The sequence below is a fragment of the Lampetra planeri genome, chromosome 15 (assembly GCF_965212315.1).
Source record: "Lampetra planeri chromosome 15, kcLamPlan1.2.h2, whole genome shotgun sequence".
Classification (NCBI taxonomy): domain Eukaryota; kingdom Metazoa; phylum Chordata; class Hyperoartia; order Petromyzontiformes; family Petromyzontidae; genus Lampetra; species Lampetra planeri.
This window is the reverse complement of record NC_136121.1, coordinates 11,972,952-12,117,130: the sequence shown is the minus strand read 5'-3', so window position 1 is coordinate 12,117,130 and position 144,179 is coordinate 11,972,952. Positions and strand designations below refer to the sequence as shown.

The 144,179-nt window shown below is 43.3% G+C and overlaps 1 protein-coding gene across 1 annotated transcript; it reads right to left on the bottom strand.

Moving 5' to 3' along the window:
• Positions 1-71,074: 71,074 nt before the first annotated feature.
• On the bottom strand, positions 71,075-133,101 carry LOC144722732 (protocadherin-9-like). Its single transcript, XM_078601082.1, has 4 exons — positions 132,735-133,101; positions 127,697-131,312; positions 100,123-100,447; positions 71,075-75,626 (listed from the first exon to the last, which is right to left on the bottom strand). Exons 2-4 carry the CDS (start codon positions 131,201-131,203, stop codon positions 74,890-74,892), a joined length of 4,569 nt encoding a protein of 1,522 aa, XP_078457208.1. The 5' UTR covers positions 131,204-131,312; positions 132,735-133,101; the 3' UTR covers positions 71,075-74,889.
• Between the last annotated feature and the right edge of the window lie 11,078 nt (positions 133,102-144,179).

Below are 144,179 nucleotides of genomic sequence, written 5' to 3'. Positions count from 1 at the left end.
AGACTTCAAAATGGTGGCATTCCTGGTGGGTCTCCAAGGCGGTTTTACAAGGTTTCCCTGCTATCTTTGCCTTTGGGACAGCAGGGGCACCAAGGCGCACTATCACAGGCGGGACTGGCCACAGTGGACCGAGTTCTAAGTGGGGAGGAACAACGTCAAGTGGGAGCCACTGGTGGACCCCCGGAAGGTGCTGATGCCACCACTGCCATCAAATTGGGCCTTATGAAACAATTTGTCAGAGTTGTAGATAAGGAGTCGGCAGCCTTCAAGTACCTTCAAGACTTCTTCCCTAAGCTGTCTGAGGCAAATGTCAAAGCCGGTGTCTTCTTCGGACCCCAGATAAAGAAGATCCTGGAGTACAATGAATTCCCCAAGAAGTTCACTAGTAAGGAAAAAGCGGCTTGGAACAGCTTTGTTGCAGTGGTTCGTGGCTTCCTGGGCACTCACACGGTCGCAACTATGTGGAGCTGGTTGAGACTGGTGAAGAACTATGGCGCAATGGGTTGTAGGATGTCCCTCAAAGTCCATATCCCTGATGCTCATCTTGATAAATTCAAGGAGAACATGGGAGCATACTCAAAGGAGCAAGGCGGGCGCTACCTACAGGATATACTGTACTGGACTTTGAACGCTGCTACCAAGGACAGCATAACGAGAACATGATGGGAGACTACATTTGGGGGCTGATTTGTGAAAGTGACTTACAGTATAATCGTAAATCTCGAAAAACGATTAACTTCTAAATCTTTTGGAGTCATTTTTGTATTACTTTAGTATAAATACATATTTCTTTTGATATGTTTTTTTCTGACTTTATGTGAACTGAAAGACACAAATTCGCCCGTTTTCTCATTGAAAATAGGTACATTTTAAAATATCACTGTCCTGGTCACAAAAGTAAAGTTTGTGGGGAATAATAGCCATGTTCTACACTTTTAGGCATAAGCAATTACGAAATAACACTTACTACCCAGGAACAAACATTGTGTTACATAGTGTCATGATGATGAGCTTCTTAACGCAGGTATATATATTGTTCACGAAGATCATTGGCATCTGAATAAATTGAAAATTTGGAAGCCAACCAACCCCATAATCAGGGTTTAAGAAAGGATGCTCTACAATTAACCATATACATACTATCAAACCGATTCTGGAAAATACTAATAAATGTCAAATACCAATATACCTAACCTTTGTAGGCTATGAAAGTACATTTGATTTGGTGGAAATTGATGTAGTCATCCATGCTTTCACAAAGCAAGGCCTGCGTAAACATATATTTAGAAATAATACAAAACACTTGCCAGAACGGATGCCCCATTATGTTATAATAAATACACATCCATTTGATTTGCATTCAATTACAAAGTAGTCAGGCAAGATTTCACACCATTCACTAGCATTTGCCCATAGCAATGAAAGGTCACTGTGAAGCTCATAATGCTCATTTTCTTAGTTAATAAAAAAGAATGAGTTATGATATTTTCAAAATTAATAAATAAAACTGCCGTCATTACAGGAATTTTTTTTCTCTCTCTAAAATGACTAAATTTGTACAGAAATGTTATTTTTTGCTTGGGTAGAACTACTGTACAGTTATAATGATATGTGTGCCTAAAAATATATTTAATTTCACGCTTCAATTTGCATTACAGATGGATTTAAATTTTCTCCATCCTGCATTACATTTCATATTGTGAAAGGAAGAGTATTACAACAGAGGTGTTCTATTGAAATGATATTTTTCTCATATTAGGGCAGTTTAAAAAAAAAGAGCTTAGGCAACGCAATGTTTAAGCTGCATATCAATGAGACCATTGAGTTGAAATTTAAAATGCTCTTGTCTATGACATTAGATTGATCATCCTTGTTCCCAGTGGAACATTTTTCTCTCTACCAAAAACCCATAGTACCCCGGTGGGACATCATGTTAAATTATGTAATGCCGGTGTTTGTTTGATTAAACACCCTGACATGCGGTCGAGCCCACGGGACTATTTTTACAACAATATTCTTTCTGTGATGTCCCTTGGCATTGGTAGTCCCCGCTATACCCCCCTTATGGTGTGTTTGATAAAGCAATGTTTGGTCAATGCCATCTATTAGCTCTTTTTTGTTTAAATTGTTATGAGCGACATAATGGAAAGATTGCTGTATGGTTCAGCAGCACTGCTGTGACATGATTTCCACATCCTCTCTTTGTGGATTTTAAAGCTCTCAAGGCATCCTTTAATCTCTTGCTGAATCGCCGATGACAGCACTCGCCACACACTTAATAGTCTCAATTTCTTTAATGTAAACCTAATTCCAGCTCTGTATCGACCCGCGAACAGGTCCCATTACGATAAAATATTGCCCTTTTGTAAGGTAATGTTTGATGCGATTTTTTTGTTTGATAGCATGTGGCATAATGGCTTCTAATGAGATGAATGTTGCCACCAATCAATGTTTTTTATATATATTGTATGCATATTTTTGTTTCTTTTCATGCCAATTAAATTCTGCACAACTGTGAGAGATTATCTTCTGCCATGCAGGAATTTTTTTACCAGCCAAAAGAAGTTGCGCAAGAGAGATGTGATCAACAGATTGATGGAGGGAATTAACAAAAAAATGCTAGCACATGAACATCAGACTGGTGGAAGGGTAACTGCTGGGGGTAGGGGTTGGTCGGCGAGTAGGTAGGAGAGCTCGCAAGCCCAGATGGTGATTGATATAGCCATTACGGGTACAATTGAAAATGCCAGCACAGACTGAGAGACCTTTCATCAGAGGCCGATACCTCATAAAACCATCCTGAGCGACCCTTAACCTGCGACCTTTTCCCATGTAGCCTGTATTCCATGAAACGGCATAGTAGGGTTTTTGTTTTGTTAAAAAATTCTCCCTAATTGCATTGAGAATATTGCACATGTTATGCTAAATGTATGAATTCCTGATCGTTTTGGCTTGCATCACTTATCAAAAGGAAAACTGTTTTATTTTTTATATAAGCCCGTTACATAGGTGTTTGAAAAGCAGTCCTGTCTCTAGTCAACCTTTGACATATTCTCAAATTGGCTGTCAAGCGATTTGCCCGTCACACCTGCAGAGTTTCATTTTTTTTTGGTGAAAAGCCAAAGCGCAAACTTCTTTTTGCTCATGTATTCCACTGAGCCATCAGCATGGGTCGGTTTCAATCTTTTCCGAAGCCTTTCACAGACAGTAAAACTGTAAATCACCCACTCATTGGTACTGATTTCTATTTGGGAGGGAAAGGGCGTGAAGGTTTTTGTTCGAAGAGGAAGAAAATAGCAGGTTAAAGTTACCCGTTTTTACAGTGACACTCTTCAGCGCAAAAAAAGAAATACATTTAACGTAAAATATGAAAATATTTGTTTTTCCCCATATTGCAGAATGGAGGAGAATTGGCCCAACGAATGATGGATTCTGTTGTAGAGTGGCTCCGACAGCATTCTCCGGAGTGAGAAGGTGGACGTGTAGGGCCACAGTGTCATCTGTTACCATCAATTGCCATCAATAATTTGTTTATGTCCCCAAAACCACTACGACCACCATTTCCTCCAGTGCGCCCAGTTCTGTGTGGTGTTACCTCTATTAATCCTCTGTAAAGAGCATATTTATCTTTGGTAGCACCGAAGGTCTGAGACCTGCTTGGCGTGGCCATTTGTCTAATGTTAACGGTGGAAAACAAAATCTAGATAAAAAAAATGTATAACCGTATGTCTACCATATGCAGTACAGAAACATAAGCAACTTTTACATGTAGTAATTTATTACATGTGTATTGATTTCTGAAAACGATACCGTATAGCTGTCGGATCCAGATTCCGTTTGTAATGCATGCAGCTTTACCTGTTAGGAAGCGAACCAAATCAATATGTTTTAATGTTGATTAACATTTTGCAAGGGTGATTTAAATTCAGGGTCATGAATTCTGAGTGCCACCCATGTCATTACAGGAAGTGTTTAACCTTTGTTTTTCCCAACCATTAGCTACAATTCTTGTGAAACGTTTGTGCGTATATCATGAGCTCATTTTGAATTAAATATGAAATTATTTCGCTTCCAATCCTCACGAGGTTCTCGACCAGCTATTCGGCAAAAGAAAACCTACTACAATATGCTCATGTATTAAAAAAGTTACTTCCAAGTGTAGCTTCAGCAAAGGGTGTAAATGAATGGCTTGCAAAAAAAACCGCAATACTGTAAAGTGAGAGCTACAAAATAAGAACCTATGCACGTCTGGGTGTGTTTGCAGTGGTGCGTGTATGCATGCACATTCTGGAGAAGAAAAAAAAGTATTTTGCAATGGAATATTTTGCAGCAAGGGGCTGCAAAACACGACATTGCCGAATCATTGTCGGTCCCTCAGGATTGAGGATGACATGCCTTCTGGAGATGGTGGAACCCTTAGTGCATTTGGGAGATGGCCGAGCAGACCGATCTGAGATCCGCGTGCTCGACTGCAGACACAGCAGGCGGTTTTCCAGAGGGAAAGGAGTTGGCCGTGTCGATGTCGTGCCACCACTCTCACTTTTTGTCTCTGCGGGTATATATCTCTTTATTTGCTCAATGCAACCAGTGCCTTGTTGAACAATATGGCACCACTGATAACACTGTCAACAACAAAAAAAAACATTTTTTTCTGGCCTGGACTTTTGCAGCTGTTTTAGACTAACTTCAGGGTGCTGATTCCAAATCTGATCTCAGATTTGCTCTATCACATCTCATTTTATGCTATCTGCATACCCCATTTTCATTGATTTTATCCGAAATTAACTCTGTCACTTATGATTGCAAGTTGTTGCGAGTCAGTGACTGCTTTAGCGTTAAAATATTGTGCTGTATTTTTAGGATAGTGTGTTTATAATATAATTTTATGTAGATATCCACATTTATTTAATCTTTTCTTCTGCAGTTATTGAAAATGCAATATTTGATATCTCAAAAACCTGATGTGATAGACAAAAACTGATGCCAGATTTGGAATCCGCACCTCAAAATTACCTTAAAACCGTTGGAATACCTTATGCCAGAAAAAGTGTGTTGACCAGTGTAATGAACGGTTCAGCATTTGGACTTTCCAAACATCAGCGTTGATGTCACATGTCCTCAGGTTGGCCCTCAAGATGTTGATGACGTCTTCCACTTGTTGTGTGTATAGGCTCAAGTATTTATTATGAGGTGGTTGGAGTAACCCATAAAAACCTCTTATGGATAACACACCATGTCAGCATTAAATGTAATTCGGCTGAATGCTAAATTGGACATACCTCATGTATTTACCATGTATTGTTGTGAACGGTGTTGTTAAGATCTGTATCAGAATCCTCCTAGTGTGATATGCTTCATAATATCAGGCAACTGCTTGATTTTATGGATTTTTCAAAAAAAAAATGTATCCTAAAGTCATAGTAACTGGCTCGCCATTAAGAATGCATGAGTTAATTGGCACAACAAATTCTCGAAAGCGTTTGCTCCAACCAAAGCAATATTTTCCATTATTGTAATCTCACGAGGGAAATAAGTAAGACAATATAGTAATGTAAATTGTTGCAAAGTAATATGATGAAGAAAAACTGTTAAGTTAAAATCTTGTGTAAAACATTTTAGAATGTACATCATACTATTCATTTCCACTGATGGGGGATTTAAAAAACTGAAATAAAATAAAAATTACACTTAAACAATAACGTGGAGATGAATGTTGTGAATGAATCCCAGCAGTGAGCAACGGCTTATTTATTTCTTAATTTAGTCTGTCAAGTTGCATTCCGTACTTTCAAGTTTTAAAGAGAGAGAGAGAGATGTTGGACGCTTTAACTGGAGATTGCAGCTGATGGAAAACACGTAAACATTTCCTGACAGACCGTTCCATGGCCGGGTGCTCCTATAACCCAAACACTCCTTGACAGAGTCGACATTGAGCTGCTTTGGCAATGGCACTGCTTTACCATTTTGTCAGTGGCGTTGCCTGTGCCAGACTGACCCTTGAGTGGTTGCCAACTATGCAAATGTTGGTTTCCCAAGCAATGCCCACAATGGGCCAAATATCCTGCAAAATGGTTAATTAATACAGCCGAGTTACCTAATCCCTCAAGTAATATTTATGTAATATTTCAGATTGTTTCACCACGACGCTTTGTGTGTAAAGTAGTAGAGGAGTCGAAGGATGATTTATTACCGTTCATTCATAGGCCCAGATGGAAAAGAGTGCTTAAAGAGGTAATGCTTCAACACTTGTTCTACTGAACAAGGAATGTCACTTAAATAGATGTTCAAATGTCTTCCTCTATGATGCACTTTCACTTAAGAAGCTATGCAATATGATGGCGAGGACAATATCACTTTATTTCATTTATAAATGTGTGGAGTAATAATAATGTACATACCTTTGCTAATCTACTCCTGGATCAAGGCCCTCGCCATGGCGTGCCATCATATGGGGTTTGTTTGACCAAACTTTTTCACAATGCTGCTCAGTGTGGATTGGGAAATGTTTATCAACTAATTATAATCTCTATACCTGCGGAGTGAGTTATTCAGAGACACTATTTACGAGGCAACGTTTATTTAATATTTTATGCAACGCCTTTACACACGGGACTAAATACACCTGTCTCTCACTCTTGTTGCACATAGGACCACAATTCACCTATTTCTCTCGCATACGGGATAGCTATAATCGGGTCAGAGCAGCCAACGTGCTGCCTGACCCACGATGTCAAAGACGGAGATGAAGACGTAGAGGTAGCACTTGGGTTCCACTTCACCTGCAGACAGCCCCGATATACGATTGGAGCTTCCCTTTTATCCTCCCCGGCGCAGCCTGGCTCCACCCTCGGCCGCGCTCACCTCTGGAATATTCCCGACGGTTACAGGCTGCATCACATCTGTTTCCCTCTCTGGCTCCACCCTTAACCACGAACCCTTCGGGAACTCTCCAGACATTTCTCAGTTATTCTTCCCGTGTCCCCTCGTTCACCTTTGGCCCATATTCCTCGTCCCGGCCCATCACGTGCTTAGCCCGGTCCGGGGGTGACTCATCCCCACATGCCCCCCTACCGCCAGCCGCCCCCACCACACTCCCCCAGTGAGTGACCGACTCTGTGGCAGAGGTCGCAACCGGGTACCCGATACCCGTACCCTACCTGATACCCGGTTACCCGTACCCGGCCAGGTACAGGTACGGGTACCTGTTTGCGACCCTGGTGCGGCCGGGTACGGGTAGGCCGTGAGTCACTGGTGAGTAACTGTCTGTCACTCATTTCGGGTAGGGTACGGGAACGGATAGGGAACGGGTACCCGTACCCGGCCGGGTACCCATTCGCGACCCTGGTGCGGTCGGGTACGGGTAAGGAATCAAAACCCGTTTGCGACCTCTGCTCTGTGGCGATTACCTGCGGCGCTACTATCCCCTACTCCACCGGTACGACTCATCTGGCTTCCTTCTGCTAGCACCCAGCATCATGCCCCTAGTGGCCCACTGAGTGGTACTGCATGGTGTGTTAGCCTCTGCGCCCATTTCTATGGCACTTGGCGCAACGCGCCGTCGTGATCCATTTACATCACTACACCTGTCATGCATTTTCAAAGACTGAGATATGGACCGTTTTCACATTTTACATTGGAAAATATTCGTCTCTTTAATTTATCCAGAACATCATACATTGGCCCAACAATATGTACATTTGGTGTTACATAAGATAAAATGTACGATTTTTATATTTAATTTAAGTTTTGTTTACTTTGATATGAAATAAGGTTAGTAAAAATTACAAGAAAATAATATTATTATAAAACAATCAGAAGGAAAAAATACAATTCAAGTAACCATTTGAACAGACCATAACATTGCGCATTACGTTTTATATTTTACTGAAAATGAAACAATATTTTATTTGACAATGTCGCGAATATAAATCAAGATCTATTCCACATAAGTCACTGGTTAGCGTTAATTTATATTTTAAAAAAATCAGTTAACTTACACAGTCTTTGAACTTGAGTGCAAAACATGCAAACAAAAAAACACCCCACACACATTTCTTGTCGGTCAGCATCGTGGGCCAAACCAACACAGACCGGCTCCAAATAAATTCGGCCAATCAAGATGGAGTTGGGAGTGGGGATCGGTTGTTTGGACACAAGACACTGGGACATTGGGATTCAAGGCCACCGTTGGTGGGGGGGCCTTGAGTGGGCAAGCTGGGATTATATTCTCACTCGCTAATCTGTCCGCCCATGTCCGCGAAACCTGGCCGCGACAAGTGTGCATTTGAGACGTAATCCGAGTCGCATTTTTGTGACAATTCTGATAGCGGACGAGGAGGCAATTGCTTCGAGCGGACTGTGACTTTCGTTTGGAATGTCACGTGCTTCCAAAAATAAACCAGGTAAATGTGGCCGTGCTCATACAAACGCCGAAAGCGGACGAGTGGCGTCTTCTGTTGCTGTTGATATAACCGTTGTCGAGTAGCCCTTGTTTGGAGGGTATAGCACATCGCGATTAAGGCACGTCACGTACAAGCAACATGCCAGTTTCGTTCTCCCGAGCAAGCTGAAGGGGCTTGGAACAACTCCGATAAATCCGAGTTTTCTGCCGACCACCCACTTTGTGGGGATTTGCGATGCACACGGAGCGCAGGAGGAGGAGGTGGGAGGGTGGCAGTTGCGTGTTTCTTAATTTGGGAACGCACGTCTGACTAATAAAAACAAATCCACCACGTCGCGTTTGGCCATTGTGCGAACATGAAAGCCACAGGTGTCACGCCCGCCAGCTTTGTCACACGCAGCCCGGGGCGTCACGTGGGGCCCGTGCCGGCGCCGTTTATTTGCGTGATAACAACAACAAAACCACACTTGGGAAATGCATGGGTAATACATGGGGGCAGAGGCTTTCATCTGGTCGGGAAGCCCTGAGATCACAAGTATTTAAAAATATAAAAAATAATGTTTTTTTGTGCAGCAGGCGCATTTCATTCTGGGCAAGAGCGTGCTGCATTGCGGGTAGGAGAACAGGCCGTTAAATGACACCAATGCCTATCTACTTCACAATTACAAGGTCGCACTCGTTACACACAAAGTGCTTGTCATAAATGAACCACAGTACCTCGCTGATCTCGTCAAGGAGCATAAACCATCACGCGAAATCCGGGTATCCTCGCCGCAGCAGCAGCAGTGGCTTTTGACTGGCCATCGAATAAAGGCGGTGGTCACCGCATCTCGCGCTTTCAGATGCTCTCCGGAAGCTACTGGAGCTATGCACTTTTAAATCTACGTTGAAAACTCATTTCTTTAGAGCTGCTTATTTGTGTTTAGTTTGTTGTCCTTCCCTCGCACCTCCGATGAGCACGTTTGGCTACGTGCGGTGCGAAAGAAGTTCAACATACAATGCCCACCGCACGTGCCACTAGTTCAAGTTCATTTATTAGGTATAGCCCTGTGAGCCATTCGGCTCTTGAATTGGGTGCAACCGCAACAAACAAAAAACAAAAACATGAACAAGAAAACATCTTAAAGTGAATATGTGACTAAGTGCAAATAGAACATCCAAGAAAAGACATCAACATATTGCAGAAAAAACACAGTACACCAACGCTGTGTGCAAAAATCGCAGTGGGATGCAAGTCAAACAACAACAACCACAAGACAACTTAGATTAAGGCCATCAGTCTTACTCCGTACTACAGCAAACAAACATGGCTAAACCAATAAACGTTTCGAAATCACCAAAATAAAGCCATGAAAGCAATGAAACAGTGGTCATAGGAACTGTGACGGAATTTTCACAATAAATGACATAAACAACATGTACTTCCAAAACCCTGCAGCCATAGCTGGCTGCATGAGTCACTCCACAACAGCAGGAGCCTCAATCGGAGTATTATAATTTTTCAATGCACCTTTAAGATCAGCACACTAAATCAAAACACGGGTCATACTTTGCAGCGATCATCCGGAGCGAAACATTTTATTTTAGGCCACTGAATAGCACTGGCAGCTAGGGGTGTACAACTCCTCTAGAGCAGTTTTGAGTGAAGATCTCATAGGTAGTGACTCAAGTTGCAATTTATTGGCACAGCCCAAGGGAAAAAAAGGCCTCAAGTTGGCCTGCTGCCCACCAACGGATCAAGGGGATTCGAGGTCAGACGCCGAAGTTAGGGCCCCCTCGCCAACTCTCCTGCATGCAATGAATTAATTGCACGATAAGAGTTCAGGTCGAAACATTTAGCATTGTTGCAAACTCCTTTTTAATCTGCGCTGGTGAAGTTTTTGTTTTATCACCTTTGCGTCTAGAAAACTTGCAACGTTAATTCTAGCTGACTTAAGAAGTTTAACCAAACGTGACCTAAGGATAGACTAAGTTGCCATTAGCCTCGTGTTATAATGTTTAGCACCGCTTAATTGGCTTACAGTTTATTGTGCAAGTCTATCACACCCATACTCTTTGGTTCTTTCGGTAAATCTAGAATCTATCACACCCGCTTGCTTGAAGAATCCAGGAGTTTCGTTTTGGATATAGGTGTCACTTTTTCATGCAATTGATCTTCGTAACAAATTTGTAAACAGTCGTAGGGAAGGCATGTGTTTTGTGTGAATATGAAGTGTGGGGGGAGTGCTCGAATCGAGGTTAGTGCCATGCATTACGAACCCTGGTCGTCTTACTTTGATTCCCGGCTGTTTGCTATCATCAGTGGTGATTATCTGAACCGTGTCTGCTCCTCCCCGAGCTTGACTCAGCATTACCTGGTGTCAAATATAAACGTCAGTGCTGGGGACAAACATGGCCAGGTGTGGTGCTTGGTCACACCATCCCATTTTTTGCCACTCCAGCCTTCACGGATGCTCACAAACAGCACCCGCCCCAACAACCTATGTAGACTACACTATGGAAATTGCTTTTGCCATATCGTAATGCAGACCCCAGAGGTGTTACCTGGACCTCTAAAAGCCAAGTAGCACTAAGTAACATTGGAACTTGGAGGATGTGATGTCCTCAGCACCTAATAATGATTTTTGGAGAGCCGAATTCGAATATTCCATATTTTCATATGAAAATCAAATCTATGCACTCAATGTAATATTAACCCTACTCAATATTGGATGCTACCATGGAGTAATGGTTAGTACCCTGGACTTGCAATCAGAGGTCGCCAATTCGATTTGATCCCACAGCACGGCATTATTGATTAGCTGTGATTACTTGCCAAGTAATCACACCAATTGACGAACAGCTGCATTACATTTGTTAAAGTTAGAAAGGCCACATTACTAAATACTATGTGCTAAATAAATACAAACAAAGGTGAATTTGAATTTTTAAAATGTAATATTATTCTTTACATGCACACAAAAAGCAGGTTTCCCCCAACAATTTTGCAATGAAATACTGCATCGATTTGCGAACGTTAGCTCATGACCCAACTGCTATATTTTAACTTGGATTCTTTTCTGGGTTAAATGTATCTCAGAACGAGAAGCCTGGTTTTTATTAGAGTTACAGATGATGGAATATTGTAAGAGCCGACCTTGTAGGTCAACTATTGACAGTCCAGCAGTTGTGAAATCTATCAGAAGGAAGGAGGCAATGGCATCAGCGAAAATTGTGGTGACATCAAAGAATACCAAGTAAAATCCAGCTGAATTGCTCTCTGCATTATGTATGGCTTTAGATAACACAGTGTGTTGTTACATTGCATTCATTGATGTTACCACACTCCATGATGACTTCCTCCACTCTGCTAGATCATATAAGTTTTAAGTCAAAACTCAAGCTTCAGAGTTGGCTCTCATAGTATCACACCATATGGTATTTTGTTGTTGCATCAACACAGGACATCATTACATCATAATATATATCCGGTGTATTCAGTCTACAATGTCAATGAAACGAATCCGATATTTTACCATGTGACGGACCTTTTTTGCTTTCACTTTGTATATTTAAAAACATATATTGAGGCATTTTACTTTTATAAAAGTAGTATGCAGTTAAATATCGGAAGGCTGCAGATGAAATCAGTATTGTTGGCAAGTATGTGCTAGTACCGAAAGAACCAAAGAGTAATTCCTGCAGTCACGAAAGCTTTAAATCAAGTTTTATGTGCTAGTATTATTTTTTTGTATTAACCGTCGTTTATGAGTTTGACGAATCGAGTAAATGCATGTCTACATTAATGCTACTATGCACAGATTTTACTCGATTATTGATGAATACAAACACGTCCGTTTTTTTGATAGATGGGGGAAAAAAGCCTGTTGTTGGCTGTTGGGTCAATTTTATTGTTAGAATACGACAGAAGGTCAGAGTGGAGTCAATATGAGAAGTCACTGAATGGCTAAGGAGGTTTTGTATTCCTCCTGTGTACAACTGGGATATTGGATATTTAAGTAATCGATTTTTCTACCTGTTTTTGGTTAATTCAGTCAAAAAAATCGGCTAACATGCAAACGTGATTGATATTTGAGTCGGATCTCGTGATGACAATGTGTCTTGTAAACCCTCCTCCACCCGACACAATTAATTAAGTTGTCACGTGATGAACAGGCGTGCCACTTTATTACTGCTTCAGCGGCATCACCGATGTATGCTGAAGATCAATCTCGTAACCTTTAACAACCTGGATACGACGTTTCGCTGGCCGTTACAACCAGCATCACCAGGCAGTTGCAAGAATTGTGAAAATGTCCTCCAGTCTTGGTCGTTTTTAAACTAGTGGTGTGATGTAATCGACGTGCACCCACAAGGGAGTGGCAAGTGCAGGAGATGAGTCTTAGACGTGGCCGTAGCTCACGAGATCTGACCCAAACATCTATTATGAATCGTAATATTGGCTTGTGAAAGCCTACGTGTTAAACATGCAAACAGTTGGCAATGAAGAGTCGCTTCATCTCTCTTCCCCATGTAGATTGGCGCACGGGAAGTTAAGGGGGCGGGGGGGGGGGGGATTTCTGACGTCATTGCACCATCGCGAGCCTCATCTCTCTGGGCGTGGCTTGTAGGGGGTTTCCTGCCTTCAAGAGGCAGGGTGTTAAGGTAGCTGCCGGTTTTTTTTATTTAAAAAGGGGCCAAAGTAATCGACCACAAAAAGTAGTCGAATACAATTGTTCGTCGACTAATCGAATAATCGTCAACGTTCCGCTGCTGTGCATGACAGGTTTTCATTTGTTGTGGAGAATTTTCACAAACGCAAATTCCCTCTTTGTGACAATGTGAGCACATTTACTAAGAACCTAAAAACAAAGGTCCACGCCGTTTGGTTTTCTCCAAATTGTTATTAAATGGTCTACAGAAAAGACCTATATCATAGACACACTGCCGTGCACTGAGCATGTGCTCACGAAGGTTAGGGAAGGGTCAAGTAAGGCTGTAGGTTGAAACTAACGTTAAAGGGGAGATTGCCACACACCCAGTCGGTAGGGAAAATGTCACATCAATCACTTTGCCATATACAGGAAATTTATGGGGTAGCTGTGTGGTCGAGTGGTTTCCAATACAGTGCCACATTCTTTTCCATTTCTTTCACGAGGCATTGTGGATACCTTTCAGTACATTGGCCTTGAAGGGCATTTTCACCAGAATTGTTTCTGTTGCTTTTGTTTCCAATAAGTAAGTATTCCAGGACATCCTTTTCGAGCGTTGCCATTGGAAATATTGTAATATTAAGTCCACGTTTCACAATATAAAGGACCCTTTTCAGGGCCAGACTTTTTTTTTTTGGGAATTCATCATCATTATCTTCATCAGCCATTGTCTATACTGTGGACTGCTGGATGAAAGGCATCACCACACTGACACTATCTCTTGCGGTCCTGCGATGCCAAAATCGATCTTGCTCCTGCATGTGACCTGACCCCATTGCTCCTTTCACTGCTATTCAGTCACCAGTCTCTTCTCTTCTAGCGATATTATCCTGCCAAGCCCATTTAGTTCATATAACAGTCAATGCGATGTCTTTAATGTTGCATTTGTTATCTTATCCATGTAGTTATCACCAGAGGTGTGGACTCGAGTCATGTGACTTGGACTCGAGTCAGACTCGAGTCATGAATTTGATGACTTGCGACTCGACTTGGACTTGCATAACAATGACTTTGTCCCACCTCTGAGATGTGGACTCGAGTCATGTGACTTGGACTCGAGTCAGACTCGAGTCATGAATTTGATGACTTGCGCCTCGACTTGGACTTGCATAACAATGACCTTGTCCCACCTCTGGTTATCACTACCAGCATCACCTTCATCATGTGCATCATTCCCATTATGACGATGATGATTCCACTGTGGAGATGGAGAGATGATCATATCATGTGCAGGAGCTGGATGACTTCTTGCATTGCGAGATCACAAAAGATTGCAGTGGCTTGGGGAGGTCTTCATCCAACAGTGGGTGGATCATGGTGCGTGACGATGATGATGTGTGCATGTATCTACTTTACCATTCTAATTAATAGAATATACTTTGTAATGCTGCGAGGGTGAATTTAATAATGCAATTCTCGGATTTGGTTGCTAGCAAGTATTGTTGGGGGTTATTTGAAGGATTTTTTTAAGTATGAACCTTTGCTCGTGTGCTCTTCTCTAATGCATATTGCATTAAAACATTGGCATGTTATTTTTCCCAGCAGTCAATTATCGAGGTTAATGCATCCACTTATTGACTGATGCATGGCGGTCCATTGCTTTTTCTCTTTTGTTTACATCCTTGCTTATGGGCAAATCTATAATGCTGCATTATAATGTGAGGGTTGATTATTATTCAGTTGTGTTGTTAGTACGGGATAATTGTCAGCATGTGGGTCACATTTCACCATTTCCTCCACGAATTAAATTTCCCATTAACTTTTTGCTATATGCAGTAAAGTTGCATTTGCCAATTTATAAGCCATATTCCATTTTCAAAAAAAAAATATATTTACTGTCTAAGAGTAATGCTGTTGTAACAAAAATAATATATATATATATAATTTTTTTGTTCAAGCTGCTTAATGTGTCTTGAGAAACATAACGTATGCCATATGTATTGAACTGAAAGGATTGCGCCTGCATTTCTGAGCTTCTGGATTATGGTTTAAATCAGTGGTATTTTAAGGGGTCAATTGTAGGCAAACAAATCAACTCTGCACATGGAATTTTCTAAAAGAGTATGCAACAAAAATGTCACTTCCCATTACATTGAGAGCACAGTGAAAACCATAAATGTGTAACAGCGATGTTTGCCTTTTGTTAGATGGATTTATTTAGGCTCAAAATGCATAGCATATATATAATGAGCATAATGTTGTTAGCCTAGTATTTTGAGCGTACCACTTAATTTCCCTCTGGCTACATTGTGAAGGTGTCTTCGGCTTAAAGAAAGTTACGGCTAGAGTGGTGATTGACAGCGGAGAAAAACATCATCACTTTCTTAGCTCCGATACCGGACAAATGCCTAGGCACCGCCTACAGAGTTGTGGCGCATCAAGACGTCAACGGCAGCACCAGAGGCAGCTGGAGTGTTGGTTTGAGAGAAGCTGAGGTTGATCTTTCCCCTCCCACCACCTCAAGCCAGGCTCAACATCATCATCTTCTTCTCCTACTTTATTTCTATCTTGTCTCTCAGACACACGAATTATGAGGAGAGATGCAGTTTTTAGAGAACATCGATTTTTTTGTATATGCGGTACTCTTCATACTGTTGCAGCTAACTTGCAGAATCGGTCAATACTTATCAGCGCGAACACACATTGAGTGGATTCTTTTGATTTATTTTACTTGTTTGTGTATATTTACATTTCATACCTTAGCAAGGGTATTCTCTCTCTCCCAGCGTTGCCACAGGCTTGGATATTTGAGTGTGTACGGTATTTCGGCGACTCGACTGAATGCGTTTATAACGAGCGCGGTGACGAATGTGGCACGTGGAGAGAGCAATTGACACGCAATGAATTCGAACAGCTAAACGCGAAGAGGTGGGTTATCAACAAGACAGATTTTTTTATGCTTACCAGTGTCAGATTCGTAACGTTTAGTGACAAAATTGAGGCTGATGATTGGTCTCCCTGTCGTCTGTCTTCTAATACCACAACATCAGCAATCATCAGGCGGAGGATAATAATGCCCAGAGGTCGTGTAACAGATATCGTTGGGGATTGTTTCTTCTTCGTTTCTGCACATTTTTTAAAATGTATATGTCGGGTGGAATTTTTCATGCCATTACAACCTCGTGATCAGATGAGGCCGTATCATAATCCCATGAACACATGTTGAATACGTGATCGTGAAAATCTATGCCGTCATGAATACATTTATTTGCACACATCTAATATGTTGCACCTGAATACTATTATTTCCTTCCTATGAAATAAACATATAAGATCAATGTGTAATGAGGGAGAAAGCGAGGCATTTTTTCTTCTCATTATTATGATGCTTTCATTTGGAGACTGATTATCTATTAATAAAGAGGGTGATCATCTTTAAATGTAGGACTACAGAATAAACACAAATAGTAAAAAATTGTATACTTTTAATTCTTGAATTTAAAACGATATTAATGGCACCGTTAACAGTAATTGACTACAATTCTAAGGCTTTATATACACAGCTGACAGGATGTCATATGATATTACATGTTTTGTATCATAGCTTAGTACTATAATCTATACAGCGGGAGCTAGATGTGTATAACAGTTAGGCAGTGGCTCACCACCGCACCTCTCCCTCAACCTAATCATCACTGGCTCCACCATCAGCCTCTCAAATCATATGGAAATCCTCGGTATTACCTTGAACTCCAGATTCTCACTGGATAACTACTTGCTCGGCATAATATACAATCACAGTCTCTGGGCCTTCTGGCACATAACGCACAATGTTGACTATAGCCACTGCAAACACTCTGGCGTGCGGCATTGCTTTGATTATTATTGCAATGCCACCCTGGGTCGAACTTCAGCAAATCACCGTGGAAAACTACAGCGGCTCCTAAACTCAACTATTAAGAGCAAAACAGTTTTTATTTTATTTTACCAGGTAAGACCCACTAAGCTTTTAGCTCGTTTTTCAGAAGCAACCTTGCCACAAATGATAGTCCAATTAAATGGCTTATCATTTGGAAATGCATCGTAGTCAAATTTCTAAATGTGAAGGGAAAACGGGAGGACCCGGAGAAAAATCCACACGACCACGGCGAGAGAGACACGCAAACTCCAAATATACAGGCGTCAGGGTCAGGATTGGAACCCACTACCATCCTGCATATCAGGCGAGGTAGTTAACATCTTGCCACCGTGGCGCTCAACCTGCCACGCGCTGTCCACGGCGTAAGGTGAGGTCATACAGCTCCCATGGCTTCGATAAAACTCTGCACGAGCTCCCTTCAAATTAAGGATACAGCAGCAGCCTGTGACATCGAGCTCTTAATCAAGGAATCCCACCATACCTCTCCACCATTTTCACTCCAAACATCTTAGCAACCTGTATTCACGTCAGTAAGGATAAAAGTATTTTTATTACTAACATTATTCAATATCTTGATGCTGTATTGTTAGGTTTTTTCGGTAAAGTCACGTAGTAAAATAAAAAAAAATTAAATTAAAATAAAAAAATTAAAGTCACGACGTTTCTTTTCTAGATTCTAGATTCTAGATTTGAAGCCATTTACAGCAGCCGCACCTTTACAGCAGCCGCACCTTAACAACTCTTGGAACCTCCCAGTTCAACCAGTCTACACAACAAAGGCTCATTCCTAGCAGCGGCTTCAGCCGCACCAACCTCATAATAATAATATCCAGGGGCCTGCCTTGGCTCCTTCCACGCTCAACCAGTATATATACAAGGACGGTTTTCTTGAAATTTCGCTTACTTGATACAGCATTCATGCGGTGACGGTTCCACCTGAAGACGGAAGCTTGTGTTGCCTCTGAAACGTCGTGATTTTTTTTAAAATTCTTTTTATTTTACTTTTATTAATTTTAATTATCATTTTTTACCTACGTGATTTTACCGAAAAAACCTAAGAATATGAATCCTTGCAGTCACGAAAGCTTAAAATCTAGAATCTTGATGCTGGTGAAAGGGGGTCCTATAGTTATAACTGTAGAGTGAGCCAAAGCTTGTAATGCTTTGGTGTTTGCATAGTCCTTGTGCTGCTCGTCTTTTAGCGCCATTTGGTCTTGCACTGGCGAGATATTTCACAAAGGAGGCCAATCATTTGTGGTTAATGCAGACTTAATGCCTTGTAATTGGTGTCTATTTGGTGTTTGAACATCTAAACACCTAGATGTACGCCTTTTATCATTCAATATCTGTATTCTCGTGAAAGGGGTCCCATAGTTATTATTATACGCTCCTAAATATCGGTAACACCGCCAATCAGGTGTGATGATGGAAACATAACATTACCTATAATATGCTACTGGTTAAATTTTTTAAAACAAAGTAATTGTATCATGCATGAGGCTCATGGGCAACTTTACAAACTTTTACGAGAATAGCATGTACTAATGAGGAATTCAAATAAACCTGTTGTGTGTTTAAACGCTATTTAATGGATCATGCGCGCACTTTTTATTGTTGTTGTAAAATGCTTAGTATTCATGTCCATGCTTTGGAAATGTAAGCATTTTGAAAAATTATGTTTTTTTTTAAATATGTCGCATTGGGGTAAGCGCACTATATTTATGACGCACGCTTTTCAGTCGTATCATAATATAGGTTTAAGTACAACCTTTAATTAACGTTGCAATAAGTGATAATGCTTGCTTGGCAATAGGACAGGACCCCCCCTTCCTGAAACGAACACGCTAAGGTGGCCTTTACAATGCATTAGGGCGTAACAGCATTTGCAAGGACATTTGCAATTATCACCAGGTTCAATGGTAAAATGAAAAATATTAATTGTAGGCATGCAAATGCTGCAAAGTTCGTGAATGCACACGCCTATCCCGTAATTCTCTCAATGACATTAGCGGTCAGCATTGACATTCTTTGGTGCAATAAACATCGTCATCTTGCAGGTATGCAATTAACATATGCTAATTATTTAATCAAACTATTACCACTTTGAGGATTAAGCCGCATAGCATATGCCTAACCGATAAAAATAGAACAATCTTTGTATTAAAATTTGCTTTTGAACCGTGTTGGTAAATTATATATGCACACATCTTGCATCCATTATTTTTCACTTATTAGTCGAGTAAACAAAAAGCTAAACAGAGAGGCCTCTGACGAATTACACATTGTTGATAATGTTAAATATAGACTGCGGTAATAATATTGGTGAGGATCTTTGCAAAAAACATGTGATATTAGAAACTGGAACAACCATTCATGTGTAATGATGGGCACAGAAAATGTTGAAGAATGACAAACCCTGAGATATGCATTTAAAATTGCCTCGGTTCCATGAATGGTGCTGTAATGCTGAAGCAGAAAAAATTATGTATATTTTAAAGGAGTGCATATTAAATTATATGCACACTCACAAAGAAAATGGAACAAAGGATAAAAAGTGTGCAAAGAAACATGGTGAGGAACATTCTTGGAATTCCACTGAGAGCCTGAAAGTGGAAGACATTGCTCTGACAGAGGGACTAATAATATATATTACATTGACTCAAAGGAAATGCGAGTGATCTTACCTAGGATATGTGGCTAGAACGGATGATGGTCGAAAAGAGGGAACACATCGACAAAGTATGAATACATCTGAGAGGATGTCTACCATGAAGAAAGGACACATTTAATAACCCTCGTGTGGGAGCTAAATGGATTTTGGCATCGCAAGACATTAGGAGATGGAGATGATTTAGGGAGGTCGTTATTAGAAGTGGATAATCATGCATTGTGATGCTGATAATTGTGATGAAACATGCACATAAAGTAACAACAACAATGACACATTGAAGCATGTAGGTTTTCATGGCCAATATGGAGATATTTGAGTTAGGCCACGTAAATTATCAGACCAAATTCATGTCATTTAACGAATAAAATGGTCACCCATACAAGAGCTTTAATCAGCAAATTGAAGAACAATTCTCAAAACTAAATTTAGCGATCGGCATGATATTTTGTTTGCAAATTATTACTTATTTGCACAAGTTTACCCAGGAAAGCCTCACTGTCTCATTACTTTTTTCAGGAGGGTCCTGACACGTTTTATAACGATTGCTAGGTATAACCAGAAGTGAGTAATTTGCTGGTAATTGTTCCAATAAAAAAAAAATTGGACCATGGGAACATAAAGGTACACACATGCCTACTCTTGCGATCGACATGAAGGCATCTTTAATGTCAACAGTGAAGCAGGCAGCGCGTATTATAATGTTTAATACACCCACAGTAATAACCAGGGCAAAGACGCTGGGTCATGTCACAGCCAAGTCATGCCAAACATCATCAGGGAAACTATTCCAGGCATCAAATGAGAATCCATGTCTGCAATTGTTTTCCCTGATGATGATGATGTTTGGCATATTTCCAAATGGAACCTGGTGTCTGTCGCTAAATTTGGCTGTGAAAATTGCTCTTCAATTTGCCGTTGAGCTGAAACATTGAATCGGCGTGTTGTATGTGTGTATGTTGAGCTTCTTTTGCACCGTACGCTTCCAACCCTGCTAATGAAAGGGTTCAGTAAGGTCAATGCGTGACCTTGCCGAAAAAAAATGTTAATTATTACAATTATATAATACTGCTTATATTGGCATGTTTTAAATAATGATCCAATAACACAATAATACATGCAAATTACATTGAAATATCATGTATGTCAGAAACCCTCACGGTGCACTGTATAAAGTAGCTATTCATCTTACTGGAAAAATGTATGTTCTCAATATATTGTAATGTAGAGCATTACAGTCACCGTCATGAATGACTAATATTGTGTGCTTGAAAATATCCATAATTTACACTAACTTTATACTTTTCAAATATCAACGATGATTGTAACTTCCTTGAAAATTCAGAATCCAAATTATAATCATGTTGCCTTATTTCTACGTGCATTTCTAGGTATATCACTGCAATGTTAAATATGATTTCAAAGTAGGGTAATGTTGAGTTGGCGATAAGGGGCTGTCCATAAATGACGTCAATCACCTGGGGGGGTCAGACATTTGTGACGATGTGTGACGAGAGGGGGGGGGGGGGTTAGAAATGTGACGTCACATCAAAATGCGTAACTTTAAATAAATATAGACATGTTCTACTTAATTAAATAGATGTTTTAATAAAGGCTTTCTCCTACAACATCAGAGTGCAGCGCCACATTAAATACGCACTACAATGACAATAGTTTAAAGCGATTTGACGCATGTTTTATATTGTTTTGGGGGGGGGGGCAGAGCTTTGTGACGTCATATTTGAGGGGGGGTCTGACTTTTTGTGACGACGTGTGACGAGGGGGGGGGGGTAAAAAATCGTCCAAAATCGCGTGACGTCATCTATGGACGGCCCCTAAGGATTGTTTGACCATATTTCACCACCCTAGTCAGCTCTGGTTGGTGAAGTGGGTGGGCCCAGATTTCGCCCCCGTTTCATTCACCGATGATATCAGCCATGGTGAGGAATGAAACTCAGGAACAGACTCAGGTTATCTGTGTTCAGAGTGCCTCTACTATTGTCTCCATATTCAGAATCCCATCTGTTGTCTAAAGTGTCTATACGATATGATAATTTTCGATTTAAAGCTTTCGGTAAAGTCATGTAGAATGGAAATAATAAAATAATAAAAATAAAACATAATAAAATACTTAAATTTCGATTTAAAGCTTTCGTGACTGCAGGGATTCATCTTCTTGGTTCTTTCGGTAAAGTCACGTAGAATGGAAATAATAAAATAATAAAAATAAAACATAATAAAATAATTAAATTTCGATGTAAAGCTTTCGTGACTGCAGGGATTCATCTTCTTGGTTCTTTCGGTAAAGTCACGTAGAATGGAAATAATAAAATAATAAAAATAAAACATAATAAAATAATTAAATTTCGATTTAAAGCTTTCGTGACTGCAGGGATTCATCTTCTTGGTTCTTTCGGTAAAGTCATGTAGAATGGAAATAATAAAATAATAAAAATAAAACAATAAAATACTTACATTTCGATTTAAAGCTTTCGTGACTGCAGGGATTCATCTTCTTGGTTCTTTCGGTAAAGTCACGTAGAATGGAAATAATAAAATAATAAAAATAAAACATCATAAAATAATTCTCACGACGTTTCGTCCACAACTCAACAGACCTGTTCTTCACCTGAGGACGGCTGCTTGCGTTGTGGCCGAAACGTCGTGAGAATGATTTTATAATGTCAGAGCTCATATGTTTTCTGACATGGAAATTAAAACACAGAGGCAGATGGATATAATGTACATGCAAAATGTACATCGCAAGCATCTCAATGAGCTACTTTCTCATTTGTTGCTGGACTAAATTGCACCCTGTCGAACTGCGTTGGCTTATGAGGTTGCTTTTGCTGCAGGCTAATCTCACACCTCCGCATCACACTGTCATGAACCGCATCTGGTTTAAAAACAAAACAATACGAATGGAATAAAAATATAAAACACTTCGGATTTATATTGGCCAAGAGATGTTTCTCAGCTACCCAAGACGATGTCTGGTACACAGACACTAGTCATTATTAACTTATTGATGGTGATTAACTTATTGATGGTAATAATGAAGTTTCACGGAATGAAACTGGAGTTAAACGATGGCAAATATTACGATTGACGAAGAAGAATATTTTATTGCCCATAAATGCGACCACATCTCGCTCCACTGCACATAGCGCGAGACACACTCGAGGTGAAGAGGTGATGGTTAAGAAAGCTGTAGAGAGTGCAGAGGTTGGGAATTGGGGAAGGGTGGTATTGTAGTTGAGTTAACTAGTCAGAGGCAGGGGGGTAGAAGGTATTAAGCAGGAGGGAGAGAGTCTGCATTGTGTACTAGGTAGAGGGAATTATAGGCAGCAAGGTAACAGAGAAGCATGAAGGACCTCCCACAGTTTTAAAGTTGCCTGTGGGTTTCACCAAGAGGCGTTGGATGCTTGAGTGGGGTGTGTGAGCGTTTGAGTAGGGGGGGGGGTGAGAGGGAAGAGGTATGCTTAAGGAAGGCATTTCAGATCTTTAACACAGAGAAGTGATCGTGTGATTGATCATAGATCGAACTGGAAGACAAGAGAGGGATGTGAGCAACTTGTTTGCAAGTGCCTATCACGAGTATTGCAATTGGAATCTCAATCTGCTGGACTTTTGCAGCAATGTTATTTTGGAAAAGGAGAGAATTGCTGGAGTCCACGTGAAAACGAGACAAAGCCACGAATTAGTTGCTCAGCAAGAAAACGTGGAAAGCCAATGGTGCGAGTAGACGAATGTGCGCAGGTGAGTCGTGCGTTCTGCCGAGTTGCGGGATGCGAGCAGAGCTCTGTATCGATCATTGCATGGCGGTTTAGGATATTCTTTGGGAGCTCAATGTCAGAATTCAGAAATAATAAAGAAACTCTGTTTTTCGGGCTTTTCAGTTAGAAACAATGTCAAGGATAAGCCATATTTATTTTCAATGCTTATAGAACCTACAACCGGAGATTTATTTTCTTTGTCCGTGGAAAGGTGAGGTATTCCATGGAGCAGAGGAAGAGCTTAGAGATTAATGGGCTACAATCATTCAGCATTGTAGTATTCGGCAGTGTGGGTTGAAAGTTCCAGGAAAGAGGGATCAATAGCCAGCAAGCGAGAACTGAGAAGCAACGTTTTATGTGCCCAGTGATGGGAAGAGATCAAGCATCTGGAGGGATTTGGTAAGTGGGGCGTAAAGAAGAAACACATGCACATGGTGATGATCACTGAAAGTGATAGGCTGAGTTGAGATGGACCTTGAGATCATGTGCATGGCCAAAAAATAATGAACAATTATTTCTACTTTAAACAATGGACAAATATGGCCCAAGTCGGAATACTGTTACATTCTGGAGCAGAGCAACCATTTAACACATTCCTGCGAAGGGAGCTGGTAGGAACGTTGGGTTGCTCGGTCAATGGCCAGGGTCAACGGCGGCGTGGTGTGTTCCGCAAATATGCCCGACTGTGAGGGCGGGCACAAGCCGGCGTGAGTAGGTTAAACGTTGAGTTTTATAAGGGTACCACGGAATGATCAGCCCCTCCCCACCCAGCCCCACCACTCCCACCCCCACCCAGCCCCCCCTCCCCACCCAGCCCCTCCCCACCCTCCCCACCCAGCTCCTACCCACCCTCCCCACCCAGCCCCTCCCCACCCTCCCCTCCCCACCCGGCCACCTCCCTCCCCACCCAGCTCCTCCTTGCACGATGGACGGACGGACACAATAATCCCCTGTGGGCTGGTGTAACCAGGAGGTTCCTACCAGTATGATGTCTTTGCACTGAATACAATTCTACGTAAAGCAGTTACGTTGATTGATGCTCCAGCCCTTCCTGATTTAGTCCAGTCACTCACTTGAGTCTCCTCCTTATCACTCTTTTAATCGCCACTGACGTGGTTACCGTTATACTCTTAGGTTTTTTCGGTAAAGTCACGTAGGTAAAAAATGAAATAATATTTTTTTATAAACATTAAAAAAAAATTACCTACGTGACTTTACCGAAAAAACCTAAGAGTATGAATCCTTGCAGTCACGAAAGCTTCAAATCTAGTGGTTACCGTTCCCATGAACATCACTCATTCATTTCTCCATCCATATTGAGGACGGATTGTCTGTGTCTCATCTAAGCTGTGCTCGACTACCAAACTGCGGGATCAAAACACGCGACTCTTTCGGATTCATCCCTCGCACTGCTCGACTTTGGAACTCCCCTAAAATTGTCTCGGCCTTGTAAACTTTACCAATTCAAGAAACACCATCGCTCATCTATTGCACCCTTCAAGAGTGATGTTTGTTGCCGACCGCTGGGCGTTTTTAGGCCCCTGAGCCTGTGCTCAGCAAACGTGATTTAGAGTTGAAGAAGAAGAAAAAAAACGGGAGGAGGGAATTAAATCAGTCGGCAAAAGTCAGGGCGATCCCAGGAGAGAGAAGAAAACGAATGAGAACGTATTAGATGTGTCATCTACATAGCAGTTGAATTCCCCAATCGTGATGAAGTGGTAAGCTATAGAGGCTCAGAGTGGAGGTTGTGATCAGCATAGTAGGCCATGAAATATGGGGTTTTATTGTCCATTCTGCCTCGTCTTCAAGTAACCACTCTCTCGGGACATTCTCGCACCTGACTAGCCTCGTGTCACTGGTGTCGCACCCTTAGGCAACAGTTTTGTTTTCCTGCCCAGCCCACCTGCTGTCAATTTGTGCTGTCAGCCTGGGGTCGCTCAAGGTTCCATGCCAAATCTGTGCCCTTTACAAATGCTGATAGCATGACATTGCTACGTGTAAAATGTATGTTGGGTTAATCGTTGAAATATTTGGCGCATATTTAAAACGGTGTTCATCTAGTGTATTAATGAACTACGCACGCGTGCAATTTAGCGTACAGCATGATAAAATACAATCTATGATTTGATCAACATCAAATAAGCTGTTATCATTTATACGCGAGTGCACAATATCAAAAGGCAAATAAGAGTGAGTGCCCTCTGCACCGGTGATTTTTCCTACGTGCATTTACGCAACGCAGTGCGGTATCAAAATGAACAATACACATATATTTTCAAGTTAAGATTAAAATGTGAAAAGCAGATTTGGACAGTAGACAGTGCACAACAGTTATAGTGCATGCACACTCCAGATTTTATAGCGTCAAGAAAACAGTTGGCGCGGGAGGCTTAACTTGCCCACAGAGAATAATATGCTTATTGATGATGCGCTTCTTCGAACACATTATCGTCGGATTGAACTGGGGGAAGAAAAAAAGGGATGGGGTTAGAGCTACGTGCAATGCGAACGCGAGGCCAACCAGCGGCCATCAGCGCGCCCGTCACGTTATTGGGGATATATCAAACACGCCGCTCGGATGAGTTACTCGTGTTTTAAATGGAGACCTAGTGACTACGTCTATCGAGCTTGGAAATTCATTGGCATGTTCGCATATTTAATCAATTTCTGAGTGCGATTCCTCATAAGGATGCCGTTGGGTTGACGGGGCCATTATCTTTGTGGTGGCCGCGACCTTGCTAGACGTATATATGATGCTCGCCGCCATACGCACACTAAGTCACCGTAAATTGCGTTTACATAAATTCCGCCGAAAGCCATTGTCGGAGCCTCTTATTTTACACCTTTTCGACCTCTCCCGTTGCGCTGCTGCGTCTGTAACAAAAACGAACCCCCCCCCCCCGCCCAGGGTTTTATGAACAATTGATTAGAGAGGCAGTCGTACGCTGAGCTTAGTGTTCGGTGATGATTAACTTGTGTAACCATCGCAATACACTGATACAGCGAGCGTGGCACTGGATCATATTCTTAGGTTTTTTTTCGGTAAAGTCACGTAGGTAAAACATCAAAATTAATGAAAATAAAATAAAATAAAACAAAAATCACGACGTTTCGGAGGCAACACAAGTCTCCGTCATCAGGTGGGACCGTCACAGCCGAATTAGCTGCATCAAGTGTGGCACTGGATGTCTGCCGTTCACCGTCCCACCCCCGTCTCCTCTTTGCCTGGAGCCCTGGACTCTGACTACATATTCCTGTGCGATGTGCTCTGTCGACTAAATAAACAACACACACGTGTGCACGAGAAGCTGTGGCTTTAGATAACACGGCGTGTTTGTTCTATCGCATTCGTTGATGTCACTACTCCATGATCACTTCCTTCCCTCTGCTAGATCGTATAACTTGTAAGTCAAACACTCAACCTTCAGAGTTGGCTCTTTTAGTATCACACGGTATGGTCTTTTGTTGTGTGCTGCATCTAGTGCCGGATTAAGCGAGTGCGGGGCCTGTAACATATGTTATAAAGGGGCCCTAAATAAAAAAACGAAAATATTAAAACATACATTTTTTACTTGCATAGTAAAGTAATTGTATTTTTTCATTTGCTATACAGCCAGATAATACGACAAATCGCTAACCTTAAACACCCAGTCGTTCATAAAAGTTGAAGGCAGTATAGTACTATAGTAATCGAGCAAGTGCAGATTCACTGAACCGAAATTGATAGCTGGAAAGCATTTAGCGCGGGGCCCTTGAACGTGCGGGGCCCGCAGCATGCGCAGCTACTTTTGCTACGAGGATAATCCGGCACTGGCTGCATCTATACGTGTGGGTAAAAGTTCAGCGCTGCCAATTGCCTGCTCGTGCCACTGCTGGCAGAAGGGCCTCCGCTAGAGGCGCCTCTGCAGAGCTGCCTCTCGGAAGGTATTTTGGTCCACTCTTACACACTGGCCAGACGTAGGTGAGAGTACCCACGCGTTTACCGCACCACGTGCGACCTACCGAACGACGACCTGGCTGTACCCGTTTATACTTGCTGGCTGGACGGTGGCCTTCAACAGAGGTTCACGAAACTTGCACCATTGTTTTCAAATGGAAGCGGCTGATGACCACCGGATTTCAAATCCGGTGTGCTAAAAACATATCACCATGGCAACATCCATGAATAAATAAAAGTTAATAAATGTGACTACATAAAAAAAATAGATATATTTACTCAAGGGTACTTTCGGGGACTGAGACGGGGGGGGAGAGACCGTGATGTCCTCCTGCTTCTTCCCTGGGCCCTGAGCGGGATGCTGTGGAGCCGAGTGGGAGTAGTGATCAATAGTAATTAGAGCGGTGTCTTAGCCATGTTATTTCCGACATACAACAGTCATCTTCTGTGCTCGATCCACTTATGGTACACACGTTGAATATAGATCGATCCGCCCAACAGCCTGGGGATTGTAAAGTTCCAATTATTTTACAGCATGTTAAGCATAATGTAAAAATACAATTATGTATATTTTTTTGCTAATTGAGCCTAATAATAATAATAAAATAAACATGCCTCTTTTATTCTAATGCCATCAGACTGTAAAGCAACATCACCATCATCCATGAGCGATCCATTTCTGGATAAAGGCCTCATCAAGCCAGCCACCAACCTTCACATCTCTGTGATGTAACAATCCACCAAACGCCTGCACACGAATGGAATTAATTGCCTCATATTCTCGGTAGACATACTCTGAGAAGCGTTCCATTGCTGGAAAACATACCAGATTATAATTTGTTTGAATCCAATAAAAAATCTAAAATGACCATGTGGCACAGGTAAAGATTAAGTGGCTGACCTTTTCCATTTTTGTTTTGGGAAATTTCAACAGATTTTGTTGCTGTTTAAACCTATATTTACTTCAAATATTAAAACATCAACTTGAACAATACAATCGCATCTAAAACATTATATAAATAGCAAAAAAATACACACATCACGGAGGGCTAGTGTGTTAAATGGAGAGCTGGTCAAAGTCTTTCTTTGACACTAACCCTTTATTTTTCTGCCTTCTGGAGAAAGATGAGGGATGAACCTGTGCCAGTAATTGGAGTCTTTGTGTTGTGATCCCATTGGGAGGACAGTAGGAGGGAAAAGGTGGTGGGGGGATAATTTTGTCACTGTAGATGGAGGGAGAGCCCTGATGAATTAACAGGCTGAATAAGAGCTGCATCATAAAAAAAAACATGTCTGGGGGTGTGAAGGAAATTTGAGCAAAGTGTATTTAATTCTGTGCGATTGTCTGGCAATAAAAAAAAGTGTAAGTTGAAATGTAAAATATGCATCTGCTAACAAAAATTGTGCATTCGTACCATCACTATTACCATCATCATTAGTGATGCTTTATCTACTGCTGGATGAAATCTAAACAGTACCATTGCAACCTCTTGAGTTCTCAAGATTTAACAATCTATCTTGTTCCTGCGCTGAGCTGATCTCATCGTTCTGTCTCTACGCTGGTTGTACTCTCACTGCCAATCATCAACTGTCTCAACCATCAGCCTTCATTCCTTCCTAACAGTCAACACGATGTATCTTATTTGCGTTCGTTCTCGAAGCCATGTGTTCCTGTTAATATCTCTCAGCGTAATTCCCAGCATGCAGCTCTGTTTGCACTTTCTTCCGCACTCTGTGGACTGTTTCATACAGGTAGGAACAACAGTTCCACACTGCCCACCAGGGATTATTTGTCTGTCTGTCGTGCATAGCCACGCCCTCGAATTGTATTTCATAAAGCGCTTCGGGCGGGCTCAGCACCACGTGACACGCCGCCCCACGCAGCTTGCGCCGCGTGACACTGATCGCATGAATGCGCTGTCCAACCAAGTTCCTACCTGCCCACTCCGATGGAACGTGTTTTTATTCATCAGTACCCCCATTTTCTGATGCCGGTGTCATTTCAACTGACGTAAATGTTCTCCCTTCAGGTGTAATGTCATGCTGGTTTTCATCATCAATATCAAATTTCCTAAAGCACTCTATATTTAGCTCTTGTTCACCTATTGGGTTCATCATTGTGATCTTCATCTGCTGTATATGTATACTTTCATTTTCAGTCATCCTTTCAACAATGATTTATTTTTATGAGGAAACTTGCTTTACATTGGACATGGATTTGAATGTTCTAGTTTTTAGCTTCAGTTCAACCTTGTGGCATTCTTGGTGAAATTCTTCAATCATTTCATAAAAGTGTTTTCCTTTGTTATGATTGTCATCTGAAAAATGTAGATGACTCATATTCTTAGGTTTTTTTTGGTAAAGTCACGTAGGTAAAACATCAAAATTAATTGATGTTTTACCTACGTGACTTCACCGAAAAAACCTAAGAATATGATTCCTTGCAGTCACGAAAGCTTCAAATGTAGATGACTCGTTCTTTCTTCAAGACAATGCTTACATATATTGCATTAGCATACTTACATATTTGAAAGATTTGACGAATTATATATGTGTATGCTGTTCTTTTTTTCTGACTGCTGAAGCACACTTGGTCACAACACGTAGAAATTAAACAATGAAAACCATACGCCATGATTGCATAAATTCTGCAATGCAGCTGCTGCAGGTGGAGCAATGGAGCTCCACTACACTGTTAAGCTACAACCTCAGTCATAATTTTAGCGATGGCTATAACAGTGGTCAGTACTCTGAGTGCTATCAGAACCAGTCATGTCTATTACCCCACCTCTTCCCCACTTTACCAGCCCATACTGACCACCCTGGTGACATATACTCGAACAACCTCGCAATGGACCCAGAGGAGTGAGGCACTTGATACAGTAAATCTAGCTGTGACGGTCCCACCTGATGACGGAGACTTGTGTTGCCTCCGTAACGTCGTGATTTATTATTTTATTTTATCTCTATTATTACTTTTAGAAAATTTTTACCTACGTGACTTTACCGAAAAAACATAAGAGTAAGAGTGAGGCATTTACAGGGTTATTATTATTGTGTAATGACAGGGTGCCACCTATCAGCCTAAAAGGGTAATCACGGGTATGGGCAAGACAATGTAACAACTAATCAGAAGGGGGGCGTATCTGGGTTAAAGGTAAAAGGTGGGGTGAGTCGGAAAGCTCCGGGAACCTGCTCGAAGGTTCTTGACGGAGGCGTGGCCAGAGGCGGGGCCTGGCCACACCGAGAGGCAGAGGTGTGGACTCGAGTCATGTGACTTGGACTCGAGTCAGACTCGAGTCATGAATTTGATGACTTGCGACTCGACTTGGACTTGCATAACAATGACTTTGTCCCACCTATGAGATGTGGACTCGAGTCATGTGACTTGGACTCGAGTCAGACTCGAGTCATGAATTTGATGACTTGCGACTCGACTTGGACTTGCATAACAATGACTTTGTCCCACCTCTGCCGAGAGGTATAAAAGGCGGATGGAACGGAAGGTTCAGAGTTGTTGCGGCGGGGTCCCGGGTCCTGGCTGCGTCGCTGCTCGCCGCCATCTCTCGCCGTCGTCCGGTCGCATGGAAGATCCTCTGCACGGCTCCCATCGCCGTCATCGTCACGCTAGTCAGTCAGCGGTGTGGTTGGATGTAGGCGATGGGACTATGTAGAGAGGTCGGCTGTGTGTAGCTAAAGTAGAGACGTGTATATATGTGTATCGGCCTGTGTTGTGCCCAGTGTGAGAATAAATAAGACGAAGCCCTCTACACGACGTGTCTCAGAAGTCGCTCATTACAATTGTTCAAAGACGCATTTCCAATTGTTTATGACACAATCCAATAGGCAACGTAATTATCATCCAAAAATACAAATGTTATGAAAGCTGTATATTTCTATGAGCATTTTATTAGTGATTTTAAACAAATACATAACAATATGACCAACCAGACCACGCAATTTAATACACAATCAGTCTTGTACGTTATTGGTATTCTTCTGTATAAACTTTTCAATTGTATTTTTGTGTGTGTGTGCACTATTGTAAATAACTGTGGTCCAAGCAATTTGGGGCATCAATAACATAAATGTTGGTTTTTACAGTGATTTAATTGGCATAAAGATTTTTTCAAAAATATTTCTAGTAATTACGTTCCCACTGAAATGACATGTATCCTCATTATTTTACCATGTGCAAGGCATATGTCATTTGGGGCTTATCAGTAATGCAGATCAATCGCCATCATTTAAAAAAATGCAGCAGTGTGCAAGGGGCTTACATGTTTGTGAATTGTACGTGATGATGCGGGAAGTAGACTTGGTGACAGGCAGGCTATGGTAAATCGCACATTCAAAAGACCGAGAAGACATGAATATTCCTGGTGGATGATAGACACATAGTTGATGTGTTTTTGCAACACACAGTTGATTTGTATTGCTCTCTGTCAGTGTTTCTCTTTGAAATAAAATGCACATACATGGTGCAAAAATCCCTCCCGTTCGGCAGACAGCAAAAAACATTTACGAAACTAAAGCTTCGTGTAATCCGCGGAAGTATACTTTGGCAGACTGTAATAGAGTTACAGATGAAGAAATGAAGAGTCTATTCACCGTTGGCATCTCTCAACTTAGGGTAAGTTCTTATTCACGAAGCTCCGGATGGCCTGTCACCTATACCTTAAAGAGGTCATCTCATTGAGGGATGAAGAGGCTCACTAGCCCCACGATTGTAAAACAAATTAGACGCCTGTTAAATTGAAATTAATAGCAGTAAATTACATGATGCCAGGACTAAATAAAGGGAACAGATTGGAACCCGGCTGTAAAGAATGTGTCGCATTAATTCATAGCGTGACGGGCAGCGCTAATTGATGCTGGCCCGTCGCTTCCGTGGATGCGCTCCGTAATTAATGGGAGTTGCAAGCTTTCTGCATGTTTCACGTAATGATCCCTCACCTGGACAAAGACCGGAATGCTGATCATTGAAGGGTCGTCTCGTGCGAGGCATGGCTGATGTGATACCGTCCGTGAGGCCCTTTCACCTCATGTCATGTTATCCAAGTATCAATAGCCGAATGATGGAGCTTACCTCATATACGCGCTGGCTAAATGTCGTTTTTATTCTGAGGCTTTAAATAACAGTACGAATAATAATAAACGGTTCCTTATACATTGGTGTTAGAAGATGGTACATCTTTTTCTGCAATCAATATGAGTTTTATTGGATGCTGTATATACGCACGGAACGTTTACAGTTATGTAACACTGCAATGTGTCTCATCTACTATGCACTGTTACAAAAATATATAGCTACTAATGTAAATACCTTGAACAAGCAATAATATGGTCTAGATATGGTCCGTATGCTGGGCAAGACGTAAGTAATCTGTTTTCCAACTCAGCCTGTCTTAAAATCTAGCCATGGAAATGTGTAGAATTAACATTTTTTGCAATGCTGCCCTAAATAAATTTCTCTCCATATTCCACCTCAGTCTTGTATTACCATTCTGATATGCTCTATGGCAACATAAGCGGCTCAATGTTTTTCCTACATACAGGAACACATGGGTTAGCAAACATACGCAATTTGGAGATATCATATTGATCGTTATGAAACGTGGGTTGGGGCAGGACACGTCGCTAGTAGGGGTGATATTAATAATATGCATTTATATAGCGCCGGAATTCCAAAGATTCTGAGACGCTTCAAGATTCTGATGGCTGATGGTCTAGGCCAGGGGCTGGCAATGAAAATAACAACAATAACTTCTAGATTTGAAGCTTTCGTGACTGCAAGGAATCATACTCTTAGGTTTTTTTCGGTAAAGTCATGTAGGTAAAAAATTAAATTAAAATTAATAAAAGTAATAATGTAAATAAAATAATAAATCACGACGTTTCGGAGGAAACACAAGTCTCCGTCATCAGGTGGGACCTTCACAGCTAGATTTACTGTATCAAGTGAGGCGAACAATTCCAAGATACAAGTTCTTAAATATAAGTTAAGGGGGGGAGGAGAGGGGGAGGAGCTTATCTGAGTGTGGTAGCCAATGAATGGAACGTATTGGGGGGGGGCGGGGCTAAAAGAGAACAACAGGTGCACATGCTAAAGGTCACATGCTAATTTTACTAGTCACATGGTTAATTTTATTTTTTACCTACGTGACTTAACCGAAAAAACCTAACAACAAGAGCGTTTTTTTTTCGAAATCGGTAAAACAAACTCAATATTTCAAGAGCCGCAATGCACGTGAGTACGAGACGGTGGGTACTTAATAAATAACGGTCACGAAGCGGCAGTCCTTAAAGAGCCGCGTGCCACTCTGGAACCGCAGGTTGCCCGACCCCTGGACGAGGCTAACAATGCAGTGGCAGCCAAAGGGGAGAGTATGTCCAGCATTAGAGGATGTCCACCATGCAAATGGAGCTTGTACGGTGGAGCCAGACGAATGCGAGGTAAGGATGGCTTGGGAAGGCCTTCGTCAAACATCCAAGTTCAAGTTCATTTATTAGGTATAGCCCTGTGAGCCATTCGGCTCTTGAATCGGGTGCAACAGCAACAAACACAAAACAAAAACATAAACAAAAAACATCTTAAAGTGAATATGTGACTGAGTGCAAACAGCAAATCCAAGAAAAGACAGTAAAATATTGCAGAAAAAGCACCGTACACAAAAATGTGCAAGAATCCCAGTGGGATGCAAGTCAAACAACAACAACAACAACCACAAGACAACTTAGATTAAGGCCATCAGTCTAACTCTGTATTACAACAAACAAACATGGCCAAACCAAAAAACGTATCGAAAATCACCAAAATAAAGCCATAAGAGCAATGTGACTGCGGTCATAGGAACTGTGACCGAATTTTCACAATAAACGAAGTGAACAACATGTACTACCAAACTCTGCAGCCATAGCTGGCTGCATGAGTCACTCCACAACAGGAGGAGCATCAATCCAACAGTGGATTGAACACGGCTGATGCTGATAGTGTCATGGCGTGTTAGCAACACTCGCAGTGGCATTTGCTTGGTGGAGGTTTCATGGCTAATCACTCTTAAAGCAATCCTGCTTCGTGTACTCCTGGGAATCAGCAATGTCATGGTAGAAATTGTGTGGTGTTTGTAACTTTGCTTTATAGGTTCACATTTCTGGGGAATAAGCTATTCAATATCCTCAGCTTCTCACGATTCCTAAAATGGCCATTAAAATATGATCTTATGTTCATTATAAATGTATAAAATAGCACATATATGAATGTATTAATTCCAATGCCATGTGCATACCTCTATAGTAGATTCACACGTATGTGGATTAAATGTTATACAAAAATACATGCGTAAAATTAACGCCGATCTGGAATTGTGACAAGTCCTTTTAATGTGGAGGGAATACGTGTTTATAGATATTACTTCTGAAAATATAAAAAATTAATGTTCTTGTAAACTAATTGTGAGTACATATGTAGTGAGTCACTTCTGAGACACTAATAGTAGGAGGCAACACACGTTTATTCTACACTTTTGGACACTGTTCCCACACGGGAAAACTATAAACGGGTCAGTACAGCCAGCAAGCTCTCTGACCCACGACATCGGAGACGAAGACATAGCACCTTGGGTTCCATTCCACTGACAGACAGCCCTTATCCAGCCTCGGGACTTCCCTTTTATGCCCCCTGGCGTGGCCTAACTCCGCCCTTGGACACGCCCCCGTCTGGAAACTACCAGAAGGTTCTGGGCCACCTTCCGCGTGTCTCCTGCCTGGCTACGCCCCCTTCTGTAACCCACCAGAAGGTTCTGGGCTATACCTCACGTGTCCCCTCGGTCACCTTTGCCCCACATCTTTTACCCCGGTCTATCACGTGCTCCACCAGCTGGCCGGGGTGCCACGTCCTCATATGTCCCCTTCTGCCAGCAGACACGCACCCTAGTGACCCACTCCGTGGCATTGCTCTGCTGGCAGAACGGCTGCCACACCCTGCTCTGCCGGCAGGTCGGCCATTACGCCCACATTCCCTCTCAATGTCAGTAACCAGCGCTACACGCCGTAGTGGCCCATTCTATGTCACTACACATACATGCAGTAGTTGGATCGCTTTTCTTTTTACTTCGCAAACATAGTCCAAATGCAAGCTAGCCTTGAACACATTCAATAGAATTACTTAATTAGCTTTATACCTGCTCCTATGTCCTCTCAATGGGTGCATCTCTCTTAAAGGGTGGTTTGAAATGTGGTTTGTAGAGCTGTCTCGAGGGTGAAACATTAAGGGAAATTTGCCCCCAGGCCTCACGCAGAAAGGAGGGCCCCGCAACAGACATGTGCTTTTTTCTGATGCTTGCGCTAATGAATAAGTGGGTTCCACAAGTGGTGTCTGTACTCGATGACGGAAGCTTGTGTTGCCTCCGAAACGTCGTGATTTAATTTAGTTCTTTTAACTTGTATTATTTTTATTTTCATCTACGTGACTTTACCGAAAGAACCAAAGAGTATGGATCCTTGCAGTCACGAAAACTTCAAATCTAGAATTAAGTGGTGTCTTGCCCTAGGCCTTCCAGCCCAGGGCCTCAGACACCTGTGACTCTTCAGAATGGAGTGTGTTTACTGTTCAAGGTTTTACATTTTCATTTCTTTAGCGTGCTATTGTGATTACAGGCTTCCTAATGGCCGTTTAAAATGTAAAACATTCCTTGCATATTTGGAATGGACAAAATATTTTGGGAATAAAATAAACTGCATGCTGCAACATTAAAAAAAATATATACATTCTTGCTATTTTTTACATTTTGAAGGCAATTTTTTAAAATACTCATCATAACATATTATCGATTGTATTCATATTCTTTGGATCTATCGGTAAATTCACGTAGATTGAAAAATAAAGTGAATAAAAAAATTAATAAGCCACTAATGTAGACTGTAGCCTGGTTCTTCATCGGAGTGAGTGTACTGTCAGTTTATAATGTAGACTGTAACCTGGTTCTTAACCTGAGTGAGCGTACTGGCAGTCTATAATGTAGACTTATTATTCTTGTTTCTTTCGTTAATAAAAAATAAAAACCCACGACCTTTCGATCGCAACACAAGCGGTCGTCATCAGGAAAAGAGGGGTTAGCCTCTAAAGGAAAACTATTTATTAAGGTTTGGAGATGGGCGTAGTCAGCCCGCTGCCTCTTTAAGTTATGTTTGGCATCATCGTCAGAAGTCTGTAGATTTCCGTTTAGGCATATGGCAACTAACTGGTCCTGCAAAATACATCTGCCAACCAAAATAGCCTTGCCTGTCCGAAAAGCATTACACCTGATACCAAACATCAGTGTTGCTCAGCACACACCCAAATTCCGATAATCCAACGGTGAAGAACACGCACACCAGCCTCTCTACATGTTACAATAAAAAATGGGCCAACACAAAAATCTGTGCAATGTAAATCCCAATACGTTACGTATTTGCTCATATGTATTGTGCTAAACCACTCATTACGTAGATACGGCAAATGCATCCTATTACCCACGGGGTTATCCACAATGTTTAACCCTGCAGATTAGAGGGGTACAATTGCCGCACAGTATTCACTCACTCTCGGACAGAGAACGACACAGAAGTGCGATGAACCGCAGGCAAGCGGCAAGTCAGCCATGTGGTGAATCAGAGTCAACAATTACTCAAGCTCTGCGGTCCTCTATATATTAAGATATTTCAGCCCCTCCCCCCACTCTCGGGTCCCTCCCTCCCCTTCCCCCTTACAGCTTTTCCCCTCCCCATACAAACCTCCAAGTCGCGCCATGTGCTTCTCACTTGGGTGGGGCAGTGAGCCGAATTCTTCCCCGTTCACTGGGCCCTTGTCGCGTCGAAATCGGGCTGCTGCTCGCGGAGTTTCTGCTACCCCCCTCCGTTTTGTGCCGGGCTTGCGTTGAGTTATAATAAAAGCAATAAATATATATTCCGCCGATTAGCACGGTTGGCTACGTACGGTGCGAAAGAAGTGCAACATACATACGATGAATGAGCGTTTACGTGGGAGGAAATCGGAACACCCGGGGGGAAACAATACATCTTGCCTCATCACCTCAGTGTTGTACATCCTTGCTGCATGTCCAACACATTGATATATTTGTTGTAAGTCAGTCACAATTCTGCTCTATGTGTCTTTCGGAGTAATACAACCTGTTTAACGTTCACGTAACCTTTCACGTATGTGTGTGTACATGAATTCGTTTTCACCCTACGAGTCTCGAGAGCAGATTGTCAAGTGTGCAAAAAATATGAATTAGTGCATTTTCATTGCTGTTGGCCAATTTGGTGGCGTATGGCGTGAACATCCTCTATTGTTCTACGCCCGCATTACAAGAGACTGCTGACACAGTGACACGGAATGCTGAGGCATGCTCTTGGAGAGAGCCTCTCCGCATTGAGCCCCATAAATGGGTTTGTATTGATGGTGGGCTATTTTCTTGGGCAAACTTGAGCAATAACTGCCATCATAATTCTGTCCAGCCAAGCATTAAACGCAGCTCGGAAATCACTCCGTTATTGGGCGCAGGTCACAGGCGACGTTCATTACAATAAAAGCACACAGTCATAACGTGCGGAGGAACAGTATTTTCATGTTTGTGAACTGTGAACGTATCTTGCTGAAGGGGAATATTGTGAGAATAACTTATAAAGGCTACAGATGTTCTTAAAATTGTTGACACAACTGTTTGATATATTAAAAAAGTGTGGTGGCTGTGGTGCCGAGATGTTAACTACCTCGCCCGGTATACAGGAGGTTGTGGGTTTGATCCCGACCCTGACGCCTGCTGTATATTTGGAGTTTGCATGCTCTCCTCGTGGTCGCGTGGATTGTTCTCCGGGTCCTCTGGTTTCCCCCTCCACATTGAGAAACATGCGTTTAGAATATGTGGCTGATATACATTTCCACATGGTGATACGCCAATTCGTTGAACTCTCATTGTGGCCAGGTTGCTTCTGGAAAAGAGCTATGTAGTTCAGTCGGCTTTACCTGGTAAATAAAATAGTTTCGTTTAAAAAAAGCCATCAATGGGACCCTTTCGCCAGCATCAATATATCCAAGGATCGAAAGGGCATAAATAGAGGTATTAAAATGTTCGCGCACCAAATGGACACCTATTATACACGGCTTCAAGTCTGCATTAACCACACAAACTTGTGATACTGGCAAATGGTCGCATAGATATAACCGCTTCACCTGAGCTCTTCATGCTTTGGTGTTTGCATTGTTCTCGTGCTGTTTACTTTTTAGTATCCTTTTCTCTATCGCACCGGTGAGACAAAGCCCCTCTCTGTAGTGTGGGCCAATCAGTTTCAAGGACAGTGCATAAATTATCAAACCATATTTGTTTGCTTTTTTAACCACACGTATGAGTGGTATATGCAGACTTGATACCCGGAAATCTGTGTCTATTTGGTGTTTGCACATCCTAACACGTGTATATTTGCAAGAAAGAATACTACCTTTTTAAAAAAAAAATGCAATATAAAGCAATTTGTAATTTGTGAAGTTTCACACATACGGGAGAGCTGCTATTAACACGACGTCTAATAAACACGGAGAGCGAGAGACAGAGAGATCGAGGAACGAGAAAGCGAGAGAGAGAGTCATCTCTGTTCCGTTAAATAATATTCCATCGCAGCTCCGAAGCATTGCTGCTGCACGGCACGTTGTCACGGATGCTCCTCTGATTGGTGACAAAATAATGCATCGTGTTGTCGGTGGAGAAGTGAGTGCTGGATGAAAAGCGTGAGATTGTATCGTGAGCGATGGTCCTTGTAAAGGCGTTGCTTCGTGACAGAATGTACCACGGTATTAGGCGTAACAATGGTTAGAACAATTTGCATGTTTAAATATAGTGAAAGAATGAATGCTCAATTAACAACACCAATTGGTTCGGCAATATATAGGGTTGGGGAAGGCAAAGCCTCATTTTATCCAGGTGAGGAAAATTCCACGTGAATATGATTACATTTTTAGGCACATGAAACAGACATTGAATGTCTTGTTGCTAGCATCTTGTACAGAATATATGCTCTATTGACGTATAAAGTACTTTAGTGCAAATGATCTTTTTATTTAGCATAACGCATAAAGATGCTTGAATGCATACAAAGTTTGTCAATTTAATGCACGTATATTCTCGCAGTCTGGAAAATGGCAATGTCCAATAAATTGTTAACGGCATACAAATCAAAGAAAGAATAACTTATAATCTAACACAACAACGACGTGTCAGTAAAACCCTGCTGTGGAAAAGAATATAATTAAGAAAATCACGTGTGACTTGCGAAGAAGAAAAAAACAACGCAAATCGATTGTAACCGTTGAAGATACATTGCACCTTAATGCCGTTCTAAGTTTCATGGCACAGTGTACACCAAATAGGAATGAAGACCGAATATTAACTGCACGCATTACGTGATTGATGCAAAGAGCGCTGTCTCCGCTCGCTTGTACTGTATGCATGATTTTGGACAGACGGACACATCGCCTGTGCTTGCACAACAGTAATTCATGGCCTGTGCATTCTCTACTCTGACTCTCTGTCTAGAGCTTCTATCTCCCCTCCCCCCGCCTCTACCCTCCTGGCTCCCTCCTCCCTCCATCCTGCCTTGCTCTCCCTATTACTCTCTCACTGTCCACTTTGCTCTCATATAAACTCTCTCATCTTTAATGCATCTATCACCTTTCCATTCTTCCGTCTCCCAGTGTCTCTGCCTGTCTCTCTCCATCTCTTTCTTTGTATTATTCCCTTTTTTTCTTTTATGTCTGCTCGGTTATTGTTTGCTGCGCTAACTAATCTGTCAACTTACCTGATTGCCTGCTTAATTTTCTATCTGCCTGCTTGCCGACATCGATGTGTGTTGAACTTCTTTCTCACGGTACATAGCCAACCGTGCGATCTGCATTGTCTTTTTTTGGCTGTCTGCTTTTTCTCGTCAGTCTGTCTGCCTGCCTTTCAGCCAGTCTGGCCTGCCTGTCTGCCCAGCTGGTTGTCCCCTTCTGTCTGCCCAGCTTGCCATCATCTCCTCACTATCTGCTTCCTCCCCCTCGCACTCATCACGGATATTTCCTCCCACTTCTATTTAGCCCTGGCTACAATACCAAAACCCGGTGCCTGTTATACAAGGCTCCTGGGCATTTTTTTTTCTTCCCACGGAGCCCAATTTTCAATCAGCACGGCTGCTCAGCGTGAGCATGATGTATGACAAACATCTTCAGAGCCTCCAGCGGGTAGCTCGAAGAAGTGAAGCATCGAAGCAGCACTCCAACCATGGGACTGGCTGCATGCGCACAGGCTGCTTGGTATGCAACTGCCCCATTCCGTCTGGCCTTAACTCTCGCTGCTGTGTAATTATTAATTCCTTAAAAGTGTCGCACGTCATTCCCGTGCGTGTTTTGGATTAATGTTAGAGCGCTCGGCCATACTGACTATTGCCTTGTATCAATGCTAACACCAACAGAGATTTTCATATTAATATTTTTCAAAAACACACAAAAAGGTGCCTGCTATTTTTAAAACTGTTATATTTTTTGCTTTGCTATTGATTGATATGAGGTTCGTAAAATAATCATTATCGATAGTATATACCTCAATGACGATACTTGATGTTTATACTCGAAACATCCTACGGAATGTAAAAATAGCCACTGCCACAATTGCCAATGGGTAGTGCATAAACATGATTCACGGTATCGAACAAGGTGGCTAATGGAACATTTATTATGCTTTTAATAACACATTCAAATATGCACGTGTGTAATTTGTATACATTTGCCTTTGATTCTTTTGTCAATAAACTATAAAATTACAGCCGTGTATTTCGGTGAGCTATGACGCTGCTCTGTGCTACACTGCTGTTAAGCGCCAGACTATGAAGACACTCACACTTTTGGCTCTGCGAATATAAAAAACAAACGACAACTACATGATGATTATTATTTTAGTAGGGAAGGCCAACTGAGCTCCATAGCTCCTTGCCAGAAGCGATATGCCAATCACAAACGATAGCCCGACGAAGTGGCTCATCATGTGGACATTTTAACTGTACCCTCAATGTATGTTTCTAAATGTGGAGGGGAAAAACCGGACGACTCGGAGGGGAAAAAAAAATCCACGCGACAAACGGGGAGAACATTCAAACTCCAAATATACAGCAGGCGTCAGAATCGGGATCGAACCCATGATTTCCTGTATACCGGGCGAGGTAGTTAACATCTCGGTACCACAGCCACCACACTTTTTTAATATATCAAACAGTTGTGTCAACAATTTTAAGAAAATCTGTAGCCTTTATAAGTTATTCTCACAATCTTCCCCTTCAGCAAGATACGTTCACTGTGTGGCAGGAGAGGAAGTGAGCATCTCGCCACCGTGACACTGACCACACACAGTAACCCTCTACTCACACTCCACCGCAACTCGTTGATTCTCTGTTTTTTTTCTAGATTTGAAGTTTTCGTGACTGCAAGGATCTTTGGTTTTTTCGGTAAAGTCACGTAGGTTAAAATAAATAATAAATAAATTAAATCACTAAGTTTCGGAGGCAACACAAGCTTCCGTAATCGTTGATTCTCTGTAACCTCGAATTTCCTCCTCGTATGTCCATTCCCTCATTAGCGGCGTGCATTTAATGGGAAAACTGATGACGATGGAACAACGCGATATTGCATTGATGTCATAGTCCCGTTTCAACTTGTACACTGCAGTTGTTGAACATAATAATAAAACAACAACAAAGTGATTTGTTAAGTAACAGTTATCTATCAGTATCACAAACTAAAACCCAGTTTAGGCATTGTGTAAATTTACTCTTCATTTTTTTTCAGATGGACTGTAAAAGTTAAGAAATTTATAACACGGTAATGAAAATACCAACTCATGCAAGGTTGTGATACATGACACATTCATATCTTATATTGTATGTGCCATTCCCTTGGTTCTTGAATAATGAATCTTTTTTTTTACAATTCTAGATTTTATAGGCAGCTTGTTTAAAAGGTGCTCATCCCTAGTCTGCACGAAAGCAATATTTTCCAAGGTGGCTTGAGGTTTATGCATTATTTACAAACTTGCTTCAAAGCAGCAAGGGGGCAGCGCGTGTGAATGGGACTGGCTTAGCTGATGATCTACACGAAGGCGAGTTAGTTGTCACGAGTGAAGCCTTGCCCTGCAATGATGAACGCTGACAGGGTGCGACACATTTGGTCAGTGTGTGGGGAAAACAAAGGGGGAGCGCATTCCACACAGAACGAAACAATGATGACAAAGCGCTACGAATACATGTCAGCAAGCGGAGAACGAGCTGCTACGCCCTAATATTGTAAGACTTAAAAATGTCACGTGGCAACGATAGCATGAACAGAGTGCTGCCCGAAACATAATGCAGCACGATTGACACGCAGTCTTTCGCGACTAATATCCATAATAGAAGTTTTTTTTTTTTGGGTTAGATCGTATAAATATAAATGTGTCGTTAAACCCGCCACCACCCGGCAGAGCCAACTAGTAAGGATTTGTCACGTAAATAAATCATGTGAATTCGTTACGAGTTCAGCACACCGCTGTGTTGGAGAGTAAAATCTACAACATTTACAATTCGAGTACGACTTTTCGCCGGAGTTGTCAACTCCGGCTGTCGGCATGCTAGCAGCAAGCCCACGACTCGAGGAGGGCACCTAACACAGTCTGGGGTGGGAGTGGCGGTGCAGTGGTGAGTGGCACCGCAACTGCGAACCTGGCCACCCGAGTTCGATTCCCGGCCATGACTTTAACTTTATATCGGTGGTGAGCGATATCATAACTTTCCCGGTTGCCCCCCATTCACCAAACCCGCACTGACTCACCGTGGTGAAGTATGGTCAAACATGTCCCCGTGACCTATATGCACGGGGGGGGGGGTGGGGTGGGGAGACCTGTCTTCACAGCTGTGGATTGTCAAAGTGCTTTAACATTTTTTTTTATTTAATACAGCATACATATACGTGGGTAGAAACACCTGTAAATAGTGTTTAGAAAGTTGTGTGTGGTTTTATTGCACCACCCTAAATATGTATGAGAGATGCATACGTATTAAATATATAATGTGTCCAGTATATCTGCACAGGTAGATTCGTTACCTAAGGATGCGTGCAGAAACGCACACGCCTGCTTTATGGTGCCAAAAGAACCACAATTTGCAGCTGTTGCTTCATCAGCCAGCTGATTAGTATTGCATAACCTCTCCATTATACTGTAAGAAAAAAAAACAACAAACGGCAGAGTGCCACCAGTATAACATTATTGCTGCAAATAGCTCGCATGCCAATTTAATTAGTAAACAAACACAATCAAATGGTTCCATAACTTTCGTCCACAAGCGAAGCCGCCGTGCCATGCAAAGCAATGCAAAAAAAAGTATAAAAGGAGGGTGAGAAAATATGCTCAAGTGGCTTCGCCTGCACTTCTTGATACCCATGCTCTTACTTTGGAGTGTAATATCCACGCAGCTTACAGGGGGAATGCCCCTGCCGCCTCCCACCGTAAACTGATTAATGCGCTTTTGTTTGCAATATTCATCTCTCTTGTGGGAGGGTGAAGGTGCAGTGGAGCTGGCAGATATGCGAACGGTGCATTGGCACGACGTGGCAGACAGAGCAGGTGGGGGCTCGCTTTAATTAGCGGCACAAGGAATAAAACCCGAGCCCATGCTTCATGCGTGTAACAGATTGCATATTAAGGGAGGCAATATGCTCTCGGAGGCCCGGCACCCACGCAATAAAGTTCTGCCGGTAGTGCCTATCTGTCAAATAATCTCGCTTTATGTATACAGTTATGACCTTCAAGGCTCGGAAATGACTTCCTGTATATTTTATATCTTCTCCAGTACCCAGGGGGTTGATCATAAAATTGGCCGTGGTGCCGGGCACCAGACTGGAATATTGCCTTCACAGGTTTGACCTTAAATCTCTCCGATGTTGGGCTTGCTCAACCTGGTGACCTTACCCAGCTGGCTGTTTAAAAGCAGACCACGCTGCTGGCCTCCGTATGCCTTCAGGGCTACAGAAACTCATAATGGTGTACGTGTGTTCAGTGTTTAAAAAAAGAAAAAAAACGTTTTCCCGGATGTGCGCAGTTTGTTCAATGTGCTTTCTGCAATAAATTATGAATGGGCAGGTCTCAACAATTTGCACTATTTAAGCGGGGCAGCCTGACAAAAATGATTTTCCATCGTTCTTTGCTACACAGACTTCACTTATGGGTTGGTCAGAGATCAAACGTTTTCGAGAGGGGTGGTGTATTTTTTGCTTGTTTGGTCTGTTTGAAGACGATTGTACGCTGACCTTTACCCATCAGAAGGTGATACACACTGGTGCCATCGCTTCGCTTGCACTTCAGATGGATAAAACTAAACAAAAAAAACTTTAGGGAGGTTTACGTGCGCGAATTATGTACGTGCAAACGGTAGTGTCGTGGTTAGTGTACTACACTCTTAACTTGGCGATCTGAGTTCGATTCCCGGCTGGTATTCACCCGGATTGATTCGGCCTTAAGTGAGTATCCGGTGCAGTGTGTAAACCTCAGCGCTGGGGAAGACAAAGACGGCCAGGCGTGATGCCTTGCCACGTCGCCCACTTGTGCGCGCCATCCCAACTCTAATTCGTGCCCACTTTACAGCAGTTGTCCCAAGAGTTTGATTTTCGTTGTTGAAAAAATGAACCCGTAGCCACATGCATAATTGAACGTGCTGCCTTACCCGTTTTTGTGCTGTTCAAGCTCGCGTTTGTAGAGCACTCCTTGAAAATATACAGAACGAGGCTTTGCGCTTTGCGAGATGTTTATTTCGGAATGTATATGATTATTGAGCTCTGCGTGGACAAGCGAGTCGGTTTTCCTGTGGCCCCTTGCCTGCTCCCACTCCCCTCCCCCGATCTTTTATATTTCTATCGTCCGTCATGCTTTGCTGTTTCAAAGCCTTCCCTGCTTACGTGTATGTGTGTGCAGTATCGTGGCGCAGTCTGTCTCTGTTTCATCTAATCTTTTGAATGCCTCTCCCCGCGCCATCCTTGTTATTCTTTAACTCTGTGTTTTCATTTTGTGCTCCCTTAGATACCATTTGTATTTCTTTACATTTGGCGTGAGCCCCTTTTTTCTGAATATAGAAACACGTGCCAGTGTATCCATACATGCGTGGTAAATATTGTCACCTAATTCCAAAAGTTGGACAAACATGGCACCAGAACAAGGCGAACTCCATTAAGCGTTCATGCTGCACCCTCAGTTCTTGTGACATAATCGATGTAACATTACCTGACTTGTGAGTTTTATATCGGCGGTAAATATGATATAAATATGCCCTACTCTCTAAAAAAAAAACAAGCACAGTAATGTAATTATGCTTTATAATGTATTCCGCTCACCTTGGTAATCTGTCACAAAATTGGACGTAGATAAATGAGTTACGATGTTGTTAAGTAAAATGAAATAGGTAAAGTAAAAGTAACTTTGCTGTTTTTCACTAACATGCCCTCATCAGCTCCGTCACATATTATATGTTTTAGTCAATTAGACGACGGTGATTTAATTCCATCGCCAACATCATCATCATCATCACCATCAGCAGTCAGAGTCAATCTGCTGATGGATGAAAATATCCTAAAGCACCGCCGTCTTTCAGGGACACGCGGTGTAATGATCCACCGGGCATCTACACAGCTGATTTTGACGTTCCATCTCCCCGGTGGACGTCCTCTTCGACCCTGTTCCATGAGTTGGCTAACAAGTCCATCGTTTTTCTGGACAATTGTTCATCATTTCACCTCTTGATGTCTCCTGCCCAAGCCCACTTACTTTTCTTAGCAGTATTAACGATGTCATTAACCTGCGTGTGTCTTCTAATCCGCGTGTGCCTCTTTCCGTTTCTCAATGTAATTCCAAATTCTAATGACGCCCTTAAATGCTTCTTATTTTACATGTCCATTTTACTGATAAAAGCTAACCTCACAGTATGCTTAAAATAATACGAGTCATCGTCATCGTCATTTAAGGTTTTTTTTGCTTTCAACTATTTTACACAATCCATAGGTTAACATATGGACCACTGCTTTGAGTGTCCCTTGGACTGACTGCATACAATGGGGACACCCGTTGTCTCCCTCAGCAAGATCTCCAAGCCCCTTCTCGTGTGGACACGAGCCAGCTCATTCAACCTCACCCAGTCTCTTGAATTATACCTGGCCCAGGAGTGACTGTCACCACGGTCCCCTGTCTTTTGAAGTCTCTTTTGTGTCTACCGCAGACACAATACCTAGTTCATGCCGTGCTGTATAATGTTAAACACAACACCGTTGATATCTTTTGAATGCGGGCCTCTTTATTCTTGGCTGTGTTTCTTGGGGGGATGGCGGGGAGGGGGGAGGTCACTTGTTGGTTCAGAAGTCTGGCAAGAAGTCTCCCTGGATGAGGCTTGCCCTTTGCTGGCAGCAGCGATGAGAGGCGGCGAGAAAGGCTGACGGGGGAGGAGGGAGAGGTGGGGCGAGAGTTGGGGGGGGTAGGGGGTGGGTAAAGGAGAGGAGTGTGTTTTTTGAACAGGCTTGTGGGTGCGGAGGGAGAAGCATGTCTCATCTTGTGTATATTTTTGGGACATTTTATGTTTGTCGGGCGTGTGTCAACGCAAGATTTTGGCGATGGCAACAAAGGCAAGAAAGAAGGAAGGGCGATGGGCCGATGGCATGAGAGAAAGCGTGCCTCCTTTAAAACAAGAAATTCAGTCAATAAAATGTAAAGGAGAGGATGACAGCTGGATTGTGATGGAGCAAAGGGAATTTCATTACGTACAAGAAGAAAGTGAGAATGAGCAAGGGGACTTGGGGTTGGAGGAGGGTTCACACACGTGGCAGAACCAATGGCATTCGCCAGTGCTTGTCCTCATATTACTTTGTCCTTATGCTTTTTAATCTTACACCCTCTTTGGTTGCAGCCCATGCCTGGATGTATGTTTCAAGTTCTGTATCGATGCCTCACATTTCCTTTCAAAGGGAAGGATCAAATATTTGTTTTACTTAAAGTACGTGCGGCATTTTTTTGGGAAGAATAAAGTTCAATGCCTTTTATCAGCTTTCGAAACATTGACACTCGTAAAATAAAGCGTGTAGACTTTGCGAAGGAAATTCAATGAGTCTGGGTATATAGTTTCGCAAAGTAGCCCTATAGAATATTTTTGGGGGAAAGTTGGAGGCATGTTGAGTTGAATGGATGGTGTTCTTTAATTTATGGAATATATTTGAAATTTCCAAAATATATTTTTAGGTCTAGCTATGGGTTGATTGGTAGACATGAAACATCAACAATTTAGCAAATGTGTGAATTCACATATTCATTCATTTGCAAATGTAAAATGTAGACACGTATTTACGTTTGATATTAGGCCCAGATTTGCACCCTTCTTTACAAATTATGCAATCATTACATTTAATTAATTTACATTGGTGGTTGTAATCACTGTCATCAGCAAATCTGGAATTGCTAATATTTTCCCCATATGTGTTTACATCATTATTTCTCCAAATACAGATTATTTTTTTGGAAAATGTCTTTTGAAAATCAATGCAATTTCAGCGAGTGGGCTTTGGACAAGACGTTTCCCTGGAAATCATGCTGGCTGGTGGCAGAGACTAGAAAAAGAGTTGCAGGTCAAAGAAGGGAACATGCCTGACAGAACGCAAATCGCCGAGATGGAGGGGTGACATTTGCTTTTGAGCAGGAGCTCTACGTTTTTTGTTTGCACCGTTAAACTGTGAGAAATGGTGACAGCCTTGGGGAGGCATTCATCCAGCAGTAGATGGATCATAACTGGTGGATGATGATGACGATGATGATGAAATGTAACCGCATGTGTTTGTTCAGCAGTTAACTACGGATGATGCAGTCGCCGTTGTGAATGTGAAAATATTGCTTGCAGGAAATTGGAAAAATTGATGGTTAAATAATTAAATCATTATGAATATTAAGGCTGTGATGTATTTATTGTTACAAAACACATTTTTAACTCTGCATGAATTCAACAGATGGCTGAGCAGTCATCCGTACACCGGGAAATAAAATGAAAAATTTAAAATGATGATCGTTAGGGGACCTGGTAGTGCACTCATGAATTATAAAGAGAAAGGAAGTTTTGTTTGAAATCCAACTTAATGCTTCTTTTTATGTATACGTCTGTGTGTGTGTGTATATGAGGTAGATTGTGAGAGCAGTGGCGCATTGGTTAGCGCACTGCGCTACGAACCCGCCAACTGGAAAACTATGTTCCCTTTCCCAACAGCTGATCGGAGATAAAATTATGCCTTTGTGGACTTAGTTGTGATACCGTTCCACATCGATCTGCTTTTGTTACATGTGTAGATATCATTACATAACCAGAAGATAGTCCACTGAGAATATTTCTATAGTTTGCTCGAGAACAATGGGCATATTGTAGGTACAGAACTAGATTTGACGCTTTCGTGACTGCAAGGATTCATATTCTTGGGTTTTTTCGGTAAGGTCACGTAGGTAAAAAATTTAAATTTAAGTTAATAAAAGTAAAATAAAAATAAAATAAAAATCACGACGTTTCGGAGGTAACACAAGCCTCCGTCTTCAGGTGGAACCGTCACAGCACGCTTGCTGTATCAAGTAAATGAGAAATTCCAAGAGATTCGACCCTGTAAATATACTGGTTGAGGGGGGAGGAGCCAGGGCAGGCCCCTGGATAGGAGTTTTTTATTATTATGGTAAGGTTGGTGCCGCTGACTTTACCGAAAAAACCCAAGAAGATAGGTACAGAACTGTAAATACTATCACTTACTGACAACTGAACTACCAACTAAGCGATTCAGCCACTGCAACTTATCTGATATTCCTATCAACACATATTTGGTCAGATTATCACGTGGCCTACCCCGAATACTGTATCTCTGAATTTGGTCCAACATTGTTTGCATGAAGACTTGATGCTGCTTATAAACTCGTACGAAGAGTTTATTTTCATTCGTAAATGCACGACGATTAAATAACGTATGTGCATCAAGAGGGTAGTATCCCACGCACGTGACCACTGCTTGCTCGACCTCCAACAACGAAGAAAGGGAGCACAAAAGAGCACAGCGAAATTGCGATTGTTCCATACAATTTTAGCTGAAAGTAGTTCCTCCATTTTTAACCAAGTCAGCTGGAACGATGTATTGTCACATTGCGGTCGGAAATATTTAAGTGCTGTGCGCACTTTTTTTATCCTATGAAATAATTACCAAGCTCAGTATGTGGCACTCTCATGGTTGATCTGCCGCCCGGAGTTGCTCGGTGGGTAATGGTGCATTTACTCTCATCACTGTGGCATTTTCTCCACAAAGCAAAAAAAAGTATTTGGCTCAACACCTAGCACTTACTAAAAATATCGGTCTCTCTCTAGATAGTTTCTCCGTTCCTGTCAATCACTGTGACAGAAAGTGTCAGGCTGGTGCCAACACGTGAAATTGTGATTGTTCGAATTAAAGAAAGAGGCTTCCTTTACGGTTTTTTCCAATGGAATTATTTTATGGAAAAGTATTTTGTCAAGTAGTACATTATAAATGTATATACCTGGCACAACTCTGAAAGACACGTTTAAAAAAAATGGTGTGCCTGATGTTACATTGACCTTGATAACTTTTTTCCCGTGTTGTATACAACATCTAGAGATGTAGACACGATTTCAATCTAATTTATGAGTTTAGGAAATACAATACAATGTGGTAAATGGTTAATTAACAGGACTCTTGAATCATAACTCTCAATTGTGAAAGAGACATATACTTGGAAGAGCATATTTGTATTAAGGACAGTCGCTGATTGACAGTGCCAGCCATGGAAGAGAATGCAGAGGACAGGTACACGAAAGAGCTGATGATGAATTAAAATTAGGACATACTTGAACGTTTTGTGTCTTTTAGCTGCTCATGACTCTGGATAATCGAATCTGCATGGATAAACTTGAATACAGCAACTTATTTCAACTGGACAGCGATTTGAAAAAGAGATGTAGTGTTGGAACATGCAAACCTACTGATGTCTTAATTAAATTTTGGAATAACTGCAGTACAATTCAGTCAATCGCGTACTTAAGTAATTAGGCAGCAGAGCAATCGTTCAATATTTTGCATAGTTAAGTGCTTTGTTTCTACTATCAGCATCGTCATTGCATGTACCGCTGAGCATATGTGGCCCTAAGTGGTTGATAAGAGATCAATAACTTGCAAAGTAAGAAATGGATCTCCGTTCACATTTTTTGGCCCATGGTACACAGTAGGAGGCGAGTGAGAGGGCAATTGGTTATACTGGTAGGAACGAAGTGGACCAGACCACCAATAGATTAATGTGTCCGTCCGTCCGTCCGTCCGACTTGTCCGTCTGTCCGACAAGATGGCCGCCCGCTCCCCCTGCGATCCGTGAACTAAATGAACTAAACAAGATGGCCGTCGCATCCGGCGCAGCCAATGACATCGCCTGTTGCAATCCTTGCTCTGTGGGCGCGCGAGTCAGTGGGGAGGTGGGTGTGGACGTCATCGCTCACCCCCCATGCACAAATCATTTTCTTTTTAACTCCTCTATACCCGGTCGATATCCCTGTACCGGTATTAGTATTATTCCTACCAGCCCACCCCGCAGGGTCCTGTTCTCCCTGCTGCTATCGTGGCGACACGGTCAGCCCCCCCAAAAACAAGGTCATAGGTGGTCACCACCAAAAAGATTTGGAATTGAATATACTTTCAGATGTATATTTGGCCACGGTCGAGAGTTGGCTGCACTTTTAACTTGGCCACCTGCGTTTGATTTCCTGGCCACGGCTAACATCAGTGGCGAGTGACATCAGATCTGGTCCCTGGCATCCCACATCACCCGTACGCTTCACCAACCCACACGGACCGGTATGCGAAGTATGGTCAAAAAAACAACCCCATGTCGAGGATTGAGAATGGCTGAAATTAACTTTTTCTATTTTTTTATTGAAATTGCAGATATGGCTATGAAAAAAAAAATTGGGCGGAATTCCGCTTATACTGTATATGTTCCACGCATAAAACACATCCCTCTATGTGAAAGATGCATTTGTAAACTTTATTCAAATTTACGTTTAAAAAGTATAATGTGCATCCATTATTGATTTGCGTAAACATTTACGAAAACAAATGACCCTTTAGAAAAAAAAAACCCTGCCATGTCCTCAAAATACCCATAAAAATGTATTCCCAAATATGTTTTAATTCTAGCTATATTTGATTTTGTGGGTCAAGCATTGCATACACCATTACAAATGGGTATCTTATGTGGACCGTGGCTTTAACACATATTGCCTGTTCAGCTGACATCGTGGGTTGAAGCGATTTTAATTATGCCAGCTCATTTGAAGATAGCAAGTCCATTTTTTTTGTTTATTGAGCTCGATTAAATTATTTGCCAATGCCTTGACATGGAATAATGAAAGATGCAATGTTGTTAGAACTTAATCATTCTGTCAGCCTTGATACACATGTACATTCGCATGTCTTTCATGCCAAACTAATACTTTTCTGGCAGGCATTTTTTGTCGTAATTTATTTTTGTAAGATATATCACGGTATTCAATAGTGCAGATTGTACCCAGAATATAGACTTGCATTATGCTCGCCCACAGTCCTGTGCAATTGCTCCTTCGGGAGCAGGTGCTGGCGATGAATGCGACACTTAGTCACAGTTAAAAAAGAAGATATATATACACGCACATATATATGCCCGCTATGTGCCACTTTGTTGCATATCCACTTTAAGGCAAAATGAGAGTTCCTGTGAGCACAAAGGTGTGCAGATAAAATGGGATGGAATTTATCATAAATTTTTCATAGACATGGCTTTGTGCTACCGCAGCAACGGCCGTTTAATTGGGCAGCGTTGAATCGTTGAGCGTGGCATTAGTTAGGTTTTTAAAACGATATTTGTGGGGCTGTGACCTGTGTTTTTGCTTGTGGAAACAGTTTGTAAGCTATATTTTCAGATTTGTATACGTAAATCACCGTCTATCCATCATAAGGTGCTTAATAATAAGTACAAAATTGATTACTGGAGCAACAATTTTCACTTTACAGGCCCTTTGCCTGTTTGAGGTTAACCATTTTTAAAAGCAAATTGCACAAAAGCAATTTTAATACGACGGCGAGCGAGCATTTTTTTTGCATCCATCTATTTAATTCTGTTGCTGTTGTTTGCACCTTTCCAAAGCTGCATTGCCCTGTAACTGCCTCCACTGCCGACAGATTCGGGCTGTGGTCGTCGATGTGGGCCTCACCGGCTGAAATGAAACCCGAGTCGATGTGAAGGTACGTACGGGTTATGGAATTAATTATGCGACTCGGCTATAGAGTACACCATGTACCAGATAAGCCAAAAGAGCTTGCGTATGCAGTTATCCCTTATTATTCTTTACATCTGCTCATAGTTCATCTCTGCAACCACGTATAAACAATTATTCTGGAAACTGTAAGCAGCACTGTAATTGTCATATTACTGTGTGCTACAAAACACTGAGGATCTGTTCAGGATTATACCTGCTGGTTTATAGTTATTTCGAAATGTATAGGTATTCAAGATCCAAATAACAATAAAAATAATTATGAATTACATCTTTGTTTTACAAATAGAGGATTTGGAACTGTTGCCCACAAGAGTTGATCGAATTGTTATTTCATCCACACATAGAGCGCCACCAAAATTAAAGTTGTCAAGTGGTAGCAGAGTGCTTATTGCATGCATCCAATTATTTTAGTTAACTCTCAAAGCTGTTTTGTTCTTAGGTTTTTTCGGTAAAGTCACGTAGGTAAAAAATGTAAATTAAAATTAATAAAAGTAAAATAAAAAGCAAATAAAAATCACGACGTTTCGGAGGCAACACAAGCTTCCGTCTTCAGGTGGAACCGTCACAGCACGATAGCTGTATCAATACACGATAGCTGTATCAATACAGCTATCGTGCTGTGACGGTTCCACCTGAAGACGGAAGCTTGTGTTGCCTCCTAAACGTCGTGATTTTTATTTTATTTTTTATTTTACTTTTATTAATTTAATTTTTTTACCTACGTGACTGTTTTGTTTACTTTACTGGCGACTGATAAAAAAAGTGAACAAAACCCGGTTATTGGTTTACCGCAACATATAGAAATATTCAAAAAGTCAAAGTCAAAAGTCAAAAGTCACTTTATTGTCAAGTGTGTTACATGCATGACATACAACACAGATGAAATTACAGTCCTCTCTCTTGGTCCCACGGTGCAACCAAGCAATTAAAAAATGAATCACAATTAACAGGCATAAATAAACAATAAACAATCGGCGATCAACACAAGATAAATAATCAAAAATGTAATAGACTTAGCACTAATGTAGCATAATCACAATAGAACACATTCCAAATGATTACTAATCTACAACTCGCATCGTAACAATAGGCTTATTACTAATCAAGTATATAATTACAATAACCCCCCCCCTCAAATCTTTGCACCTGATGAGTTAATGAGTTAATGATGACGTCACCCTGCTGCTGCTCTATATAAGAACGGGAGACACAGCAGAGCCTCACCATTCTGGCGAATTGCCCGATGATGCTTGATGCAATTACCAGCGAAACGTCGTACTCAAATTGTAAATGTTGTGGTTTCACGCTTCAACACACCGGTGGGCTAAAGCAGTGAACTATTTGTCTTTTGTCAACGTGACACTTTTTTTTTACTGATTGGCCGTGTCGGGTGGTGGAGGGTTACGACACATTTATAAATAACGCGATCTAAACCCAAAAATCGTTGATTATTTATCTTGTGTTGATCGCCGATTGTTTATTGTTTATTTATGTCTGTTAATTGTGATTCATTTTTAACAGACATAAATAAACAATAAACAATCGGCGATTCAGAGCAATGGACATGGCATTTGTACCTTTTTCGCTGATTAACGAAGGTAACTGCCGCGGTGCAATGGTAAGCAAATTAGACTTGCAACCAAATTCTAGATTTGAAGTTTTCGTGACTGCAGGGATCCATACTCTTTTGGTTCTTTCGGTAAAGTCACGTAGGTAGAAAATAAAATAAATTAAATCACGACGTTTCGGGCACAACAGCAATTGTCTCTTGCTGTGGTTGTCCCACCTGATGACAGACTTTCAACCGATAGGTCGCTGGTTTGATTCCATCTAGTGGTACAACGGGAAGGTCTACAACCCCTCCCCCCTCCACCTTTGTCCACTCAATAAACTATATGCGTAGAACCACAGTCAGTCAATTGGCAGGTCACGTGTGGTGGGTTAGAGCATGGGTAAGTCCACCTCTTCCAATACGTCTGGTCAGCATGGAAGAGTCGACCAAATGCGGCACAGTGCCCCATAGAGCTCCCTCTAGTGGAGGATCTTCTTGCCAGCAGTTGCAGGCTTGTACCTTACTTTTAACTGAGAGACAGCGGTTACCACTTACCATTAAACAACATTCCCACACGGACCTGAGTTTGGTTCCCCACCACGAAACAAACCCCATGACTGTTGGATGTAACGTTGGACTTCTTTGGCACCGTACGTAGCCAAACCGTGCTAATCGGAGGGGACTGAAACACGACATGGGAAGAAGGGCCTTCAGCTCGCACTGGATTGTAAAGGCCTGAAAGTTTTGATGATGATTATTATTATTATTAATGAGAAGCAGTGAATTAATACACTCTATATTGTGAATGGTTCTATACGTATTTATATGTTTTGGTAGTTTGTTAATGGATATATATGTAGTGTTGTAAAGGACGGACTTCTAAACTTATTTATGGCACACACTGTTTATTATCTTAATACACAGTCCCTATCACACAAAGGGGGTATATGGTCCCCTCACCCGTTACCCTGAGGAGACGCAGCCTCCGGACCTTGCAGGCTATCTAATCTCTCTGCTATCCCAGCGTCCTCTGGCTGGACCTAGGGGATCTCTCCCCGACCACTGGTTACACTGAGCCCTAGCCCTGATAAGGGCTGGAGGGCTTGGTCCAGGGTCCTAGATGTCTTCGGCCGACTTGGGTCTTCGTGTAGCAGAACTGGCCAAGAGCTCTCAGCGCTCTGGCTTTTATACCTGTTCGTGGCCGGGTTGTCCAATCCCCAGCCACCTTGTGGGACCCTCCGATTGGTCCTTCCCAATCTGGCGTTTGGATCCTACCTCACCCCCTTTGACCCTGACCGTTTGATTGAGCGGGAAAACCTTGTTTACGATCCGCTCTCTCACAGTTTGCGAACAGCGAGTAGTTAACACCACTACATATATATTCTGCTGGAGACACTTTGAGAGATACTACAGCAGTCAAACACTAAGCTGGGAACTCTCTCTTTTTTGCCAGGTGCTTGTGTGAGAACTATTTCTGGCAGGTCACATCATGGCTCTTTGGTAATGGCACTGAGCCTTCTCTACCATCACTTTCTGCACTGCCAGCTCTGTAAATTGGGCTCACCATACACTCACACCCATTACTACAGTGCCGACAAGAATGGTGTGTTGACTGGCACACATAAGTGTCATAGGAAGGTTGATGGCCTTTACAATTACAACTTTACATCAATTTCACTCCGAAGAGTCAGAGCAGCTGAACTTTGCAGTCGATATTCACCATTCCGGGTACATGTGTAATAAAATACTCTGTCAGGCACTGCTGGTCTCTGCTTGTCTTTTATTTAGGTTCTTCTCCGCACCCCCCCACTGGCCTCCTCTCGGACCAGTGTCGTCTCGCGCGCGCCCCGCGCACACTCCCTCTCGTGTGCCACGCACGCTCCTCCATTAGCTCCTCTATTCCCGCACTCCGCACACCGCTGGCCGACGGCGTGCTGAGGTCCTTCGGCCACGTGGCCGATGGCGCGGATCTTTCCTCACCACCCAACGTGGCTCAACCTCTTAACTTCCCCGACTGCCCTGATCTCTTCCGGGCTCCCACTTATATACATTCCCCCCCACGTAACCCTGACTCCTCCCCTTCCGGATCCTCAGATCCGGCCTTCCCATACTACCCCGCTGGCTCCGCCCCCATTCACCTCGCCTCCCATTGGAGCCGAGGTGAACGGTGGCACCTCCCACACGCCCCGCAGACCAGGCTCCGCCCCCCAATACCCCGGGCCGTGTGATTGGACCCGAGCCCAGCAACAACCCCAATTACGCTCGCATTACACATGTGTAATGACAGGGTGACACCTGCCGGCCTGTAGGGGTAATTATGGCTATGGCTGCATTACATAATGCCTTATTATGAAGGGGCGTATCTGGGGTAAAGGTCAAGGGCGGAGTCAGTCGAGAAGCTCCGGGAACCATCCCGAAGGTTCTGGAAAGGAGGCGTGGCCAGAGGTGGAGCTTGGCCGTGCCAGGCAGATATAAAAAGCACTGCACCTCTGGTTCGGAGCTGTTAGAGTGGGGTCTGGGTCCTGGTTGCATCGCTGCCGTCGTCATCTCTTCGTCTTCGACCAAGTGGTTGTCCTTCTGCAAGAGCAGCTCCATCGCCGCCGCTACGCTCGTCAACCAGCCAGCGTAGCGCAGGACGGAGATGGGCTGCGTGTTTGGACAGCCTGGGTGTAGCCGCGTTACGACGTGTATCGCTCTGTGTGCTCTTAATAAATATGAAGCCTTCTACTAGACGTGTGTCGGAAGTCGCTCACTACACATGTATCCAAATGTTTTTGTTAACTCACAATATAAAGTTTCTGCATCATCAAATATTTTATGCGCAGCTTTGTTGAGCAAGCGTCACAATGGGAGGGCATTAAACAAAAATAACGTACACATATCTTTGTACTTCCTGTGGGAAAATAAACACACTGCCTGCATATTTATTACCGTTTTCTCTTGTGGTCCCTCACTGCTTTCGTAATGCACCCAAGCCGATGACCGTGCCTGCGCCGACTGATAGTTCAAATGTCTCAGCGAAGAGTGTCCTCTCCCTTCTGAGCCAGTGAGCTGTGTGCATTGTTTCTACCCTTTGCATGACAATGCCTGAATACTCGCCACAGGCAATTACATTGGATAATCTCACTTCACTGCTTACTGACACCCATATCTCCCTAAGGTGGAAAAAAAGCGAATTCTAAATTTAGAGATTCCCCAAATCTCAACAACACGGGGGGGGGGAAGGGGGAGGGGTCATAAATGCCCTAAGCATTTTGACTCGAGCAGCATTCAAGACAATTTCCTCCAGTCCAATTGTCGCGGTCACCTCAGTGAAAATTATTGGTGGCACCCTTGGACATCCTCATGAATGGTCCTTTCATCTGCACTGACAGTTCATCAGATGCTGACGTGCCCCCAACACCGGAGACCATTTTTTGTGGAAATTCTGTAGCAGATCATACTAAGTAACATAAAATTCCGAGCAACATTTGTCCATCTTACCTTCTAGAATTTGTTTGCATTGCTCACAGGTGAAATGAGGTGCCCAGGGTTTGTTTTGATCCCTAATAGGCATGCCGAAATATGCCTTGTACGCCTCACACATCTTAGCAGATACCTCCACATAGTACTGTGCACTTTTTAGATCTTGTTTTGATAGATTGGCTGCAGACATAGCAAAATGATGCCATCTCAGAAAAATGCAGATATGTATCCACTTAGGCAGCTGGAACTAAACTGAACTGGTGTTTATACTACTATTCATATTACTGGAAAGTTCTTGAATGTTCTAGAAGTTACTCCAAGTTTACTCAGCACTGAATCTATCTGGAATGTTCTGGAAAATAAGTACATTTAAAAATATCACTGTCCTGGTCACAAAAGCAAAGTTTGTGGGGAATAATAGCCATTTTCTGTACTTTTGAGGCATAAGAAATTAGGAAATAACACTTAATACCCAGGAACAAAAACGAATTGCTACACAGTGTTATGTATAGATTCCAGAGCCATCTTCGGCCGTTTCTACTCTGATCCCAACAAACAGATGGGAGCTGATGAGTTGACGATAAAGAGAATACATGTATCACAATTATTCACTCGTCATCAAGTCTCAGGATAACTTTTTTCCTGTGAATGGTATACTTGAAAAACATCATTATTGTGCGTTGGACAAGTGGAAGGTAACGCGAGTAACCACAGAAAATAATGTCATACAGGGAGGTGACACTCAGCACTGCCATCGACTGGCCATCTTGCAATTTCACAAATATAACTGGCTAGGCAATAATCAGGCTCAACCCCAGTTTAGCTTCCGAGATATCATGAAATAAGGTGCTTTTCTGGCGAATTGATCATAGGCAAATGGCATAAATGAGAGAATGAATTTCGCTATTTTCAATGAAAAAAAAATATCTTCAGATCTTGACGTGTAGTTCGGTGAAAAGGGAACAGATGAGCTAGTGTTCCAGTCTGCTTTGCACCTCTCCACTGAAGCTATCTCATTAAGTACTTTTAGAGGGCAGCTGGCTCAAACACCACCCCCTTAGGTTGTATACAGTGTTGTTTATATTCACTGAAGAGGGCATCGTCATTAGACGGAGTGCTCTTACCAATAACGCCTGGTAACCCAGCGGCATTTGTTTAACTAACCTGACTTTGCTGATGAGTCCCAGAAGGTCAAAAATTGTTCGGGGTTTGTTTAAAAATATATATGCAGCCAAGAGGATGTTGGGCTAATAAATATTTGTACGTCCATTTTGGAGACACAAAGCAGATGTCTGATTATATACTTCATTTTCCTTTAGCGTTCGTAGCTTTACGATTTGGTTTTACTGTACTATCTTGTTTGGAAGATCCAGTGATTGACCCATTTGTCAACAGTTACCTGAACAGAAGATGAATGCAGTGGCAGCTTTTAAAACATCTATGGCAAGGAGTTGATGTCAAGCAGCTATTTAAATGCTTAACCTGAAAAGTAGCAGTCAAGTTATAAATATTAGTGCCATAGTCGAAGATCAAAGAGTTTGAATGCACTAAGAATATTTAGTTATCGTGTCCGTTACTGAAATAAGTTCTGAGAAAAGTTCGTGCTTTGCTCCAAATGTTCTTTTGATCAATACGTGGAGCTGATTTTATGCAGCACATTATTTGGGCCGAACAGATCATGACCCAAGAATGACTCTGGGGTGTTGGTGGGAGCAAGGTGTTTGGCTAAAACAGCTGTCCACTGACTCGTAGAACGTTCAGATGTATCAGCTTAGTTGTTTGTGGGGCAGAGCTGTTGGATAATCCAGCTTGTAGGGATTTATATGTTCTAGGGAAGTGTTGATTGCGGTTCAACCTGGTTAAACGCACTTCAGCTGCATTGCTGAGCAGGGCACACCTTGTGGAAATAAACAGGGGAAATGATTCCGCTGTGTGATGTGGTTTTTGGGTTTTTACTCCACGGTGTTCGGCATCGCGTCCAACGGCGTTGCTGTTCTTGCGGGGAGTTTGTTTAGTGAAGTAAATGGAGCGTCTCAAGGTTTCCCCATCGACTGTGTATAGTTGCTGCTGGTGTTTTTTTTTATATGCAGGTCAGCTGATGCACGAGTCGTGATCGTGTATGCACAAGTGACAGAGACTAATACATAACAGCAACTGGATATGCACCAGATAATCGATTATCCAGAGGCTTAGAGTTTGGGAGGGGGCGATGGGTTTTCAAAAACGACGGATAATTGCATCGTTATTCAACAGAGCTTATTTTTGCACATTCTCGTATGACAGTGTTTTTTTAGGCGTTGGCATAAATAAACAAGCAAATAGACAAAAAATAAAGACCCTACTTTAAAAAGTTACCATATTTACTGGACCGTGCTTACCACTCCAATCTCGAAGACTCAGCATGGGGTGATGTATATACGTGCAGTATTTTCATTATTTAAGTTGTATGTAGTGTATAATGTACTGTATATAATATTTTACACTGAAGTCAAGCATAGCTACTCTTTTTATCACGCACATTGTGCCGATTGCCAGACTGGTTATATCCTTTGGAGTGTTTTTTTGCCGGTTTCGCCGGATCGACCCGGGACCGCCGGATAATGTTGGAAGCAGCCGGATAGTCGCGCAGTGCCGGATAATCGATGATCATCTGTGTAAAACACCAGCAGTAATCGAAAACTTTATATCGTCGAGGGGAAAAAAGGAAAGTATGCTGTATCTATTCAGTTCCTGAAGAAGCCTCCTAGCACGAGCAGTGAAACTTTGGACATCGGCTAAAATCAGCATTCGGTTACAACTCAAAACCACTTCAGAGCACGAAACGGAACAAACACAAAAGAAGCCCACATTGTAGCAGTATGATTCCACTCATCCAAGATTGTTTTTTTTTTAAATAACAACATTTGATCAAATCGTTTTCATGCTCTGTCTGGACCTCGAAGTAAACATAGCTGGCACGTATCTTGTTGTACGTACACTGTGGTGGCAAGGCCATGCAAGCACCAGACGTGTTTCAGAGGGCCGCAACTATAGTGGGGAAATATTTGGATGTTCGGTGACCTTTTTGATGGCTATTACACCTCGTCGAATTATAGAGCACCTTTCTGAGCCACCTCATATGTCTCTTAAGTAATTAAATGCATGAAAATAGGCAACTTTGACTGAAAGGATGTAGGTGGCTCGGGTCAATTGTAATACTTTGAAACCAGATTAGCCTACAAACACAATTCTGTCATAAATAAAAGTGATAATCTATTAAATGGCGACCCTACTAGATGTATACTACACGGCACGCGTATATTTCACTTCCCACGCCCGCTTCGTTTATGACCCTAGGACTACACCCTATAAAACAGCATTCAGCAGCTTTCCACCCTCTTTCCTCCTGATTACGATCACCTGTGTCGTGAGCGAAACGTCGTAGTTTTTTTGTCAATTATATATTTATTATTTTTATTAATTCGTACCTATCTACGTGACTTTACAGAAAGACCCAAGGATTATGAATTCCTGCAGTCACGAAAGCTTTAAGTCAACATTTAAGCATTTGTATGCCCACTGAGCACACAGGAAGGTCTCAAAATGTTGCGTTAGCTGGGCCCCTTTCCAGCATTAGGAGGATGCTGTGGCATCTTGCCTTTTTTTCTCCCGAATAATATAAATCTGCCAAAACCCTCACACGATCTTCTTTTTTAAGCTGCTTTTTTATTTGAAACGATCGAATGAGCTGGCCTCTGAGGCATGACAACCACAAATAAATATAATTATTTACAATAGCTACTTTGAAGCACTGTCCCTGTTGACATTGACGGAGACCAATAATGAAGAACGCCTACATATTGCCTGACGTCATGTTCATGAAACTGCAATGTTTGGCACCGACTAACACTGTAGAACGTCAACAGCTGCACACCATTGACACGAGCATGAATTTGAGCGTATGATAGCCATCGAACAAGCCATCGAACAAAGGCAGTCACTGCATCGTGCGCTTCTGCGGCCGTCTGGAACGCTCTGTCTTCCGATATTAGGAAGCCAATTGAGCCATGCACTTTAAAATCTAGTTTGAAAATTATTTCTTTAGAACTGCTTTTTATGTTTAGTTCGTTCTCCTTACCACACACCTCTGATTATCACGGTTGGCTATGTACGGTGCGAAATAAGATCAACATGCATACAGATCACGATTTCCCACCTGATGACAGATACTTGTGTTGCGCCCGAAACGTCGTGATTTATTTAATTTTATACCTACGTGACTTTACCGAAAGAACCAAAGAGTATGCGTACATACATTATGAAGTTTGGTTACTGAGCTTGATCCACTCGTGTGTTTCAACATCTTTCACCAGATCTCGCAATCAAATGTTGATTTGTGTAAATTTATAACGTGTGTATACAATCAAGTTCAAGTAGATTTGTTTTAACCAGGTGAGAACTCAAACGACTAGGATGAGTCTCCTTTGCAAGAGTGACCAGGGGCATGAGTCTGCCAGTAGGGAGCAGTGATTGGTATGTGTAGTTCCAATTGAGTAATTCTCAAGCGTATCCTTTCCCATCTTTGGAAATCTCACTGTCCTCTGTCAGTTATCCATCCTGGGTGAAATCTTATGGCGTGTACTAAACCGTGCTCTAAGCTCAAAACGAGTTTCTTGAGAAACGCTTTTTATATTTAGTTTGCTGTCCTTACCCCCGCATCTCCGATTAGCATGGTTTTTACGTATGGTGCTAAAGAAGTTCAACATACATACATATGAGAATGGTTTCCTTGGTATACGTTTGCAGGATGAAGCTATACTATTTGACGATTTAGACCTTGGCGGATGGAATTCACCAAATTTACTAACCAATAGAATACAATTCTACAATACGATTTTTTTTAAATCTCTGTAGTCTCTAACTGCGATTATAGCTCAAGACGCTGTGCAGAAGCAGTGGACATTTTATTTAAAAGAGGCAGAGAAAATAACGAAGATCTTGGGCCTGGACTTTAACAGGAGAGGCAAGTCGACAACACGGATCACTGTGGGGAGGGAGTTTTCGACAAGGGGAGCTACAGAGTAAAATGAGCAACCAGTGACCGGCTGATATGATCAGAACTGTTAAGGTGAGATTTTTTTTTTGTTAAACCATGGACGTGAGTAGACAGGGCCCAAACAGAGATTTTCCCCAATTGGGACTCGGCACTTTGACGCGAGGCATAATTGTAGTCTTGCGACAAGCCGCCAGACCAATTGCTCCCACCATAGTTCTCAGGATACATTCGTTTCAGACTCGTATGCATGAAAATATATTCTCATTTGCCGCAGGTCAGTATAAGTGCAAAAACAATTAAGTTATTCTTTAATTAATAGCGCTTTTTTTTTTACTCGTCAACACATACGATGCTCATAAAAAAGCATCTGCCATGTGTAGTAAATTAAGCGCATTTCTGAAAAGAACACTTTCTTCAATTACTTGTGTCATAGACGCCTGGTAAGCTGCACACTTCTCGTTATTTTCGCGGCTGCCAAATGAAAAGGTCATGTGCAGGCGCACGGCGGTATCGGGGTGGGGGCTCCCAGCCAGCCAACTTCCCCTTCTGCGCGGGCCAGATGCCGAGACGTACAACATTAATGGAGACAGAGGCACGGCAAACATGCCCAACCTACGCGGAGACAATGAAGTGAGGGTGCACAACATGCCCTTTAAAATGCAATGCGCATTGGAAACAATGAAGTTAGGCGCACAGAGTGCGGCCTTTTAAAATGCTGCGTTGATCCGAACCACGCTTGTTTTATCTGTCCCGAGTCGGTTACGCTCGTTTGAGATCTATCACGTAAATGATCGCTTTATTTGTGGAAATTCGTGCGCGTGGCCAGGGGGCAGTTGTAGGCAGGGCTGATATCTGAACAATTTCTTTGTTTTTTTTGTGCGGAGGGGGGGGGGTGCGGCGTGTTCGCGTTCTGCTTGTTTGGCATTTTAACAGCGGAAAAGGCAAAAATCTAGAATGGAAAAACACAGAATAGCAGATGCTTCATTCTGCATCGTGTCATTGCTGCTTTTGCCGGAGGGGGCAGAGGCAGTATAAACTCATTACACGAAACAAAACCATGCATGTGCTGTTTTGGCTTCTCTCTGGGCAAACTGAATAATTCATAAACATTTGTCAATAAACCATTCTTTCCTAAGTTTTATGCGTAACCTCCATATGTTTGGTCCTTATTCAACATATAGTAGTTAGTAATGCAAATGCTGCAAAAAAAGAATTGGCTTGAAGATTTTAGTTCAATTATTTATATTTCAATCACCATCACGACATTATGCTTGCGTTATCATCTGTACCGCAGTTTTGTGTGCGCTGCAAAGCGATGTAAAAAATATATTATTGCACTTGAAATGTATTACGTTTATAATACCAATTGTAAAAAAAAACATTATCAAATTTTTGTTACCCTTTCATACAGCACCTAATTGCATTGGAAAGGGTGCACTTGTAATCCGACGCACTATATCGTTCAACGGGTGCACGTCTTTTTCTTTTCATTGCTTTTGACATTGATGATTATACTACGCTGCTCCATAGCCGCAGTCCCTATAGCTTATTCTTTAATTTACTCGCTCATTCTCCTCTGTACGTGGTAAATTATGAATGAGGGAGAACACGACCTTGCTGGAGACAGGGGGCCACAAGTATGGCACGAAGGCAGCCTTGAATCCAGGATATAGCTACAAAGCATGGTTAGCCTCTGGCAAAATTGTAGCACTGTGGCTATTAATCTAATGCTCCATAGATGTGGCTGCCTGTTTAAAAACAGTATTAAAAGATGAAATGCATGTTTATGGTTGTAAAAAAATATGAAGTCACTATTTCATTCAGGTGAGATTTGTATATATATATCAAACGATGACAATAGGTGTGATGTGTCTGGCTTTATATACGTTTGGGTTTTGTGAATTCTTCTCTGGCTGTGAAAGGATTAGTTTTCTCTCCACAATCTGGACAGTGTTTAATTTGCTTGCAAACCTAACACCCATCCTCGTGGGTCGATGATTTGACCTGTTTCAGGATCCCGATTAAATAAGCAAATATATCTCTTATTGACATTGTGTGTATAAGCATCTAAAATTCGACGCACAGTTTACATGAACAAATTATGGTACAACCTATACATATTTAAAGTACGTGCACAAGTCGATGACTATAATTGTGTTTGTAAACATTTATTCTTTTAATCAAAGTATCAATATATTATTAAATTGCTTGGTGGTTACATGGGAAAAATATCCTTTCTTTTATTATACATAAGCCCTGTTTTTTTCTATTCCATTTTAAAGTGTTTATTTTCTCATTTACTTCTCTGTGGATGCAAGACTTTCTTAAAATGTTTTTTTTATTACATTTTCAAATATTTTACTTAAAACAACCCAGAATGGTCTCTGTGTCACACTAAATCTGAGAAATGTTCAGAAATATTGCGCCAGGAATCATATTGCCAAGTAAACACTGCGTAATAAATATATTAATGTTTTACCCTGTTAAATCGCGTGTTATAAGCGCTTCTGAAATCGAGCATATATATGCATATATCAAAAGAATGGCTTAATAATTTCAGCCAATGGAAGTAATATTATTTGCTGTTATAAGTGCAGTCTCTGCAAGGTCTTTGCCAGGATTATTTTTGAAAGCATTTTTGTTCGTGGCCAAAGTGCTGCTTACTACCCTAAAAATGTGGGATGGGAAAGAACGATAATCAATTCAGTAACCATTCACTCACATTAGTTGGCATGGAAACATTCTCCGGGTGATTTTCTGGATTTACGGGAATGCATTTTGGAGCAAAAAGGCAAAATATTCTTTCACTCCACTATTTAACCACATTATCTCGCATCGCTTCCCGGATGGGTTCTTAACAGGATGTGTGCAGTGCACGGACACGCACACTTACGCACATGGGCACGTGCGTCTAATTTCGTCCAACACATGTAATGCTGCTTGCTCCATTTTATATTTTTCACCAGCGCTGCAAATGCAATACACGTGGCCGGCGCTTGCATAAGCTCACAGACAAATAATTACTGTAATGTGTTTACAGCCCTTTGTTAATCCTCCGCAGGGTGAAGGCATTCCCACGGTAAGCCCCTGTAATAGGGTTTTTTTTTTAACCATACTTCTCCACGCTGGTCAGTGGCGGTTGGTGAAGTGCAGGTCCAGTTCAGATGCAATTTGCCACTGCCGGAAATTGAACGCAGGTGGCAGCGTTTACATTGCAGAACACAAACCGCTGAGCCACCACTCTATCCTACAATGGTCACTTTCGACACAAACCGTTGAAGGTAAAGGTGCAGCGTTGCAATTGCTTGCTCACGCGACTACTGGTGGAAGGGGCGTTCATTAGAGGGAGCTCTAAGGAGCTCCTACGCGGCCTTCCCTTCCACACGTCTTCTTTCTTTAGCATGGATTAATCGCATCAGATTAAAGATGTAATTTCAGATTTGGTATCCACTCAATTGTCTGTTCTGAATCAGAGTGGGTCTCGTCCATTCCTCCTTTAACGGAGTGAAGACTGCAGCGGCAGCAGCGGAGTGTTTGCGATGTGGGTCAATGGTTTGGGATTCGTGGCTTCCGAATCTTTGATGGTGCCATTTGTGCATCAGGTGGCCGCATTGGTTACATGCCCCGTTGCTGGCTCGGTTGATGGTCATCCATTGGCCGGGTGGAAGTTTGAAACCGGGAGGTTCGATGGTTGGGTCCTGCACGAGATGTCTTTTTTTGTTGTAACGTCGGCCGCAGTCCAGACTCTCGCTTCAATCCCTCGCATTAATTTGCATTGGTGGCGTGGAGTGAGGCTGCTGCGATTCAGAAGGGGTGGCGTGAACAGACCACTTCGGAGGAGGTCGGAGCGTGCTCACAACTTCACCCCATACCGCACGCAACCTGGTGGGGCCCGATGGGCAGTGCACACAACACGTTGACTAGTTGACGTGGAGAGACAGATATACGAAGCGAGACATCACCTGCTTATCCATTTTGTCATTTATACTGCTGGGTGGATACAAGCTATGGGGCAGGGGGGGTTAGATGATTGCCCGTTATCCCAACTGCGGCGACCTCTGGATTCATAATAGAGGTTTTTTTTGGGTGAGATCGCGTAAGTATATAAATGTGTCGTTAAAACCCGCCACCACCCGACACAGCCAACTAGTAAGGGTTGTCACGTAAACAGAACGTGGCCAATTCGTCACTAGTACATCACACCGGTGTGTTGGAGAGCCAAGCCACAACATTTACAATCTGAGTACGACGTTTCGCCAGTAATTAAAACTAACTTCATCAGGCAACAGCCAGATTTGTGGAGAAGTCCACCTGTTTCGTTCCTTACATAGAGGCGTAGATGTGGTGACCACACTTATGCGCTCTTGCGCAAAGTGGGGGGGGGGGGGGGACCTCTGGATTGCAAGTCCAGTGTGTGAGCCATAACACCACGACAACCTCCGTTATTGACATATGACAAGATTTTCCAATGGTGGCATGTCTAAATAGTTGCCAGAATTTTATCGAAATTTTTACTTAAAACTTTCGTGACTGCAGGAATCAATATTCTTGGTTCTTTCGGTAAAGTCACGTAGATAGAAAATAAAAATAAAATTAAGAATACCTTTAATAAATAAATAAAAGCAAAAAACCCACGACGTTTCGATCGCAACACAAGCGGTCTTCATCAAGCGGAGAGAAAAAATAATTCCTATTTTCTATTTTGAAAATGAAAATCCTATTTTCAAGACCGCTTGTGTTGCGATCGAAACGTCGTGCATTTTTTGCTTTTATTTTTAATGTAACTGATTTTTTATTGTATTTTTATTTTCTATATACGTGACTTTACCGAAAGAACCAAGAATAGTATTGAGCCACTTATTATCTCGTGCTCCCCCACTCCCACCCATTGCCATTGATGTAAAGCACCTTGAGATTGTAAAATGAAAGTCACGATAAAAAAACGTAATTATTATTGTTCGCATTGCTGGTCAGAAACCTTGGGATAAATACATCTGAGTGGGTTTTGCTTGCTGAAACCAACGGTGGTTTCGTGATATTAGGCTGACCAGGTGTGAGCATTTGATTTCACGTATCAACAAAGTCATGTAAAGCAATCTGCCCTTCACCTCACTTAAAATACAGGGTGTTTCAAAAGGTTGAAACACCCTGTATTTTTTTTTAAATACCTGACACGAGGCCCAATGAACAACTATGTTTACACTTTTGCCTTCTTGTTTAAAGTATGACGCCCATTGCGAATTTAACGCTATCCAGTTAAATGCTGCCGATTATTTCCAAATGTGGATAAATCCAATGCTGCACGGGTGCATTCGGATATGTATGGATGACATGCGCCTTGCAAATGTAAATTATTGTCATTGCTGAGAATCGCACAACCTGTTTTTTCTCAAAACCGAATGTATCAAAATCAAGCGTGACTCACTCGCAAGGAGAAAGGCAGCAGTGCCCATGACTTTAGTCTGCAGAGAATTTCACTCTCGAGACACATTTAATGCTACATCCAGTAAAGGCTGGATTGCCATTATGTGAGTTGTGTCTTTGTGACTCTGGGAGGCTGCAGGCAGTGGCCATCAGCGCGCGTCCTCCCGAGACTTGTTTTGCTGCCCGTGATACAGGTTTTCCTTCTCCTGGACAATGTAATTGGACTTGGCCATCTCACAAACAGCTGCAAATTTGAACCCCACCATGCACAGCAAGAGCGCAGCAGAGTGCGGCAAAAAGGTATTTCCATGCATTGCTCTTTCTCTCTGTGTGATCTCTTAGGGTGCCAAACAGTCAGAAGCTCAATTGCTTGATGCATCCAAATTGCGTATAATCATACCCCCCCAATCAAAGCGATTGCAGTATTTAATTCACTGACGGTGCGCAGTCATTTCAGTGCCTGTGAGAACGCGCTTATCCCAGCAGGTAGCAGACTCAGGCAAGAACTGTCTGCCTCGGTGGATGGAGATGCGAACGGCCTCGATTACGCACACGCTTGTTGAGCACGAATGGCAAAGCCACCGGTGCACTGTTCCTTGCAGAAATACTGCACGCTCGAGAAATCCCTTTTAACTTAGAAATAATTCCCATTAATCATGCTGACAACCCAATTTAGTACAGCATAAAACATTTTTTTTTGCGAACACAAAGCGCGTACAGGCGATAGGTCAGTCGCGTTGAATTTTTGTCGTCACGTTTTGCTCCACGTAACGTTTTTGCAGGCTCCTTTTGTTGAAAAACAACTTGTAAACACGATGCCTCCTTTTCAACACGTAGGCTTGGACGATGCCTCCGAACATTTCGATATTGCTTTTGTGCGTGCATCTCGCGTGTTCTTCAACTTGTTTAATTGCATTGCTCGTGGTTGGGTTTGTGTTGGGGTTTCTTCTTCTTCTTTCAAGTCTGGTCAATGGCCCAGTGTTTCAAGCATCCACGTCTCTGCAGCCAAAGTACGCTCGGTGGCATAAATGTAAAATCTGGCACTCACACATGCTCTCATAATAATTGTGTACCATCTGGCCTTTTGCATGCTATTTTGCACCAAAAAAGTGACGATATATTACCCCAACAGATGTTGAAAATTTACAAATATGAGCATATTCCATAAATCATTCAGGTGATTCTAAAATAAACAACAAGGTATTTTCTCTGGCGTTTGGTTTACTTTCTTTGTATTTTTGCCAGCTTCATCCACTTGCACCACTCACTGGCACAGGGAAGAGAGTTCTCTCTCTTTTATTTCTCGAAGGACATTAGAAAAAAAATCGCGGGTTACATTCGATGGAATTTTTTTTCTTCCAAATATGTGCGACAGAACCAAACGCTCACTGTTTAATATTATTTTACTTGGAGGCAGAATGTTTCATCGTGAGATGCAATTGCATTTTGCCTTAACACTTTCGTGACTGCAGGAATTCATATTCTTGGTTCTTTCGGTAAAGTCACGTAGATTGAAATTTTCTTTAATAAAATAAAAATAACAGAATAAAAATTCTAAATAAAAAGTATACAAATAAAATGAAATTAATAAATTGAAAATAATAAAAGCAAAAAAACCCACAATAAAAATTGTAAAATAAAATAAAAATGTTTTTTTTTAAATAAAAATAAATGTAAAATAATTCAAGCAAAATACCCACGACGTTTCGATCGCAACACAAGCGGCCTTCATCAGGCGGCGAGGAAAGAGGGGGCAAGCCTCCAAATGTAGCTGCTTATAAGGGTTCCAAAGTGAGTGGGCGGGGGAAAGAGCTGCGCAAGCAACACGAGCTTTTTTATTTTTTGTTTTCTATTTTCTATTTACGTGACTTTACCGAAAGAACCAAGAATATGCAATTGCATGTTTAGCTTAATTTTCTGTTTACATTTGGTGCTCAATATCTGCTGTCGAGACTTTCCCATGAATTATAGACGTTTTTTGTGCCACTAAGTATATAAAAAAGACGTGCCCTAGCTCTGCAAGTTGAACTTAAATTGTGTGTTACGGCAGGCTGGCAGGCATACACCTTTCATGGGTGAGGTGCCAGCCTTGTCCGACAAGGAAGAGAGCTGTGCCCTTTACATCATCAGCACTGCTAATCAAGTTTGAGACTCAAAACACAATTGACCCGAACTGCCTTTTTAACAGTCGCCTGATTACTTGGGTCACTCGTGTAAGCAGTTCACGTCAGTTACTTTATAGCTTAACAGTGTCCCACCAGGACTGGTGGATGAGATAAAATAGTGGTATGTGTGCGGATTAAATTTGCAGGTTCACTGATGTTTCGTTGAGCACTTGAAACAATTACGGTAACTAATAACCCAAAGCACAATTCCTAAAAGCACCGCTGAATATCTGTCTTTATTTATTAAAAATGGCCATTTAGCCATCATTCTTTAATTAAGCTTTAAATAGGGCTTCAATTCTCAAGGGCATCTTTGTTATTACATTTTTTTTGCTTCATAGACATTGGTGTTTCTTCTTCTTGGTTCTTTCAGTAAAGTCACGTATAAGGGAAATAATAAAATAATACAAATAAAACTGAATAAAATAATGCTTATTTTATTATGTTTTATTTTTATTATAAAAAATGTTTATTTTATTATGTAACATTTTTATTATTTTATTATTTCCCTTATACGTGACTTTACCGAAAGAACCAAGACAATGAATCCCTGCAGTCACGAAAGCTTTAAATCGAAAAATTGGTGTTTCTGTCTGTGGTGCTGTGTGGCCAGGAATAATTTGATATGGATGCTGTCCATCGCACCGCGTTTTTAGTCGACTACACAGCGAGTCTCCACACTGGAAATTCACGCAAACAGGTTTAACATTTTTATTGTTTCTTGCAAAGCAGGTTTGTGACATACCGGTAAAAAAAACACAAACAAAACATCAGCTATTAGAGCGATAGCAGAGATTTGACTGGACAGCCTTTTTCTGCCGTGTTTACACATCTGTTGGTATGTTTTTTAGGTTTTTTTTCAGTTTTTGTGGGTTTTTTCTCTTTTTTTCTTTTTGTTTAAAAAAACAAAACTATTTCCTTCACCTATAGATGCAACGAAAAAATCGTAAGGTTTATCAATGCTCAGGCAACAAAGGACCAATTTTATTTTCACGTACCGGGATGGAATGTTCACCAAAAAAATGTCATTACACGCGCACATTAATTTAAAACTAACCAGCAACAATGTTATAACTTTTGTCGTAAAATACCATTGCAAGTCAATGTAAATACAGTGCAGTGTTGGCTTTTACATTCGCCACACTCGGGTACAGTATTCTTCTACATCAGTCGTAGTATGAGTACTTAGCACATCCGCTGTTGATGTTCTGTGCTCGTGACAAGTGCTCCAACGTTTGGCCTGGAACCTGCCAGACTTGGCGACAGCGTGGCCAAGGGATTGCACCGCGTCATGCAAAACTAAAAAATAAAAAAGCAACTCTGACACGGTGGCCACACGGAGCGTGGCTGTCAAATTTGAAAAATGTCCGTGCATTATTTACATGCTACATTCTTTCTGCCTGCTTCTCTGATTGTGGCCAATATTAAGAGCATGGCTTCAGAAATATTTCGTTGTTTTTTTAAAAGATGTATTTTTTTTACCGATGTGTATGAAAAGTGCTAATGCATTGTTTTATTCACATTTATGACGAACGTTAAATCCTAACTAATACCTTGAAATGCGTAAGGACTGAATTTTAACGCCGTATTTCTCTCGGGTTCTACATTGATTTTGATTGACCAGTGTTTGAATGCACTTCTAAAGCTCCATTAAATACAATTTAATGTAATACTAAGTCCCAGAGGCAACCTTATAGGAAATGTATCATCTGGGATAACACATTTAATTAAAAAAGTAGATAATTTAAATAGCAACAAACCACAACATATCAATATTTAATTCTAAAGTAAACTACAACGCACTGAAAAAGCAACCAGAGTATATAATGAGAATGTAAACACGTTTTATGTTTGGCCTCCGATAAACGGCTAATGTTATTATCAAATTGGTTGTAGGTACAATAGAACGGCAGCCACTGTTTAATAAATTGTAGCTAATAAAAAAATAGCAATGTTTATGCAACGATTTTTATTTAATTTAAATATATCCTTTATTTAACCAAGGATGCTAACCTATGTGTATACATATTTAATTTAACAATGCAACACAAACTAAATTATATATACATTACATGTTCGGGTGGGATTATTAACTTTTGCATTTGGGCTGATGTCTGCACATTATATTCCTAATGCACTATATTTACGGTGAAATATTTCATGATTGACAGCCACGCTCATAATAAATTCGTCATTCTTAATGCCGAGGCCCTCGTGCAAGAACGATCACAATGAAGCTCAGTCAACTCCACCCAGCGATAACGTGTTTTGTTTTAAGCATTTTTTGATTGTCCATTAATGCCAATGCACAGGGATTAATGATTTCAGCAATACCAACTCATTCTGGCAAATATCATGTCTTTTGTGTAAAAAAGTATGGGCGCGTACATCACGGAATCAAAGTCACATGTTTCACAAAGACTAGTTTAGTACCCTGTAGTCTGGTTGAAGCGATTTGCCTAAGCTCACAACGGAAAGGACATTGTGTAAAATCACAACTTTTCTACCTTGACATCGCTCAACCACCATGGTTCATAATTTTCCTAGATGTGCGGAAGTATAAAAAGGATGCTGTGACATTGGATAGCTTAAGGAGATGGAACACTGCAACAATGCAGTGCTTTATGCTTGAGAGTTTAGATAAACCTTGGTGTCCAGGGTGTTAAAGAGGGCACAATAAAGCAAGCCTTCTCTTTTATCTCTCTATGCCGAAAGCCACCTCTAGAATTCTGTAAATCTTCGAGGAGTTTGAACTGTGCGGTTCAATATTAACGCACGTCTGGTGTGCAGCCCTCACGCCAAATGTGTCACAGCTGTGAATATACAAGCCCCAGTTTAAATGAAACATTTTGACTTGTGAAAATCGTTTCAATGTACCATAAACCCTTTCAACTTTTTGTTAGATATTTTTTTTTAATCCCAGCTATATAAAAACTGTTTCGTTACATCCCAATTGGTTTTGGATATTACCAATCCCCCTTTTCCATTTCTTTCAGCAAAAGGATTTTGCAAAATAACACAAACTATCCCATGAGGGATTGGATCAACAATGGGCAATATATGCAGTTTGTCAATTGTTCGATTTCCATTTAATTTCCTAATGAAAAGTACATCTCAAAAGGCACAACAGCTATAGATAGGGCAAGATGAATGCAACATTCATCAGAAGCAGTATAACAACAGTTAAATGGCTCTTTTACAACAACTGATGGCTAGGTTAGGCATATCAACGCTTGAACTATACAGCACTGCACTCTCAATGTCATTTATACACTTTCCTTTAGACTATTTGAACAATTTTAGCCTACACATATACAGTTACCCATTTCTTCATTTCTTTTTTAACGTATTTAATTTCATTCAAAGTAGTGTGTACATGGGCCTATTATATAAACTCGCCACTCATAGACGCTTGTGAGATCTTCACACACCGGTGCAATGGAACGGCCTATTAAGCCATCTCAGCTTCCTTCGGATCCCATTCCGTCTCATTTCAGAGAAGCGTTCCATCCCATGGAGGTGACTGCACTTTTGTTCGCTCATGATTCGTTGGGTCCATGTTCTCGGCAATAGTTCATTAACGCGACAAAAGATGTGCTCTTTACACACAGCGTGTTTCTGTGTTAACATCCACCACTCTCCTATTTTAGTTTTTCTTTGGGCCAGGCGTGTGGCTTTATATTATTCCATTGCAGCAAAAATGTTGAATCGTTAAAAACAGTTTTAAAGATCGTTCGCATATATGCAAGTATACATATATTTTTTTGTAAAGAATGAATTGAAATAGAACTTGCGGACATTATGGAGCACACATTGTGTACAATGTATAAAAGCTGTAGTTACACGATGGGAGGTTTTGCCACAGTACATTTTTTTTTAACAAACAATAAATCGTATGTGGGTTGAACGATGAATAGATGAAAGCTGTCTATATCTAGACCAGAATACTTAAACAATCACATAATTAAGATGATAGTGGAATTAGTATTTTGCTAATCTACTCAAGTTCCACAGGTGCAGTGAAGGGTGCTTTTAAAAGCCCCTTTATTACGCATGAAGCTTTTACAGATCACTAATGTTCTCCATACACACAGCATGCATACCTTTACAGTTCTGAGGCCACCGATAAATTATCATTTGTGTACAAATCTGGTGGAGCTGTGTTTTATTTAAAAAGGGACAGTAATTTCCTTTACATATATATCATTTCAGAATACATTTTTATGGCTTTGCACATCTTTTTTCAATAGATATTCTGAATCGATTTAGCATTTCCACACTTATTTTTTTGTAAATGTGGAGAATATCCTGTAATTCTGAAAATGCATATTTAAACTCAGAACTCACACCAAACCCACACTTCTCTACATAATGGAAAAACCATTTTCAAGATGTATATAGTATTCTGAAACCTCTCTGTCATTGAAACAACAGGCACTGATCTTGTGTCTGTATCCAGACTTGACGACAAAATATGTGGCAGTTTTTTTCTTTCTTTTAGGAATACAGCATTTACAGGTAGTGCTCACGGCTGTACGGGGCAATTGACACGGTGGCCTGCTTATACTTGGTAGCCGGGTTGGCGCTGCTGCTGCTGTTGCCACCACTGCCCGGTGTGGCCGGAGGAGGCTGGGAAGACCCCGTGGCCGTCAGAGGGATGGACTCCTTTTCTTTCCCACCGTCACCATCTGAGAGCTGCCTGAAGGCTGCCATGCCAATGCCAGGGCCACCCCCGAGACCCGCGGCGTATGCAGCCTGTCGCAGTAGCAGGTGGTTTCGGTTTCGGTCCTCCCAGAGGTTCCCCTGTGGCGCGTGCTCATCGGACGGGCCAGTGGCAGCAGCAGCAGCAGCTGGGACAGATGGAGCGGTGTTGGCCGAGGTGGGGGACACGGCCGGGGTGGGGGTACGGCTGGAGGCCCGCTCTCGCGCGGGACCCATGAAGGTGGAGAACGGCGGTGCCGGGTGCTGGACGCCTCGGGCGTTGGTGCCAAGGTCGGCGGCGTTAGGGTTGGAGGCCACGGCGGCCGCGCTCAGTGGGACGGCGTTGACGGCGGGCAAGCGGGCACGGGAGATGGGCACGTGCTGGGTGGGAGCGGCTGGCATGGACTTGTCGAGCAGTAGAGCGGTCTCGGGCTCCGGGGGCATCCAGCACAAGTCGGAGTGGCCGTAGCGCTGGCAGTCGGACGTGCAACGCGACGCGATCACAGTCACATCAGGCAGGTCCTTGGGAAGCATTGGGGCTGTGCAGCCTGGGAAGAAACACACATGAGGGAGCAGAGTTAGGCGAGTTGCAAAGAACATTATCGTCCGTGCATGCATTGCCTCTGTGGCATCGTGAGTGAAAGTAATGGACTAGATGGTTTTGGTATCCATGGTTTTTACTAGTTTCATAGCAAATGGATGTGCTGTTAAGTTCATTGCTTTGGCAAGTATGTGTTGTGTGCCAATGATATGCTCTTATTGTGGTGATATGATCTTACTTGGTAAGAAATTGGGATGCTGACGATTGCCATGTGCTGAATATTGATGGAAATAATGTACAAGGTATGACCGCTATCCTACGATGTGTGTGCTCTTCAGTTATAAAATCTGGCGAAAGGCAAAAAATAAAAGAATAAAAATGCACAACCTAAGAGTATCGAATATAGGAAAATTTGCAAACTATCTGTTCAGTACATTATTTGGAAAAAAAATGCGTGTATGTTTACTCCAAAAATAATGTCACGATTCCTTCCATGGAAATGGAATTGTATTAAAATACAAAATGCGAACTTATAATCTTGCAATACCGAACATCATTGGGTGAATTATCATACGACATTAATATGTAAGAAAAGGCCTGTGGAACATAAACATAATTTAGAAAATAATACAAAATGCCCACAAATCTAATTGTCCTTATTTATCCAGCCATATGCCCAAACGTACCATATGGGCCTCAGCCCAGATTAAATTGTTCTTTAGCGGTTTGCTATGTTAATGTGATGGAGCTGCTTGAGAATTTCCTTAAATATGCAATATGCTTTTCTATGGAATGTGCACATGGCCCAGAATTTTAAGTTGTTTTAGAGTTCCTTGTTCTATAAAAATGTCACTTTGCGAAAGTGTTTTTTTTTTGTAATCTAAAACCATTATTTCCGAGGGATGTTATTAGGCACAATGATTAAGCTATTTTTCTGCATTTTGTGCGTGTGTTTCATGCACCACATTCACCTCTTGTGCAAGATGCTGCATTATTTTATGCCTGTGGTCGCAATACCAACCTCATATCCTGATAGTTATATAAATAAAAATAATCCACAAATTCTTTGTTCTGGTGAACAATAATAATAATGAAAACATTCAGTTTGGAATTAGAATGGTTATAATTACTCTACATGGTTTTCATAAGCGTACTTTTATTTCAGAAGAAAACAAAATGCGACGATGACTAAATTTGGCATAGAGGACCATTTCTACTTCTCATGATCACCAACTAAGAACTCTCTCTTCCTACGCGCTGTGGCTTTCACCATTAACAATCGCTAAACTCTTAAAATGTATGCACGTTGATTAGACCAAATTAGCCCTTCCATTAAAATATGTAAACTAATGAGTAATTTCATGGTACAGAAATATTTCTTAATACATTTTTTTTTATTCTTGGACTGGAAAAGTATAATTTTGTATGACCTGCCCAAGCATGCAAGCCAAGCAAATATTCCGATTGTCATGGTACCAATTTTGCTTTCAACTACAAAGGGCCCATAGCTGAGCATCATCAGCAGATCTCAGCTCATTATGCTTTTATGCCCACATTACCGGCAGCAAGCAGGAGGAGACCACAAACGATCGGGTGTGATTGCTCCTTTAACCTGCCTGATGCAGAATAATTATTCCTTTAATTTTCTCCATTTCTTCTTACTCATTGCTATCCCCCCTTCTCTTGCCTATTTAAACCCTCCCTCCATTACTGGCAATGAGGAGGTCTGTGTTTAGACTAATTATAAACTCCCTGTGTGGTATAAAGAACAGGTGTGAAGCAACAGAGGTGGTAGGAAATTCAAAACTGAAACCCATTTACGCAATTCAGTGCCCTGCCAAGCAAACACAAAGGCCCTCCAGAGAGGCAACTAAGGGCTTCAAAATGGGACCTCTCATCTTATGATCTCATAGGTACATTACCTTGATCCTTTTTCTGTCAAATGTCACCCTGCCGCCAAAGCCTGCACATAAACCGCACAAAGTCTTTTATGACGCCAGGAATTACAGTGATCACTCGTGATGGTAGCATCCTGCTGTCTCTAGGAATTTCCACCCCATTAGCCACCCAGTTCCAAAGTACAGTGAAGTAGCACTGACTCCTGCTGTACCTTTAATTATTTGTGTTGACCAACTCTGTGTTAGAATATTTTAGCTCAAAAGGGCAAGTATGGGCTCTTCACTTGGCAAAATCGTACGTCTTTAAAAAAAATCATGAGTGTACAAGAATTTGATATTACTCTGATGGGTGTTCCATATAATTGAATGGGTTTTTTATTATCCTTATTTCATTTTCTTGGCTGAAGCAATCATATTGATAGTATATTTTTTTAAAATTGGTTTGCTAATGCGTAAAGGGGGAAAAAAATCGAATCTATTACTCGTAAAAATACACCAATGTTGGTTCCAAAATACAGCTTTATGTGCATATCTAATATGCGCTTTCAGCATTTATTTTATTATTTTACGAATGCTGCGATTAAAGTTATTTCATCAAAAAATGGCACTCGCAAAAGCCTTTGCCTCCAGCAGGTGTCTTGGCTTTGTGCATATCAGCAGAGAAGCGTCACGGTGGTTTGTTTTTGGGCCAGCTGCCCACACACCTGCCCAACCAAACTTGCACCCATTTGATCAAGCATAATCGATGCATCTAAAAGCAAGCACTCCGTGGCGCGATTGTGGCGCCACAGTGGCTAGGAGATGTTAACTACCTCGCCGGGAATACCAGAGGTTGTGTGTTCGATCCCGACTCTGACGCCTGCTGTATATTTGGAGTTTGCGCGTTCTCCCCACGGTCACAAGGATTTTTATCCGAATCCTTCGATTTTACCTCCACATATAGAAACATGCCTTTAGAGTATTTGGCTGCTATAAATTTCCACGTGATAAGCCACTACGTTCAGCTATCATTTGTAATGTCCAGGTCGCTTCTGAAAAAGAGAAAAATAGCTCAGTGGGCCTTGCCTGGTTAAAAAAAAATAGTTTAATTTATAGTTGAGAAACTGTTGCTAGCTGAATGCGTGTAATCGTATGTGTATTTACATATATGTAGACTATGATCCATTGAATTCCATGACCATGCATACTGACCAGAATTGGTGTGTTACCTATTAATTTGGCTGGGCCCTCCCTAAGGTTGACGTTGTACGATGATAAGGTATGATAAGGTGTGATGTATAAACAACAAACGCTATCCATGGGTACACTATCCACTTGTTCATAATTTCTTACCTTAATTGGTGCTCACTAGTACATAATGCTCAAAGGGGAATGATTGTTGTTGTACATATGTATATTTTCTGTTTAGATATTAACAATATCGATACTTACTACATAAAAATTTTCATCAGTTTCAATCTAACAAATTATTCACGTTCATGGATTTGTCAGGACATCAGTTCTGCTTGGCCACCTATTCACACGAGTCATTAAAATAAGCGTGCACTTTTAACGGTTACGGTTTTCTTATTCATCTTTGTCCGTTGAGTACTGACACTTGCAATGAGAAACTTCACCTTGTTAAATGTTTAGGACCACAGGAGAGGAGTTAAGGTAATTAAAACTTCACAAAACAACCTGGCACCATATGGCCCTTGTGTTCGAAAAATTAACTCGGCCCAGTAATGAAGCAGCAAAGTCTGGTTCTGACATTGATGTGCACTCTAATTGCCACGCTCACCAGGATGACTCGTGAAGACCTCTGTTTCCACCAGTCTCCTCTCGACAAAGACTATAACATGCACAGAATCACCTTATACAGATGCCAGGTCACAATAAATGCGGAACCTGACATTCAAAATTCTCCAGGTATGTTTTTGTTTTGTCAAGTGCAGAACAGCAGTACATGTTATATGTTACATGCACAGCACTTTGTCAGTCCACTACCATAGGGGTTATTTGACTACATGCAACATAATGGCCTGCATGGGTTTCTGAAAGCAGGCACCATAGATGTGGGATACAGGTGTAGTGACATAGAATGGGTCACTACGGCACGTAGCGCTGGCTACTGGCAGAGAGTGGGTTCGTGGGTGTAATAGCCTGGTCTACCAGCAGGGCAGGTGAAGTGTGCCCTGGAGTGGGTAGCGCCAGTTGCTGGCAGTGAAGGGCCATTTGAGGATACACAGCGGCAGGTCTGCGATTAGGGCACGTGATAGGCACGGATGTAGGGTAAAGATGACAGAGGGGACACGTGGGGCAGAGCTAGATCCTGTTGGTAGGTTCCAGAAGGGGGCGTGGCCGAGGGCGGAGCCAGGCCAGGCTGGGGAGGATAAAAGGGAGGCCCCGACTCTGGGTCGGGGCTGCTGCGGTTTGGGAATGCAAGCCGTCGTCTTCACCTCCTCGTCGGTGTTGGGTCAGGGAGTGTGCCGGCTGTCCTGACCCGTATATAGTTATCCCCTATACTGTGGAAAGTGTAGAATAAACGTGTATGCCTCCTACTATTAGTGTCTCTGAAGTGACTCATTACGCAGGTATAGTACAACAATTATATGGCTGCACTGCCCTCTGCTGCCTATCGCGTAGCACAGGCCCATCTCTTTTGACACCTGTTTGCATGGTGTCCGCCCATCCAAGCAATAGCCAGGCTTAACCATTGTTCATATGTTTCTTAAATTGTAAACTAAACTATATTCTTTGGGTCTTTAGGTACAGTCACGTAGATAGGTTCAAAGAAACTAAATGTGATTTCCTGATCTGTCGCTGCTGTTTACTTTGCGCAGACAAGGAAGGAGCTTTGAAGGGGCCCGGATAGACTCACTAAACTAGAGGCATGAGATGTGTGATAACTTTGCCACGTCCTGTGGAGTGTAGGCATATTCTTGGGTTTTTTGGGTAAAGTCACTTAGGTAAAAAATAAAAAATTATAAAAGTAAAATAAAAATAAAATAAAAATCACGACGTTTCGGAGGCAACACAAGCTTCCGTCTATAAGTTTGTGTTGCCTCCGAAACGTCGTGATTTTTATTTTATTTTACTTTTATTAATTTAAATTTTAATTTTTTACCTACGTGACTTTACCGAAAAAACCCAAGAATATGAATCCTTGCAGTCACGAAAGCTTCAAATCTAGAGTGTAGGCATGTTCAATCAAGGTAGTTTACTCAGGATGTGCTATCTTGAATGCTAATCCGAACCATTTAATAAGGCACACACTTGTCTATATAATTTTTTTCCCTGAAAATAAGGACACTTGTTAAAAATAAGCTTCTGTGGTTTTTTTTGTCTGTTCTGAAATCCAAGATTATTATTTTTGTTACAATATACCCGGCACTGCCGAGATGAAGTACTGGTAAGAAAAATAACAGCAGATCAAAAGCAAAAGCCTTCATGAACACAGAGATAAATGTACCTTAATTACACAAGGGACATAAGCAAAAGTGTGATTGGGTTTGTTTATTAACTGAAATTTGATACTGATGAATGGCTCAGGACTTGTTTATTCCCAGCAATGCTATCTTGTCTGCAATCAAAGCCACATTTGAAAACGTATTGGCCGATGGGTTTATGTTATGAGATGATTGCAACCTCTCATGTGGTGAGAACATCAGCTTTTGTTGACATATATCGTATCCAATCGGTTTTACATTAGTAGCTTATGCCCAAGCAGAGATGGAATTCCATTTGAAAATGTATTCCAAAGTTAAACAAAAAGAAAACCCAAACGAGTAAACTCAATGTACAGCTTTTCATATATTGCAAATTATGAGAATGTTGTTTGTGGTGAACATTGCAATGTTATATTATATATGATGGAAAGGGGTAACCAACTATATACATAGATAGGAGGATACAAAGATGCATGCATTTGTATAGGGGGACTTGAGGCTGCTGGCAACAAAAATTGGGAGAACAAATTTACATTCACGTGCCATGCTTTGGCTGTACGAAACCAATACATTTTAATTGTATATGAAATCTAAAGTGCAGAATGTAAGCCAAGTGAGTTTTAACTGCAAGAACATTTGTGCACAATGGGGCAATGTGATGTAAAAACCAAAACTAGCGCTGCAAATATTTCATGTCCATGCGAAAGCAGACAAAACCCCCTTTGAGATATATAAATGTGTCTCCACAGCCCATAATCACGTGGGTGAAAGTTGCCTGGAAATATGGCACAGCAGATGATGTTTGAACTCGGACAAGGATCCTGAACCTTATCTTAATGAGATTTATAAAGCACCTTTACGAGGGTGCTTTACAGCACTCATAAAATTGTACATAGCACGAGAATAATTTGAAATGAAGCATTGGGTTATTGTAAGTGGCGGTGTAGTTTTGATGGCAGTAAAACAAGAAGGACTGATGAGGAGGAATTGATGAGAGGTTGGGATATGCCAGGCCGTAGCTGGGGGAAGACAGCAATCTGGGCGGGTCTGAAAAGTGATTAGGCATCATTCCATTGGGAAGATAAAGGACAACTAGCCACCCAGAATACCAAGAGCAAAAAAAACCGACATGGAATTTATATACGTTAAAAAACGAAATGCTTAAAAATCGGGATACATTTGTAACCCACGAGTTAAAATATGTCTCTGGGACCTTGTGGAAAACACTTCCACACGATTAATGATCGCGGGAAGGCATTGCGCAGCTTATCTCTGCACCTTTCCATATCTACTCCCTCATGCTCCGACAGCCGGCATGTCTTTGCATTTAGCATCATGGGCAGCGGGCAATTTGGTCTCGAGCACCACGAGTGCTGACGCGGAATGATAATTTCTTGTTTTGCACAAGTTGCCAACCGCAACACGCAATTGTTGATGATCAACAATTGCGTATGGCGGTTTGCGTGAGGCATCCTTTGCGTTCAAGTACTGCATGTAGTTGTTTGAACGGACCCAGTCAATTAATTATCAAGCACGGCAGAACATGTGCAATGAGATTCGTATGACAGACAGAGATCAACGCCAGTGAAAGTTGAGAGAAATCGGGATTTGCAGGAGATAATCAGAGAATAAACATGCTTAGAGGCAAGAGTGGGAGGCTCATATTAATCAAGTCGGCGACCTAAATGAGATTTTTTTAAAATTTAGACATTGATTTGTGTCACAACATATTTCGAAAGCTTTAACTGAGCAAAATTGAATGTGTACACCATGTTAATCTGAGCTACACAAATAATACGTAAAAATGTTAGACGTTTTAATTTAAATAAGCAAACCTATATAAAATGGCTTTAGAAAGCAACATTTGACCCGGGTGTGAACACTGTCGCTCGGTAAGCCAAATAAATCATGGACGATGTTCCCAGTCTCCGTCTTTTGCCCCCTTTCCTCAATCCCTCTCAACCCATTCGGCAAACGTCGCGCCTATTTTTTCTTGTTTGGGGGGAATGGGGCTGCGTGAAGAGTGCACTGAAGGAGGAGGAGGATCGGCAGGGCAGCCCGGAGGGTTACCCAGAGACACTCTGGCTCAGAGAGAGAGAGAGAAAGCGGGGCGCACGCATTTGTATGTGTGTGTGTCTTTCGCGCAAGGGATTCAAACATCACTGCCGGCTCTGTGGATGTCGTGCGCCTTCCCAGGAGAGTGCAACACTGACCGTGAGCATGCCCGCGTCATCGGGATTTGTCGCCAGTACGATAATGAGGGTGACCCGTTTCTGTCACACAGTGTGACAAATGCAGCTTTTTACCATTCATTACCTACAAAATCAAAGCGCTCTTGTATGCAGTAGAAATGCATTCAGGACCCCCCACCCCCCACTCCCGAAACTGAATCACTCTGAGCGTGGAGTGTCGGCAAGGGAAGCATGATGGCAGATGACATGGTATGTGTGTATGTATAGATATATATATCATCACAGGGATGATGATGGCCACTCGCTGCCGTTTTTGCATGCTTAGGACATACGAGGACCAAGGCTTTCAATTCAGATATAGATGTCTCTAGTGCCTTTTCCAAACAGGTGCATGAAGTTATTGTGCAAGTTATTGTTGCCAGCACAGAAGTGGCTGCAGCACTTGACTAATTATTGTTAATGCGCATTTGAGTTGCCATTGTAGTTTCGAGCAATTTTCAGGAATTCGGGCAGATGAAATACGACCAGATCAACGAGGTTTCATCGCAATGAATTTAAGGCAATTTTTGCTCGAAACGGCGTAATGTGTTGCCGCAAAGTATCCTATCATTATTTCAGTCGTTTCGTCACCAAATCAGGATAGCGGCAATCAAAATTTGAATTCGACGTGACAAGGCGAAGCTGGCACAACACGTAGTGAGACATCCAATTTGCACGGTCAATTGAGGTTCATTAAAACAGATTATAGCACACCTATTCTCCAAGGGATTTTCAAACCATGCACTTCCCTGTGATATCAAGCGCCTTATCCATAGCTTGCTTTTAATGCAAAAACACACATAAACCCAGCAATGTCGGCGTACATGAGGTTTTACTTTGCTCTACACGCAGGCAATTTTCCATAAATTCCTACCCATTATGGCAAAGTCACAGCCAATCTGTGCCAATTAAGATTGACGTTGGAGCGTGTTTGCAGAATTTGCAGCAATATGTTCGAACATAATTAAGTGAAACGTTGAAAATTTGGATTTCTACGTTGTGTGTGACATTCAAGTTACTTTAATATCCTTCATTTTTTCACGATGACATTCATTAGTTAAGAAAACAAGGACTCCATTATCAAAAAGAAGTATTACTTAATACTGCCCCCCCCGTAATGTTAGTCTCAATAACTGATAAAGTATAAGTCTAAGCAGTGCACCAGATGAACATTTTTAATGTAATTAGAGAGTAATCTTAGTTCAGCATGTCCAGTGGGGTCAATTTAACAATATGTGTTCTAAATTTCACATTTTTTCCTCTTGGCAAAAAAAACCCCCTCCCGTCTTCCTCGACTCCCAATGCAATCTTACAATTTGTAAGTGTGAAAAAGATCTGGATAGGATCTAATTGGCCCTGATGTAAATTCAAGTCACATCTTGGTATTCGTGATCGATTGTTAATTATACAAGATCGGTTTGCAAAGGGTGATCACTACCGGCTTGTTCTGTAAGCAGACTTGGCCAGAAGTCGAACACCGACCTCTCTCCATCACCAAATCACAGTACACAAGCGTGTTTATTTTTATTACCAGGCAAAAAAAAACTGCTTACATGGCAGCTGAGTTATATTGCCAATATGACGTCATTATTCATGGAAGTACAATCAATAATTCCATGGAACCGATGAAATGCATTTTAATGAAACAAGTAAATGACAAGATTGCGCTTAACATCATTTGTTTTTATTTTGTAATTCAAAAGTGAGAAATGTAGATGAAAAAAAAATGTGAATGGTAGCACACCACAGAGGTGTTCTTCTTAATGCATTACAAATGTACATGCGATGTTGTTAGCAGTGGGTGGACAAAGTCTGGGCGGGGGGTGAGATCGGGTGCATTTAGAGAAGAAGCAGGTTTAGTGGTGTAGTGGTGGAGAGATGGAGGGAGGGAGCCAGAAGTCCCTGGGGTGCGCAGCTACATTTTTGGGCCATTTTGCAGTGAGTGTGTGTGCAGTCAGGTGCAGAAAAACCCCTGGACTCATTGACACTGCAGTGTCTGTAACCCCATCCCACCCCGTCAATCACGCGCCGAAAACGCCAGGCAAACCCGGCAGTGCTCTCTCTTTCACCTCTCTCTCTCTATATATATCTTCCCTATTATTGTCATTTAACCGTTTTATTTTTCTCGTATTATTTTTTTTATATATATTGCTTTCACATTCCTGATAACGTCATGGCCATTTTTTTCATATGCGCAAAATTGAGTAAAGAAAGGAGTTATAATACTATTTTACACAATGTGATATTAGACATCCATCAAAGTGTAATTTAATCAAAAAAACTATATGGTATGTAATAACCCATTCTTGAATTGCATTCCTGTACTATTGCCTGCAAGATAAATGCTTTGGATAATGGTACAGCCTTTACTTATATATGTTATTTGTACAATGTTGCAATAGCGGGATTTGTTGCGTATCATTTAATAACAGCCAATCACAGAACCACCATTTGGATAACAAGAGATGCGTTTTGCTGTGACACGTGATACTACAATTGTTGCATTTATTGCATTGCATGCACAAGGGTTAAAGAAAAACCCTTCTGATCAGATCTTTTAGCAGGAGCCCAATAAGAAAACTACGGGAAAGCTCTTCCCGATAAGATTCTCAAAGCCCTTGCGATTATACGCTGCGTAGGAAATGTCGCCTGTTGTTGGAAAGGGGTAACGAATCAAATGTAGGCCTTCCCCTCACAAGCTGTAAAACACGTCCATAGTAATTAAATAATTGAACAAAAGCAAATTATGCCTATTTAAGTTCCCTCATATACCTCAGTTGCGGAAGCTCACAGCGTGGTTTTATACTTGAAACGTGGTGTTTTTGTGTTTTTCGGTTCAATTTAATTTCTTGCACCTTGAAAAAAATACACACTAAATGGCAATTTAATCGATGGAGATTATACAAACTCTGGATTCCACACGCAGCTACTTTTACAGCAACGGTGTAATAATCTCTCGCATTGATGGGGGTTGTCGGTTAATCACCACAAATGACGAATCATCATCAATACCACCTACACATGTAATAGGCAGTCTTCATGACTCATCGTGTATGTGTTGGTAATTATGTCTGTAGTGCAAGTTCCTAATTCATATTCTGTTTCCCTCTTTATTTGTCAATTTTTTTCTAACTGTATCTCCTTTTTATATATTCCATCTTTATATGAATAATTTAGCAATTGGTGCAGCCATTAGTTTTACCGGTGTTAATCACTGTGGAAATGGCTCCAGCATAGGCATTTAATCAAACGCATTGGCTGACTTATAAAAGCCGCACCTTTGTATCTTGAATATTGTGGCAACCCGTGAGTTCTCATGAGCTAATTAGTGGACACTTTTATAATCGAGTAGATGATGAGCAAAACAAAAGTCAGGCACAACAAGTTCGCTACACAATTAAAGATGCCTGTTCAGAGCCCACACCTGGGGAAAACACAGCGGAGCGTTGCAGGTATAGCCACGGCAGTGGCTGAACTAGTACTGGGAATGAAAGTGAGGAAGTTAATGGGTGAATGAGAGCAGGTTGGAGTGCTTTTGGAAAACAGAATTTCGGTTATGAAGAGTAACACACCGATGCGTCTGAAGAGGAATGTTTTCAATCGGTGCATATTATTATTTGGTTCTTTCGGTTAAGTCACGTCTAAAGATAAAATTATTTATTATTTATTATTTTATCTTTAGACGTGACTTAACCGAAAGAACCAAATAATAATTCCTGCAGTCACGAAAGTTCTAAAATTAAGATCGGTGCATATTACTTGCTCAGACGTATGGATCAGAAACACGGAGAGGTGTGCGAGGCAGCTATTGGGAGGGCATGTTCGGGATTACACCGAGCCACAGAAAGGGGAACACATGGACCAGAGAGAGAGAGAATGCAAGCAAGAGACCTCGTACTGACTGTTGAGAAAGTATGTGGGCTTTGGCAGGACACATTGCTCGAGAAGGGCTGATAGCCCATGGTAGATACCGATCATGGAACGGCAGTTAAAGGGAGGGAACACGCCCGGGAGGAGATTGATTGAGGAGATGGAGTGATGAGATCGGCTCGTGTGTAGGAGCCTAGACGGTAGATCGGTGCATCGCATCACCACGAGGGTCGGCGATGGTTCTGGCAGAACTTCATCCGGCGTTCGATATGTCGTGTCTACAGATGATGACGAGGATGGCTGTGCAACACATCGTCATACATATGTATCACAGGTGTTGGGTTTCATGGCGGGTAAAAACACATGTGCATGGTAATTTGGCACTACAGACACGCATGCTGGAAATACACCATCTCATTAGGCAGCCCACACTTGCATCGCTTTACTGGCAGCTGAGGTTTGTCTGCCTAACACTTGGTCACATGCTCAGTAATATGTAAATAACTTGTGCTGCCTTTGTAATAATCACTGCTTGGCACCAGTATTAATGAATTCCTCAATTTGCCTATGTCCACACTTCATTGCAAACATCATGAAAGGCAGCAACACAGCGCAAAAATCATCGCCTCAATATGACGTAGATACGACCAACAATCATGCTATTATATTGCTTTGAAGCTCCAGATCGTACATCCTGGTCTCAGAATTATTGGGGACATTCTGTATGCATTGCAGTTACATAACGTGCTCAAACAATGCATTGTCTTGCATGCACTGCAAGTTAGCAGAAATATGCCCTCTCCTCCTGCTTGTAAGTCAGGCGATAGTTGGCAAGAGCATGCAAGTGTGTAGTGCGTGCGTAGGGAAAGCTGCTTGTCTTTCACAGTCTGTCTGCCTCTCCATCTCATGTATTTCTACACCTCCCAGCCCATGGGTGAGGTGCATTTCAGAGTGTAAAATTTCTGACACTTAGTTTCATGGGGAATGAATGATGGAAAAGAAAGGTTGGGGAGTTGGGGGCAGGAGGGGAGGCAGGAGGATGCCAGAAGCTGCCAAAGCCTCGCTGTCCAAACGCTTTGCCATGGTAGTGTCAGCCGTGATCAATAACACACACACACAACCAATGCAGTTCTGAGAGAGAGAGAGGGCTACTGAGAAACAAACAGTTCCAGCTATACTTCCTAGCCCACAACAAACACTACTCTGTCCCCCCTCCTCCTCCCTTCCCTCTGCCTATAGCAATAACCGTCTCGGACTTTGATGCACAACTAATATCATGTTTTGCAAGGACATTGCCAGGACTCCTTGAAATGATACAGCATGGCTCCTTTTTTTTTATGAACGGTCTCATGCGTTCAGTTGTGAGCAGGAAAATGGGACGACGGTGGAAAATTGAATGCTATTAATCATGACAGGGCGAGAATTGGTCCCATAAAATATTACAACTTTTGCTTGTTTAATCTTTTTGTCATTTGTGGGCTGTAAATTATTGATGAACCTTTCTCTTTGTGGTTTCACAGTCGCCGACTTTATTAAACCGTGAAAAGGAGCAAGAACGGCCGTTTACGTTACTATTAGTTTTCAGCGACTGGCAGTGCTTTCCATCAAAATAATTAAAAACAGAGCCCTTCATTGACTCTACAAACGATGCATCTCAAAACTTTCTTTTTTCATATGGCTGCGTCCTTAGATACTCCAACTTTGCATGGAACTCCCAGTGGATATCTACGCATTAGAGCTGCCCTTGCCATGTAAAGAGCTCAAACAATATAGCCATTGTGAGTGAGTATATGCATGTGTGGATGTGCATGTGCTTTCACATTTCTTTAATTTTGTTAAGGCTCTCTTCTGATACTGTGTTCACAAAATCAATCTCTTAACGTTGTTAAATTGTTTTTTTTTATTTTCCCTTCTTAGATTTTTTTCTTCTAATAACAATCTTTGGAAAATATAATCCAGAGCTTTTCTGGCACTAATTTTTTTCCAACAGTGCATCGTATTCCAATATCATTCGCATGGCCTTCGGACAAATCACTCGGAATGCATTTGACCTCATTATATCTCTCAAGCAAAGGAACATCGAGACTAAAGAGTGCTTGGAAGACAACTATAAGCTGTGGCACTACGTGGTGAGTAGCAGAGGATGGTGCAGCAAAATCCATTGTTGCGCTGTACCATGCTCGTTTCTATGCTCCCCGCCTTAACTATCCTACTCTGACCTGCATGACGAATTGTGGTCAAATAACCCCCCATGACCTGGGTGGCGTGGAGAGGCCCTCATCCCTGCCGTAGGCTGACAAAAGGGCTGTACGTGTCCAGCCATGATGCGTGTGGTAGTCGTCGTCGTAGTGTGTCGTAGAGGCAAGTTTCTACTGCACGCCACGACTGCCACCGCCACACATTCTACAGACTACATCTTCAAGTACACATTCCAGTTCTTCTTGGATCATTTTCAAAACGCCAAGGTCATGGCCACCTCTTTAGAATGTGATGCCGCAGCCTTGGCGATTGCTTCTCACTCGCACCAAGCCAACGTAACCTCTGGCTGTCGCCGCATTCTATCGCGTGCGGATAAACAAAAAGGAATAAATCAAGAGGACGGGCGATGTGTAATATTATATTTTGCGCTCTGCCAAAAAAAAACAATTGTTGCCCATTTACACCAGGTGAGGTCACCATTCTGGAAGTGCCTTACGTCCAGTATGCAGCACTGTGTGTTCTGTCCCCAAAAACAAAGTGCTGTTGGGCAGCAAATTTAATGTAATCTGTTTCTTTCAAGTGAATTCCAAGTGCGTAGGAGCAATTGTTTTTTAATTACATGTGTAAAACGCCAATGTTTCCATGGGATCGCACGTGCAAGTTTACTGACAACGGTGGATCCCGTGTATAATTATTTACGTTCTCAATTTTAAAAGAACGAGGGGGTGAATTAGATTGACTATTCTTGCTGTCCAAACGTAAATACCCTGAGGGATTTATGATGAATGTAAAAACACTACTAAAAAATCAGCGTCGTCTTCAGGCTCAAGCTAACATAGACCAGTCCTCTTCTCTGCAGCAGTCCTAATCCACCGTGGGAATTTCCACATTCACGTGGCGAAGGAGATCCCCGGTATACAAACAACCACCTCTAACTTCCCGTAAAACGACTGGCGATATCATCGACCCAGAAGGAATGATATTACCGAGATGACACCCAACCGAGATTTGAATTTTGAACCTTCAAATTGTTTTTGTGTCAGGATACAACAAGGTGAAGGTGCAGCCGTACAATTGCCTGCCCATGCCTCTGCTGGCAGAATGGACTCCACTACAGAGAGCCATTGAGGGCTCCTCCAGATGGTCTTTGGCCTACTATTCCACACTGGGCCGACATCTGGGAAGCGGTGGGTAGTTATCTACACTTTATCCCACCACATGCCAACTGCCGATTGATTAGCTGTGGCGGTGCCCATTTGTACAGCAGGGTCGCCAGAGGCCATGGATGTAAGAAATCTTCCCCGTTGTTTTGACTGCCATGCTGGGAAATTCAACCCAAACCCCTAACCATTCTACCATGGCAGCTTCCCAGTTAAGAGTCAAGAAGATATAAATGATAATTCATTACATTTAAACCCGAATAATAGGTTTATTTTCGTGATTCTGCGATGGCGGTGGTGCACAGGCACAACTAATAAGCACTGCCTCGAAAGAAAAACAAGACTATTGCTGTACTCTTTTGTTTTTTCGGTAAAGTCACGTAGCTGAAAATAATAATGAAATAAAATAAAAAAAAAAGTGAAAAACAACTCAATTAAATCACGACGTTTCGGGCGCAACACAAGCGTCCTTAATCACAGTGAAAACAGTTGCTGAGGTATGCTAAAGAGATGGCTTTGACAAGGGTTTATATAGCTGAGGAGGGTGGGGGGGGGACGAGGGCGGGGTGAGTGTGGGGGCGGGGCGTGGGCTGGAGAGGCTCATCCTAAGGGTGGACGTAATGCTCCTGGGCGTACTGCTCGTACAGCTCCTGTACATTGGATGGGTGGAGTGGGATGGGGGAGTACAAATTTGCACGATTGAAACACTGCACGTCAAATTCCCTAGTGATGGAAGTCTACAAGGCTGGGAATAACATTTTAATTTAGTTGTTTTTCACTTTTTTATTTTATTATTATATTATTATTATTATTATTTTCACCAACGTGACTTTACCGGAAGAACCAAAGAGTATGGATCCTTGCAGTCACGAAAACTTCAAATCTAGAAGAATATTGCTGGAGACGTTTTGGGGAATGGCTCTTTTTCTATCGTGTTGCTACGAAGAAGAGCCATTGCCTGAAACGTCGCCGATATCTTCTTTTTCTTTCAAGGTACTGTTATTGACGAACGCGTTCAGAGAGTTAACTTTTTTCCCTCGTAACGAGTGACCGGCTCAGACTCCGCTATGCTGGTCACGAACAACTTGCGCCTCAAAGTGGACGCGTAGCAAAAGCTGTCTGCAAGGCAGGCATTGCCCGTGTTTTTGAAAGTGACGCACACGACACTGCCACGAGATGTAACACCGCTGGCCAGAAGCCAGCGGAAGTTGACGTTCGCTTGCTGAGTCGCGCTGCGGATACGGAGGGCTTTGGGTCGTGGTAGTTGAGCTTCGCCGGCGGATGTGGGGAGGACCGCTGCCTTCTCTTTTTTTACGATCAGTGGAAACAAGAAGATGCTCGGTGTAGTCGGCACTTTGCTTCGTTCATCATTTCGTAATTTTTTTTTTCACTTTGCTTTATGTAAACCCCCACCTCTTGCTCACTCTCTCTCTCGCTCTCTCTCGTTCTGCACGCAGCCCTTCTCGCGGTCCGACGGCCTCCGACGGGTAGCTCATATCAGCACGCAGAGCTCCCCGTCATCTGCCACCGAGCACACGGCCTCCTCCATCGCCCACTGCTGCCTTCTCTATTTCAACGTCGCGTCCCTGTGGTCGATTCATTTTCTTCAGCGTCGTGTTTGTAGCCAGACGGTAAACAAAATGACTTCTACTTGCACAATCATAGAGGGTATATGAACTTGTCTGCCTTTTTTCCAATAACCAGAAGCTTAGGGAAGCCCTGCTTCAAATCTGCTTGCACTGTAATCTCAGGTAATCCAAGCTATTTTCACGAATCTAATTCGATCTGATTTTCTTTCTGCGAAGATTACTTTCTAGGATGAGCTTAGACTAGTCTTTGAGGTAGGGATTAAGGTGAGGTTCTTCCTTTTGGCATTTGCTAGCTATTATGCGTCTTTCTGCATCTAAGCATCCCATCTAAAAGTCACGCGCTATCATCAAAGGAGGTAAGTTGAAGAGAGAGAAAAAGAAAATCTTGATAAAATATATCACACACGGTCCAACAACACGGGGGAGAGAGGAGACAGATGAATGCTTAACCTCATTGAATACCTGCCTGGATAAGTAAACAGCTGATTTTTCGAAGAAGGAAAAAGCAAACAGGGATGTTTGATTAAGACTTCTGGAGATTACTCTGTCATCCGATAGACAAAAGCGCAAAAAAAAAACCCACAAAAAACATTTGAGCGACTGTGGCTTGCTGTCTGTGATTCCTTCTGTCTGACTGGACAAAGCCTTTCGCGACTCCTCCACACGCCCCACGCACAGCAGCGCCGCAGCCGCCGCCGCCACTAACCCGCAGGACCCCTGCGAAGTGTAAAGGGCACGTTTCAACGGGCTGTCAAAATGTTTGTGCATCGGTGGGAAAAGGGGGCAGTGTTTGTTTTCACTTAGTGAGGTGCTCGTACAATATTTGTGCTGTCATTAGATGAGTGCACAACCCCCCCCCCCCCCTTGCAGGGGAGAAAAAGAGGATGGGAGCACTGGGTTAGATGTTAGGGGTCATGGAATGATGTAGTACTTGATTTCTTACTGTAGCATCCCTGCCCTCCAATCCCCCAAAGATCCTGGAATTGTGGAAGATGGAAGGACAGCAGGAGAGCGGGGCGAGGGAAGACAGGATGGGGGAGGCAGGAACATTTGAATCATTGTCATTTGCATATGAACTGGTCTGTAGGCATGCGTCATTGTGACAGGAGGAGCGATAGAGTTAATAAAGAAAGCTTATAAACGACACAGCACACACATGGAAACATCCCAGCATAAATATTTTTAAAGTGTTTTAAAGTTCCTTAAATATGCACGTTTTGGTCAAGTCAACATCTAGGCGATGCACATTTTTCCTTAAAGAGCCCTTTGTCAATCCACTGCTGGATTATGACCTCCCCAAGCCATGTCAGTCCACGGTGAAGTTGATTGACCATACTTCACCACTCTGGTCAGTGTAGGTTGGTGAAGGGCCAGGGTACCCGGGGCTGGTTCAGATATCAATTTGCCAACGATGTTCGCCTTGGCCAGGTTATCGAACTCGGGGAGTTGGATTTACAACATAGCGTGATAACCACCGTGCCACCAAATCGCTACAATACACACGTGACACATTTCGAACAGTGCACCATTGCAGCAGTATTTAGAACAGACCTATCTGCAGGATAGCTGCTAGCACCCGAGTCGTGTCCTTCTACTTGCAAACATTTCACTCTCACGCTGCTCTCTAACCGCACACTTCAATCCGGTTGCCCGTTGCACTGGCCACGCCGCTGTTGTGCAAAATTGAACGCGCGAGGAAATGGAGAAAAAAAAGAAACAAAAACACTCATTATTCAAAACGGAACGGCAGCATCATCTCTTCCCGAACACGGCTAAATATTCCGTACAAGCGTGCTGAAATTGTGCATTATTAGACGGCGCGTGTGCGGAGCGTTGGAGACCTGCACGAATGCAGCTGCCCATTAGCATGCCCAGTGCAGCGCACCTCTCCATTGTGCGGTAAATCTCGCGGGCGCAGCAGAAACGCTTGGCGCGAGTGAGCAGGCAGGCAGGCACCCATATTACAAATTGCTTTGCTCGACACACAAATGAAGATATTGTATTCTGCTCAGATCTTTGAGCCGACGCGATTCCCAAAGGTGTCGGACCTGACTCCGTCGTTCTGTGAGCTGTTTAAAGGCATCAACAACAACAACAATGTTGTCGAAATTCTTCGCCGTTGACTGCACGCTAATGTTGTTTAGCACTGACCTGGACTGCCGTGTTAAACGAGCCCCGTGAATATTTGACATGTGCGCTCTAATGAGTAGTGGCGTGAGCCGTGGCGCATTGGAGTTGGGAGTTGTTTAAACGGAATGCTCCTTTTTATGCCCTAAACTCTCCGCGCCCATTAGAGATTGCAACGCAGGATCTTTAGACTGCCTGCGAGCCCTGAAAGTTATCTGGGATTAGATTATCGAGAAAATAGCACAGGATTGAAGGAAAACAGACCATTACTTGAACATTTTCTGGCAGACGGGGTTTTTTTGTTTTGCTTGTGATAACATTTATTTCATTGACATAACGTTTTAAATGTTGTGACAGATGCCAGAGTCGAAACTTGCTTTTGTTAAACATATACCACCACCTCATTGCACTTGCATTCACAACTATTGCACAGATGCCTTTGTCTTTAGAGCCAAGAAAAAAAACTGGACCGGTGGTAAGAAGAAAAAAAAACAACCCCGACACTCACTGCTTTCTCTTCTTTGTCCTTTTAAATCTAATTTTCCTTCACAACGATGGCAGGAAAGTAGTTGCTTCCTTTGTTCTTCTAATCTTGTTACTTCAGTGCACTTCTTAAAATGCAGGTCCTTGTGCACTGAAGGTCCTTTTGTATTTGCAATGAACTAAACACTGGACTTATTGGTCGATGGATTAACTCCAAGCTTGGATTTATGACAAAAGATGACTTTTCATCCTTCCCTCCCCCCGCTTTTGCAAATACAGCGCTGCATTACTTTTGTACAAAGGTGCAAGCAACCATCATGGCCTCCGGTGCACACGAACAATTAACATTAAAAGTCAAAACGTTTCTGCTTGATTGTCATTGGATGTGGCTCCATTAAACAAAAATTATGCGTCTTCAGTATATGCTGGGTCAGGGTGTAGAGGTCAAATTCCGAAGTCAAATTAATTGACTCCCCTGCAAGTGGAAGAACACCAAAAAAAGGGCTTCTTGACATAGCCCGGGATTGCTGGCAGCCCCATTAGCCGTGGTAAAAGTTTAACCAGAAGGAAATTATATATAACATACTCTTAAAAGTTAATGCTCAGAGCAACATTTTTACCCCAGATTGACTTGTGAATGCCGTTGAACCATTCACTAATACGTCTTAATTCACATGAATGCACGCCATTTACTTTCGTATTAATCTTGATGGAAATGCAAATAAATGAGTTGTGCGCAATTTGAATAAAAGTGGCACGAGCTTAAAAGCCAATTTTCTCGCCCCTGCAATGGTTAATGAGGAACAATGACCCTTAGCATGAGGTTAACCGGTTTTGGACTGATTAGTATTGTTCATGTATTACATTTTCTTCCCATGAGCAATCCCTTGTTTTATTCCAAATATTTATACATTTAGCTTCCCTCCCTCTCTTAGAGATCAACAGTCTGTGTTTATTTCCTGCAGCAAATGGTAGGCTGTCCTGTAAATATATATATTTACTTTATTGTTCAAAATGTTAAGGCATTTATTTTGAAAAACAAACAAATATATGCTCTGGCTTGCTTCTGATTTCACTCACTTAATCTTCCATGACTTATGTGAAGCATGACCAAAGCCCAATATGAAATACAGACTGTGGTGCAAGCTCAAAAAACATGCAGCATGGAGACAGCGGAATGCTTATGAATGATTCTCTCTCGTGTACACCACTTTGTTATGCATGCATCAGAAAGCAGTGAGTGAAATTAAATGAAAGAAATATAAATGTATTCTTAGAAATGGGGGGAAAAGACAAATTATTAAACCATGTCTCTTTCTAAATGAAACAATAATTATATAAATTTCGATTTAAAGCTTTCGTGACTGCAGGGATTCATATTCTTGGTTTTTTCGGTAAAGTTACGTAGAAGAGAAATAATAAATTATTGTTTTAATTTTATTGTTTCCCTTCTACGTGACTTTACGGAAAGAAGCAAAAATAATAATTTTTATATTTTTTATTATTATTAATCTCTGGATGGAGCAGTGGCGTGGTGGTTATTTTGCTGCGCTTTAGTCCCATTCATCCCAGTTTGACTCTTGACCATGGCGAACGCTTGTCGTGAGAGATATCTGAGCTGGCCCTGGCCTGCTCCTTTCACCAATCCGCATTGACCAGTGTGGTAATGTCTGGTCACTCAACCCTCGTGACTGACACGGCGTGGGGAGGTTTTTGTCCAGCAATGAATCAACTGTACAATTCTTTTGGATTAATAATTATTTTCAGCTGGGTTAAAAGAGCATTGTGCTCACCGCTGTGCCAGTAGCCCACCACTCTTTCTTAATACATGTTTCTAAAATACGCATGACTAAATGTTCGTTGTATAAGCACTCTTGTACCATTTATTGGTGAATTGGTAACAAGTCAATTATTTGCTTGCACAAGTAAAATAACTGGGAATAGACATGTTTCTAACACTGCCATTAGAGTGTTATATACGATATATGCCAGCAGGGTAGGTAGGGATGTGATTTGTTTGAGTCGTATATTTCCTCGCCCATTAGTAAATGCTGATGTGTTTTTGGAAGTGTTTTCAATATTTTACAAAGTGTTGTTTAATACTCATCGGTTCGCTGCGTAGATGTTACGCAACTATGAGCTGGCTCTTTCATTAGCAAGCATAAGCACGCTGTATCGTGGGACTCTCAAGCGGTGGGAAATTTCATTTCTGAAACTTTATGAACCGCCCTTCATGAGAGCAGAGATCGTAAAAAAATGTGAGCTTCTTCTGCTTTCAAGTCACCCAACCAAAATTTCAGGCACATTTTCTCTTAATGGATTAAACGCACCAAATTGAAATTAGCACACTTTTTCCTTAACATTTCAAAACGACACGGATTGCCACATGCAGTTCGCATTTCATTGCGGTGATGCACCGTTTTTGTTGTTGTTGCAGATTGTAGGCATGATGGCTTGACACAAAACATCTATTGAATGTCGGCCAATCTAGAAACAGAACACCTTGACCCATTTCACTCGTTAATGTGTACAGAAACTAGAATTGTTGCCATTGAGTTTTCATCGTTAATTTCGGAGGGTTTTTTTTAAAATAACAGAACCCTCCAATTAGAACTCGTTGATAAAATTCAGTCTTCACAAAAGACGCATTCAAATTCTCCTTTTGCGTTACTCTTTACCTTTGCCAGTCATAATGACCTGTCTTCAATTGCTTGCTGTCGCGAGATAAACAAAGCGGCATTTCCTCCAGCTGCGTCCCTCCAACATTAACGGTGATGTACTTCGACAATTTGTTGTAAAATTGCGTAGAGCGCTTACTCTACTGCGCTGTTCTTCACTCGCGTATTTTGCTTCCCAAAAAAAGGAGTGACCAATGGAACTCGCGCACGGAAACAATGCTCTCGCACACGATAAGACACGCCGCACACGAAACGTTTCTCCTCTGACATAACATCTCGTGAAGTTGAACGTTGTACAAAAACACACACATTACCAAGTCACCTTTGGAAATGGTTTGATGTGGGATTAGGAGAGAGGGAGAAATGCTGCACCGGTGAAAGCGGAGTGTGCTGCACGCATTATACCAAAGGCATTCCAAGACACGTGTTACCTTCAGCTCTCTAATGATTACAACATAGTTTACCTGTACGTTTTTTTTAAAGGCAACACTGAAAAAAAATCAAGCATTTCTTTTGAAAAGCAGGACCCTTAGGCAGCAAACGTTATAACGGGCTGTACCTAATTAGGTGGAGGTTTTAATTAGCTTGCGGTGGAATAACATGCAAAGGGGGGTTGTTCCCAAGCTACCGGCTTCCTGTTCGCCATGGTGACAGATGCGAATGGCCCGTGACTTGCCTCATGCGTAGTGGTAGCCGGTGGTGGTTGGTTGCGCAAGTTCTGAACACACCGCTGCGTGTTTGCTGGATGATGTTTTTTTTTGTTTAATTATATGCGTGCGCTGGGGTGGGTAAGGGATGAGAGGTGAGGTGAAGCATGGGGTACTCCCATGATAGGGCACGGTTCACTGCCTGCACTGGTGGTCGCGCGCGAATGAGTAAAGACCATGGGGAGGTTGCAAAGCAGCAGGAAATAACAAAACACGACCAGAGGAAGAGACAAATAAGTGATAGAATAAAAACTTTCTTTGGCATCTCTGTTAGCCACCTGTTCTGTTGCAGCAATAAACTAGACTTTTATATTCTTAGGTTTTTTTCGGTAAAGTCGCGTAGGAATTTTTTTTTTATTAATAAAAGTAAAATAAAAATAAAATAAAAATCACGACGTTTCGGAGACAACACACTTGATACAGCTATCGTGCTGTGACGGTTCCACCTGAAGACGGAAGCTTGTGTTGCCTCCGAAACGTCGTGATTTTTATTTTTTATTTTATTTTCATTTTACTTTTATTAATAAAAAATTTTTTTACCTACGTGACCTTACCGAAAAAACCTAAGAATATGAATCCTTGCAGTCACGAAAGCTTCAAATCTAAAACTAGACTTTATTTTATTTTACTGACCTCTTTTTCAGAAGGGACCTGGCCCCAAATGATTGCTCAACGAAGTAGCTTATCACGTGGAAATGTATAGCAGCCGTATACTCTAAACGCATCTTGATTCCAAAATGTGGAGATAAAAACTGGAGGACTTGGAGACAAATCCACGCGACCATGGGGAAAACATGCAAACTCCAAATATACAGGTGTCAGGATCGAACCAATAGCTTCCTGCATACCGGGTGAGGTAGTTAACATAATGCCACCATGGTGCCCATGCCAATAAATCAGGCGAGGCCCTTATATGCACTGCACATGCACTCGTTGCCTGCCTTTTAGCAACTTTCTTTCTCACATTGAGACGAAACAGCACGAGCCATCAATAAGTGCTCAATTGACAGTCGCTTCTCACTTTTAAATAAGATTAGTTAACAACCATAAATGTATTACCAAGCTACCTTTCAATGTTTTATGGCTTTTATTAAGGGAGTAATTTGGCTCATAATTGTAGATTTCCCCCCACATTTGTCACATTATATTTATCATATTGGTAACCCGAAGACAATGTTATGGTTTTCTTTTAATAACAACATGTGAAATTGATAGAAAAAAAACATAATCCACGATGATTCATTTTAAGCTCGATTACTTCACACATTCCTCAGAATGCAACCCATGAGGTCCCAATGAAACCGGCCAAGTATGAAATGGGATATATATTTTTTTTATATATAAAAAGGCCTCAGATCCTACTTTGTTTCAGCCTTCAGATTTTTAGTGGCTGAATAAATACGGGGGATTAAAGTTTTGATAAGGCACATTGGGAGCACTTATATAGTTTCAGACGACATGAGCCCCTGGTGTGCGATCAGCTATGTTTCAGGTGTCGCGGGAACAAAGGAAATAGGGAAAGAGCTCTCAATCATCTGCGGTGAGATTTTTTTTCTCTAAAATCACTGTCCATGAGGATAGGCCCGAAGGCCTAAAATGGCAAGTAGCCATCAACGAGCAGCACCTTTGAAGGTGTCGCAGACAAGAATTGACGTGTGTCGTGAATAGAATAAGGTTATCAAAAGAACTTGGGAAGAACAAATAAAGGGAGAGAATTCCAAAGTCGCCATGCAGTGCATTGAAAGGAGCAGAGATAGAAGTGTTGTGATCTGGAGTGTAGTGGTTGAAAACAGCGTGGATGAGATTAAACAGTCTGGTAAACATAATCCTAAGCCATGGGTGGCGTTCCATTGCAATAGTAACCGTGTTTGTATGCATGTTGAACTTTTTTCGCAACGTATGTAGCCAAACATGCTAATCGGAGGTGCGGGAACGATGGTGGTCGCGATAGAAGCGCAATAAGAAGGCGACTGCCCACCGGTGAGAAAGTGACTGGAATGAGTAAGCGAGCGCCAAACTGTCAATAAACCTGACTGCTCAACGCTACATTCTACGAAGGGGACATCGAGGCAGGCGGAGCTCGGTGTTGCACCCGCGGATAACACGACGGCGCCAAACGCTCGCAGGACATACCGTGCTCCAGGTGCTCGATCTCCCCGATGCTGCCGTCCGGGGTGCTCCTCTCGTGCCCTTCGTCCGTGAGCGGCGTCAGCTGGTAGTAGCAGCAGCCGCCTCCTCCCCCCGGGAGACCGGGGCCGTGTTCGGCCCCTCCCCCGGAGCCCGCGGGACCCGAGCCGAGCTCCATTGCAGCTCCCGTGATGCCGCCCGGCCGGTAGGCCATGGCTGGCCCCAGCGGAGGCCCGCCGTCGGACGTGTCGCCGAGGCCGCTGTCGGCGCAGCTCTGCTGCGACGAGCCGTAGCACTCCCCGTCCAGGGTGAATTTCACACGGCGCTGGGGCTGAAACGTTCCGCACATTACACGTCTGCTGTCTATTCACCTTCGAGCGCACGCATCGGTCACACACACTTTGGCCCACGCGGGTCCGCGTGAACGAGCAAATTTGATTGGCAAGACAGTGAACGTTGTGACTACTGTGTTGGTATTTGTGAAGCGTGGAGTGGAGGACTGGGGGCACGGTAGAGCACATGCGTTTGTGTTCTCCCCCGTGGTCGTGTGGATTTTTCTCAGGTTCCTCCGGGTTTGTCCCACCACATTTAGAATCGACGCGCGTTTACAGTATTTGGCTGCTTATAAAGTCCACATGATCACCCACTTCATTGGGCTATTGCTTGTGGCCAGGTCGCTTGCGAAAAAAAGAGCCGGTGGATGAATAGTGCTTAATACCCACGCTGTAAATCCGCGCTCGCGAAATTTGCCGACGTATTCTGATCTCACGGGAACACCTGCGCACGTTTACTTTGGGATGCGCATTTATTTATTTCGAAATTACAGATGAAGTGCACTTTGTTTGGTTATTGGGGACATTTTAAATAACCCCGACAAATTTTTGTTTGTTCAATTCAGCATTGCACTGCAGAATGGACTGCGATGTAATAAGAAATGTGCACAAAGCAACCGACTCAGCAATATCACCTTTTGCAGGTTCAGTACTTTTTTCGAGGAATCCATTATGAATGTTTACTATGTCTCACGTATACACTTGAACGCGTGGGATGTACGCGAGCGGCAAATGTAACGGCAACGATTTGGACCTAATTTTAATACAACGGCGTGGCCAGTCGGCATGAACCCCGGTCTGCCCCCATTCTCCGAGGGGGGCGGGAAGGACCTGTCAAGTGAATACCTGCGGAGTGACATTCCATGCGATTCATCAGACCGAAAGTGCGTGCGGACGTAAAAACGCGATTATTAGTTTGCCGTCCGAGCACAAACGCGACGCAAAAAAATTGTCACATCTATTTCCAATTAGCCGGCTCGGGAGAGAGAGAGAGAGCGAGCGGCAGCGCAAGAGCAGGAGGAGGAGGTTTATTTGTGGTCACGGCTCGCGCCATGAATAAAACATCGCGAAATTACGATTCCGTTGGCGGAGCCAGCGTGCAGGGGTTCGCCGCGAGCCGGCACATTAATGCAGCATTGATTTGACAGAGCTCCGCTGGAGTTGAGGGCTGCTGGGTCTCAAGTAAAAGAATACATTGACCAATGGCATCCGCACGCAAGTGAGGAAAACGCGGTTACTTATTAAGTGCGTGTGCACCGCGTACATAGCGTTTTATATGATAAGTTACGCTTAGAACGCATCTGTAGTTGTCGGCAACTCATAGTGCGTGATGCGTGTTATCCGTGGTGGATAAAAAAAAAAGCGACAAAACTCGCACTTGCTGTTTTTAAGCAAGACTGCTAAAGATCAGACGTTGAGGTGAGGCTTTGCTGCCCAACTGATTTCCACGGTTCGCTACGTACAGTGCGAAAGAAGTTCAACATACACAAATTATAATTACGATAAATATTGCGGGAAGGGGGAGGGGAATGAAACAGCTCAGTGGTTTTGGGGACTGGGCCACGAACCCAGCGTTGACTATAATACAGGTTTTTTTTTGGGTTAGATCGCGTGAATATAAATGCGACGTTAAACCCGCCAACACCCGACACAGCCAATTGGTCAGGTTTGTCATGTAAACACAACACACAAAGTCGACACTAGTACAGCACACCGGTTGTGTGTTAGTAAGTCCCTCAACATTCACGATCTGAGTACGACGTTTTGCCAGTAACTACAACGAGCATCGCCGGGCGACGGCCAGACCAGCGTTGACTGAATCTCATTCTCAGGCATGGGCTATAAACAGGAGAGGCGTGCAATATCTGCAGCGGTCCTCAGAGGTCCCTCAACTTCACCAACTGTTCACTGATCAGCGGTGAGGTGTGGTCTGAAACACCCCTCCTCACCCCTCGTGACCGGTAGAGTGGCTGGGGATGCCTTTGCCCAACAGTTGATTTGCCAAATGATATGTGATCGAAACATCGTGATATTTTTTTTATTTTTTTATTTCTACCTACGTGACTTTACCGAAAGAACCAAAGAGTATGGATTCCTGCAGTCACGAAAGCTTCAAATCAAGATTGATATGTGATTTATTGTATTTTTATTATTATTTAATACCGCATGGGATGACACTCTAAGCCGTCATTCAGCTGAAAGGGGCTGCATTTTTTTTGGAGAGGGGGGGGCAGCTGCTCCAGGTGCATTCTATACAAAGAGCCATTTACAGTCTTTAGAAATGTATATTTTTTTCCGGGTAAAACGTGTTTTTTTTTACAAAAGTCGTGTCTCTCTCACTTGACTGACTTCGCACCTTTCGAAACCATTCATTTTTTTATTGTTCAGGTTCTTTATTTTTGCGCATTTTGTACAAATTGAACATTTCGCACCGTGTGGGTGTAACACCACACAGTGCGAAATGGTGAGATGGAGACCACTCTTTGTCACTGGATGGACGTATGCTGCTACTGCCCTTGTATTCATATCATCCCTCTCAAGCAAGAGCGGGTTTTCCCTCTGTATTGTGAACTAAGTCACCTTTTGAAGGTTGCAGGGAGTGAGCAAACAAGAAATATATATCAGTGAGCCTTACCTGGTGAAATAAAATAAACATTAGTTAACTAGGTAATCGATGGTACGTGCACAAATCTGGACCCTTTTCCTGTTTGTGGGAAATGCTCAGCAGAGATTGATTGATAATGAATTAAAACCTGAGCTTGCTGGAGGCCAGGCCTGATCCTTGCTGTGGCTTGCAGAGCTGGGCACCACACCCAATGTGTAATGTAAGCACCAGACCACAGGTTCTACACATTATACAACCATAGCCCAAACTGGGGTTATAAAAGCAAGAGGAGTCTTGTTCATCGACTGTAATTCGTGTCACTCTACGCTTACTTGGTACGTTGTGTCGATCCATTGTAATTACGGCTTGGGGCTTCACATTTAAGAACAGTTTAATTCATTGACCGCGTAAATATTGTTCTCACAACTTCAATGACTACACCTTAAATTAGTGGCGTTTCATTATAAAACGTGAAAGTCTGTGCGGTTAAAACGTAGCCGCTCTCATTAATGTGTGTTCACAACGCAAACACTTCAGCTACAACTTATTTCGAGTGGACACTGGGCCCAAATCTTCTCCTCTCACCTTCCTGTTTTGAGGTTGATGCTAGCTCAAAATCATCATCTGCCATGATCAATCTACTGCTGGATGAAGGTCTCTCTCCAAGCCACCGTCACCGCATTTCACTATCACGTGATCTATCAATCCACGCAGCACCCACACGCGAGCCAATCCCATCGCTCAATCTCCTCGGTGGATATCTCCTCAGATTCCGGTGCGTTCTGAGCTTCCACTAAGTCGTTGTTCTTCACCTTCGGTCATCGTCCGTTCTAGCCATGACACGTCTTTCCCCAGCTCGCGTCTCTTAACATTTTGCATGGTAGCAGAAAACTAATTTCTTTAAAACTTATTTTTGCGTTTAGTTTGTTGTCCTTCCCCCCGCACCTCCGATTAGCACGATTGGCTACGTACGGTGCGAAAGAAGTTCAACATACATGCACACATTACCATTTGTATGTTCTCTAACCCACATATTCATATTTCTGTCTCTCAATGTGAATACAAATGTGCATCTTTCTCCATGCCTCTTTGTGGTACTGTTGAGTTTTTTGTTCCATTTTCTCTTTCGTTCACCACCGTGTTTCTGAACCATAGCAGGGAGGTAGTCAGCACTGATTAAACACTGTCTTCTTTCGGCACACTGCTATGGTTACTTTTCATAATCATTTAGTCTCTTGTCCTTCCCCGCACCTCCGATTAGCATGGTTGGCTACCTACCGTGCGATAGAAGTTCATCACACACGCGTGAATTTTCGAAACGAAACGGCAAAATAATTACCAAACACCTTTTTTGACGGCCGAAATCTGAATACAAGTAAGCAACTAAATAATTCAACCAGCCTGGCCCAGCGCATCCTGAACGTGTCAAGATATACTGCTGACCCTCTAATGTAACCATAGGTGACAGCGGCGGATGAACCTCCTGCGTGGTAAAGTACATTAACAGGTTTTGGCTCTGGAAATCGGAGGTCTCCCATGTGTTTTGCTCTAACAGCCTAGAAAGGCCTCATCTCGCATCAGCCACATCTTCTCGTACTATGTAACCTCTCTCGCCGCCGAAGTGGCACGTCCCCCCGTTGATTGCGTTGTTTTCGCGCAGTGAAAAAAGAAAACCCCGCAGCTGCCTCCAACGGCTGTCTTGTGAGTATTTTTCTTTTGGTTGTTTTGAAAGAGTCTGATTTGCCTGCCAAGCCTTTCGCTCGGCTTCTGTCCCTCCTTCGAAGAGAGTACTTTAAGAAAAAAATCCGACAAAGAAAGGCGGGGTATCCATTGTTTGCCTGTCACCCCCCATCAACCATTAGCGGAAAATTATACTGACCAACACGCAGTGGAGCCCTGCATTCTAACGAGCGCGCTGCTCCGGCATGTACAATGGCTCGGCCAGCCGGGATTATTTTTTTTTGTGTGAAGAAAGGCTCATTTTCCTCCACTGTCGTCAGTTCGTGCCACTGAAAAGGAGAGCAAAACTGAGGGAACACTGCCAGAATACATAGCCAAAGGACCTAGGGAGCATCCACTTGTATTATTCGCGCCAAACAGTCTGCCTACTCCTGAAGGAACAAATCGTTGCGTTGTATCAGGGCCCGTCTGCGCGTCTTATTGACTCATCAAGGGGAGAGGCAATGCAATCTGCGGCACTGTAAATCAAAATTAATGTGACTAAAGTCGATGCCGTGAGATGTACGGTATTAAAAAAAATCAATATTCCGACGATCCCGAACTCGTGTTTGCCCTTGTTTTGCACGGTTGACTTGTGCTATTAACGAAAATGAAGCTTACACAACACACCACTAATATACTAAGTGGTAATTAAACAGCAACCTCAGTCACGGCGTGGGGTCTTAGCAGTTTATTTGGGGCTTAGTGGCAGTGTTGCCAGCATGGTGTCAAAGATAGCTCAATGCTGCATGCACACGGTAAAACGGCTCAGAGCAAGCTGGCTGCCATTAACTTGATAAATACGACCGATTATTGCATTGTATATACGTGCGTGCACAACCTAGCCTCCGAGAAAAAAAAAGTAATTTTCCAGATGTGTCCCTCATGTCATATTAAAGAGCTGCGATGTATTATTTAGCAAGCTGCGCCCCCCCCCCCACACAAGGAGCGGGAAAGACGAGGAAAATAAGAGCGCTTAAAGCTAATGCTCGGAAAACGATGACATTGGACATTTAATGCGCTAGAGCAGTGGTCATCGGACTGACACACATAGGCTCTCAGATTGTCGGCGGCGTGCTGCTTGCAAGGGACGGTTCTGCAACTGCCAGGCGACTGTGCCACAGGCTAGAGTAATTAAAATTCCCTTTCGATTGGTAATAGTGAGACCCTTTTTGTGCAAAACAGACAAAAAGGTTATTAGGCAAAGCGACCTACAGACGACTGCTTGTTTGAAATCCTTCTTTGATTTTTTTTTAAATACACGAATGATCAGCCAAATGAAAAATGCATCCACAGGGGACGAACGCTCAAACGTTTTGGCATTGCGATGGCTTCCGCTCACACAAGAGGTGCAATGTAACGAAAAAAGAATCCGCAACGTAATGCATTTGTCTCACAGGCGTCTTAGTGGGTAGCAATAAAGCCCATTATAAACCACATGCAAATGCAATCATAAACCAGTGACTTTATTACCAGTGCATCACAGTCTGATTAAAATCACACTTTTAATAATGTTTCTGCAGTGCTACACTGTGAACAATTATATTTCTTCGGGAAATTACATTTTCCCTTTGACAACTGAACAGGATTTTGTTACCCAAACTTCACAACTCAATGGCAGTGCGTGGAGAGCATCGCACGCATATATGAACATAAGGGGCGGTTGTTTCCGTGGGTGGCATTACAGAGACGTACTTAAGCCAGCGAACCTGGGAAGGATTTCGTTTTTGTCCGCTTCAGGCGTCTCTAAAGGTTCACAAACAGGTGCTCGTTTTAGATTTGAAGCTTTTGTGACTGCAAGGATTCATATTCTTGGCTTTTTTCGGTAAAGTCACGTAGGTAAAACATTTAACTTAATAAAAAGTAAAATAAAAATAAAATAAAATATTTTATTTTACTTTTTATTAATTTTAAAAAGTAAAATAAAAATAAAATAAAATATTTTATTTAATTTTACTTTTTATTAATTTTAAATTTTTACCTACGTGACTTCACCGAAAAAACCCAAGAATACGTGCTCGTTTGCATACGCCGCACGCCAGGTCCGATCCGCACCCTTATACAACACGGCGCTGGTGTGGGTGACGGAACACCGGCCTTCGCAGAGAGACCTTTAGACACAAGTGTGCACACACGCACAGAGGTAGCGCATGGCATCACAGCTGTCCACGGGCATGCTTCTTGTGTGGTTGCACAATATGTCATAGGTGTGCTTGACTGAACAATTGCACGTACAGCCCTTTGACGCAATCATTTACGCAAGTTTAAGCACGCGCACCTGTGACCACAGATGGGCAAGCACTGGCAGGCAAAGGCTCAGCTTAACGCTAGATGTGCTGCAGCGATCTCATAAGGGTTGGAGGGGTGGATGAGGTTATACACAACCGTGATAATGCCCCCACCGGAGCCATGGCCCCAAGAGCCCTCTCATTATAGCACTTTGACTAAGACCGCAAGTTTGCCATATTATGGGTCTCAGTGAGTGATACTACTCTCAAGTCTCTTGGCATTTCCAATGGCTTTCCTTGCAAACCTACGCGGAAAAGTCAATGATCATAGCCAAAGGCTGTCAATGAACTTTTGCTTCTCTCTGCGCTTCACGCAGCTCGCATAGAGCTGGCTGTCGCATACTCTCGTTTGCTCACACGATGACATTTGCTAAACCAAGGTCCCAAAGATCTTATGATCTCCAACTGCTCAGCACTCCCAGGTCCAGGTTGCGTTCTTTTGGTGATGGGGCTTTTGTTAGCGTGGCACCCAAGCTAAGGAACGCCTCGGAGTCGGTAGATATATTTAAGTCTGCTTTGAAAACCCATCTCTTTAAAGTGGCCTTCCCTCTTTCGTTGGGTCAGTTGTCCTCGTTCTGTTTTTGTGTCCTGCTGTCCACGCACTGCGCATTGGGATCCTAGTATGGAATGTGGATTATAAATTTGAGTTATTAGTGAGTTTAATGGGCATGAATTTTTTTTTCATGTTGGCGTAAGCACAACATCGTAGATATGGATATAGAGGAGGAATCATAACAATTCTTGAAGGGAGCATTGAATTATTTGCAGAATGTGACGTTGAAAAAAACACGAGTTTGAGTTCATGGCTTTGTGGTTACCGGAAATAAGGGTCAGCAAGGTCTGCAATAATGAAATAGTGCAGGGAAAAGGAGCATCTAAATTGTATATCTGTAAGTAAAAATAGCATTATAAAATGAATAGTATGGCTTACGTTAGTTTATTCTCAACTGCTGAAAACGAATTGTAGTTTCAAGGCTTGTCGGCACAGGGTAAAAAAACATTCTTTACAAAAAATGCACCTCCTACTGTATTGAAGCAGGTGGCCACACCACTGCATGACTTAATCCAATTTTCAACCTTCTTATGGTGCCGAACATCAGATGTAGCCATGTGGGCAACGGCCGTCTGACACATCCAGCATGCAGAACACTCCAAAGCACAAGTCTCAGTGTCTGTATAAAGAAGAGGTGTGTAGCACTGGTTATCCAGAGTGCTTTAGATATACGGCTTTAGGCACAGGAATGACACGCCCTACAGTTAGCGTTGAAAGTAGAAAATTGATTTTTTTCCCCCGCGAGCTCTGCGAGCAAAGGATCTGCATGATATCCCGTGGGTACAGAGTGAGCTTGTGTAAATGCCTTGCTAGCTCATCTGAAACCTTAGCGACGATTGCAACCATTAGGTGATTTCTTCAGAAGCCTCTCAGTGCACGCGATGATGGGACACTCACAAGTGACCCTAGCGCACCTTCTCGTGTTAAACACAAAAAAAAAACATGAAATGGTGCGATGCTGCTGCATAGGACAGTGGTGCACAAGCCCAAATAACAAAAAACTCAAAACCTTTGGTCAACAATAGTGTCTGCGAAACGGAACAAAAATTAGAATGACATTTTTTTTTGGAACCAGGTAAAGCCCACCGAGCCATTAGCTGCTTTTCAGAAGCGACCTGGGCACACATGAAAGTGCATCTATGTGGTTGATGATGTGTGGGAATTCATAGCAGCAGCCAAATGATCTAAACGCATGTTTCATGCGAAGGGCAAGACTGGAGGATCTACGGAAAAAAATCCACGCAACCATGGGGTCGGGATCGAACCCACACACTCCCCTGCATACCAGGCAATGGCTATTAGTTGTAGCAAAATATTTCTTTGCTCAGGCCCATTAACCTAAAACGTTGCCTATTTTTGTTCTATATATGTATTTATGTTATTTGCGTCATCGGAACAGTGCCATTGACGAATTTGTCCAGTTTTTGTTATTCTCCCTTGAAATGTAACCATTCAAAACCAACCGTGTGCAGTAAGCAAGCAGTCAATTCGGAGGATAGAATGTCTTTGCCACGCAAATCGTAAGTGTGCCGTAAAATATGCACGTGTAAAGCCCCCTCCCTGCCCCCTCCCCTCCCTGTGCACACCCTCGTCCAGCCCCCTTCCTGCTCCCCCCCTCCACTAAACAAGGTCCTTGCCCTATCTGCTTTTGTGGAGTAGCACATAAGGCACAAATACACGCACATGTATACATTTGCCTTCCCAAGCACCAAGTTTCAGGTGAACCAGGTGATGAGAACTCAAGAGACCACAACGTGTAATTTGTAAGAGTGACCTGGGTCACGAAAATGACAATGTACCGCACACCTTTGATGCCTTAGCTATGCAAAGAATTTGGAAATATTGATAAATCCTTTTTTCAAACAACATTGAACCCTTGCCTGTGGTGATCTCTGGATAGTGGAGGCAATATTCATGCCTACCAACCTTGCTTCGCGCACTGCTCAACTTACGCACACATTCTCTACGACTTACCCACGACCGAATACCATTACATCTGATGTGCTATACCCCCACGTGCACCAACATATCTTGCGTTGCAGAAAACAAAAATGTTTTTAAAACAGCACGCATTACAAATTTTGTCAATTAATTGATTTGAGTTATTTGGACGCACACCCCTCGATCGCTAGTTGTGGTCGTTTCGCAGTGTTGGAGAAGATAAACTCAGCTTAGTTGTGAGCGTATGTGGCCACGGTGGTGCTATCTGCGACACGCAGGGAGGCCGTGATGACGGCCCCGATTCACAGCAGGGCGCGAAATGTCGTGGAGTTTGGTGATGTGGTCGTGTGAGTTGGCTCTGCCTTTTGGACCCCCTCTCATTACCGATAGGAAGAAAATGCAGTGGAGCGCTGCGGCAGTCAACTTGGCAATCGAAACTTGTTAGATTGCCGCTCTAAGAATCATTTTGTACAATACCAGTGTTTGAGTAAATGTCCAATCAGCGGTGCTACTATAATCATCACAATGGCAGCCACGACATCAAAGTACATCTGCTTCCCTAGGCTGTGTGCCAAATTTGAGTGTGTGTGTTTTGTGAAAATTGAGATATGTATAGCTGTTAGTGTTTTATTTACTGCTCTCGGCTTAACCTTCATGGAAATGTCATGAACATATATTCATGTTTTGTTTTTTTTGCACGTTAAATATGTGTTTTCGGGTTGTACCACATTGTTTTTCGGCGTGGTGCCCAACGTTTCGCTCCATGTGCTCGGAGCTTTCTTTGGGAACTGAAACGTCGGGCTATTTGCGTCAAACAACACATGGCACAACGCACCAGCGAGCTATACAGCACGACCGCACAAAAACTACGTAGTAGTACAAGAATTAACCACTTGTTTATAACCGTCGGGATTTAAATTCTTATGCAATTAAATAGCGATTCTAATTCTGAGAGTAATGATTCTTTCTTGGCCTTATCAAAATGCAAGAACATTGTTGAATATGTGTGGCTTGGACGACCAAAGGGGTAGCCAGTGAAACCAGTAACCAACTCGCTATGCTAACTTGGCCTGGCCACACATCTTGTGCCATTGTCATCATCAGCAGCAGCTATAATCTATCCACTGCTGGATGAAGGACTCCTTCACAGTCTGGTGATGCAATACTCCATCTAGCTCCTGCACACGAGTTGATTTAATCGTTTTCCGTCTGTGGGCACATTGCTGTGTTGCTTTTCATTGTTTAAGTTTGGTTTTCCGAAAGCACTCCAACCTGGTCCCCCGATGACATTTGTATTAATATTTTTCGTCATGATCCACCTTCAATAACTATCCTAGGAGTACATCAATATTCCGATGTATTTTTCATGTGCCCCTCCAACAAGCTTTGCTCATCTTTAGCTTGAACTCAACTTTGCAGCATCTTTTAATCGCGTTCGGATGGATACGATCGAAGTTCCGTGACACCATCGCTCAGCTGCTTTTTTATTTATATAAAAAAAAAGAAACCAACATTTGTTATTGCATTGAAAACACAGAAAGTTGAAAAGTTTTTTTTTCTTTTCTGGATGGACATAAAGCTGATACGTCTAAGGCCCTGCCATTTGAGCGCATTACCTCGTTTCTCTCCAATGCAGGGCATACCCCAGCCTCGGGGATAATCTTGTCAACATCTGTCACTTTCTCTGAACTCCCCCCCTCCCTCCCTCCCTCCTGCTTTTAATAAACTGCGTCGGTAAAGGTTTTATTTTATCTGGCTTTTGTTCGTTTTCTCATTTCTCGGCGGTCTCATGAAAAAAGCAAGAGGAGAAATAAAGGAGCGGCTATTTGTCACAGGGCTCAGTGGGGTTCCGCTAAATAAGGGTGCAGCCATCCCAACGGAAGCCGATATGGTATGACTCCTGAGCAGCCTCCTTAGCCATTTTCATTTCAGCAACCAAAAAATCCAGTTGTGCCGGAACGCGCAAAACGTGTCACTGCGTACGTTTTTTTTCTCTTTCTTGCAGATCTGCTGCGCAGCGCTCTCCGTTGTGATTTAGGGCTGGTACCGCACGTCGCTCGCCACGACGTCTCACGTTTCCACCGCCCCCACCCCCCCTCCACATTTAGAATGTACGAGCGTTCAAAGAGTAACTCGGCTGCTCTAAATGTCCACGCTTTGATGATAAGCCACATAGTTGAGCTACCATTTGTTATAGTCGGGTCGCTTCTGAAAAAAAAGCTAGATAACTCAGCGGGCCTTTACCTGGTAAAATAAATGAAAACATTGCTTTTGTTCATTTCTGAAGAAGCTCCCGGGCGCATTGGGCAAAAAGTATCGTGCCGAACTACATGCGGAGCAACCCAAAGCCACATCGGAGAACTGAGCTCGATTGTCCGTACACTAGAAAGCTGACAACAGAACACCCACGTGCACACACGTGCGCATTTCCCTACACACACGGGCGGGCATGTGTGTACGTGCACATGTGTACGCACGCACAAGTGCACTTGCGCTCCCCTAGGCCGCATATGCGAGAAACGCTTAGAGTGAAGAGTCAGCATTTGGGACGTAACTGGGCTCATGTCATGCAACCAAAACTTGATCATTACTCACCTGCCCTGCCATCGACACAGCATGAGCATTGAGGCTCAGCGGAAAATACTGCCTGCAATGTTCTTCTGTATTTCGTCGTCTGGTGTTTAACGATGACTTTTATTTTTCGTTACATTTGTGCCGGCACTCTGAGGTTCATATTTTTAATTTGATCAGAACGTGCCGTCCAATCGACTCGCTTGTGAACACCACTGTGGTTAAGGCCACCTTGCCAAGTAAATAAACAAAAAATACAATCCTGTTACCTGGATCACAAGAAGACCACTTAGATAAAGCACGGAGAGCATAATTAACCTCATTGTTGCACCACAACTTGACTGCAATCTGTCTCATGTAAAGTCAGTAACACCCCCCACTAAATAATAATAATCAGTAGGGGCCACAGCAGGGCCAATTCAGATGATTGCTGTCTGACTTGTCTAATGACTCTTGACGTAATTGCTAGGTGAGAGTAAGATTAAATACATAAAAAAGATGGATTAAATTGGGGCCCATTGCAGTAGAGAGCTTCAAATCATCTCTTGGGCCAGTTATTGCGTAATGCTTGCCTTGCCCGTAATTGTCATGTACTAATTATTGGCATGTCCCTACTTGATGCTCCATTTGAGCAATCACACAGCCAGAGCACCCTGGGAACTATCGTCAGTGACTGATTAAAACAACCTATTGGTAAACAAAGGTTTGTTGGCCAATTCTGCTTGGTCAAGAGACCGTGCATTTCCTGCCAAGCTCAAAATGGAATCCGTTCACCGCTACAGTTCCCCTCTTTGTAATGACTGATTCAGTTAATTGCCTCTTTGCCCCAAATAAATTGGCCACCTAAAAAAAAATCATGTCTTGGTTATGCTTCATTTGAAGCATACAAAGTGACATTGGAGCTTCTATTCTTTAACCTTCCCGTTAGAATGTGCCATCTGCGTAATTGCTTTTAATAATTGCATCGTTGTTTTGATGTACTGTAAATACGCCTCTACATGGCAACAGGAGACGTAATTTTATTGTTACCTCAGTTCCATTATTTAAAAAAAATGTAGGAGTGCCTTTGCACTGTACGTGTGGATGTCTTGCACACGACACCTTGATGACGAAGCCGTATTAAAACAAAATGGGAATTTTTATATAAATATATAACACGATGGCGGTTACAATGACTCTGAAGGAATTACATCCATTTCTGCACCATTGCAGACGACTGTTAAACAAAGACAAAGGGTGCGCTTAACAAAATAACTCATTTGTCATAGCCTCTTGTGGCAAGCGCTGATCCACTGATTCCTTAGCTGCAGTTGTGAGAATTGGGGTCAACACCTTCACAACTCACTGTGAGTTTTTCATTTTCAATCTGAGAGCCGGTGCATTTCCGCACACTTTAAATTCAAAGCAGTGTAAGCAACTAGCGCCCCCCTCCCATCCTTCCCCGAAATTCCTCGCCAATGCAGAGCCTCCCACAACTTCACGCTTGATACATATGTGGAAATGCAGACGATGTTGGACATCTGTGAGAAAGAGCTTCACAGCTCATCGGATTCTTCCTGCAGCATAAATACATATTCCGACATTTGTTTTCGTTTGCGTGATTGTTTTGTTGTTGTTGTTGCCCTCACGCAAAGGAATCGAGTTGTTTGTGTAGGCTGTAAATGAGGCAAACAGCGAGACAGCGAGAAATTAATTGCATTTTCTGCCATGATCATTGATTGACTCCGTTGCAACCACCGTGATTCATTATTCCGAGAGAACGGGCCATAATCCGTACACATTTGTTTCATCTCTGTTGGCGATCGCGCAAAGATTTGAGGTCACCGGGGACAGCAATGCACTTGTTAACGTTTGCCGTTGGCATCGTGCACTTAAAAAAAAAGCAGTTACCGAGGGTTCGCTGCTTTTGAATATTGACTTTAATCTGCGCAAAGAACGGACACTGGAGGTATTTGAAAATTGGCCATATGATCCTCATTTCGGAGCAGCATTTGCTTAGGAGAGCGTGAGAGTAAAGTGTGTGCATGTGTTGGTAATTGCCTGCGTGTGCATGTGTGTTTTTCTCAGACCGGCCGGCCGTTTTTTTTTCTCCCCCCCTGTGTGTGAGCCCGTGATGATGAGCTTCCATCCACTTTGCTTTCACTGCACTCACAAGGGCCCTCATTGTTGCTCAGAAGGTGCGAGCAACCCATCTGTCTGGTGCCTATTCACGCCACGTTTAGGGCCCACAAATAAAGAGGAAATGGCCTGCAGTGAACAGGGACAAGGGGAGAGGGAGGCGATGGATTTAGGTTGAGGTGGGGGGAGGGCAGTTTGGGTCAATTGTCCAACCAAAAGCACAGCAAAAGACAGTTCGTATGTTCGTACGTATGTATGCACGTTGAACTTCTTTCACACCCTACGTACCCAACCTTGCTAATCGGAGGTGCGGGAAAAGGACAACTACACACAAAAAGCAGTTTTAAAGAAATACATTTTAAATCTAGGTTTAAAAGTGCATAGCTCCAGTATCTGCCTACTATCGGAAGGAAGAGCATTCCAGACGGCCACAGAAGTGCATCTGAAAGCGCCCGAAGTGGTAACTGTCTTCGTTCGATGTTGCTGCTGTTGCTGCGAGGATGAACGGAGTTTGCGTGATGGTTTGTGCTCCTTGACGAAATCAACGAGGTATTGAGGTTCATTTGTGGCAATCAGTTATGCCGGCACCAAGCAATGTGGCCACCCTCCTCACCCCTTGGTTAGGTATGATATCGTGTTGTTCCTGCCACTGTTGCTGCTTTAGTAGCAGGAATTTTTGCGAGTGTATTTGGCTGCTGGGTCTTTGACCCTCGCACATGTTGTGACAAGCGTCTCAGGGAATCTGTACCAGCTGACAGAGCGTCTATGTTACTACCTGTATCTGTATGGACAGCGTGTGGCTTTTAAACAGCAAAGACGTAATCGTTTCTATTAACACCAACATATTGATGTCAAGGCTTTATATAGCCCTCACTGAATAGCACTCTGTGGATCCCCTCCTTAAGGGTAGCCAGACGAGGATTCCCGAATTCCAATGCTGCTTAGCACTAAACGCTAACGAAAAAAAAAACCTTATCAGTATGCGCAGCTGTTAATCCACGGGAACATTAATTTTAATTTATAATATTTTGTTTGACACCAAAAGGAGTTGCATTACAAAGAAAACTGAATGTTCATTGCAACTGTCAGCCAATGTATTTAATAAAAGTGTAAAGCTGTTATATCCAATGCTTATGCAGAGTGTATGTTGTATAAAACTTGGCATTTATATTGTAGACTCATGTGAAAATGGAGCACTGTAATTATCAGGCCTAATAGGGGGTATAATTTAAAGGCAAAAATATTTAAACTTGCTGCTACTCTAATGCAACGTTAACGCAAAGCTGCTTTGGAAGCCGAATGGGCAAACTGTGACATGTCAGCCACTTGCAAGTTACTGTGTCGCAATACAGGCAAATCTTCTATTAAACAGAAACATGATCAGACTGATACTACCGACAGAGCACAATAGATGCATTGGCAGTGAAACAGGGCAGAAAGTGTGTTTCTTGCAGATTGGCTATATGCTTTGTCATAAGGCAGCCAATGCTTAAAGGGCCCATTCACAAAATCTGTTTTCCATCATGCGATGCTATCTGCCATAGCCCTGGGCTAGAGGCTGTTTCATATCATGGCTTTAAAATGTTATTTATTTATTAACCTCTCTTTTCACATTTCTTCTCCCCAGTGCCACACCAATTAGTTCACATCTATTAAAAACTTTTAAATCTTGGAGGTTGCATTGTAGCTATAAACAATGCCTGCACTGTACGGCACATTTATCTTTTCTCTCCACGAGGAAAATATTGAACGTCTTTTTCAGAGCTGTGCCCATACATTTAATTTCTATGGAGAAGGGCCATGTGCTCAAAACGTCACCCATTCTCTATTTTTCTCTTTTAAAGCCACATTATTATTATTGATGACAGATATTTTGAGTGTCTTTACTTATTTGTGCTATTGCACCGCTGACAACAGAACAGCATTGGCACATCACTTGTGTTGCATGCTGGCGGTTTCACGAGGGCCACGGGAAGAAACGACCACGTCCCTGTGGCCGGGCTCACAATGCTGCATTCGAAATTATGCATCCCCCCCCTCTCTAGAAATTCCCCACAGGGTTGGCACGTACGTGATGGAATCAAAGGGTACATTTGTCGCCTGAAACTTATTTCTGAAAACCACAATTAAAGCTCAGGGACAATGTGTGGCGTCCTCTTTGCTAATTGTAATTTTCAGGGGTGCCGCAGTGGCGAGATGTTAACTACCTCGCTTGGTATACAGGAGGTCGTGGACTTGATCCCGACTCTGATGCCCGCATATTGTCGAGTTTGCATGTCTCTCTCCGCGTGGTTGGGTTGATTTTTCCCCAGATCCTCCGGATTTCCCCTCCACATGTTTCGAAACATGCGTTTAGAGTATTTGGCTGCTATAAATGTCCACATGGTAAGCCACTTCATTGTGCTATAATTTGTGGCCAGGTCCTTTCTGAAGAACAGCTATATAGATCAGTGAGGCTTATCTGGTAAAATACAAATAAATAGTAATCAGTAATGAGGCTGGTTATGTGTTAAAAGCAATTTCAAATCATATCAAAGTGAATTGCAACCACATCTTTGAGTGTTTTACAAATAATGTGTTGTCTTCATCCACTTTATTTATATCAAGCAAACCAGATAAAATGTATAATACTAAATTATTATTATGCAGTTTTCCACGTAAACATTTCTTTTAATCTGAGACAAAAGTTGGTAAAATGTTGTTAGAAATATTGAATACAGTGAAATACTTGGTTGCTTCTGAAGTAGTTTTGTGCTACGTATTCATATATTTCACTTACACCTTTAATTGAAAAAGTAAAATTTGCAATTGGTAGCCGGCTGTTTCAACCGAGCAATATTCCCATTATTGTGAGATGAGAGCCAATTTATACCCGACAAAATTCTTCACTCAGTTTGATTTATTTCCTTCAATTTTTTTTCTACTCCTCCAATTTAAAACGTAACATTAGGGGATTTAAATCTGTAAAATGCAAAACAGAAAACACAGAATGCATTTGGCATGCAATTCTTATTTCCAGAGACAGAGCAATGCCACTCACCAGCTAACATCTGCGCCATTTTCACATTTCAACCGGCAGGAAATTAAAACCCATGCTTAATGCTTTCTCTCAAAAGCATTTAGTGATTTCCCGTTGTTATGTACAACATTTTTCAGCAAGCAGCGGAATTTTGTAAAGGAAAAAAAGTGTAAGTAAAAGAAGCTGTCTGTGTAAACCTCTTTTCTCCCTCTGGCCATTAAATGGACCATTTGCCATGCACAACCTCTCCTGCAAGGCTCTCACTTCTCAAGGAGAAGAATGCCACAAAGGAAAGGCAAACAACAAACATGTCATTTTCGCACGGTTGTTCGCACACAACTAGAGGCTTTTTGCAGTTCTCCTTTTAACTAAATCTAGCAAGCATACAGTAGTCCAACATAAGTCTTGCCTTTAGATACTTTCTTTGTACAGACACGTGCACAAAAAACCTCCCCCCCATTTCATGACCTTTATAGCATACGTTTTATTAGATTGATAAGTAATAAAATAAACAGTTTTTACCATTTAACTACCAGTCAACGTTTTTTCCACTCTATAGACTTGAGAATTGAAAGAACATTTTGAAAGAATATATTGTAGAATGGCAATTAAATAGTGAAAAATTGAGGGAATATATTTGACAGAATACTGTCACAATAATCTTTTATATCTGAAACTTTAAAAAATATGCCGTCTTGGCTGGAAGAAAACGAAAAAAACTGAGAATGGAAATTATTTCCAAAAGATACAAAGTGGGATTGTTCTCTTTTTGGTCCAACTCGTGGGAGCTACTGCGATGGCCTCAGGCTAAACATTTGCATCTGTTTTCCTGAAGGAACCATTGTGTGTGCAATCGCGGCTCGCTGGATATGAGCACAGATTTTTTACTGGCCAATTATGTAATTAAAGGGGGTGTGGGAAAAGGCCAGACCATCAGCGAAATAGCAGACTGGAAATTTATATATAATTTTATCCGTAACTTTTTATGCGTGTTGCAATTACCCACGTACTTTAAATGCAATTAAGTGGTCATGCAGCTTGGAATAATGTATCAGAATACATTGCCATGACATGCCTTCATGCAATCAGTTCCATCTAGCTTGTCATGTCAGGTTAGATGGATAATTATTGCTTTCGACTAGTATGCTTGGTTTCTGTTGTTAAAGCAAGAGAAATCAAGTGGAAATGGGCAGGCCACGTCGTGAGAATGACCGACGAGAAACGGGTGAAATTATCAGGCAGAGGAAGACATGGGTGAGCAGTGGCGCCGTTTTTTTTCAGCGGTTCATGGTTGGAACCCAGCGGTCACCCTGGTTAATACTGCGGGCGTATGACTATTAATACATACCGTCTGATTTACAGCGGACGTTAATGATCCCATGGCGTGATTTGGATAAGAGTAGACCATGTGTTCTGGCGTCATGGTCCAAATTTGCCTAATCTTAAATATGTCTGCAAGTCACGTAATTGCGTAAACCTTAAAAGCAACATCGCCCCCTAATGGGAGACTATACTGGTCTGTGAAACGCTCTTAAAATCGCACCAATATCAAATGTTCCAACGGTACGATTTGGTGACATCAAATTATTTGGAGGGCATTTCTGGACAGGGGCATCTACGGGAAGGAAGGAATGGAGGAGAATGTTAGAGGTCCTTGCCGAGCAGTGGAAACTCGAACACCAACAGCAGAATGCAACATCAGGTGTGGTGTCTACATGACTACAACACCAGGAAGGGTGGCAAAATGATAACATTTGAACAGGCATCTATGGAGCTATATGATAAAACGTTAATTGTGTAAAAGCAATGGATCGTGATTGGTTAATCAGATTGCATTTACTATTCAAAAGTAAAAGCCTAAGAACAAAAAAACTTCTTAAAATGTTGTACTTTTTATATTTTCCAACTTTTAGTTGTTAGTGGTGCTTAGTATCTGCAACATGACAAAAAAACTGGAATGATATATTGAAAAAATACATATTAAGCAGGCTAATAAACTACTTGTCAGAATCTGCAGTCGTTTCATATATTTTTTTCCGTTGTGTGGTTGTGATAATAAAACTCCAAGCAGCACGTATTTACAAAAGTTATTTAATTATTTACTGAAATGGAGCTGGGTGACTCCGTAATGTATTCCGAATGCACGCCATGCCATTTCGTGTTGCTTGGTAATTTTTCTCGGGAGTCCCCATTAAGTGTTAAATATCACTCGGGCTATTGTGTGTGTGTGGGCTTGTCATAATGGTTTGTGAGATTTTTGATTAATGTGTTTGCGAAGAGCACCGTGCCGGAAGAAAAATGCCCTTGCTCGCTCGCTCGTCACAGAAAAAAAAACTTTGCACGCACGACGGGACCCGTGCAATTGCGTGCACAGCATGACTTTCCCCACCTCGCATTTTTTGCCGTATTTTTTTTCAGGGCTGTCATGCCATGAAAGTTCAAACAAATTGCACAAAAATGAAAAGCACCCCCCCCCGACTGCAACTCAGGAATTTGTAAATAACATTTCTGCATTAGCACATTTTACATCCTGGCCTACGAAGGGTCACGTTCATTTCCTCAAGCAATCTAAACAGAACTGACACATTAATACAAGTGTTTTATGGGTTAGAAATTAAAGTTATATTGGTGCGCTGCTTTGGGCTGTCGCCTCGGTTTGCTTTGAAGTTTGTGTATTATTAAAACAAATCTTTCTTGTTTATTGGAGAACACTCAGGAAAAAAGAGGGGGTTAATGTTTTCTTGCTGTGACCATTTCATCAGTGTTTATCTTGACTACAATGAACATCCACTTACTCAATTCTGGCTTGCTTTCCCCCCTCTCTATATTCCCCCCATCTTGCATATCCTCTCTTAATTCTTTTTCAACCCAAAACATTACAGCACCAAACAAACACATGGATTATCTGGTGGTCCTGAGGTACAAATAGCCAAAAACCCTGGAGGGCTTCTTCATTGCGCTTACAGAGTGAATATACCCAAAGCAGTGCTGCCCACACTTTTAAAGGTGACCTATCCGCAGGCTGTAGCCCGTCTTCCCCACACAGACCACACCATATGGTAACCGTTTTATGTTTCTAGCCAATCACACGCGTGTTTGTTTTGAGTGCAACTGCATGATACGCATGTTAGGAGTGTTTCACAAACACTTGGCGATTCACAAATTGATGAGCGGAGTTTTGATTGGCATAGGTACAGTCGGACATATTTAACAATTCTTCAATTAAAATATCCCCCCCCCCCTTAAAATAATTCAAAGGCTGCTACAGCTAACTCTGCTCATAATTAAACTGCCATTGTTTGGTAACTTATTTAGTATTGTGCACTATATGTGCATCATACATCAAAGTCAATCACAGTACAGCAGTGAAATGTGTCATCCAAAATCATAATTTTGTTGTCTTGCCTGCATTGTGATTCTGATAACCACCACTTTATCTGACACCGTATCACTACGTGTTCCTGGCAAGGAAATTGCAGGGACACAAGCGGAGGACACTGGGTTTTATGGCCGTTAAAAGCAGGTGAATAAAACGGGAATTACTCCTGGACAACACTGAGAAAAGGAAAAAAAATACCAGCTGAGGAAACATTTGATATGCCAGTCCAACTAGCTTTTTGGCTATTTTCTTTCTCCCGTTAAAAAAATAGTTTTCACTTGTATAAACATTCCAGTAGAAAGTGAAACAGAACTGGGATTGTGAGATGGAAATAAAATAAGAGAGAGCTTTGTGTCTAATCAGTGTATATGAAGTGCTTAAACCACAGGAATGTACAGCAGAGAAATGCTTAACATGTGCAGCCGAAGCAGCCAAGCTGTCCGCTAAGAAATACTGTAATGGGCTAAAGCAAATGGGGGAAAAATGTAACTGTTACCAATTACAATAAAAAAAAATACACGTTGCCGTGGTGTCACGGCTATTGCACTGAACTTGCAATACAGTGGTCACCGGTTCAATCGCCCAGCGTGGCAGTTGAAACGAACGTTTCTTAATTCCCTCCCGCTCCCTCGATCCACCCAGCGGTATAAATGGGCACAGCACAGTTAGTCGATCGGCAACTTCGCGTGTGGTGGGGTAAAATGTGGGTAACTACCACCTTTCACAAGATGTGTGGCCAGCCGTGGAAGAGTAGGCTAAAGTATTTCTAGATTTGAAGCTTTCGTGACTGCAATGATTCATACTCTTAGTTCTTTCGGTAAAGTCACGTAGGTAAAAAATTAAATTAAAATTAATAAAAAATTAAAACAATATTTTTTAAAATTAATAAAAAATAAAAACAATATTTTTATTTTTTATAAATTTTAATTTCATTTTTTACCTACGTGACTTTACCGAAAGAACTAAGAGTAGGCTAAAGTACCCTCTCGCGGGGCTCTCTAAAGCTCCGTCTAGTGGTGGCCCTTCTGCCAGCAGTAACATCAGCCAGCAATTGCAGGGCTGCATCTTTGCAATGTCTTTGCCTGATTGCATTGACAATAAGGTTCAATTAAATGTATTTCTGATGGCAAAGGGACCCAAAAAACTGGGACTAAAGTGTATTTATGATACAATACATACGCGCATATGTAACTACAAATAAAGTTTCCTGTTAATAAAACATTAAGTATGTCTGTTACATAAATACCAGAGCGTTAAATCCTCGCGACTGTATAACAATACAAAATATATGCCAAATGTCGGTATGGTTTAATACCATACATTAATTAATAACACTTCTTTCGCGGACCAAGCATGATTTGGCCAGTCAATAAAGTGAGAGCATAGTTTCCAATTGATCGTATAAACTTGACTCAATGGCAAGGGGAATTACTTGCCCAGTGTCTCTGCAATCCAGGCATATGTCGAATTTTTTTTTTCAAGTTTATTTATTCACCCCCACCACCACCAATCCAACCGGCCAAGCCAACCTCCTGCCTATGAACGATGCTGCACAGGAGTATTGATTTAGCGCAGGATGGATTGCACGCAACAACGCTTGCGCCGTAGGAAGGCAGGACTTTACTACTGAGGCCAACACCCACACGATGGAGGAGGAGGAGGAGGGGAAAAAAAACAAGAAGAGATATTTGTTCGTTAAAAAAAATTGTTAAGCACCGTCGTGGAATTAGTTTTTTTGTTTCTTACCCAATAAAGACGACGATGCATCAATACGTGAGCGAGCGCTCGGGCCGTCTGGCGGACAGCAACAATGGATGGCAAACGCCACGCCCATAAACATTGACTTTCAAGAAGCAGTGAAGATGCTAGCAAGTACTTTCCTACCGCAGGTGTGTGTGTGTATCGGTGTGTGTAGATGTAATCAGTGCGGGCGAAGGGGCGGCGGTGCGGCTATCGCACTGCGCTACTGCCAACACAAGTGGCGATTATTTGAACCGTTCCTGGGCCATTCCTTAGGTTGATTCAGCCCTAAATAGGTCCCTCGTGCTGGGTGCAAACATCAGCGCTGAGGACACCAGGGCAGCCGGGTGTGGTGCTGAATGCATCACCCCGTCTTGTGCATTATTTTTTGGCCTTCATAAGTGCACGCTAAAAGCACTCTCCCCAGGGGTGAAGGTAAAGCCTTTAGGGGCCGTCCATAAATGACGTCACGCAATTTTGGACGATTTTTGACCCCCCCCCTCGTCACACGGCGTCACAAAAAGTCAGACCTCCCCTTAAATATGACGTCACAAAGCTCTGCCCCCCCCCAAATATAAAACATGCTTCAAATCGCTTTAAACTATTGTCATTGTAGTGCGTATTTAATGTGGCGCTGCACTCTGATGTTGTAGGAGACAACATTTATTAAAAAGTCTATTTGATTAAGTAGAACGTGTTGTCTATATTTATTTAAAGTTGCGCATTTTAATGACGTCACATTTCTCAAACTCCCCCCCTCGTCACACATCGTCACAAATGTCTTACCCCCCCCCAGGTGCGTTACGTCATTTATGGACGGCCCCTTAGGAGGATATATGTATTGGTGCTCAGTGTCGTGGTTAGTACACCGAAATATTATCTCAACTTCTCAGGTTCAGTTCCTAGCTATGCACAACGCCAATTTAAATTCATGTGTGAACCAGACCTGAGCCAACTTAAATCTCCGTAGACTAAAGTACTTGGAACAGTGTGTCAAGTTGAGGATTGCGGAGACAACATGGCTGGGTTTGGTGCTGACCACACGACTACATCGGCCTAAATAGGTGTTGGCAAATTGCCCTCTTCTATGAAGCTAAATGGGCATCATTGTCTATGTGTGTGAGCGTGATATCATTCTGGTGCACTGGCAGACAATTTAACCTCAAGCCTGGCGGGCTTTAATTTTCTTCTTGGCAAGTCAACCGAGCCATGCTTTAAAGTGGCAACCCTTTTTAAATTACATCTATACCCTCATCTGCCTTTCGTTACACATGCGGCTGAGGTGGTTTCCAATATAATCCCATAAAGCTCACCAGCGAAGAAAACCCCAACTGCTCCATATGCATTTTAACACAAAATTTTGTGGATGTTACACTGAACCTAATCATGAACTCTTACTCCTCCCAAACCTCTTGTACACTTGCAACAAACATTGTGCCACAATGCTCCACATCAGGGTAATAAAACAAGCTTATGAGTTTTGTTTTGCAAGTATCGTTTACAACAAAAAAAACAGACAAAACAGAAATGTAGAGAGAGATAGTTTCATGAGGCAGACACAGCAAACTCCCCTGCGCTCCCCATGCGGTTAATGGACAGCCGTCCTCAACATCCCTGGCGAGAGCGGTGACGCATCTCTTGCGCAAATTGCGGACGGATCACAGGAAGCGAGTGCATGGGATCTAATTAGAGGCCGCTGATTCGAGCCAAAATTATGAATACATTTTAACCCTTTGTGGTAGGCCAGGGGGCCCTTTGAAAGGCCCCCACCTACCCCTCGCGCGAGCCCCAAAAACCGAGTCTCCGCCCGGCCACCCCGCATTTATGTTGATTGCGTCCATGAATGAAATATGCTGCCCTTGTACGCGGCACGCACTTACAACCGCACAAGTACACGCCTGAACAGTCAGAAATCCTGCGAGGCAGTCAGTCAAATAATGCACGGTTACTCCGGTGTTGTTCTGTGCCCATCCCCGGCGGACGTTTTCTGCATGATTTGGCCTCAAATCACAGCTCTGCTGCCGAGGGGTTAAGGGGGAGCAGTATGCAACTGTGAAGGCTGAACAGAGCACCGTGTAACTGCCGTCTATTAGCCGCAGTTTTACTCTTGAAATGTAGGAGATGCGCGCTCCAAATGATGTTTGCTGTCAACCACTCCCTTCTAATGGCAAGCCCGATTTAATAAATATGCAATAAATATGCTACAAACTGCCGTCCATTAGCCGCAGTTTTGCTCTTGAAATGTAGGAGATGCGCGCGCTAAATTATGTTTACTGTCAGCCACTCCCTTCGAATAGAAGCCCGGTTTAATAAACACACGATAAATATACTATACATAAACAATGAAACCGTCTTTTATGTACACAGCATTATTTTAAATGAGCATTATTGTACGTTTTTTTGTTATGGAAGTGGGAATTGTGTTTACATTTAGATGATCAACAGTTTTATGATGACGTATAATTCATGTATTCTTCCTGACAATGGCGGCACAACATTTTTTAGAGGCTTGTGAATGTTATACTTATCGTACACATAGTGTCTTCACAGCCTATTTACAGTTTCTCTCTCTTCATATAAACAAACATAGAATATGGATAGACTGCCCTGTATTGTGTTATCCTCGGTAATGATCACAATATATTGTTGTTGTTGTTTGCCAATCCACCATGTCAGTCAGTACTGGTTGCTGTAGGGGAAGGTGGGGGGTGGGTAGAACCAGTGTCCAATGTCACTCGCCACCGACGACAGCCAACACCGAGAATCAATTACTCTTTGGTTCTTTCGATAAAGTCACGTATAAAGAGAAAATAATAAATTAAATTAAACACTAGCATACGACGTTTCGATTGCAACACAAGCAATCATCATCAGCATTCTCAGGAAGAACGTAATCAACCAGGTAGGGTGTTGACTGTTATGTCATCCGACTCTCTGTTGTATTACATTACATTTCTAAGTATACTAGATTTGTGTTTCTATTTCATTTATACCTGATGATGATTGCTTGTGTTGCAATCGAAACGTCGTATGCTAGTATTTAATTTAATTTATTATTTTCTCTTTATACGTGACTTTTACCGAAAGAACCAAAGAGTAATTCATGCAGTCACGAAAGCTCCAAATTAACCGAGAATCAAACCCAGGTCGTTGGGTTTATCGTGCAGTGCGCTTAGCACTTTGGCACTGCTCCCATCCATTTTTACATCAAACGTCTGAACGTCACACGGAGTGCTGCATTGCCAGGTGCCCTCTCGTAATGCCCTTCATCCTCATCTTAACACCGATTAAATTCATTATCTCTGCATTGCCTTATATAAATTATCCGTGAATTCTCTGCAGGGAAAAAAAAAAAACGGGCACCAGCAGTTAGTACTTTGAGCAATTCAACTATTCCAATGAGACTGCTCCTCTACAAAGGCAATGTAGTCCTTTACAACACACAGTGACCATCTCGTGTATGCTAATATGTGCAGGGAAATCAGAACGTGAGGAGAGCATGGCTAAATTACGCTGTGGATTGTGCATGAAAGGTGAAGGTGCAGCCCTGCAACATCTTGTTCACGCCACTGCTAGCGGAAGGATCTCCCTTAGAAGGGAGGTCAAGAGACAGCTCGAGAGAAAGCGCTCTCTCCTAGAGCGTATTTGGCCTATTGTTCCAACATTTTCCAGATGTCTTCGAGGAGGTGGAGGTATCCTCCAATTAACCACCACCACACATGACATGCCAATCAACTAACTGCGGTGTCGCCATTCATTCTGCTGGAGATTTTGTATGTGACAGTAACATGCTCTACATGTTATCACGACGATGTATAGGAACTGGGAGCAGGAAAACGCAAAGATTGTTTGTGGGTACGTCGTGATGATCTCGATTATTTCACCAATTCAGCCCCCACCCCACCCACTCACTTCCCCCCCCCACCACCAATTCCCAATCCTCCAGGGGTCAGGCTATTTGGCTTGCGTCACAGCCGGGTGGTGTGACCTCACGCCGCCTCCGACCACCACATGCCGAGCGCTGCTCTCTCCATCCACTTCGCGCACGCCCTTCCTGCGGTGCTGCCGCACATTGCCAGGAGCCCTCTCGTAATGCCCTTCCTCCTCACTTCAACACTGATGACATTAATTATCTCTGCATTGCCTTACATTAACCCCCGCCCCTCACCCCCCCCCCCCCCCCCCAAATTATTTGCAGGGAAACAAAAAATGTAGACAGCATTGAATTTTTTTTTTTGTAATTTCAAGATTTTCTCTCTCTCACCTAAATCCTAATTTAATTATTCTATTCCTCTTTGTTCCACCGTCTCTGTTCGTCGTGTCTTTGTTCGGCTGCGATAGCAATTTGAGAAGGTGGAAGCTTGTTGGATGGGGAAACGAAAAAAAAATCTTCTCATCAGGCAAAGTAACAGCTCCATAATCTATTGTTCCCACCATCCATCACGCCATTCAAGCTCCCCTTTGTGCTGCAAATGGATCAAATGCCTTTCAGTCATCTTGACTAGTTCCTTTCACCCGTAGCCGTGTAAGACTCCTTCTTGAAAAAGTGTGTTGGTGTAACATAAAGAAGAGGGTCAGCATGCATGTGTCCAACACTGTTTTGGAACTGATAAGGTGCACAGCGGTACGACTGACATTTGCAAAATTGGGTGTGATGTCTTGAATGAATTATACTCAGTGTCAATCCCATTCAAAGCAACCGTTATAAGCTTGCCAAAGTATCACTTAACACCTGCTGCACCGTGAATCAGATCCCAGAGGGAATTACTCTGCCTACCTCAATAAGAATGCCACGATGGTCATTTAATTGTAATTCGACTTGACAGCTCTTATTAAGGTTAAATCCAGCAACATATTGCGTAATTTTTTTTTCATGGTCAAAACACAAACTGCCATTAACACGTTGCACGTCGTACCATCTGCATTATTTACCACGTGGTAATAATGTACTGCGCCTGCAGTTATTCGCGTGAAATTGTGAGGTCACCGTTCTCAGTTGAGCGGCCATTTCTGTCACCACTTTTGGCGAGCGATGTTCAGCTTTTGAGGCCTCCATGACCGTGGGATGTGTAACAAAATTAAATCGGCACATTAATCTGAACCGGCTCCTTTACAAGTCTACATACTTATTGCCTTGCCTCTGCTTTATTATCCCTCACTGGCTCATTAATAACGGCAAGCGGTCGATGGTACAGCAGCCCTGGGTCATGAGCCGACGATCCGTAACCCTTTCTATTTTCGCCGCTCGCGCGTGAGATGCGGTGGGCGCGGGGGTGCGTGCGCACACGTGGCATTGTAATAACGCTTTTAAATACCTGTCTGTTGTAGCGCTGACCCCCGCCTTTGTTGTTGCCACCTCCGCCACCACCGCAGCCGCCACCGCCGCCACCGCCACCGCCGCCACCGCCGCTGCTGTTGTTCCCACCACTCTGCGAGCTGCACTCCGTCTCCGAGTGGCTGTAGTGCTCCGAGCTGATGGACGAGCGTTTGGACGACATGCAGTCGTTTCCCCCGTTGCCTCCGCCGGCACAGGCCCCGTTCCCAGCGCCGCCGACGCCACCGACGCCACTTCCGCCGCTGCCCACGAACGTGTTGGCCACTGGGAGCTCCTGGATGACGCCGTACTTTTTCCCCGCGGTGGGAGTCTGCTGCGTGGCCTGGGGGAGGCTAACGGGCGTGACGGGCGAGGTCGAGCGGTAGTGCCGCGCCAGGTCGGGGCTCTCGGACCCACCGCCGCCTCCGCCGTTGCTCCCTCCTCCTCCCCCTCCTCCTCCTCCACTGCCGCCGCCACCAACGGTGCCGCTGCTCGAGCCGGGCTTGAAGGTCGTGGCCACCCCGTCGCCACCGCCTCCTCCGCCACCGAGCCCGTAGATGGGGCTGGGGGCATCGGACTCGTGCCCCCAACTCATGGCCTCGTTAATCGTCTGATACGTTGGGTCTTCAGAATTTTTGCTCGCTTCGATCGCTATGCTGAACGGAGCGCCGTTCGCGTGCTTCTTTTTTTTCCTGTTGTCCGACTTCTTGTTATTTTTGCCGCCGTTGCTGTGCTTTTTCTCCTGCGTCGGGGAGAGCCACTCTTGCCCACCGTGCTTGGCCCTCACGATGCCCCCACCCCCGCCCTTGCGCCGGTTGCAATAGCAGCGGTGCACCAGGACACCCAGCAACACGATGAGGGCAACTCCCAGGACCCCGGCCAACACGGCTGCCAAAAGCAGCACCTTATTGTCCTCTTGCTCGCGCCTGCCAAAGCCAGCGACGTCCGTGTCCAGAGGTGTCTGCAGGCTGCCGGCAATCAGCCACTCTATGTACGTGGCATTCTCCAGCGTCTCGTTGACAAACACGTGCACCAAGGCCACGGCGTGATGTTGCACCGCGATCCCGATGTCACTCACGCGCACCACCAGCCGGTGCAGGCCGTGGTGCATCTCCGTCAGGGGCTCCATCAGCGTGATGTTTCCTATCACGGGGTCGATGTGGAACAAATTGTGCGGGTTCCCGCCGACGATGTGGTACCGCAGCTCCGCGTTGATCTCGGCGTCGTTGTCGACGGCAGAAACCTCGGTCACGATCGTGCCGGGCAGCGTGCGCGGCACGACGAACTTGTAGGTGGTGTTGGAAGGCGGCATGAGCACGATGGGCGAGTTGTCGTTGATGTCCATGACGTGAATGACCACCTTCACCGTGGAGGATCTCACGGGCTCCCCTCCGTCTGTCGCCTGCACCTCCAGCACGTAGTAGTGCCTCTGCTCCCTGTCGAAGCCCACGTTTGAGCGGATCATGCCGGATTCCGGGTCGATGCTGAAGAGCTGCCGATTGTCCGTGCCGAGGATGGAGAGGCGGACGCGTCCGTTCTCCCCTTCGTCCGAGTCGGCCACCGTCACCATGCCAACGGTGCTGTGCTTGGGCACATTCTCGTTCACGTAGAAGTCAAACTCGGCCAGGCTGAATCGAGGCCTGTTGTCGTTCACGTCGAGGACATTCACGATGACGGTCGCATTGCCCTCCAACACTGGTATGCCCTGGTCCTTAGCCAGGATGGTGAAAGAGTAATTCGCCTTTTTTTCCCTGTCCAGCTGCTCGGTCAGAGAAATGATGCCCGTTTCTGCGTCCATGTGAAACATCGTGGGTGCATCTGGTCCCAAAAAGTAAACCATCTCTGCATTTTTGTCCATGTCTCTGTCAGTGGCGCTGACAGTGATCAGGTGTTTTCCAATCACGTTGTTTTCAGGGACGGATACCTTGTATGTTGGCTCTGTAAACACCGGGGCATTATCATTGCTGTCAAGCAATTTGATTGTGACCGACATTGTCCGAGAGAGGCTCGTCGCTCCTGCGTCGGCTGCCTTTATCTGCACCACGTACTCGTTCTTTGTCTCGTAATCCAGAGTCTCCCGTGTCTCCAGAAGGTACTGGTTTGGGTAGGTTAACTTTTTGAGCTGAAATGGAACTTCCGGATTGTAGATGTAGCACGTCACTGCACCATTGGCACCGATGTCTGGGTCTGAAACCGTGATAAGCGCCACAGGGAGATTGACGTGCGACGCCTCTGAGATGTAGATCACACCGTTGACGGGTGCGACGATGTCCCTTATCTCGATGGTGGGCGAGTTGTCGTTCACATCGGTCACGGTCACCGTCACGGTGGCTGTCGCTGGCACGGGCTCGGGCCCTTTGTCGGTGGCCAGAATGATGATGCGGTAAACGGGGCTCTCTTCGCGATTGAGGAGCCCGTTGACCGTCACCAGTCCGCTGTTCTGGTCGAGGCGGAAGAGGCGCTTTCCGCCCTGGCCCGACCCGGCTCCGCCTGTGCTCGTGCCGAGGCGGTACACCACCTCGGCGTTCGAGCCCGCGTCGCGGTCGGAGGCGTGCAGCTGCACCACGTGGGTCCCCACCGGCGAGTTCTCGGGGATCTCCACGTTCACCTCCGCCTGGTCGAACACGGGGCTGTTGTCGTTGGTGTCGGTGACGTTGATGCGCAGCACGGCGGAACCCGAGTGGGGTGGCGAGCCCCCGTCCACGGCGCGCAGATTCATCTCGTACAGCTGCCGCTCCTCGCGGTCCAGGCTCTTGCGCACCACCAGGTAAGGCACTTTCTCGCCATCGGCCGTCTCGGTGACGCTCAGCTCGAATGTGCTGACCGTCGCCGGGTCGCTGGGCAGCAGCTCGTAGCGGCGCACGCCGTTGGCCTCGCTGTCGGGGTCGTTGGCCGGCTGTATCGGGAAACGCTTCCCCGCCGGCGCGTTCTCCGGCACGGACACCGTGAGCACGGGCGCCGCGAAGGCCGGCGCGTTGTCGTTGATGTCCTCCACGTTGATGCGCACCTCGATGAGCTTGAAGAAGGGCCCGGGCAGCACGGGCAAGACGCCCACCTGCACGTCCACGTGGCACTCGTCGCCCGGGTCCTGACCCCCGCACAGGGCCTCCCTGTCCATCTTGCGCCCCGCGGCGAAGAGCTCCCCCGTGCGCGGGTTAACCCGCACCAGCGGGGGCGCCGCGTCCTCGGCTTTGGACAACATCACCTTGTAGGTCAGCTCGAGGTTGTAGTCCGCCAGCCGGAGGTCGACGCTCGGGTTGCCTATGAAGGCGCCCTCACGTAGCTCCTCGGCGACTCGGTAGCTCACTTTGAACTCCTCGGCGCTCGACAGCCTGGAGAGCAGCAGCAGCAGTAGCAGCGGCACCAGCAGCAGCGGCGGCGGCGGCAGCCAGCCGGGGCGTGCCGCCCACGCCCCGTACCCGCTGGCCATGACCGGCTGCTGGTCGCCGCTTTCAGTTCCGGCCCAGCGGGGGAGGCTCGTCGACTTTCCGAACCTCAGCTGGAGCATCCACGGCACTTCAGGGTGTGTGTGCGTGGGCGGGGGGGGGCCCTTCCCAGACCCCCCAACCGGGCGAAGAGTAGCGCTCCTCCTTGCCTTGGCTGTCTGCTCACGCGCGCTGCACACCGAGCAAGAGACGGTGTGGACATTCATCCAGTGCGCTCAGGCTCATCTGAGCGCGCGCACACAACACACGGACGCCGCGCCTCCGGGAACACGGGGCGAGTCAAAAAGCACCGTTAGCCCTGCGTCACTATAAATCCGCCAAACTCTCGCCGTCAGTTATTGCAGATGGCACGTGGCCGTTTTTTTGTGGACTAACGCAAGCAAAGCCATATGCACGCACACTGTATGCGTTATATTTTAATTGCCATGCGCCGTGCGTCGTACGGACGTCGCGTGCGTTAGAGGCAGCGTCACGGAGATCATCATCATCATCGCGGGTGCTGCGCGTTCGCTGGGTGGAAATAAATGTCTGCGATTTTACCAATTATGCTCGTGCCCGCTGCGCTACACGTGCCTTTCGAATGAGACGTAAATGATAAGGAATCGCCAGACGAGAAAATCAAGATCAGGCTAAGGTGTGTGCGTGTGGGTTTTTTTTTGTTTTCTCTTATTTTAAGGTAGGAAGGAAATGCATCGCTGAGTTGAGAGGCGCAATTTAACAGAGCTATCGACCCGAGCGATGCTCATGACGTTAGTGATGATGATGATGATTGTGATGATAATTGTAACGCGAACCGGGCGCTCCATCCAACACGGCGAGACAATCTCAGGAATGTAAAGGTAGCGATTAAAAACACTCACGCGCGCCGACGAAAAGAGAGGAGAACCCACATCAGCGAAGCGGCAACGAACGCCCCCCGTTCCCCCCATCGTGTAAGTATACACCATCAATAACGCCCCCCGTAATTTCGCTTTGGTCGCACAGAATTTATCATCGACGCCGCTCTCCTCCGCGCTCGCGAATCGCGAACTTGCCGTTTATTTTTAATATAAATTCGCCGGCTCACGCAACACGCATTCGTTCGTAAGTCCCTTTACGCGATGTTTTTTTCCCACCCCCTCCCCCCCTCAACTTTTTTCGTGATGTTATTCGACAGGGCCGTTTCTTCGCGACGACGAACATCAGCGCATTTCTCGTCGTGGAGCCAGACGTTAATGGGGGTGGCTTGTGAATGAAGGAGCGGCGAGTTGAGGGAGCGGCGAAAACACCGCGCAAGCGATGTGCGCACAGACGCGTAGGGAGGAATCTGTACCCCGACCGCGGGGTGCGGTGCGAGATGATGATGGTGATGATGGTGATGATGTTTATTATAGTGATGCTAACAAAGCGTTAAACGGAGACGGTAGCCGATACAGTATTTCACCGATGGCATGTGTTGCACACATGTGTAACACATGTGTGTAACACATGCCACGGCGCCGTGAACTGTGGTAACAGACGATGACGACGATGAGAATGAAGATAACGCACGAGTGTTCACGCGGTTCGGCCAGAACGCGCGCGCCTTTGCGCATGAACGCGGGATCGTCTCACCTGGTAGCAGCAGCGCCGGCGTGTGCTCCCCTCCCGTTCGCGCAAATGTCCTCACTTGTGGTGGAGATGGGCGCCACGAGTGGACGAGACGATCGCTCCGAACGCGCGGCACATTATCTCTCCAGGGCGCGCGCGGGACGCGCTGCCTCTCCTCCCTCCCTCCCTCCTCCTCTTGCCGTATGGGTTCTCTCCCTATCCCCGGGCCTGTGCGCCGAGCAGGCGCCGGGGCTGTGTGGCTTCTTTCCCCCCCCTTCCTCTCTCTCTCTCTCACGCTTTTTCTGTATCCCAGACGCCGGGGCCACTGCTTAATTAAGCCCGAACGCACTTCTCCGCACACTGAGTCGGGCTCGTGTGCGCGGGGGGTGGCGCTGGGCGTGCGGTGCGGAGGAGGAGGAGAGTGAGAAGGAGGAGGGAGGCGAAAGGGGGTGGATGCTCGGGTGTGGTGGGAGGTGTGCGGAGTTGGAGGGATGAGAGGGCGGCGGTTCGCAGGAGGGGGGGGGGTGACGGGAGCTGCGTGCAGCGCGCGGGCTCGCGGGGGTGGGGTTTGCGTGCCGGGGCGAGGCATCTCGCCGGTGACTTCAGCACGTAGTGGAGCAATTGGAGGAAAGCGGCGACTACGTAATGCATTCGGCTGTCGGCCGGCATCAGTGCGCATTAACGGAGCCCGCGACGCTACTGGCCGATGAGCCCTTGGCTTGGCTCGAAGGAGCGCGTCAGGATGAGGCGCGGTGCGATTGATAAATCTGGAGGAGGAGGAGGAGGAGGAAGAGGCGGCGACGGGACGGGTCCTGGTGCCACTTGGAAAGACGAGAGTCCGGGGAGTCGAAATTCCCCGCTGGGAAAAGCAAATAGCGCCGTGTTTGCTTTGCCATCGGCTCAACGCGGCTGGAGAGGAATTGATCGGCGCTTTTAAAAAACCAGAGGCCAGCTTTCAAAACATTAACTACGGCTAGAATGTGGATTTGATAATTCTCCAGACGCGTTTTCTTTGAGCTGCTTTTAAAAAAAAATCCCAGACTGTGTGGCATTCTCTTGCGCGCATAGTCTGAAAAGAGGCGTGCTCAGTAATTTATAAGAAGAAATTGGCGTGCTGGCAAAAGCTGCATGTATGTGTTTTGTTTGGTAAAATTCCAATTCCCGCCGGAGTAGTAAGTACACATTCTAAATCTTCTCCTGGAGGCCGAGTTCATTTTCATTGCGAAAATGTCCCTTGGCTTCCAACTCTAGGTCTAACCTTATTTTGTTTTTTCTGTATTTATTGAATTATTTATCGAACATTTCCCCACGCGAGAAGTTTTGATCATCCTACTTCCAAACTTTTGAAATGCTTCGCCAGCCTTGCACGAGACAACTTCATAAATATTAAATGCATTGATTTGGTGTCCGCTGTCGAGTCCAAACCATTAATGTTCAATAACGGGAAATACTATTAATCATGTTTAAAAAAAAAACATACACACAAACAACATAGTTCCGTATCGATGGATGCGTGCGTACTTCGATACATATTCAACTTGAGTTTTGTTTGTTTGTGGATACAGGTCTCATTCGTATTAAGATTACCCTGGGTGTAAATGTAGCTTGCAACGGGGTGAAATGACACATCTGGACTCTGGCTCGCTATCGAAATGAAACGGCGATGCAGTCCGCTCGATCCGACTATCGGCGTTACGATTTCCCACGCACGCGCGCGCGCGCGCGTGTGAGACACGTGGAAGATGCGACTTGGAAGAGATTGGGATTGGCAACGTCGGGAATATATATATACTGTAACTCCTCGGTGTCAGTAAAGCGCAGCCAAAGCTTTCTATATGTACGCTTTAGTGCGATTATTTAATCACGCCAATGCGTGTGCGTGTGTATAATCTGATCGATATAGCTCAAACTGCGCATTCTAATTGTTTTAAAACGGTTGATACCTTCATAGCCAAAACATGTACCAGTAACAAACGCGTGGAATGTAATTCCTTTAACTCATACTCACGTTATTCATATATTTGTTAATAATTATAGAACCATAATCGCCGTATCAAGACACATGACATCAACGTTAACATAGCAGAGTGCCGAGTGTTAAAGCCCGGCGATAGTAACACCGCATCTAATTATCGGTTAATGACAAATATGAGCACCGATCTGCATTGCTGTTAGCGCGCAATCGGAATGCTTAATGTGGTGGTGGTGGTGGTGGAGGCGGCGGGGAGCGGTGGTGTAGCGTTCAGCGCACTGCGCTACGAACCTGGCCACCCGAGTTCGATTCCCGCTCACGGCCAACACCCAGTGACGATTATCTGAACCTGTCCTGGGCATCCCCTAGGTCGACTCAGCCTCAAATGAGTACCTGGTGCGGTGTGTAAACATCGCCTCTCGGGAGACAAAGGCGGCCGAGCGTTGTTTGTTGGCCACCCACCCCCTCGTGTGTCGTGCCGGCCTTCAGAGGTGCTGCTCGCTAACAGCACTTGCCCCAACAGTCTGTTAGGGTTATACTTGGCAGTGGTGGGGGTCGCGGTTATGAACGCCCGTCCCGCGATGATTATGAACGCAATCCGTTTTTCCACTGAGTTGTTTGCTGTACATTTGTTAGACTTCTTTCGCACCGTACGTAGCCAACTGTGCTATACGCGGGGCAGGGGGGTGGGAGATAACACGCCTGACACTAAAAGAGCGCTCGTTATTAAGTGAAAGCTTTGCGCTTTTGCAAAATCCAGTCACAAGGCTTTGCGTGCAAGGTTAAAAGCGCACGGCTTACGGATTATATCAATAGCGGTATAGCAATCATGCAAGTAATAACAATACTAATGTACAATGTCCTTTTTGTCAATTCATCTCTTGAATGACGACCTCCCCCCCACCCCCTCCAATGCCGTGCCACTCAAGGGGAGTGTGTGTTTTTTTACATACTTCACCACGCTGGTCAAGTGGCAACTCGTCACCGGTGTTAGCCGTGACCGGGTCCACGTTGCAATGACAACGACGGGTACATCTATACAGCGAACACCGTATGCCGGTGTAAAGGTATCTAAGTTGTGTCGCCCTACATCAACATCAGCCGTCTCGCGGAAGTCACATTGTCAATTGCCCGCATATCTAACGCTGCTCTCTATAAAGAAGAAAACAACAACAACACCACCACCACACCGACAAATAACGGGAATCAGAGAGCGGGTGGCCATTAATGGATAGAGAGACTGCCACAGCACGGAAGATTCCCGGCGCTTGGTGAGAACAGTTATGCGATGGGGCGAGGGGGGGTCCCGGACAAACACACGCAGCGAGCGAGAGAGCGAGGAGGAGTTGGAGGCGTCCAAGGTTCGTTGGCAGGAGCCAGAGCGCCCCCTGCAGACGAGAAATTGAAATTAAGTCACCGTGGGTAAACGTGGAGATCCACCACCACCCCCCCTTCTCTCTCTCTCTCCCCTCCCCAGGTGTTGGTATATGCAACACGGTTGGGAGAATAAATAAAACCTCAATAAACAGAACAATGGGCGTCGATAGGAAGCGCAAACAGAGCAACAGGAACTAATACGGGAGGCTCAGTGATGGGGTGGGGTGCGCAAATAGCGCTCCGTATGGACGAGTGTGCGGACTTCCTCACCGGGTCACTTTGTACACGAGCCGCTCCATCCTTCACCGTCCGGATCAGGACGTGTTACGCGTGGCGGTTTCATTACCGTGATTATCCTACGCGTTGTCGTGGATGCATTTCTGGCCCATGGGCTTGTTTTGATGTAAATACGTAGCGACTGTTTCTGTGTGTGTTAGTGCTGCTTTTTGCGACAACGCTCTTGATAATACCCGCATGAACGTTTGCAGCATCTGCGGTTCGTTTTCGTTGGTGTGTTGCAATAAGTTGGTTCCTCGTAGGTGCCGATGTTGGTTGTAGAGCAGCAACCACGACTTTACATTGAGGCGGTTGAGCCAGATGATTGCGTCAGGAGTGCTGGAGTGGAGCGTATCGCTGTGATGATGATCATGTCTCCTTCATATTTGTGAATCGGGAATTGATTCGTTATACGTTGATTCGTTATACGTTGAGTCGTTGTAATTGAGTCATTATAATTTAGCTGTTATACGTTCCATGACATTTTTCATTGTCCATTTGTGCATCAATTTGCGCATAAAGTATCTGCACAAGTTTGTACAGCGGATGCGGTTTAAGGCTGTGGCCATAAGCTTTGCAGAAGATTGAAGCGAGTCTGTGACTTCTTGCGACGTGTGCGCACCACTGATTGGTAGGTGATGATTTTTTCTCTCTCTCTAAAATGCAAAAATAATTGGAATAGGTGGTTACCGTGTGATTATTATTATTATTATTATTTCTAAATTTATACACCGCTCTTTCATGTAGCAAATGTGCAATAACTGTAGAAAAGTCTAAAATAAATAGGGGTGCGCACAGGGTGGGCATGACTCCCAAGGCATAATCATATTCTGTAACAATCTGATGTTTCTAGTTTTTTACGTGTAGCTGTTTTGTCTTTTTATATCAAGCAGAATGCAATTTTTCGATTTAAAGCTTTCGTGACTGCAGGGATTCATCTTCTTGGTTCTTTCGGTAAAGTCACGTAGAAGGGAAGTAATAAAATAATAAAAATAAAACATAATAAAATAATTCTCATGACGTTTCGGCCACAACGCAAGCAGCCGTCCTCAGGTGAAAACCAGGTCTGTCGAGGCGACAGCGTCAGACGATTTAAAGCTTTCGTGACTGCAAGAAAGCGTCCTTATTATGCTGTCTTTCCGACAACTCTGTTCTTCACTTGAGGACGGCTGCTTGCGTTGTGGCCGAAACAACGTGAGAATTATTTTATTATGTTTTATTTTCATTATTTTATTACTTCCCTTCTACGTGACTTTACCGAAAGAACCAAGAAGAATGCAATTTGTTGATTGGTTGCTTAAAACGAGTGGACACAGCTGCGTTTGATCATGAAAATGAAGTAAAAACATTCCAAAATACATAATCTTATGAAATATGATGGGGTTTTTTTTTAATCCATCTATTTCCTATGCTCTTGAGGATGAATCGTAGACTCAAATGACATACAAACTGCACATACGTACACACAAACATGCTGCACAGCATGAACCTCATCCACTGAACTTAGCTTACAGAGATATGATAAATTGAACTTTCAGAGATCACACCGCGTTTTAATAACAGAACGGTGATTTGCAGCAGATTTGGAAATATCAAGCGCGAGCTGCATTGGACAAAGCAGGAGCTCGCCACACTAACGTGCCAACTAAACAAAAAGCTGTTTACTATATTTATTTTTCTTCAACAATAAAATATGAAAATGCGAAATCAAAACTTCAAACAAATCATGCAGCATTGCAGCGTAACGCTCCCTGCCATTAACACGGTTGGTGTGACTGAACTGCTTTCTGGCATGATTTCTTCATTATCTGTTCACTTGTCTCCTGATTTTGCTTTATTAAGGTTCGCATATTGCTCTACACTCAACAAAAACACTCTGGACACACACACACACACACGGCTTAAGTGGCCACTATAACCATGCATTGTGTATATGCACTTTCTTCAATGCAATTATAAAAGTTGCTGAGATTTTTATGTCCGTGATGTCTGGGGTGGTGCTGTACTGACGGGTTTTTTATCGCATTGTCATGTAAAGGCAGAGATCATTGTGACCTGATGGGTTTATGTGAACCTCTTTAGAATGTCGATCACTAAGCTCAAAACGCATAAGCAAGCAAGCATTAGGCAGTGCATGAAAGCTCAACGAGTACTATCATGGAGCATTCCGCATAATAAGTACAATAAATAAGCTACCTCTCCTTCCGAGCAGCATCAGCAACAACAGCAGCCATGGTCAATCCACTGCTGGATGAAAGCCTCCCCAAGCTGTTGGCATCTCTCATGATGCTGCATTCTCCCAATTTTCCATGCAGCACCTGCACACGAGTGATTTTAGCGCTCCATCTCATCGATGCCCGTACCCTCGGATGCCTTTTATTCATTGGCTACCACGCGGTCTTTGTTATTGGCCATCGACCAAACTCTCCCTTCTAGCAACTTGCTTTGCTCGAGCCCACGTATTTTTAATTAATAGTTTGTTACGTCTTTAACCTGCATATGCTAACCCCCTTTTCCTGATGACGACCGCTTGTGTTGTGATCGAAACGACGTAGTTTTTGTTCTTTTCTTTGAACCTATCTACGTGACTTTACCGAAAGACCCAAAGTATATGAATTATTGCAGTCACTCAAGCTTTAAGTCAAGATTTATGCAGTAATCGATTGTCTCCTAGCCTTCCAAATTCATGTTAACCAATTGCATCTGTTATAAAACACACCGTTTCTGCAGCCTTGTATCATAATAGTGATTGGGTTTAACCTGCTTTTCAATTTGTACGAGTAAAGTCACAAAATAGTCCACATTTTTTTTGTGATACCAGTTGCGAGTTTTCCTTGTGAACAGGACAGCGGGGGCTCAAAACTACAGCAGAATACATGATAAACAAGAGCTGATCATACATGGTTTTAATTCTGGTGAGCATTTAATATTGGTTTCAAGTTTGTTTGTTCCCATTGACTGTGCCTGGCCCCCCACCCCGTAAAGAGGGGTTGGTGGACAGGGCTGCCAACTCGTTTCTCGCACAAAGTTAAACATTGTAAACAAATCAGACCCCCCCCACCTTCCCCCCACCTCGTGGTTTGTAAGTGGTAGAACACTTTCACCTTGTGGTGTGATATTTAGGGGGTTGGTGGTAAGTGTAGGGTGTGTGTGCTTTCGTTTATCCACTCATTTTGGCTTGCAGCCCCACGGGGTTATCTTGTTCCCTGTCTACGGGGGCTGAAAAGTTTGCCCAGACACCATTTGTCTGTGCCACACTTGTTATTGCCACTAATTTGGCCACAGCAAACAACACAGCTTTTTTTTGTTGGTTTAAATGTCCCAACACACAGATTTATCCTACAGATTTTCGAAATAAAAGGACATTGAATATAGCACGTTACAACAATATAAATGCCATAATTAAATGACCGCACGATTTGTTCGGAAATGTTTATTAGATTAGCAGACAATATGTGTTTTCATACATCTGGCTCTCCACGCAAAAAAAAACATTCCACAACCCATCAGCCCCACAGCCATTCTGAAAGTGATTTACTCTCAGTGGCATGTGGTTCAACACAAGTCAAACTCAGGACCGGTTTTGTCAAACAGTGCCTCATCAGCAGTCAAGCTTTGTTCGATTCAATGCTCGTGAGCTGCCAGACGTCACGTGTACTCTTTCTCCACAAAATGATAAAATGCACAACACAAACAAACGAATCAATAACATCATTGTGGCGAATATATGTAGCATAGTAGTTTAAACAAACATTCAAGTATTTTTTTTTACAACAACCACCAGCCCCCTTGGCCTTTTGGAGAGTTGTAGTTTTCTCTGATTGGGATTTCTCCTGTGACTTCATAACGTAATACATACTTTCTTTTGTTGTTTCAATGCTCATAAATAACGACGGATTGACAGCCCAGTAATGGCACATTTCCTAGAGGATAGTCCGCTGGCGAGATGGAGTACCCGAATCAGCTGACGTGCAGCTTTTGACTAAGATTGTTGCATTACAGGTTCACGGGGAGAGATGGCAACAATTTGGGAAGGCCTCGATCCAGCAGTGGATTGGCCATGGCTGACGAATGACAATTCAACATTATTGACTCTTTCCTTGTATTCCTCTGCAGAGCTTTCGTCAGAACAATGCGATCTCCTCTTGCATTTCATTCACCTTGTGGTTTTCTTAATTTAAAGCAAAATTATGAGGAGGAGGAGGTTGAGCAAATGTAGCCGAACCTCCCTTGGGAGCCCACCAGAGGCTAAACAAGCACACAGTGGCAGAGCTCAGTTGGACCTTTAAAAATTCCCGGCCTCTAGGCTACTTGATATGAAAAAGTCACCCCCCCCCCCACACATCCTTTCCACCTCTTCTCTTATTCCTCACCCCCATCACCTCACTTTTACAGGCCATTCTTGCAAATGAGAATATGCTGGTCTCTTGAGTTCTCATCTGGTTGAACAAAATCAACTAAAAACTTGAAGCTTCTCATTCATGAGGCTATTACGACAACAACAAACATATATATATGTTACATTTCCCAGCAAAATGGCATGTTGGTATGGAGAAAAGCACTTTACGTCTGATCCCTTCTGACTTATTTTGGAGCTTTCGTGACTGCAGGAATTACTCTTTGGTGCTTTCGGTGAAGTCACGTATAAAGAGAAACATACAATATTTAATTTATTATTTTCTCTTTATACGTGACTTTACCGAAAGAACCAAAGAGTGATCCCTTCTGCTCTGTTTGCCACCAGCGTGCTATAGAAATCGTGGCACTGCGTTCGCTGCATTTTCGCTGTCACTTCCACAGGGCGCAGCGCATGCGGAGTGGACAGCGCTGGAACAGCTGATCTGCGGCACACTCACGGCACTGGGAATCTTCAAGACAAAAAATCAAGACTGTGAGATTGTAAGCATGTACATTTTAATATGCGTACACTTTTAAAGTACACGTTAAGTACACGTGCATAAATGTTCCGCTTATTACTAAATCACCCTGTCTTGTCAATCACATCAATCAATCTTTATTTTATGTGCCAATATCGTCCTCAATAAAGTAGGTATCACTGGACATTGTCAACTTCTTAGAAGCTAAGCAGTCTTGGGCCTGGATAGCGCACGAATGGGTGACCACTGAGCATTACGGCTGCTGTAGCCTGCTGCAGATTCTGCTGACAGCAGAAGCCAGTTCAGCAAAATCCCTTGTACAGTACTATACTCCTATGTCTATGGTCCCGCTTTCACCAACCCACACTGATCAGCATAGGGAAGTAGCTATATTGTCAAATAATCCCTCATGCGCCGCGTGGTCTGTGGTGGCCTTCATCCAACAATGGATTAATGGATTGATAAAGGGGCAGTAGTTGTGCCTGTCTATTTTAAATTAACAATTCTTTACTCGCACTGTGGGTATGTCACGTTTTTTAATGAGCTTCTGGATAGTCCATGAGATTTCGAATGGAAGTTCGTTCCACATTTCTACGACCGGTGGTTCCGGGCTGACACGTGTGCACCCCTACCCCCCATGGTATCGGTTGCTCTGTCCTCCTCCCCACTCTCCCCTTGCCCCTCGCTGCGCCACATGGCCACCTCCCCCCTGCTCACCCCCTTTACCTTCAACAGTTGGCACGAGATTAACAAAAACAATTGTTGTTTAGACAAAGCTAATCCTGTTTAGCTGTTTGTAAAGTGAGGCTATTACTTGGTGGCATTTCTTCATCATCATCACCACCACCACCAGGATCCATGGGCAGATAGCCCGTTGGTGTCCACTATACATGTCGTCATTTGTTTCCACTTTCCTCTGTCTTGTGCCAATGTGCTCAAGTAGTTGGCCACGAATTTCTGGCACCAATCTCTTGTGATGTCTCTTTGGTTCTTTCGGTAAAGTCACGTAGAAAGAAATGTAATTAAATAACAATAACACACGTGGTTTCGATTGCAACACAAGCAACCATCATTAGGTACAATTTAATGAAAAAACATAGTAAACTTGGAAATTAATGCAATACAACACACAGTCGGCCATCACAACAGTCAACACCCCGCCTGGTTGATTACGTTCTTCCAAAGATTGCAAATTTTGAGAGAGAGAGACAAAACATAGACACGGAGACACACAGACAGACACACAAGCAGAGAGAGACTCACACAGAGACAAACAGAAAGAGACACACACACTTAGGCACACGTGATGTCGTCGTCAAGCCGTGCTCTGTGAGTTCTTCCTTTCTTTCCAGTTCCTACCATTTTTCCGAACAACACTTTTAATTTTCCTGCTGTTGCCCATCGTACGTGTGTCCAAATAGTGCCAGTTTCCTTCTCTGATGATATTTACATTTCGTTAAAATTCCACCGTGCAGTGTCTGCATTATTGTGTGGCTCGGAGAGCTAAATACTAACTAAGCAGCTTGCAGAGAAGCTGTTGGAATTTGAACATAATATTCGATGATTCACGACATGCTCCTGGGAGATTCTTCAGGAATCGAAGAGCATAAAATGTAAGCTCCCAGAAAAGCATTGGACATCATGCTGAACTTTCTTCGTCTTACGACTGACGTTGAAGTAGAACAACAACTATACATTTACATTGAGGTGGTTGAGCCAAGATGATTGCACAGGAGTAGCGAAGTGTGTCATTGTGATTATGCCTCCTCCTTATTCGTGAACCGGGCTATTGAGCCGTTTAATATCCCGTGGTCTGTTCTGGGTGACCACAGTCACACACCACAGAGTGTTGAAGTTTAAATTTGTGCATGAAGTATTTTTTGATGTATGTATTATGTTGAACTTTTTTCGCGCTGTATGTAGCCAACCATGCTAATCGGAGGTGCGGATGCAGGTTCATGGGTTGTAGTTCATAATCTTTGTGGCAGATCGATGCCAGGGATTTTCTTCATCTTTGGGTCTCTCACGAGGTATTTGTTACTTCTCGTGAACTCCATTGGGCTTTCCCAAGCATCATCAGCATCATGAGGCTTGCAGTTGCATCGTTGGAGGTTAAGCGAGTGGGTTCTAAGGGCCTTGCTGTGTGACTTCCCGTGGCGGTGAGGATCCTGGTGGATGGGATTTGCAGAGGGAATATTTGTGATGAATAGTTTCTCTATTCTTGGTTCTTTCGGTAAAGTCAAGTAGAAGGGAAACAATAAAATAATTTTCTTGCTGTGGTTTTCACACCTGATGATAATTGCTTGTGTTGCAGTCGAAACGTCGTGAGAATTTTATTTTTTATATTTTTATTATTTCATTGTTTCCCTTCTACGTGACTTTACCGAAAGAACCAAGAATATGAATCCCTGCAGTCACGAAAGCTTTAAATAAAAAAATTGTTTCTCTGCTAATACATTTTTCTCTCCGCACCTCCGATTAGCACAGTTGGCAACGTACGGTGCGAAAGAAGGGCAACCATACATTCAATACATGGGCAGCAAGCACCGTTAGCACGACATCCAGCGTAATGGGCTTTTCAACACATTAGAACACGTAAATTAGTTACATTTAAATTTAATGTTTAATAATAATAATAATATGCGTCTGATATTTTTTCTGCACAGCTTGAGTTTGCATGACCAAAGAAAAACCGAGACATGCATGGTGGTGAAAGAAGTGGTGATGAATTGGTTAGGTAATGCACCCTGAAAAACTAGAGTGCATAGTTTTCATGTCTTTTGAAAAGAAAGGGAATACGTTTTTTCAATACAATTTCAAAGATTATCGTTGAGAAACTTTAATGTAAAACCACGTTTATTTTTCTCATGAGGGTACCGAGTTTTTTTCTTCGTATAGTCGCATTCACGTTTGGTTCTCTACCTAAGTGCCCAACCCATTCGTCAGCGTGGAAAGATTTGCAGTGTT

Bases quoted from the DNA above. Each gene is read 5' to 3' on its own strand.
- LOC144722732 (XM_078601082.1), bottom strand. From the start codon at position 131,203: ATGCTCCAGCTGAGGTTCGGAAAGTCGACGAGCCTCCCCCGCTGGGCC. The intron at 100,448-127,696 runs GTATTTAAAAGC...GGAACGTTTCAG, and splicing joins GTCAGCGCTACAACAGACAG to CCCCAGCGCCGTGTGAAATT. The intron at 75,627-100,122 runs GTATGTCCTGCG...GTTTCTTCCCAG, and splicing joins GATCGAGCACCTGGAGCACG to GCTGCACAGCCCCAATGCTT.